We start from the raw sequence: 144,179 nt of genomic DNA on the forward strand, positions 1-144,179 counted from the left end.
CCTTCAAAAGACTGAAAGACGAGGGGAGGGAACTGGATGTAGGAAAAGGCCAGAACAAATCAGAGCCGACAGCAAATGACCACGGAAGGGTGGAGCCCATAATGGCCCATTTTGGCTAGGGAAGAGGCGATAACAAAAGGGATACGAACAGTGGAACTGTGAGGACGATTAGGGTGGGGGAGGTTGGAGAGATGGAATACAAGGGTTACTTTAAATAAGATAAATCAATGTGGATATTCAGGGGGTGGGGGGGGGGGTGTAAAACAAGATTATGGACATGTCTTGGAACTTTAAGCATCTCGGAGAGAGCAAATCTTCATCTGTGCCCTTTATTGAGCAAACTGGAGACTGTACCTTAGAGGTTGGAATTAAATATTGCTGTCATTGGCAAGATAGAACTCCATCAAAGGCCCTCTGTAGGAGAAAAATAAGCTTCAAGGTTGATTTAAATGCAAAAAAATGCCTCGAGATTACTTTAGAGTAACCTGCAAAACAGATGATGTGACTAAAGTGTGCTGCAACCAATTGTAGAGATCGATTTATCTTCTTTTTTCAAATGTCCATACATTATAGAGCTTTGTCAACTCCTCCATGGAGGACATACCTTACACAAATATTCCTGACACAAAATGCTGGAGTCACTCAGCGGGGCAGCCAGCATCTCTGGAGAGAAGGAATGGATGATTTTTCAGGTTGAGACCCTTCTTCTGACCACACCACCCATGCAATAGTCCTCACGCCCCCCCCCCCCCCTTCCTCTCTGAACATCCACCATCCCCCCACAGGACCTCAACGCAACCTCCATCCACTCCCCAGCTCTCCTCTAACCCCAACCCCCAACCCTTGTCATGTCTTCACCACCCCCCCACTGAATAAATAAATTAAAAACATTCCTTCTCTCCAGTTGTCCCGCTGAGCTACACCAGCATTGTGTGTCTATCTTTGGTTTAAACCAGTTTAAAGTTCCTTCCAACACTTCTCAAGACCAAGGCTCTTCATCCATCTGCCTGCTTTATCACCTAATATCACACCCTGACAAGATACTTGTAAATAAGGAGAATTAAACATATCTCAAGAACTACTGTAACTTCAGCATAAGGATAGATGTTGAAAACAAAATCCACTTTCTCTCAACCTTCATCCAACTGCAGGAAAGGGTGTTTAAAGACAATGACTTCAGACCCAACACCAAACAGTAGTCATAAGACATCACATTGAGCTAGTTCCTCCATTCATCAATGTCCTGACTTATCTTTCACCCCAGCACATTATCCTGCATTATTACAATACCCCTTGCCTGCAGGACTTAACATCATGGAGCTTGCGGTCCCTGGTTAGGGACCGACTTCGGGAGCTCCAACCGCAGGAGCTTCGACTGCCCCGATGGCCGGAGCTTCGATTACTGGCTACAGAAGGTTCAATCGCCCCAACTGCAGATGGTTTCACTGTACCTTAATTGGTACACGTGACAATAAACAGACCTTTGAAACCTCTGAAAATGGTGATCTGTTGCACGAAACTATGGGAAAAGAAAAATGCTGGGGCCATGACAGAGATCTTTATCTCCTCTTAAAAAATAGGATCCCAAGACTGCTAATGCTGGTGGAGGAACTCAGGGAAGAACTTTGCCAGGTAATTAACAGGGTTAAAAGTGTCTATGAAATGTCCTTGGCGGCTAGTATTAAGGAAGACCCCAAGGCATTGTATGCAAATGTTAGAAGCAAGGGATTAGCTCAAGGGTAGGTCCACTCAAGTAGGAGATTTATGCATGAAACCGGAGGACATGGCTGCAGTCTAAATAATACTTTGTTTCAGTGGCAACAAATGAGAAGGACAAGGATGATGGTGAGATTATGGTGGGTTACACTGATTTTATTAGGTGTGTCAGAATTAATAAGGAGGTGCTTTTGTCTTGAAAAACAGTAAGGTGTTTAAGTCCTCGGGACCAGGTGGGATCTATCCCAGGATACTGAGGGAAGTAAGGGAAAAAACCAATGCTGGGCCCATGGCAAAGATCTTTGTGATATGAAAATTGTTGGCTTATGAATATCGAGGAAGGTTAATAAGGCTATAGCAAGATATGGATCAGATAGAAAATTGGTCCAAGCATTGGCAAATGGAATTTAATCCTGATAAGTGTAAGGTGAGACATTTCCGGAAGTCAAATAGGACTAGGATGTACACAGTAACTAGTAGATCACTGAGGAATGTTGATGAACTGAGAGACTTCGGAGGTTAAGTCAATAGTTGCTTGATAGAGGCAACGCAGGTTAGTAGGGTGGTGATGGTGTCATAAGGCATGGTAGTCTTATAGGCATAGGCTACTATATAAACATTAGGATGTTACGTTGCAAACTTGGAGTATTATGAGCAAATTTGGTTGCCGAAATATTGGAAGGATTTGATTGCACTGGATGGAGCGCATAGAAGATTCACCAGGATTTTGCCTGGATTTGAGAATTTTACTTCTGGGGAGAGATTGAATAGGATGAGATTTTTTTCTCTGGAACAAAGGAGGCTAATAGAATTGCACATGATTATGAGAAGCGTCATCAGGGGACATTGTAAAAATCTTTTTTTCCCAGATCCTTTCTACACCCTGGCAACCGGAATTGTGCAGGAATTTAAAAAAAAAACAAGAGGTCACATGTTTGTAGTGAGAGGAAGGGATTTTGAAAGGGTTCAAGGAAATAAGATTTATTTTACAATTACAATGGATATTTGGAAAACACTGCCAGGGGGAGGTGTGGATTCAGATACAATTACTATGATTAGGAGATATTTACACAGACACTCAAATAGGCAAGGCATTAAAAAAATGTAGGCAAACTTTATGATGTAGTAGGGCAAAAGAAGTTCAGAATGGAACGGTGGGTCAAAGGGCTTTCATCATTGCTGTATGACTATGACTTTATTTTCTGACAGTAATTTTTCTTTTGTCTATGTTTTGGCCAACTTTCAAAGTTAGAACATTGTTTTTGCAACAGCTCTGTGCTTGATTTCACCGCATACATACCAGGACATGTTTGTTAGTTTATGCCAGAATGATGGGTGAGTCTTGTTATGTGTGGCAAATGTCAGTATATGGTTAAAGTATGTCGCCGTGAGTACACAGACCCACTGGGCAGCTATAATGTGATTACCTTTGAAATGTTCACAAAGTCAGCATGGACTGGAAACATTTGAAATATAAATGGATTTGCCCATGATCACTGTTTATAATTTACTGGTTCAATCAATCATGAAAATACTGCATTGTGTAAGTCAGCTATAAATTAATAATTGTACTTAATATTTAACATCATTTGTCAGTCACTGCAACAAGGAATTGTAATGAATAAATTACATAAGTCCTTAACATTGGATTCTTATTTTTCCACTGTTTTCCTGGCAACTGTTATTAAATTCAGCAACAACTTTGTATTTAAATAATTTAATGTTTGTATATGATGAATAAATACTTTTCTGAATACCTACAAGAGGTTATTTGGCAGTTATGAATTTTGCTTGTGATTACAAACTAACCGTGTGGGTGATACTTAATCTTGAGGAAAAAAAATTCTTAAATTCATAAATGATAGGATCGTAAATTTGCCCATTCGGCCCATCAAGTCTCCGCCCTTCAATCATGGCTGATCTATCTCTCCATCCTAACCCCATTCCCCTGCCTTCTCCCCATTAAACCCCATTCCCCTGCCTTCACCCCATAACCCCTGACATCAGTACTATTAAATATGATACATTTTTTAAACGGCAAGTGCCGGACATCAGAAACAAAATCAAACCATGTTGGAAACACTCAGTAAGTCAGGCAGCATCGGTGGAGAGAGCAGGTAATGTTTTAGTTGGAAACAAATCCTTCTTGGACATACTTCTTAAATAGTTTTTGTAAGTAGCACAGATATTTTTTATTTAAAAAATAAACTTTATTCAGAATTTAAAAAAAAACCCATATGAAACAAAAGTTGTGCAAAAACTCCTCATATATGCTTGGTGCCTATATATTTAATAGTGTTAGACTCAGTAATGCTTGCACCTGTTGCGCGGATATCACGGACCCGCTGAGTCGACTTTTCACTGTGAATTTGGGATGACAGTGCACTTGGGATAGCCATGGTTGAAATGTAATGCATGCGGATATAATAATCTTGAAAGATTACAACACGCGATTCTTTGGAAGGAAGAATAAACCAATCACACGAAGAAGCCGATTCCTCACGGGAATCCCTTTGCGCAAGGTTTGGTTTAAAGATAAGGCGCCGCCTTGCACTTTCTTCATCAGAGGGATCGGGGAACAGGACATCACCACCAGCACTGCGCTCCTGAGACGAGCCGAGACACGTCCGTGTGCATTTGCAACAAGTAGGGCGCTCTCCACCAGTGCTTTTGTGCCAGTGTTAATTTTGATCTGAACGCCTTCTTCAACTGAAGTATCCGAGCGGCGATCGCTCTTCCCGGAGCTGAAACTTCAAGGCGACTGACTGGGCCGCTCGGAACTAACACCTCTCGCCCGCCAGACTGGAGATTGGAGGTGGCTAGAGTCACGCTTCTTGCCACGTTGCCCCAGGGCGGACAGAGACGAGGAGGGTCAGAGAGAGAGAGTTGCGGGACTGCCAGGGATGGCATCTTGCGAGGACACCACCACCGTGCACCCGGGCGGCAACGTGGTGAGCAGCATTGTACTCTTCACCGCTGGGTTGATCGGTAACATTATCGCGCTGGCCATCCTGTACAAACACAAGAAGGAAACGCGCCATGTGAGCGTCTTCTACATTCTGGTCACCGGGCTAGTGGTGACCGACCTCCTGGGCAAGTGTCTGATCAGCCCGGTGGTCTTCGTGTCGTACGCCACCAACATCACCTTGATAGCCCTTCCCCAGCACAACGGGCTCTGCGACTACTTCTCCTTCAGCATGTCCTTCTTCGGCCTGGCCTCGATGTTCTTCTTGTTTACCATGGCCCTGGAGTGCTGGCTGTCCATCAGCCACCCTTTCTTTTACGAGGAGCACTTCACCAGGCGCCGGGTGGTCATCGTCTTCCCCGCCGTGTACCTGTGTAGCCTGGTGATCTGCTCCCTGCCCTTCATGGGTCTGGGCACCACCAAGCAATACTGCCCAGGCACTTGGTGCTTTTTCAACATGACCAGGGGCGAGACGAACTCGGTGTCCTTCTCGGTGCTGTATGCCACGCTGATGGCTATCCTCGTCGGCGCAGTGCTGGTGTGCAACACCTCGGCGGCGGTCAACTTGACCAAGATGTTCAAGCACCAGAGGCAACGGAGCAACTCCAGCCTGAGCGGCAGCCGCGTCAGGCACTTCGCACACTACCAGGAGCTCGACAACCTCATCCTTCTAGTCCTCATGAACGTCATCTTCCTCATCTGCTCCCTGCCTCTCACGGTAAGATGCCCCACACGCATTTATTGAGGTGTGCATGTCTGAGGAAGGGCCCCAACCCGAAACGTCGCCTATCTATGTCCTCCAGTGATACCAAGCCCCTGTCCCACTTAGGAAACCTGAACGGAAACCTCTGGAGACTTTGCGCCCCACCCTAAGGTTTCCTTGCGGTTCCCGGAGGTTGCAGGTGGTTGCCGGAGGTTGCAGGTAGTGGAAGCAGGAAGGGAGGCTGACGAAAACCTCGGAGGAGCGCTGTCTGCGCGATGAAGAGGAAGGTAAACGGCTGCCACAGAACATGGGAAGTCCTTTAGAGAGCGCGGGAGGGAGGGAGAGAAGGGGAAAGAAAGGGGGGAGAGAAGGGGAGAGAGAAGGGGAGAGAGAAGGGGAGAGAGAAGGGGAGAGAGAAGGGGAGAGAGAAGGGGAGAGAGAAGGGGAGAGAGAGGGCAGAGAGTGAGAGAGAAAGGGGAGAGAGAGGGGAGAGGGAGGGGGAGAGGGGAAGAGAGAGAGGGGGAGAGAGAGGGAGAGAGAGGGGGAGAGAAGGGTGGAGAGGGGAGAAGGAGTGGAGACAGTTTTAAGAAGTTTAATAAAGTTAGCGGGCATTTTACCTTCTAGCGATCTTCTAGGTCCTGAAAACCAAAGATCTTATAGGATCTTTGCTGAAAACTCCAATGAGCCAATCAAAATGACCGGTCAGCGAAGGAGATTGCCTTCGACTGCCTGTAAGTAAATAGCGACCCCACTCCACTGGCTTCGACCAAACGGCAACCTATTTTTAGTCGAGTAGCCGAGGCCGGGTTTGAATTTGTTGAAATAATCGCAGGAACATAGAAGAAGCCTTGACTACGTGGAAACCACTTTCGACCATTAGGGAGAGTGACCAAAACCTCCGGGAACCTCACGGAAACCTTGGGTGGGGCGCAAGGTCACCAGAGGTTTCCGTTCAGGTTTCCTAAGTGGGACAGGGGCTGGATGAGAGAAAATCAGAGCAGACAGACTCAGCATGACCTCAAAAGCCTAAAACATTTAACACCATGATTTGCTAAGATCTGAATCGTTGTGATTCATAAGCTAAGTTCCATGATTTTCAAACAGATGGATTAAGATTTGAAGGGAGATATTTGCAGTATTTGCAAATTGCCAATTTAGGCAACACTGTTATGAATATTGAATGTAAACTTTTACACTTCCTCCTGCGTATCTTTTCAATCTATCATGTGTGTGCAAGCTAAGATGATTCTACAACTGTGTGCTTGTTAGTGCTGTAGCATTTCTGTCATTTGCGTAACAGGTGGTGGGTACCTTATCTAGCAGGTACATTGTGTCAATAGCAGGTCTTTTAGTATGCAGCATATCAATAATTGGAACAGTGTACATACAAAACTTGCCAATCTCGCTGTACTCAGCAAATGCATTAAGGATTAAGAGTTGATTGTTTATTTTACGAATTGGAACAGTAAAATTCTTACTTGTTGCAGTTTTACAGACACATTCGATGCAATAACAATGCTAAATATAGAACAAATTATTAGTTATTCCAAGTAAACCAGATAATTATCGTGCAAAAACCAAAGTAATTTTTAGAGGTACAGCATGGAAACAGACCCTTTGGCCCATTGAGACCATGCCAACCAATGATCATCCATATACTAGTTCTATCCAATACACTAGGGACAATTTACAACAGCCAATTGGCCTACAAACCTGCATGTCTTTGGAATGTGGGAGGACACTGGAGCACCCAGGAAAAACCCATGCAGTCACAGGGAGAATGTGCAAACTCCATACAGACAGCACCTATGGTCAGGATTGAACCCGGGCCTCTGGCGCTACAAGGCAGCAACTCTACTTCTGCGCCACTGAGCTGCCCGACTAAAACAACAGTAGTAATGTGTGGTTTGGAGCTGAGGTAGGATTGTGAATAAGGTTGTGCAGATGGTTCCCAGAGCCTGATGGTTGCTGGGAAGAAGCTGTTCCTGACCTTGGAGTGTCACAGTCTGCCCTCTCCTCATTCTCATCCGCTTCACCTCCCAGTACTTTTCCACTGGTCCCTCCTTCTCCTCACCTGCCTGCCTGCCTGCCACTCCCCTCTCATCAACCTTACTCTCCTCACTTGTTGCACTCAGTTGCCTCTGATCACCTATTAACCCGGTATATAGACTCTCCTCACCGTTCACACAGTGCCAGATTGTTCTCAGCATTCATGCAAGACTCTCCAGCGATTTCCTGACTGCCAACACGGATTCGAACCTGCCTGCCCCTGACCATTCCATCCTGTCGTCTTCCCAAATAGCACCTCAGCCTTCTGTCCCCGACCTCCTGGTTTCTGTCTGCCTCTCTCCTCGGCTGTTTGGTGTATCCCTGCAACGGCTCCTCGACTTCCTGCCTGACTTCGACTCTCCTTTTGTCTGTCCCTCGCTGGTTTGGTTGCATCGTGTGTTGGATCTCCTGGTTACCGGACCTTCCGCTACCCCGACTGCGTCTCCTGCCTGCCCCTCTTCGGAACCCTCGCTCAATCCTGAGCCTCTGTGTCAGTACGGTGTACCCATTCCTGTGTTACTACTCTGTGTTACAGTATCATAATAAGGTTCATTACCAATTATACCTGCCTGATTCTGTGCTGCTATTGGGTCCAAGCTATACCTGTTACATGGAGGTCACGGTTTTCAGGTTCCTGTACTTTCTTCCTGATGGTAATCACAAAATTACAGTATGGCAAAGGGTGGAGTGGGTCTTTGATGATATTGGCAGCCTTCTTGACACAGTGTTTCCTGTAGATCCTTTTGATGGTGAGGAGGTCAGTAGTACCTGTGCTGGCTCAAAGGGCCGAATGGCCTAATCCTGCACATATTGTTTATTGTCTGTGATGGACCGGGCAGTATCTGGCACTGTGGGTTCCTTCATTCTTGGTCATTAGAATTTCCAAACCAGGTTGTGATGTAATCTATCAGTACGGTCTCCATTACACACTTGATGAAGTTCAATAGAGTATTCGGAATCATACTGAATCTCTCCAAACTCTTGAGGAGGTGGAGTTGCTATTGAGATTTCTTTATGATTGCATCAATGTGCTGAAGACAGAAAAAATCATCAGAGATGTGTACGCCCAGCAATTGAAGCTGTTGACTCTCTCCACTGCCATCCTGTCGACAAAGACATTTTCGTGGATCCCTCACTTTCCGTTCCGAAAGTCAACAATCAACTCCTTGGCCTTGCTAAGTGCAAGATTTTCGTTTCTGGCACCGCTCAATTAGCTTATCAATCTCCCTTCTGTACTCTGTCGCCCCTCATATTACCCCTAAACTTCTGTCATCGGTAATTTTGAAGATTGCATTGGAACTCTTGTCTGAATCTTCCCAGTCTGAAAGGGAAAAGAGTCTATCCCTCTCATCATTTTAAAGACATCAGGTCAACTTCTGCGCTCCAGAGAATAAAGACCTAACTTATTCAACCTGGTCCTCTGTAACTAGTGTGAAACCCAGGCAGGAGGTAGTAAGACATGGCAAAGACATTTTCTGATCCCTCACTTTCCGATCCGAAGTCACAATCAACTCCTTGGCCTTGCTAAGTGCAAGATTTTCGTTTCTGGCACCGCTCAATTAGCTTATCAATCTCCCTTCTGACTCTGTCAGTTCCCTGGCATTCATCATCGATAATTTAAAGATGGAAGGGATGATGTCTTGCACAGTCGAAAACTGAACAAGCAGGTAACCCTGTGTGAACAGCAGGAGAGGTATGTGGCTAATTCCTGCTGTCCGAGATTCCGATGGAAGATTCAGGATTCAAGTTAATTGGGAGGCGCATTGTCAGACCCAGTTCCCTGAGCATTGATAACGTTTGGAAGGCATGATGGTTTCGAAAACCAAGCAGTAACCGATGAACAGCAGCCTGATGTATGTGTTCCTGTTGTCCGAGTGGTCCAGCACGGAGTGGGGAGTCGGTGAGGTGGCTTCGACTGTTAATCTGTTGTGGCGGTAAGGTAGGTGAATTGAAGTCAGTCCAGGTCATTACTGAAGCAGGAATTGATTAGTGTTATAACCAACCTCTCAAAGCCCTTCATCACAATAGCTATGAGTGCCATCAGTTAGTATTGATTGAGGCATGTCGCCTTGTTCTTCTTGGGTATCAGTATTATAGATGCCCTTTAAGCAGGTGGGGATCTCGCACCATAGGTAGTGAGAGTTTGAAGGTGTCTGCGAAGATGCCAGCCAGTTGATCGGCGCATGTTTGAGAACACTGACAGGAATGTTTTAAGAGGGTTTCCTCAAGAAGGACCTTCTGACGTTGCCCTCATAGACTGCACTGTCACAGTTGTCAATCATTTGTCTGAGCATCCAGTTTAGTTTAGAAGAGTTCTCAATGGCCTTCTGGAAGTCACACCGGGACCTCTTGCACGAGCGTGGGTCATTTAACTTGAATGCCCCAGATCCAGTCTTCAGTAGATTGTCATCTCCTGCCCATCCAAGACTTTCAGTGAGGGAACATTCGGATGATCATTGTAATCGCTCTACACTTTGGCAGATACTCCTCCAAGTATTTGTGGTCAAGTTTTCAGTTGACACCAACATAGGTGGAAGGGCTGTTGGTGAGAAGGAAGCAGGGAGTCTGCAGAATGACTTGGACAGGTTGGGAGAGTGGGCAAAGAAGTGGCAAATTGAATACAAATAGCAAATTGTATGGTCATACACTTCAGTGGTAGGAATAAATGTGTGGGCTATTTTCTAAATGGGGAGTGGGTTCAGAAATCAGAATTCAGCAAAGAGACTTGGCAGTACTGGTGCACGGTTCCCAAAAGGTTAATTTGTAAGTTCAGTAAGGAAGGCAAATTTATTGTTGGCATTCATTTTGAAAGAACTAGAATATAAAAGCAAGGATGTAATGCTAAGGCTTTATAAGGCTCTGGTCGGGCCACATTTGGAATATTACGGGCAGTTTTTGTTACCATATCTGAGGAAGCATGTTCTGGCATTGAAGCGAGTCCGGAGGAGGTTTACGTGACTGATCCCTGGGATGATTGGGTTAACGTATGAAGAGCATTTGATGGCTTTGGACCTGTACTCGCTGGAGGTTCGAAGGATGAAAAGGGATCTAATTGAAACCTACTGAATAACTGAAGGCCTCGATAGAGTGGATGTGGAGAGAATGTTTCCAGTAATGGGACAGTCTAGGACCAGAGAGCAAACCCTCAAAACAAAAGTACATGCCTTTAGAATGGAGATGAGGAGGAAATTATTGTACCAGAGGGTGGTGAATCTGTGGAATTCATTGCCATAGACAGCAGTGGAGGCCACGACATTGGGTATTTTTAAAGCAGAGACTGAGAGGTTTTTGATTAGTAAGGGTGTCGAAGGTTATGGGGAGAAGGCTGGGGAATGGGGTTGAGAGGGAAAAATAGATCAGCTATGATCGAATAGCAGTACAGACTTGATGACACAAATGGCCTAATTTTGCTCCTATCTCTTATGGTCATGTGATCTTCCTTGGATGAACATGGCAAGCACTCTCCACCTGGTAGACACTCTTCTAAATATTGCCGTGAAGTCAATAATGACCATTAAAATAAAACTGGTCAGAAATCAGCAGAAGTACATCAGGCAACTAACTATGAAAGGTTTCAAGGCAGAGCAAGTTTACTAACAATGAAAAATTATAATTATCCTCTGACACCAGGGCTATGCAAATTATTTTCATGAAAACATTGCTAAGTGAAGAATTAATAAAGACATTCATAGGATCTTGGAAGGATTATTATTGGGAAGCTGGTTTCTGTAATTAAAAGGTGCCCCTTTGCAGTGACACCATTTGCACACCGAGGGTAGTCTGTACTGGAATGAGCTGCCGAGGAAACAATAGACGTGGATACAAGGGAATACAATTGCGAAGCTTAAAAGACAATTCGACAGATATATGGATAGGAAGGGTTTAGAGAGAAAAATAGGCCAAATATAGGCAAATGAGACCAGCCCAGTATGCCAACTTGGCATACCAGTAGGACAATGTGGGCCGAATGTCCCATTTCAGCTAGTGACTATAAATAAAAATAATCAGAGCAGACCGACTTAGGATGACCACATATGCCCAAAAGATTTTAAAGCCACAATTTGCTAAGATTTAAATCACTGTGACGGAAAGAGTATTTTGTAACTTTTTAACAGGAGACGAATGAAGATTTGAAGGGGGGAATATGTGCAGTTAAACGTGCAGCATTTGTTAATATTATTAAGATCAAATATTATAAACTTCACACTTTTTGCAAATGTTTTTCAATCGGCATTATGTGTGCAAGCTAATAGAATGATCAAATTTAAGAAGAAAACTAAAGCCTTCACCAATTTGGACAGATCTGACAAGAGAGATTCTGGCTGGATCAAGTTCAATTTTCTGGATTTCATTATTCACAAGAAAAAAGTTAAATTTAGTTTAGTTATCTTTTTGCCAATTTTATGCAATGAATATTGAAAATATCTGGATTTTTTACGATCTAAAAATAAAGGGGTGGGTGTTCTCATTTTCCACCTGTACAAATATTGTTAAACTCTTTAACAGAAAGAACATAGAAGAGAACTTAGAACAGTACAGCACAATATCTGTGCCAAAGATGATGCCTAAACCAACTCTTATCTGCCTGTACATTATTTATATCCCTCTATTCCCTGCAAATCCAACCACCTATCCAAAGGTCTCCTAAATGCCACTATCTTATTCGCCTCCACCACCACCCCTGGCAGTGTGCTTCCGGCACCCCCCACTCTGTGTGAAAAACTTTCCCGGTAAATCTCCTTTAAGCTTTGCCTCTCGCCTTAAAGATCTCGCCTCTAATCTTTGACCATTTTCATTCTGGGGAATGTCAAAGACTAGAGGGCACACCTTTAAGGTGAATTTGGTCTCTGGTTTGGAACCAGATAGACGCAGGCGCATTTTGTCATGTACATGGAAGGGAAAGGCTTAGAGGGATATGGGCCAAAGCTGGGTAAATAGGATGCTTAGATAGGGCGTCTTGGATGGCATGGATAAGTTGGGCTGAAGGGCACATTTCCACACCTTATGGCTATGTCTCGATTTTTTTCCCCCAAAAAAATCTAAAAAAAATAGTGCTTCCGCATACACAATAAAACTTTCCAATAAATGCTTAGGAGTTTCACTGAAGTCATTGCAATAAATAAATGTTGGAGGCAAAGTACAATGAGTTGACATACATCTGCAGCCTGTTCTGCACTTCTCACTGGGAAACAATTTATTAGCAGTATATGCCTATCTTTGTGGATTTTAGTTCAGCCTTTAATACAATCATTCCAGACATTCTCATTGGTAAACTGGTCACTCTCGGCCTCCCCACTCTCACATGTGCCTGGATAAAGGATTTCCTCACCAACCGGCCCCAGACTGTGAGACTCGGCCCCCACCTCTCCTCCACTCGCAGGTTGAGTACCGGTTCCCCACAGGGCTGTGTGCTAAGCCCCCTCTTATACTGTCTCTACACCTACGACTATAGTCCGGCCCACAACAACAACCGCATCGTCAAATTTGCTGACGACATTACTGTAGTCGGACTTATTTCAAAGGGAGATGAGGCAGCCTACAGAGAGGAAGTCCTGAAGTTGACAACCTGGTGCTCAGAAAACAATCTGGCTCTGAACACCAGGAAAACAAAAGAGCTCATTGTCGACTTCAGGAGGCACAGCACCGACTTAGTCCCCCTACACATCAACGGCGAGTGTGTGGAGAGGGTCAACACCTTCCGGTTTCTCGGCGTCCATATCGCTGCTGATATCTCCTGGATGGACAACACGACAGCGGTCATCAAGAAGGCTCAGCAGCGGCTGCATTTCCTGAGGGTCCTCAGGAAGCACAACCTGGACTCTAACCTGCTGCTGACCTTCTACCGCTCGTCCATCGAGAGCCTGCTGACATACTGCATTACAGCATGGTATGGCAGCTGCACCATGGCAGACAGGGAGAGGCTTCAGAGGGTAACTAGGACAGCGCAGAGGATCATTGGCTGCCCTCTCCCCCTCCCTGATGGACATCTACACCTCCCGCTGCCTTAGCAGGGCAAAGAAGATCATCAAAGACAGCTCCCATCCTGCATTTGGACTGTTCGACCTGCTGCCCTCTGGAAGGCGCTATAGGTGCATCAAATCCAGGACAAATAGACTCAGGAATAGTTGCTTTCCGAGAATTATAACTACTATTAATTCTAATTCACACATGCACTGACTTCACTGCCCAACACGGACTTCCATATGTATATATGTATGTAGCGCCGCAGAAATTGTGCACCTATTCCCGCCCCCATCCTCCCCCCTTTCTCCCTTCTGTTTTTTGTTTTTTCTGTTTCTTGTTTTTTGTGCTAAATTGTATGTATGCACTGAGTACGAGCAGCTTTCAGTTTCACTGTACATGTATAGTGACAATAAATAAATGGCATATCTACTCTATTGCATACTTTTCCATTTGGGGGGGGGGGGATTTTACTAATCATTCCATAAATACACACTGTTTTGATAAACAAAAGTGTAATTGGTAAATCGACAGATAATCAAATTATCTGCTGAATACCATTACAAACAGGAGGCAATTTACTGTTAATGCTGGAAATCAGAAACAAAAATTGAAGCTAGATCCAAACCACAATGAAGCCATTAACAATGGACTCTCAGTACATCCAAAGATAGACACAAACTGCTGGAGTTATTCCGCAGGTCAGGCAACATGTTGTTGCATTGAACCTACACACATCATTTAAACTAAGTATTACAATCGCCACCCTAATAGCTGTCATGGTCAAATACATGAATTGCTTTCAGGCATTTGTCCATGTAGCCTTTCTACCCATTTCACTCTTTCTGTTCAGATAGATCTTTTTAAAATAAAGTTTTTGACTGTAGCTGGCGTCAATAATAAACCAATACTAGACCTATCAACGTATGTAAAGGGCCTGTCCCACTTGCATGCGATTGCATGTGTTTGGCATGACCAAACATGGTCGCTTGAGGCGTACGGGCACCATATGGCCGCGCGGAGCCAGTCCCACTTAGAAGCGCGGAGTTGTGCGGGGCTGGTCCTGACATCGCGCAGGGCTCCGAAAAACTGTCAAGGGTGTCCCACCAGCACGCGATTGCATGCGTCTAGCGTGACCAGGGTCGCTTGAGGCGTACGGCCTCGCGGGGCTGGTTCCACTTCGAACCGCGGAGGCGCATGGAGTTGTGCGGGGCTGGTCCCGACATCATATTCACCAATCAGCTGGGCAGGAGGCGGGACGACTGAATTTGGACATCGCACGGCGTCGGTCGGTGACGTCATCATGCAACGGCACGCTGGGCGGTGATGTCATCGCGCAATGCCACGTGCTAGCCATACGCTGTCAAGATGCAGCGTACGCCCTCAATGCGCCTGCGGGGCGACAAGACATTGGCACGCGGAATTTTCGAACAGTGCAGGATTTTCAGAGCCCCGCGCGATGTCGGGACCAGCCCTGCACAACTCCATACGCCTCCGTGCTTGGAAGTGGGACTAGCCCCGCCCGGCCGTACGCCTCAAGTGACCACATTGGGTCGCGCTAGACGCAGGCAATCGCATGCTGGTGGAACAGGCCCTTTAGTGTCCGAAATCTTCGCGCGCTAATGGCCTGTCGGCATGCTGGCGCATTGCGGTCGTATGCAGCGTTCTGACGGCGTTCACAGTGTCATGACAGCGTACGCCTAGCGAGTGGCGTTGCGTGATGACGACACCGCCTGACGCCGTGCAATGTCCAAATTCAGTCAGCCCACCTCCTGCCCAGCTGATTGGTAAGTATGACGCAAATGATGTCACGCGCGTACTTAGCGCGAACTTCGCGAGAACTCTGCTTCCGTTTGGTCGTGCCAAACGCAGGCAATTGCATGCAAGTGGGACAGGCCCTTTACTTATTCATAATTAAAATCGTTTAAGTCAAAGGTCCTTTTAACAGAGCATCTTTGAAGCTTTCCTATGTTTCAATATTCTCCCATTGTTTCAGAGGGACAACATCAGATGCATCTTACCAAATTATTGCACAATACTAGAGATATTTTCCGATTATTCTTATTGATCCAGCTATGCATCCTAATGTGAGTGCACATGTAAAGAAACTTGGGTTTTGTAACTTAACTATCCTTCTCCTGCTCAGCGATCCTTAAAAAGGGTGGGGAAAATAGATCTGAAAATTATTATACAAGTTGCGAGTATCCTTTACTCTGTCATTATGTTATCAGGAAGAAAGTGACAAAGCAATTCAACAAATATGAACTCATCAGGGAGAGCTTGAAAGAGGAAGCGCGTATGGGTGTATAAAGGGAACGTTGAGATTTTTTAAGTTTTAATGCGTGAATCTGTCCTCCTGCACTCAATCGGAGTCCACCCTACCAGTGGAAGACCCAGCGCTGCTTTGATGATTTATGAAGTTTGCCTTTATCTCATGAGCTACATTAATCATTTCATGACATGCTGTTTTAAAATTAGAATGCTGAACTGAAACCAATTTTCCAGTAATTAATTATGCATTTGGGTATGGAATCACGCCAAAAACTTTATCCCACAAAACCCATTCTCCAGCTGCCAGTGTGATTTGATCCAAAACATCAAGGAAAATCATAACGATTTTTGCTTCATTTTCTATGTCCAAATGTCCCAGGCGCACAAAATAAAGTCTTCTTTAAACTGTCGAAGGCACGTGGACAAATCTCCAAGAGAAAGCTATGAATGAACTAATCCAGGATCTGCTTTCACGTGAGAGGGGTACAAATCCACCTCCACCCCACCCAAGGGTGCAACTGAGACTAAAAGGCAAAGTACTGGAGGAACTTAGAGGGTCAGGCAACATCTGTGGAGGGAATGGACAGACAATGTTTCTTTCACAGCATCAGGACCCTTCTTCAGACTCTGCTGAGATAAGGCACCAAGGTTTACACATCAAGTCTAATCTTGATCCCTCTTTTAAAATATATTAATATCCACCCATCCACAAGGCCATGACTTCCACACATCTTTCTTTCTTTCTTTTAAAATATTTTTATTGGTTTAAAAAAAAAAATAAAATAAAATAAAACATAAAAAACAGAGCAAAAAGAATAATGATAAACATAACAATGATATTGATACATAGGGATCAGGATTACGTTAATAACAGGTATAACCTAATATGAGACCAGTGTCAAAATACACAATGAATATAGACCTCCCGGTCTCTATGTAAATATAGTTAAATCTTTAAAAGGAAACTTATGAATGTAAAAAAAAAAAAACAAAGATAAAAAGACAAAAAGAAAAAAAAAAAAAGGAAAAAACAAAACCCCCCCTAAACGAAAGGAAAAAAAACCCCATCTTTCCACGATCTCCCAAAGGAACCCCTTCTCAATGCAGATCTCCTCCACCAACCTCTGCTCATCCTCACGGATATGGATACAGTGGAAGATTGTGGGCCATTGCAAGGGGAAGTAGTCACCCAGGCACAGCTGGGAGAACCCACTCCCTGCAGGTTGGAAGAGTCACACAGGGACCTCATCCACCATTGGACAAGAGGTCAGTAGGGCAGCGGTTCAACGATCGACCAGTGACACATAAACGACCCACCCGTCTTCTGGCCAAAGCAAAGTCTTGGCATTTCTCTCTGTTCACCCATTGAGTCAACTGTTGTTTGCAGATCAGTTTTTAATTCCATCAATGCTGTATAATTTGCTATGCCTTACTAGTATTCAAATACTTAAGAGGCACTGTCGCCTTTTAATATTACTTGTTGTTTGCTGAAATGCTCATGCATTAACTTCCCTTCTCTTACCGTTGGAGAAACAGTCCACTAAAGTTATGTAATTTACAGTGCATTTCATACGACCAAGCTAAGCCAATATTGTTGTGTAATGAAGTACAAACAGCAGAGAGCTGACGTAGGAAACTTAGCCTCTTTTGGCATTTTAAAGACATTATCAGAATCAAATGTAACATTAATATACTGTCAGTGCATGGAATGATTACTGTGTATGGCTTGGTTGTACGGATGTAAAATTATCTGCTTTGAATAGATAGCAAGCAAACAAAAGCTCAAGTCAAGTCAAGTTTATTTGTCACATACACATACGAGATGTGCAGTGAAATGAAAGTGGCAATGCTCACGGACTTTTGTGCAAAAGACAACAACAAAACAACCAAACAAATTATAAACACAATCATAACACACATATTCTTTTACATAATAAATAATGGAAGGAAAAATGTTCTGTAGAGTTAGTCCCTGGTGAGATAGGCGTTTACAGTCCGAATTGCCTCTGGGAAGAAACTCCTTCTCAACCTCTCCGTTCTCACCGCATGGCAACGGAGGCGTTTGCCTGACCGCAGCTGGAACAGTCCGTTGCAGGGGTGGAAGGGGTCTCCCATGATTTTATTTGCTCTGGAGTTGCACCTCCTGTTGTATAGTTCCTGCAGGGGGGTGAGTGAAATTCCCACAGTGCGTTCGGCCGACCTCTTCAAATATTTTTTACATTTCAAACTCATTTAAACGTTTCTCTGGAAACCAGGCCAAGTAGAAGATGTGATTTTCATCATTGTTCAATTATAGGAAATATCAAAAGGTGCTGGACAAGGGGTGGTGTTTACCTCAAGTGGAGTAATAATTACTAACCTTAATATTACTAACCCCCCTTCTCCTGGAGCTCAGTGATATCCACATATATTATATATATATATATATATAATTGTTTTATTTATTTAATGTGAAATGTGTTCAGCAACAATGTTGTCACGTTGTAAATGTACTATCTCCGACGAACACACACTTCACGGTTAATATTCACTTCGCCATTCAGTACTCGATTTTCTTTGATGCTATTACAAAAATGTTGTGACAAAAGAGAAAGCACTACAGTCTTAAAGGGCTTTCTCACGGTGCGACCTGAAGCAAGACTTAACAAGAGTTTAACATCGTGGGAACCTTCTGCGATAGCAGTACGGCATTCGTGGACCACCGAGGACCTCCCTGGCGCTAACGGCAGGTAGTCGTGTAACTTTGTAAAGTCGGGAGAAAATTCAAACATTTTTGAATTTCTCCAAGAGTGACTTGAGCAGCGTTGCAACATTATATGAACGCAGATGCCAGTGCGATATCCGTGCGATATCCGTAATGACTCTTGCGGGTACCGTGGGAACTCCTGCGAACGGTAAACCCAGAAGCTTGACCGAAGGGACATAAGGTGAGTAAAAAAAGGTGGTCTCAATATCGCCAATGGACCATGTGTCCATCGAGGACGTCCCACCTAATTGTCATTGTTTGAGAATCTTTTTCACAGTAAAAAGACTTGCAGAGATGCCTCTCAGAAAAGCGCAAAAAAAGGGGTCAAAGAAAGTCAGAAAGTTTGTAGCCATGCAGGTAAATGAGGAGGAAACTCAGCAAGAGAGACAGGTGGAGAGGCAAGATGAGATGCCAGAGATACCACTGCCTGTGGGCTCCTTGGAGCAGGGAGAGGGTGATCAAGGTGGATTTGAGATTGCCTCCCCAGTAGCTGTTGCCTCCCCAATATCCTCAGCAGACGATAACATAAAGGTAAGATGGCAGAAGGTAAGGCCATATAACTTCAACAGGGAACAAGAGGGGGAACTGGTGGAGTGGTACCAATGCAATGAGATTCTCTATGACAAATCCAGAGAGGATTATAGAAATAGGGAGAGAAAGCGCAACCTGCTGGAGACGAAGGCTGCGGAGTATCCCGGGTGCTCATGTAAGTATCTATAATAATATATTAGTTTATGTACAGGAAAACAATTTAATGTTATCCATGATTTAAAAACATACAATGCTACAGATGTAAAAGTGCTGTTTTTGCAGTTACCTTTAATTTATCTTATAAGTCTGGCTGTTCCCTGCAGCTGCAATGTAAAAGTAGTGGCAGACAGACAATGAAAATAACAACCAGCCTGTACTCGAACCAACTTTGTATAGGCATGTCTGTAAATGAGCCAATTCTACAAACGGAGGATATTTATATAGTGTGTGAAAAAAAGTGACATCATTTGTGCCACGTGATTAACTACACTACAGTCCACGATGGTCATTCACGATTAATGGGAAAGATCGGGAGGACGGACAAGTCACTCGCACAAATGACAGAATTGCCGAGTACCGTGGGAACTCTTTATCTACCCCCCCCCCCCCCCCCCCCCCTTGTATTGTGCGGAACTCGTGCTGGACCACGACCACTTCACTCTGGTGACATCTTGTGTCAGGTCGCACCGTGAGAACTGGCCATTACTGAACAGCTGCAGTATTCACAAGAAAGCTGTTATCAGGCAGCTAAATTGTCCTCTCACCAGCTACAGTATATTGCAGTTATGCCCTATCTACCTCATTGGACATCTTTATACTATCTTTAATCACACTTTATTGGACTATCTTACACTAAATGTGTACCCTTTATCATTTATCTGTGGGTGGCTCAATTGTAATCATGCATAGTCTTTCCTTTGACTGGATAGCACGCAACAAAAGCTTTTCTTTTTTTTTCACTTTAGTCTTTATTGCTTTTATGCATACACAAATAAAACACAAATATAACAACGAAACATACTATTGCAGTGAAACGTGCAATAGTGCAGTTCAGTTTACAATTAATGATGCAGTATACAGAACTATTTTCTTATTAAAACATTTTCCAATAACTTACATTATTGTCAATAAAATGATACAGTGTTGATGTCTTTATTTCTATACCTAATCCATTTTTCCATTTTCTGTTAAACTCGTCTTCTTTCACTCTTACAGAATATGTCATTTTCTTCATGACAAATATTTACTGTACTATGTTTAACCATTGTGTAAGTCTGGGTGTGTCAGCCAGCTTCTTGTAATGGCCCTTTTGCCAGCTGTGAGTGGGATTTTAACCAAGTAATGATCTTCCTTCAGCACTACTGTAGTTATATTACCCAGGTATAAAATTAAACACCTCTTGGAGACTATATATCCTAATACCTCCTTTAATTCACTCTGTCCCAAAATGTTTCTATTTTTGGGCAACTCCAGAAGATATATACAAGATTTGCGTCTGTTTGGCCACATTGCCTCCAGCATGTTTGCTGCCTTAGAATTTGCTTGCTTTTTATGTTAGGCTTAATAAAGAAACAAATCAAAAATTTCCAATTAAATTCTCTCCATTTTTGTGAATTAGAGGATGTCAACACAAACTTTTCACTTTACCTCGGTACATAGGACAATAATAATCTAAACAAAACAAAACTAAACTAAACACAACTAAACTAAACACAACTAGACTAAACTAAACTAAACTAAACAAAACCAACATCACTTATTCTGAAGAAGGGTCTCGATCCAAAATGTCACCCATTCCTTCCCTCCAGAGATGCTGCCGGTCCCACGGAGTTACTCTAGCATTTTGTGCCTACCATCACTTAATTAAAGTTGGTTTTGAGGGAGGAGTCAGACAGATTGTTAATTAGCCCTGGTGATAGTTTTGGTGGAATAGAAGTGGCAGTTTGGTTTCAACTTTATAGTCCACAAGTGTGTATCAATATGTTCATGCGTGAGAGGTCTTAAATTTGTTGGGACAAATCAAACTGAATCATGCTGCTACCTTCACACATATATAACTTGCATGCGGAGGATCAAGAATTAAGAGTCAAGTCAAAAGTGTTTCATTGTTATGTACCAACGATAGAGCAATGGAATTCTTACGTGCTGCAGCTTAACAGTTCCACAAACTCAACAGCGGACAGATAAAGATGTAATAATCAATAATACGATAAGTTAATAACTGTAATACTGGGTAACCATTTTAGTGAAGAAACAAAGTCCATAGTGCAACCAAAGACACAGAACATAGTTGATCACAGTTGCTTAAATTAGTGTTGTGCAGTGTTCAAGAGACTGATGGTTGTTGGGACAAAGTTGTTCTTGAACTTGTGGTCATGCTTTACTCCGATGGCAGAAGTGAGATGATAGTGTGGCCAGGAGGGTGTGGGTCTGTGATGATATTAGCTGCTTTTTTGAAACAGCGCCTCCTATAGTTTCAATGGTGGGGAGATCAGTACTTGTGATAGACTGGTGAGTATTTACCTTTCTCTATAGTCTTCTTTATTCCTTGTTCAAAATAAATCAAGCGTACAAGCTAGTAACAGAAGTCACCTCAATGTAAACCCTAGAAAATGGGTCAGGTAGCGTTAATGGTGAGATAGAGTTAACGTTTTAGGTCAATTACATCATCAGAACAAGAAAATGGATGAAAACAAGCATGCTTTAAAAGTTGCAGAGATGAGGGAGGGGTGGGAAGAGCAATGAGAATCCATGTGATTGAGTGAGACCGGGGGGTACTGAATCACACAATCAGATCAGCTGCAAGAATCAACCTTTCACCATCTTATCTCAGACAGCAACATTTCCACTTCTGTCATTGGTGTCACTGCCAATTGTTATGTCATTGGTGTCACTGCCTTTGTTATCAAAGATCCTAGAGGACCAAGATAGACCACTCCTTCGAAATCCAATGGGCTGGCGTGTAATACGTGACGGAACGTCACGGCCGCCATTTTTCAATGCGACACGCGACTTCCGGTATGCCACCCGCTGTGATCTAAAGCAAAGATTATAGAGCTCCGCTATAATCTTTGATCCAAAGCAAAGATCCTCGAGTATCTTGTAGCGGGAACAGCCCCCTCCTTTGCGTAGTTTCCCTTGCATTGTATTGCTTTAACACACACTGCACAAAATTAAATTTATATTAAGTATACATATTTTATATATTTATATGAACGTGTGTCTGTGTGTGAGAGGCAAGTTAGAGATAATTAAGTTTATTCTCATGGATCAGAAGCAACTTTGATTTAAATAATCACTATTAATTTATTTGTCTTGTAAGATGATATACATAAACCATAAAGGCAATTATATATATAATTATGTAGTAATAATATATATATTTATATACACATACATATATATACACACATACATATACACATACATACATATGTATACACATACAAATACACGCATACACATGGATACATTTATATGCATACATACACACATATAAACATATATATACATACATATATACACACATATACATATACATGCATATATACACATACATGCATATATACACATACATATATATTTATACATATGATTAACATGTAGAGGAACCAACGAGAGAGCAGGCTATTTTAGACTGGGTATTGAGTAATGAGGAAGGGTTAGTTAGCAATCTTGTTGTACGTGCCCCCTTGGGCAAGAGTGACCATAATATGGTTGAGTTCTTCATTAGGCAGGCAGTGACTAGTGGGGTACCGCAAGGCTCAGTGCTGGGACCCCAGTTATTTACAATATATATTAATGATCTGGATGAGGGAATTGAAGGCAATATCTCCAAGTTTGCGGATGACACTAAGCTGGGGGGCAGTGTTAGCTGTGAGGAGGATGCTATGAGACTGCAAGGTGACTTGGATAGGCTGGGTGAGTGGGCAAATGTTTGGCAGATGCAGTATAATGTGGATAAATGTGAGGTTATCCATTTTGGTGGCTAAAACAGGAAAGCAGACTATTATCTAAATGGCGGCCGACTAGGAAAAGGGGAGATGCAGCAAGACCTGGGTGTCATGGTACACCAGTCATTGAAAGTAGGCATGCAGGTGCAGCAGGCAGTGAAGAAAGCGAATGGTATGTTAGCTTTCATAGCGAAAGGATTTGAGTATAGGAGCAGAGAGGTTCTACTGCAGTTGTACAGGGTCTTGGTGAGACCACACCTGCAGTATTGCGTACAGTTTTGGTCTCCAAATCTGAGGAAGGACATTATTGCCATAGAGGGAGTGCAGAGAAGGTTCACCAGACTGATTCCTGGGATGTCAGGACTGTCTTATGAAGAAAGACTGGATAGACTTGGTTTATACTGTCTAGAATTTAGGAGATTGAGAGGGGATCTTATAGAAACTTACAAAATTCTTAAGGGGTTGGACAGGCTAGATGCAGGAAGATTGCTCCCGATGTTGGGGAAGTCCAGGACAAGGGGTCACAGCTTAAGGATAAGGGGGAAATCCTTTAAAACCGAGATGAGAAGAACCTTTTTCACACAGAGAGTGGTGAATCTCTGGAACTCTCTGCTGCAGAGGGTAGTCGAGGCCAGTTCATTGGCTATATTTAAGAGGGAGTTAGATGTGGCCCTTGTGGCTAAGGGGATCAGAGGGTATGGAGAGAAGGCAGGTACGGGATACTGAGTTGGATGATCAGCCATGATCATATTGAATGGCGGTGCAGGCTCGAAGGGCCGAATGGCCTACTCCTGCACCTAATTTCTATGTTTCTATTATTTTCCAACGATCAATAGATTTACGATCAGTTCCTGTGGATTGGAGGATAGCTAATGCTATCCCACTTTTCAAGAAAGGAGCGAGAGAGAAAACGGGGAATTACAGACCAGTTAGCCTGACTTTGGTGGTGTGAAAGATGCTGGAGTCAATTATTAAAGATGTAATCATGGGGCATTTGGATAGCAGTAAAAGGATTAGTCCAAGTCAACATGGATTTATGATTTTACAATGCATTTAAGCCTCTCCCATTTTTATGAGATGCATTCCTGGAATATGTAGGAAGTTTATTGTAACCTAGTGCTACTTGCCTGAACAATGGATGATATATTACTTAAATGCAATTGTTTTCAGTTGTGTGGAGAGACCTGTATATTGAAAATGTGTTTTGCCTCTAATATGTCAATTTACCTTAAATGTAGAAGAGCTTATTAAAATCTTCTTACAAAGACCATTAAGTATTTTCTTTCTATCCTCTTTTGGACCCAAGGCATAGCAGAGCTGCCAACTCTCACGAAGAGGTAAGGGAGGGAGAGATGGAAGGGAGGGAGAGAGGGAAGGGGGGGAGATCGCGAAGAGAGGGGGAGAGAGAGAGAGAGAGAGATCGAGAGAAGAGAGGGAAGCGAAAGATCGAGAGGAGGGGAGAGAGAGATCGAGAGAAGAGAGGGAGAGGGAGAAGGAGGGAGAGGGGAGGGGGAACAGGGAGAAGGGGGAGGGAGAAGGGGGACAGGGAGAAGGGGGAGAGGGAGAGTGGAACGATAGCACATTATAACGCGCAGCCGTCCCATTACGACCAAAGATTATAGAGCAGAGCTCCACTAGTATCTTTGATTGCGACCGCCGCCACCAAACCCCCCGACCCACCATTGCACCCAAAGATGATAGAGCAGAGTTATATACTATTTGATTGCACCCTTCTTCACGGCGGGCTTGTGATCTTTGCTTGTGATGTCTTGACAATTCGAGGAATATAATGGGTAACAGCCGCCCATTCTCGGACTTGAATCTGAGCTCGAAAAATCTCCTGGTCACTGGACCTGATGTGTCCCGCGGGCCATATTGTGGAGACCAATCCCTTACAAGAACAAAACCAAAAACGTACAGAAGTGTTAAAATTGTCTTTATTATTATGGTAAGTAAAGATCTATTAAAAATAAGTCTAATAACTTTCTAATGTACCGACAAACCTAGTTTCCCAATGGCCGTTGATGGGAGAACAGAAAATAACATTTTCACGACAGAATATCGACTGAAAATAATAAAAATATTTTCTCACCTTTCTTTTTTATTGGGGAACCTAAAGAATGACGGGTCGGGTCGTTTAGATTTACGATTAGAATACTTGATAGCAGAGCAGTGAGATGAAATTTAGATAAGGACGCCATGACAGTGTGGGGGAAGCCCAATAAATGCCTCGAAAAATGGCGTCGACGATCACACACGTCATACTACGCGTTTTTCGAGGAGTGGTCTATCTTGCTCCTCTAGGATCTTTGTTTGTTATGTCCACCACAATCCATTCGAGCTTCTCTGCAACTTAAAATATCTTGTCATTTTCTTGTCATTGATCTGAAAAGGCCAACTTTGTTCCTTCCCACACAGATATTGCCTCCTGAATATTTCCCACATTTTATATTTTTATTTAAGATTTCTACCATCACCATATATTTGCTAAGTGAACCCTGATATGTATCTCTTATGACAGTTGTATTTTGTGCAATATCTCTTGTTAAATAAAGAAATCAATGATCCTCTGTCACCCGCAGAGACGAAAGTTTATTTTGAATAATGATGTTGCAAGTTATCTTTAATGAAAACTTGCACTAGCTGACAGCATTTCAGGTTAATGATGGGTCAGATGTTGGCAAGACCTTCTGTCCTTTTACTGTGTAGGCCAGCAATGGTCATCAATGGTCAGCAAAGATCAGTCTGAAGAAAGGTCTTGATCCGAAACGTCCCCTGTCCATTCCCTCCACATATGCTGCCGCACCCGCTGAGTTTAGAAGGATGAGAGGGAATCTTATTGAAACATATAAGATTATTACGGGTTTGGAACGCTAGAGGCAGGAAACATGTTCCTGATGTTGGGGGAGTCCAGAATCAGGGGTTAAGGGGGTAAGCCATTTAGAACAAAGATGGGGAAACACTTTTTCTCACAGAGAGTTGTGAGTCTGAGGAATTCTCTGCCTCAGAGGGCAGTGGAGGCCAGTTCTCTGGATGCTTTCAAGAGAGAGCTAGATGAGGCTCTTAAAGATAGTGGAGTCAGGGGATATGGGGAGAGGGAAGGAACGGGATACTTATTGGGGATGATCAGCCATGATCACATTGAATGGTGGTGCTGGCTCGAAGGGCCGAATGGCCTCCTCCTGCACCTATTGTCTATTACTTCAGCACTTTGTTTTTTGCTCTAAATTCTAGCATCTGCAGTTCCTTGTTGATTTTTTCTTCTAAATTGACTTTCCCTAGATGTCACTGAATATCATAACGGGATTAACTATTCATACATTGACCTATTATTCAGAGTTGCAGTATGAGAAGAATAGATTTGACACTGTGATAAGAAACTCAAATGTAAAATAACTTCAGCTACAGGGACATTAAATTAATAATGTTCATAAAATGTTAGATTATCACCCTTGAATAATGCAAAATTGAATTCAGTTTCAGCAACCAAGGAATAAAAAGTTGATATGTTTAAACTAAATTGATCATGAATGAATTGTCATAAAAACCTAAATAACTCACCAGCAGTTATATTTTGAGAACGATACCTGGCATCCTTGCCCTAACATAGTGTCACATGTGATATTGGTTTATAGGCAATAATTGTTCCTTAAATGATGTCTTTAGTAGAATCATAGAGCTGTATAGCTCAGAAACAGGCCAATCGGCCCACCTTGTTGTTACCAACCAAAAGCCCTGTCCCACGGTACGAGTTCATTACAAGAGTTCTCCCGAGTTTGCCCTGATTCGAACTCGGAGATTTACGGTAATGGCCACTTGTCGGTACTCGGGGCTTTCCTGGACATTTTTCATCATGTTGAAAAATCTTCACAAGTATTCCCATGCTTACCTGCCTTTAGCGAGTCCCCGAGTACCTGCTGTTAGCGCTAAGAGACGTCCCCGAGCTCCGACGTACCCGCTATGTTTATTCTCCGTGCTTACCACGAGTTTGATTTTTTTTTTAACTCGGGAGAGCTCTTGGAATGAACTCGTACCGTGGGACAGGGCTTCAAGTTGCAAAATGTAGACAAAAAATGCTGGAGAAACTCAGCAGGTGAGGCAGCATCTATGGAGAGAAGCAATAGGCGACGTTTTGGGTCGAGACCCTTCTTCAGACTGATGTCGGGGGGGCGGAAAAAAAAACTGAAGAGGCGGAGACAGTAGCATTTGTGGGAGAGATGGGAAGGAGGGAGAAAGCAAGAGCTATCTAAAATTAGAGATGTCAATGTTCATACCTCTGGGGTGTAAACTACCTAAGCGAAATATGAGGTGCTGTTCCTTCACTTTGTGCTGGGCCTCACTCTGGCAATGGAGGAGGCCCAGGACAGAGAGGTCAGATTGAGAATGGGAGGGGGAGTTGAAGTGCTGAGCAACCGGGAGATCAGGTTGGTTAGTATGAACTGAGCGGAGGTATTGGGCGAGCCTGTGCTTGGTCTCGCCGATGTAGAGAAGTTGATACCTGATACCAGCGGTTGCAGTAGATGAGGTTGGAAGAGGTTGGAAAGACTGATTGGGTCCTTGAATGGAGTCGAGGGGGGAGGTAAAGCGACAAGTGTAGCATTTCCTGCGGCTTCAAGGGAAAGTATCCCGGGAGGATGGTTTGGGTAGGAAGGGACGAATTGACCAGGGTGTTACAGAGGGAATGGTCTCTGTGGAAAGCAGAAAGGGGAGGAGATGGGAAGGCCAGTGGTAGGATCCAACGGGCAGCATTTCTGGAGAACATGGATAGGTGATATTTTCAGCGTCACCTTAATTAACTATCTTAATTATTTTCACATTATATTACCATTTTGCCTTGAGGGATGGCACAGTGGCGCAGAGTAGAGTTACTGTCTTACAGCGCCAGAGATCTGGGTTTGATTCTGACTGTGGGTGCTGTCTGTATGGAATTTGTACATTCTCCCCGTGTCTGTATGGGTTTTCTCCGGGTGCTCTGGTTTCCTCCCACACTCCAAAGAGGGTTGGTCGGCTAATTGGCTTCGGTAAAAATTGTAAATTGTCCCTAATGAGTAGGGTAGTGCTAGCGTACATGGGGTGATCGCTGGTCAGTGCGGACTCAGCCGGTTCGAAGGGCCCATTTCCCCACTGTATCTCTAAATGCTAACGTCTAAAGTAACTGAACAAGGGAGATACCAAGGCCTTTCTATGTTCTGATCCACTTGAGAATCGTGTTCAACAACAATATGGACAACTCTCGACCCATCCAGGGTAACTGGGGTTGGCAACACACATCAGGATTACCAAAGTATTGCAAAGAATAAACAAAAGATGATTTTTTTTTTTTTTCCACTTACCTCAACTCTTTAATAACATTGAATGATTGGAAAAAGCAGGGCTCTCACTTAACTTTTTTTTCCCTGTTGCCAGCCCGGCAATTTTGGCAGCATTTTAGGTTGCCAAATGACAGTTTAGGTGGTAATTTAAGACAGTTTGCATGATGCGTGCGATAATGTGCTTGGACGAAGTGTGTAGTTATCAGTCGAAATTATGCTCAATGAAGCATTCACATATTATTTCTGCTTCAAATAAAGTCACAAACTAAACATATTCAACAATCAAGACATGATATATACCACAATGACATGCAGCAAAATTATAAGACCGTGTCTCAACTCTTTTTAAACATTGCAATTAATGCAATTTCTATTAGTTCTTTCACTTTCAAACTAAAATGTGGTTGGATTATTCAGCATATGATCAACCTGTGTCAATAAATCCTGGACCAGGGTAACATACAGTATATGCTTAACCATGCACACTACTGATTGATGCAAGCATGTTTTCTGTGAAGGACCGAAAATTACCATGATATGGCCATAGCATGGGTCGTTATTGCTATTGGTACAGAAACACTCTCGCTTCCCACATAATTTATCCGAACAAAATATACAGGTTGCAAGGAAATTTCTATAGGCATTTTATGATAATAGCGGTAAAAACGACTATACCCATCTGACAGGTTAAATATTACACAACTGACAAGAGATGGTCAAAGGACATAACTGCAACAAATGTTCTTTTGGTAATATGTTTAAAGGTGTCAAAACGCCACATTACCGGACATTCAGATTAGATGTACGTGTTGTGATCAGCAATGAAGACCAGATACATACCAGATTTAAAAAAAATTATTGATAAACGCTGTTTCCATCATTCCCACTTCAGAATTAACGTTAAAATTTCAACTGAAATATCTCCTGACCAAATTTGTGATGTATATGACTGACTGTAGAAGTAAAACCTGGATAAATCCAACGTATAGTTGTGAATGTTGCTCATTAAATGACTACAGCACTGATACTCCATATTAAGAGCATTGATTCTGTAATAACGTGTCAGTGACAATTGAACACTGCGGCTTTAATGTTTCACGTGTTCACAATTTAATTAATCTATCTTTATGGACTAAAACAAATAATAACATTGGGAATTAAAGCACATTTGATTGCATTCCGTTTTGGACATAGTCAATGTTCGCTCTGAAGACCTAATAACACAATAGGTCAGAGAGGGAGGCAGTGTGAATTAGTGCGGGTTGGTTGATGGCAGGCTGGAGGGGGGGGGGGGGGTTAGAAGGCAATGGTGTGGGAAATGGATGGATTGAGGCAGGTGAATTAGTGCGTGTTGGATGCAGTCGGTAAAATTGTGAGGGGAGGGCACGGGGGATGTCAGTGATGTTGAATGGGGGGGTTCAGTACAGGATGGATGGGTTTGACAAAAAAGTGCTGGAGAAACTCAGTGGGTGAGGCAGCATCTATGGAGCGAAGGAAATAGGCAACGTTTCGGGTCGAGGCCCTTCTTCAGACAGTTCCACCCATTCTTCTTGAATGTGAGGATCAGTACAGGATGGATGGGGGGGGGGTCAGTGCAGGATGAATGGGGGGGTGGTGGTTCAGTACAGTGTGGATCAGAGGATTTGTGCAGGATGAATGGTGAATCACTACAGGATGAATGAGGGGATGGTGTAGGGTAAATGGAGGGTGGGTCAGTACGGGGTGAATGCGTGGATTAGTACAGGATGGATGGGGTATGTAGAGGATGGATGGAGAAGTGCAGGATGGATGGGAAGGGGGGTAAGTACAGGATGAATTGGGGGACCAGTGTAGGATGGGTGGGTATGGCAGGAAAATCAATGTGACGTGGATAGGGTGATCAGCGCAGGATGAATAGATGGCGGGGGGGGGGGGGGGGGGGGGGGGTAGGTAGATGGAGAGGGGAGCACAGGGGATGTCAGTGAGGACTGAATAGAGGCTTGCAAATCCGCTAACGGCACTTTCAAAACAAACCTTCCCGCAAGCCGAGGCCTCCCCCTTCCCCCCTCCCTTCTCCCTCCCGGTCTTGGCGTGCGGGAGGGTTTGTTTTGAAAGTGCCGTTCGCGGATATGCAAGCAGCGGCCGCTATCAGGGCGGGCAGGGTGCAGGAGGACGAGGAGATGGAGCCGCTGTCACCGCCGCTGCTGCCGTTGATTTAAATCTTTTTATTTGAATTTCACAGCAATTTGCATACATACAATGATAACAGACAGTGACAGTCAAGGCATAATTGTGCAACAGTATGTAAGCGACCCTCAAAGCCCTTACCCTTACCCACCTTCAACCCACCCGAATCAGGTCGGAACCAAACGGGGACAAACAACACTCGCATACGTACACATCCACACAAACATGGTAAGATAAACGAAACAAAAAGTACTAAAAATAAAAAGAAGCAAAAAAAGGGGGTCACTAATAACAGTAAATAAGTAAGTAATTAAATAAATAAGTGTGGGGGGGGGGGTTAAGGGAGAGCAGCTGCAGTAGAGCAGAACAATGGTGGAGAACACTCAGTCCTCTTCCGGGTCCGGGGACAAGTTGAGAGTTAACAAGTTCCAAGAAAGGGTTCCATGTATCTAGGAATGTCTTGGTAGAGCCTTTGAGAGAGAACCTAAATTTTTCAAGCTTTAAATTGTAAAGCACCTCCTTAATCCAGCGGGTGTGTGTCGGGGGACAGGTGAGCCTCCAGTTAAGCAAGGTCAGTCTCCGGGCTAACAAGGTTGTAAAAGCTAGAACCCGTTTTACCGCAACAGAGAGGTTGGTGTTGGGAGGGGTACCGAAAATGGCTGACAGTGGGTTTGGAGGAATAGTCTGGCCGTAGGCTCTGCTTATCAAGTCGAAAGCACTCCTCCAAAAGGCTGCTAGCTTAGGGCAAGACCAAAACATATGGCTATGGTTGGCAGGAGATTGATTACATCTGTTGCAGGTTTCCCTAACAGCGGGGTAAATTCTAGATAATCTTGCATTTGTGTAGTGGACTTTGTGAAGGACTTTGCATTGGATTAGGCCATGACGGGCACATATGGAGGAAGAATGGATCAAATCCAAGGCAGAGTCCCATTGCTGGTCTGTTAGTTTCGTATTCAGCTCACCCTCCCACGCAGCTTTTAATGAGGTAAGAGGTTTCAATATAACCGACCCTAACAAGTTATACAAAACAGAGATGCATTTCTTCCGGTTGGGATCTAGAGCTAAGATGGTATCGGTCAGGGTTTCAGGGGGGCGATTTGGGAAATGGGGGAATGTCTTCTTCACAAAATCCCTAATCTGGAAAAAACGAAAAAGGTGGGAGTTTGGGAGGCTATAGTTGGACGAGAGCTCCGCAAAAGACGAAAAGATGCCATCCTTGTATAGGTTTTTGATACTACTGATACCGTTGCTATGCCAGGTTTTGAATGCGTGGTCTGTACTTTAAAGGTTTAAAGATGTGGTTTTTAAGCAGTGGGGTCAAGATGGAAGGGCCTTGTAAACAAAGTTTTTCCTGAGTTGATCCATATCTTGAGCGAGAGGGACGCAATTGGGCCTGCACCCACAGATGTTATAGGAAGGGGGAGTTGGGAGCATAGGACAGACCGCAACGGGAGATGTGAACTCGCCTTTTCCATGTGTACCCAGGTCGGTAGGTGGTCGCAATCATCATTCACCCAATACAGGAGTTTTTGCAAGTTAGCTGCCCAATAGTATCGCCTAAAGTCAGGAAGTGCCAAACCGCCGTCACTCTTAGGAGACTGCAGTATCGCCTTTCGGATTCGGGTAGCCGGTTTGCTACCCCATAAAAATTTAGGTATTGTCCTTTCTAATTTATCAAAAAAAGATTTAGTGATAAGTATAGGGACGTTCTGGAAAAGATACAGGAATTTGGGTAGGACGACCATCTTTACCAGGGATAGCGGTAAAACTGACCAGCGGTCAAAATCTCTTTAAGCTTTCTCAACCAGAGGCAGAAAGTTTGTGCGGAACATATCAGATAAGGGTGTTGTGATAAAGACGCCGAGGTAGCGAAACCCGTCCTCTGCCCATTTGAATGAGGTTAAAGAGCGAGGGAGCTGCTTAGCCAATGAGTTAATCGGTAATAGCTCACTCTTTTGGTAGTTAAGTTTATTTATTTATTTTTATTTATTTTATTTATTCCGAACAAGTAAAGACATTAATAGTAACAAAATCGAAATTATCAAACAATTGGACATTACAATCAATATTTACAAGCAATGAAAAGAACAAAAAGCAAATTTCCAATGTCCAACTCTGTGTCTGTACAAGCTCGAAAAGGAGTGAGAAGAATAACTTATTAAATCTCACCCCTTTTCCCCAACACTTCTACCATATTTAAAAATCAATTAATTAATAATAATAATACTACCCCAGGCAAATTTCGAGCCCCGAGTCAAGATTGGCATTGTACTGCAACAAATGTTAGTAATTTTGTTTTGTGAGGATGAACATCAGTGTAGCTTTTAAGAGATTATGAAATCTCTCGCCCAGTTCTGCATTCAATTATTTCTGTTGGCCTTGGTTCAGCTGGAACACACAACTCAAAAGTATTGTATTGTATTGTATTGTATATCTTTATTGTCATTTCCTGAGTATTCGCATACCCAGAGGAAACAAAAAAACGTTGCTCAACCAGTGTCCATTCAGTGTGCATGAAAAAATAAATAGAAATAAAAAATACATGTCATGAACAAATTTAACACTCTACTAAACATTCAACAGCCGTTCCGACCGGCAGCGGCACAACAGTGGCTCTGCTGCAGTGTGGGGGTTTGTGCGCGATATTTGGCAGGGGGCAAAGTCCATTTAACAGTCTTATAGCCTGTGGGAAGAAGCTGAGGAGCATCCTGCTGGTTTTGCAGCTAATGCTCCTGCACCTCTGCACAGGCAATAATAGATTGTGATATTACTGTGCAGCTATTAAAAACAGAAGTGGCCAGCTATTGCAATAGTGGATATTCCTCCTCTGTTCTTGTGAAGAACATAATAGCACGACCAGTCATAACTTCCCTTCCACACCACTTTCCACTTTCTATAGAAACTTCTCCCTCTGTAACCCTATGGTTTATGTATCCCTTCCCACCTACCCCCCCCCCCCTCCCCCTCCCCCTCTCCCCCCCCCCCCCCCCCCCCCCCCCCCCCCCCCCCCCCCCCCCCCCCCCCCCCCCCCCCCCCCCCCCCTCCCCCCCCCCCCACTTTCCCCTGCAACCACAGGAGAAGTATCATCGGTCCCTACACCCTCCTTCCTCACATCCATCCTGGGATCCCAGCAGCCCTTCCAAGTGAGGCAGAGGTTCACATGCACCTCTCCTAACCATGGCTGTTGCATTTTCTGCCCCCAATGTAACCCCTTTTACATCAACGAGACCAAGCGTAGACCAAGTGATACCCAGTCGACCATGTTAGATTAGATTAGATTAGATTCGTTTATTGTCATTCAGACCTTTCGGTCTGAACGAAATTCTGTTTCCCTGCAGTCATACATATAATTTAAAAAAATGACAAAACACATAGTCAACACAAATTTAACATCCACCACAGTGAGTTCACCAAACACCTCCTCACTGTGGTGGAAGGCAAAATCTTAAAGTCTCTGGCTCTTGTTGCCAATGCTTGGTCTGTCAAGGCCTGCTGGAACCCTTAGTTGCTAACGATTTGTAATTTCCATTCCCATACTAACCTTTCTGTCATGGGCCTCTTCCATTGCCATTGCAAACTAGAGGAACAGCACCTCATATTTCGCTTGGGGAGTTTAAACCCACCGATATGAACATTGAATTGTCCAATTTTAAGTAATATACCCTCTCTCTACTACCTCCCTTTCCCCTAGCCCACCCCTCCCCAGTGCACACACATTTGCCACACCATCTCCCATCACCCCAGTCACCTTGTTCCTTCCCCCTCCTCTGTACACTCATCTCTCATCCCGGGTACCATATTTATTCCTCTTCTCTTCCCTCCTTCCTATCCCCTTCCACCCATATCCCTCCACTTTACATTTTACTCCTCCTCATGTCTCATTCTCTGCCACCCTTTTGTCCCCTTTTCATCTCTAACCTTTGTCGCGATCTCCACCAATCTACCAATAACCTCCACCCCCCACTTGTATCCACTAGGTTTTGTCCTGCCCGCAATACTCTTTTCCTGCTTTCTTCCCCCTTCTCCGTCAGTCTAATAAAGGGTCCTGGCCTAAAACTTTGCCTGTTAATTCCTGCCACAGATGCTGCCTGATCTGCTGATTCCCTCCAGCACTTTGTGTTGAGCTCAAGATATACACCATTCATGTAGGAAATGGAGCAGCATTGGAGAAAGCAACAGTAGGCAGCATTCCCATCTTAATCCACTGCTGATGTGACTATACGTTCCCACATCATTTGAATGACAATCTCCACTTTCAAACCTATAAAGATCAAATATGGTGTCGTTATTGTGCTATCTAAAGAATAGAAAGAGCATCTTTACAAAGTAATCAAAAGGCAGGGAGATATGTAAATTCTTTGTTTTACTAAAGAACGCTTTCAGGCAGATAGTATCAGTACTATAATGGACCTTTACATTCAAATGCAAATCATTGATAATCGCATCACATTGCTGCGATTCAGCAGTAAAGACCTTTAAAATTGCCCTCCAGCTAATTGGAGAAATGTCCACAATAATAAACATGGTGGTATTACAGACCATTTAACACGAGAACACAAATATAAAAGGCAACATATATATCTTTATATTTATAAAACTCTGACCTTGGATGTGTGTGTATTTGTGTGTGTGTGTGTGATGTTCGTGTGTGTTTCACATCTCGAAAACACGACACGCTAGCGGTGACTTTTTTAACATATTTCGATAGAGATTTACGACATGTCAAAAATCGTTTTATCTGAAAATTTAATGCATTATTTCTCGAGTTATTTATGAAAATGTTCAACAATTTCAAAAAGCTTGGAAAATAAACGAGATGGTCTCGCTGATGGCTCTGCTCCTCGCGACCTGCTGCGCTATGTTCCACGCGCAGCAAGTGGTCACCCCCCCTCCCCCTCCCTCCCCCCCTCGCACCTTCCCCCCGGTTCTTCAAAAGACGCAGCAAGAACGAGCAAGTGGGCTCTGTACTGCAGCTCCCGAGCACTTCCTTGGGCTTCCGAGGGCTTCCGAGGTCACGAGCCTCTCATTAGCTACAGGTTCAATCCTGACCTGGGGTGGTGTCCATGTGTGAAGTTTGCACGTTCTCCCAGTGACTTAAACATAGGTTCCTTCATGGTGCTCCGAGGTCGTAGGAGGTTGTAGGTAGGTCGTAGCAGGCCGTGATGCTAGTCGTAGGTACTCGTGGCATCAAGTAGGTCGGGCCGTTTTTCTAGCCTGATGAAAAATGTCCAGGAGTAAAAAAGGTCGTGAAATAGGTCGTGAAAGTGGGACAGGCCCTTATGACATGTAAAAGATAATTGGACAGGTCCATGGATAGGAAAGGTCTGGAGAATAATAGACCTTTAGGAGGTAATATAGGAGGCAAGTGAAACTAGAACATTTGGCCTTGGCAACATGGTTGGCATGGATGAATTGAGTTAACGTGCTTTGTTGATTAATAATTAATCCAGTCCTTTAAAATTCTGACAAAATAGCAAATCAAGTGGATCACTCAGAATAAATTTTACTTCGGAGTCACGTGAGTGACTACATGAAGAACCCCGCCAGCCCGCATGTGCGTCATTACGTCAACGCATGGCGCCGTTACTGGCTGGTGGGCGCGTCGCTCCTTCAGCGGTAAGTTTAAAAACCTCCAGGTAAGTTTCAACTTGACCGGCGGTTGTTTTTTTCGGTTCCGTGTTACATTTGGGAAGCGATTTTCATAATGGACAAGACCAGGGTGAAGACCAGGTGGGCCGCGGGGAGAACCGCTACCGAAGACCGCGGGACTGCGGTTAGTGGGCGGCCGTCAGTCTCACCGTCTCGGTCGCTGGTAGCACAGCCAGCAACTTCCGACACAGCACCTATAGAAGGCACCTTGGTTATCCCAAGAGTCGGGAAGGCCAAGCACAAAACCAACAGGCCGGTTTACTCGGATGAGTCCGGCCGGGAGAATTCGCCTCCCCCTACAGGGAACGTCTTCGGACAAATTTCCCGTATGGAGCATCTTATGGATAAGATGCTCCAGCATGACATACTCCAGGAACAGGAGTTATATCAACACAGGCTTGAGGGATCCGTGGCAGTGCCTGGTACAGGGATGCGTTATATCTCCCTGTCTGGAGAAGGGAGTGTAGGTCAACAGCCCAGGGCGGGCTCACCCTTCAGTGCCATGACAGAATGCTCCGCGGCACAAGACCTACAAGAAACAAGAGTACCCTCCATGGTGTCCAAGTTTGCGATGCCGTCTCAAGTCAGTGAGCCGTTGAACGCAGAATTAGCGGCCAGCATAAATGACCTGACCTCTCATCAGCTACAGGAGCAGGTAATGCTGGAAACAGCAATGAAGTATCAGACACCCAGCAACTGCACCTCACTAAGAGGTCTTTCCCGGAGACGTGCCCGGGGCTTCAGCGGCGGGCGCAGCGTGGACTTGGTGTGGAGCGGGTGAGCCCTCGCTGGGGCTCGCCGGAGGGGAGTGCTCTGTTTCACTGGCCCGGGGCAGCCGGCAGCCTGAAGTCGCAGCCTGAAGCCGCGGTCTGCAGAGTTCCAGCTGCTGCGGCATCTACAGCCCGGGATCCCTCGTGGGGAACCCGGGGGAGGAAGAAGCCATCACTGCCGGCCCGCAGCCAACTTCTACCGCGGGGCCGGCAAGGACTTACCATCACCCCTGGAGGGGAGCTTCGACCGCCGGCCCTGCAGTCTACGGTGCTTCTGGCTGCGGCGGGGACTTTAAATCTCAACCGCCGGCCTGCGGGGACACAATCTTGAAGCCGCGGTATCATCTTATGGAGAGGAAAGACCGATCCTGGGACTGGACTATGGACTCTGGTCTTGTCCACGGGGGGGGGGGAATGGAGGAGGACGGCCAAAATTTTTTGTGCCTTCCACCACAGTGATGAATGCTGTGGTGGATGTTTATGTTACATGTTGTGTCCTGTTTATGCATTTTATTATTTTGTTAACCCATCTTTATGCTTTGTATGGAACTGATTTTTAAATTATGTAAAGCACTTTGGGGTCAATGAAAATTGACTATAAATGTGCTATATAAATAAACTTATTATTATTATTATTATTATTATTATTATTATTATTATTATAAGAGTCCCAAAAGTCAACAACTCTATTTGGAGTTACTTGGGAGGAGGCATTAAGACTCAGGAGGTCAAACTCCAAAGAATCCTAAACCTGCTAACTGCTGGAGTCACTGCCTTCGCCAGGTCTGTAAATGCAAGCTCCCTGTCAGAGGTTCAACAAGACGCATTGGCTCTGAGTTGAACGATGAGTCAAAGGCGGTGAGGCTACCCAGAGCTCCACATGCAGACAGACCATCAGCATTCCGACAGCAGCACCCATATGCCTCTGCTAGCAGCAGACCGTCTCCAGGAGCCAGTATTAGCTCAAGGACTGACAGAGCCAGGTAGGTGGTCTGGTTTTCTCTAAATATGCGGAGTGTGGCACAATCACATGTTGGTGGGAAATTACGTTCAGTTTGGAGTTTGGATATACATCACGTTTGTTTATACTATTTGGTGCCTGTTTATAGGATCACTGGAATAACTAAATTCAACTGAATGGCAGCCATGGCAGTTTAAAGCAATGGCTAATGAGTAGCAGTTTCAACCACCAAACGCTTGTTCGAGCAATTTGGGATTTTCTCATCCATCCAGCTCAATCTAAGTTGAAACATCTCTGTAACTCTGCCTTGTCACAAATAATAATAGTAATAATAATAATTGGAGTTATCTCTAGGTATGCAACACCGGATATAAGTTTGTTGTGTTCAGACTTAAGTCGATCCTGGCCTCTCTCCACTGGCTCCCTGTGCAGTTCCGTATACATTTCAAGACCCTCCTCTATGTCTACAAAGCCCTCAATGGGCTTGCCCCCTCCTACATTAAAAGTCTTCTCACCCACCACTACACCTCCAGGTCCCTCAAATCGGCCAACTTGGGGTTACTGAATATCCCGCGGTCTAGGCATAAGCTTAGGGGCGACCGCGCCTTTGCGGTTGCAGCTCCTAGACTGTGGAACAGCATCCCCCTTCCCATCAGAACTGCCCCTTCCATCGACTCCTTGAAGTCAAGACAAAAAACGTATCCATACTCCCAAGCCTTTCCTGACGTCCACTGAGCGAGGGCTATTTTGTATATATGTATGTAGTTTGTATGTTTATACTATTCTTATAGCAAATGTAAAGCACTGTGGCCAACGAGTTTTTTAAATGTGCTATATAAATAAATGTGACGACTTCACTTGACTAAAGATTACCAAGGTATATTGGTTGCAAACCAGACTCGAGGGCAGTAGCGATTGATGCATTCTCGCTGCATTGGGATGAATAAGGTTTCTCTGTTCTACCCATCCTGCCTTGTCTGTCAATGCCTGCTTAAAGTCAAACAAGGCTCTGGCTCGGGCATTCTGATAGCCCTGATAGGGCCACTAAGCCATGGTATCCATTCATTCTGGGTGTGATCATGGAACCCTTATGGAGGTTCCTAAATGCTGAATCTGCTATCCACCCAATCACTGGGGACGAACATCCCCTACACGATCAGCTAAAACTTATTGGTTTGCAGATTCTAAGAAGACCCTTTCTTGGGATTGGATTAGCTGACTGTACAGTGGATGTACTAACTATGGCCTGGAGAGACAGCACTAAAAAAACAATATATCTCCTACATAAAGAAATGGGAAGAGCTCTGTTTGCAAACTAACATCACGTATGAGACAGCGCACATAACCAACATTCTGGAATTTCTCTCAAAACTTCACTTTGACGAGAGGTTGAGCTACAGTGAATTGTGCCAGAAGTGCGTTGTCATCATATTTGTTGCCAAGCTCAGGTCGCTCTGTTGGGTCCCATCCATTAATATCCAGATTCATGAGGGGTATTTTTTAACGTAAACCCTCCCAGGCCCAGGTATATCAAAATATGGGATGTAGGTGTGGTTTTAACACTACTTTGCCAATGGGCTCCAGCTACACCCGTCCCTTCTCCGGCTCACTTACAAAGTAGTGATGCTCGTGGCTTTAGTATCAGCTCAACGGGTCCAGTCATTACAGAAACTGCGTCTGGATAGGATGGTGATTTCTGCCAGTGGTATAACGTTTTTTGTATATGATCTAATTAAACAGAGCAGACCTGGTGTTTCCGGTCTTAAACTACAATTTATGGCATACCCCTTGGACCCCCGATTAGGTGTGGTCACACACCTCCACCAATATATTAAAACAACCAAGGTTCTTAGGGGGTCAGAACTAACATTATTTATCAGTCACAAGAAACCACATAAAAAGGTTTCAGCACAGACCATCTCCAGGTGGTTAAAGCATGTACCGGCTGATACTGGTATAGACACTGATGTATTCAAATCTCATTCCACCAGGGCTGCAACTACGTCCGCAGCAAGGATCCTGGATGTCCCATTGGACCAAATCCTAGCGGCCGCAGGATGGTCCTCAGAACGCACGTTCCAGACGTTTTACAATAAACCTGTAGCCATGTCGAGTGTTTTTGCAAACTCTATTTTAAGTTCTGTTTTGTAAACCCCTCTCGAGTGTAAGAGGGGGTTTTCTATTATAATTTTGTCCATTAAATATTTTTCAGCATGTTCAAAATTTGTCATGACTGAATACTTGATTTTCCACTCCTCCTTGGTCAATCATGCAGTGTGTGACGCATGGACTCGTTCCACGGCATGAAGTCACAGAGCTTCAAAATCTTCACGTAGTCACTCACGTGACTCCGAAGTAAAATAGTAAGATTAGACGAGAATTTACCAATTTGAAGTTTGATCTTTATTTTATGAGGAGTTACGATGAGGGATTACTCGAATCTTACTATCATCAGTTCAAAAACTGCTATCTGTGACTTCACACCGCTGCTTCGAAGATTGACGCGCATGCGGGCTGGCGGGATTCTTCACGTAATCCCTCATCGTAACCCCTCATAAAATAAAGATCAAATTTCAAACTGGTAAGTTCTCGTTTAATCTTACTATTAAATTACTTTCTTGGAAGAGGGTGTGGTATGAAATGGAGCTTGCTATCGCTGGTGCGGACATGAAGAATGAACCCTGGCATTTGTTTTCTTAAACAAATGAATCATCTGACTTTCGGTCAGGACATGTACTGTTTTGCTGTAGGGTGAAAACACTTTTCTCTTAGAGCAAAAAATAAATAGCAAGAAGAACTCAGCAGCTCAAGCAGCATTTGTGGAGGCAGAGGAAATCTCTTGATTCTTGATGGTTGATGTTTCTGGTTGAAACCCTACCTAAGGTCCTGGTATAATTTTTCCTCCACTTTCGAGCATCTGAAGTCTCTTGTGTCCCTATTCTTGTGCATCTCTGCTGGGGGGTTTTTGTGTTCATTTTTCCCTCTGTTAGTGGGAAGATTTGGAGTGGAAACCATGGGAATTGGATGAAGAGACTTTTGAATGAATCCTCACATAAATATTCCCAACAGAGGTGCAGTGGTAGAGTTACTGCCTTGCAGCATCAGAGACCTGACTACGGGTGCTACAGGTCTGTACGGAGTTTGTACGTTCTCCCCCTGTCCTGCGTGGGTTTTCTTCGGGAGCTCTGGTTTCCTCACACGCTCCAAAGATGTACAGGTTTGGTATGATATAATTGTAAATTGCCCCTAGTGTGTGTATGATTGTGTTAATTGTGTGGGGATCGCTGGTTGGCGTGGACTTGGTGTGCTGTATCTCTGAATGAAACTAAACTATTAACAGTCAAAGACTAGAAAATGAAATTACAACACAGATTAGCCATGGATTTGTTGAATGATGAAGCTCTTTGTTACAGAGTCATACAGCAGTGAAACGGCTCCTCCGCGCTGACCAAGATGCCACAGCTAAACCAGTCCCATTTTCCTGCATCTGGCCCTTAACCCTCTAAACCTTTCCTATCCATACACCTGCCCAACTATCTTTTATATTTGGTTATTGTACCTGCCTCAATTACTTCGTCAGACGGCTCGTTCAATATACCACAACCCTCTTTGTGAAAAACCTGCCCCCAGTTTCCTAATATTACCCTCTCACCTTAAACCTATGTCCTCTAGTTCTCGATTCCTCTACCCTGGGTAAATGACTGTGCATTCACCCTATCTGTTCCCTTCTTGATTTTACACACCTGCGAAAGACTACCCCTCAGCTTCCTCAGCTCAAAGGAATGAAGTTCGGAGGTAGAGCACAGCGACGCAGTGGTAGATTTGTTGCCTTATAGTGCCAGAGACCCACGTTCGCTCCTGACTGCCGGTGCTGTCTGTACGGAATTTGTATATTCTCCCTGCGACCTGCGTGGGCTTTCTTCGGGTGCTCCGGTTTCCTCCCACGCTCCGAAGACATGCAGGTTAACTGGCTTTGGTAAAATAAATTGTAAATTTATAAATAAATTTACAATTTATGGGGAGAAGGCAGGAACAGGGTACTGATTGTGGATGATCAGACGTGATCACATTGAAAGGCGGTGCTGGCTCGAAGGGCCGAATAGCCTACTCGTGCACCTATTGGCTGCTGTCTATTGTCTATAAATTGTCCCTCATGTAGGAAAGTGTTAGTCTGTGGGGATCGTTGGTCGGCGTAGACTCAGTGGGCCGGAGGACCTGTTTCCGTGCTGTACCTCTAAACTAAACTAAACCAAAAAAGTCCTAGTCTGCCCAACCTCTCCCTATAGCTCAGGCTTTCTCAGCTGATGCGTTTGCTCAAATGAGACAGAGGAAGAGCCACAATGACATTGTGGTGGAAGAAAGACAATTAGTGCTGAGAGAAGGTCGGGAATCATATTGGAAAGCCAGTGAGTCAAATACCTTTGTAACACTTGTGAAATGAAGAACAATTTCAGTTTAATTAATTGTAAATGAAAATGTTTAATCCTCCTATTACCTTAAATGACTGCAAAAATAGTTTGAACCTATTGTGTTTGCAACAATAAGTAAAATGTTGCTGACTTATTTCTATTACCTTGTTCCAGAAACATGTGTTGTCTATTCTACCAGATCTGACTGACAGCAGTGCCTTTAAGACATTTCTTCACAGGAAGTAAACATAGAAACATAGACAATATGTGCAGGAGTAGGCCATTCAGCCCTTCGAGCCAACACCGTCATTCAATATGATCATGGCTGATCATCTAAAATCAATATCCCATTCCAGCTTTTTCCCCATATACCTTGATTCCCTTAACCCTAAGAGCTAAGTCTAATTCTCTCTTGAAAACATCCAATGAATTGGCCTCCACTGCCTTCCGCGGCAGAGAATTCCACAGATTCACAACTCTCTGGATGAAAAGGTTTTCCTCATCTCAGTCATAAATGGCCTACTCCTTATTCTGAAACTGTGACCCCTGGTTCTGGACTCCCCCAATATCAGGAATATTTTTCCTGCATCTACCCTGTCTAATCAACTAAGAATTTTATATATTTCTATAGGATACCGTCTCATCATTCTAAATTCCAGCGAATACAAGTCCTGTTGACCCATTCTTTCATCATATGTCAGTCCAGCCATCCCGGGAATTAACCCGGTGAACCTACGCTACACTCCCTCAATAACAATAATGTCCTTCCTCAAATTAGAGGACCAGAATTGCACACAATAGTCCAGGTGCGGTCTCACCAGGGCCCTGTAAAACTGCAGTAGGACCTCCTTGCTCTTAAACTCAACTTCTCTCGCAATGCAGGCCAACATGCCATTAGCTTTCTTCACTGCCTGCTGGGCCTGCATGCTTACTTTCAATGACTGATGTACAAGCACACCCAGGTCTCATTGACCTCACTTTCTCCTAATCTGACACAATTCAGATAATAATCTGCCTTGCTGGTCTTGCCACCAAAGTGGATAACCTCACATTTATCCACATTATACTGCATCTGCCATGCTTCTGCCCACTCACCCAACCTATCCAAGTCACCCTGCAGCCTCATAGCATCCTACTCACAGCTCACACTGTCACCCAGCTTTGTATCATCCGCAAACTTTAGAGATGTTAATTTAATTCCCTCGTGTAAATTGTTAATATATATTGTAAATAACCGGGGTCCCAGCACCGAGCCTTGCGGCACCACACTAGTCACGGCCTGCTATTCTGAAAAGGACCCATTAATTCCTACTCTTTGCTTCCTGCCAGCCAACCAGGTCTCTATCCATTTCAATACCCTACCCCCAATACCATGTTCTCTAATTTTGCACACTAGTATCTTGTGTGGGACCTTGTCAAAGGCTTTTTGAAAGCCCAGACACACCACATCTACTGGCTCTCCCTTATCCATCCTACTTGTTACATCCTCCAAAAATTCCAAAAGATTAGTCAAGCATGATTTCTCCTTCATACTCCATGGCCTTTGACCCATCCCACCACTGCTTTACATTTATTTAAGTTTTATGCACAATAATGCGAATGTCTTAAACCGATCAATCTCTTTAAATATTTTAGATTCGCGCATATATTGGTGCATTTGCTCCTGACAACAGTGATGAAGACGACTTGACTGCCCTAAAGTTGGCTTCGGTGAATTCAATCGTTGATCCATGGGTTTTCATCATTTTCAGGACATCCTTTTTCCGGAAACTTGTTTTTGCATGTTGCAAAGATTCTGCCCAATCATGAACTTAGGGTCAGTGATTGTTATTGAAAATGAATACTTAACAAATGAAATATTTAACTGCCTTGCTATTTGATTTCATAAATTAGAAAAAAATGGAATGCTTCATTTGCAACAAGGAAGAGTCAACAAAATTCAATAATAATGGCATTGCATTTAGCATGGTGAAGAAATGCACAATAATTTGAAAAGCTTTTAAAGTTCTATTCTTTCTCAAAATGGAGCAAAGGAAGCCAAGATTAAGATTCATACAGTTTATATTTGCTTGTAACATTCTATTCAGAGGTTTCAAACTATGATCCCATGTTTGGATAAGTGCCTGTGGTTTGTATGCTTGCTACTGATTTCCGATGCCTCCAGCATGCAGCTGTACAACGTCAAGAATAATACATTCAATGGACAACGTTCATCTATGTTCTTAATTGGATGGATGGCATTGATTTAGATCTGCATGAATCGCGACGTCAACTTATTTACTCCAGCCATGGATTTAATTATCCGCATGAGAAAGATAATTGAAGCTTTACTGGTTCGAATTGGAGATTTGTGTGGAATTGTGCAGAGATTTAGTGGGGCGCTAAAGGCGGTGGAAATCCAGCAAAGCATGTTCTGCAGGATTTTCCCGATAATGTGGTCAAAACTGGACATCAATGCGGCGCGGTGGAACTTTAACATCGCCGTTATCTTTCACTTTGTGGACTGGAATATCCCTCACCATACCATTGCTAACAAGGCGGGGAAATCAATGAATGCACAAGGCATGCCGCGAACGGTATCGGGCATACCTGACCCCATTGAGGCATTTCATTGAGACCGCTTGCCTCCAACCTCTGTTCAAATATAGATCACCACATTTAATTCCAGAGATGAGATGAGTGAATGTCCTTGAACAACAAGACAGCATTTGACCAAGTGTAGCTTTACAAAGCCCAGATCAAACTGAAACCCAAGAGTATCAAGGGCACGACTGAAGTCAATGAGTGTCGAGGGAAAAACAGTCGAACTGTTACAGTTATACTTCTCTAAGAATATGGTTGTGGAGTTTGAAGGTCTATCATGCTGGCCCCAAAATATCAATGCAGGAGGAATTCTGGGCAATGTCCAAGGCCCAACAATTTTCAGCTTTTTCATCAATTGCTTTCTTTTCCATTAGTCAGAAGTGGGGATATCCATTGTCGATGGCACAGACCTCAATTACATCCTCAACTCTTCAGAAAATCTACACAAGATAGAAAAACATAGACCAATGTGTGACAAGTAATATTCCTGCCACAAACATGCAGGCAATGACTACCTCCAACAAAAGAGGGTTCTATCATCAATCCTTGACATTCAATTGAATTATCATTGCAGGTTCACTCAGGAGCAATATCTTGGAGGTCATCACTGATCACAAACTTGACTGGACCAGTCACACAAATACAGTATTATATCTACAAAAGTAGGCCAGGCATTGGGTATTAGTAAAGTGACTCTTCATCTGACACTTTTCAAGCATCTATAAGATACAAGTCAGGATCACAGTGGAGTACTCTCTTGAACCCAAGAATCTCAACACTAGTTGCTGATCTGTGCCTCATCAACAGCCTTAAACATCTCTCCACTGCCAGGGCACTGTTACAGCTGTGTGCACAAATAGCGCAACAGTTTCTTGCCTAAATTATACTGACGGCATCTTCCTAATATTCACGCCATGCCTTCAAGAAGGACAAGGGCAGGAGCCGGATTGTAAAGCCACCAGTGGATCCCTCTCCAAGTTTCACAGCACCCTGACTTGGAAAGATATCACCGTTTTCCCTTTGTGGCAGTGTTTAATTCCTGGAACTCACTACTCAACAGTATTGTAGAGGTACCTTCACCTGAAGGGACTGTAACGGTTCAAGAAGAATACACCTCCCAATCCTCCCCACCCCCATTTTGTCGAGGATAATTCAGGAAGGCCCATACATTATGGCCATGCTGACCATCCTAATAAATGATTTGTTTTTTATTATGCCCTATATCAGGGAGTAGAGGCATTGAGTACTGTCACCATTCGTTTGGTTGGACTCCAGAACTCCAACTTTTCATGGGGAAAGTTGGACACTAGCTGTTTCAAAACTTTGTAATGTTCAAAATGTTTACATCTGTGGACATATTAATGAAAGAACCGACTGTGGAATTATGTTCAATTTTGTTACGATATTCTGTGAGTTGATGACAATGAATTCCTTTGCATGTGGTTTTAAAAAATCTGAATATTTCACAAAATATGTTATATTATGCATGTACTTACTGTGATTATGTGTTCTGCCTCAAAATTCCCCATCCTTCTGAAATGTTACGTTGTGCTGTGCAAACTCTTACACTAGCTCGCTAGCAAGGCCATTCTTTATGTGATAGCTCAAATGCTTGAGCATTTATGGTAAGGGGACCAGAGCACAAACAAAACCTGTCATTAACCAACTGACATTACTCAGGTGGGTACTGTGAAGTGGTTACAAAACCTAATTTTCTCATCTGAGCCTATGTGTTGGGAGATTTACTGTAACATCTCCACTCTTACTCTCACTGAAGTAGCCTAAGAAGTCATGAAGACCAGCTACTGAGTCTCAATGAATTAGAAAGCAGTGAAGGTAAAACACTGAGTCATTTGACAGCTTGCAAAGCGGACAGTTCTAAACTGAAGGCACATGAGACTGAAGATACTGGAATCTGAAGTTTAAAAAAAAAAAGAACAGTGCCACTGAAAGAGCTCTGTGGGTCAGGCAGCATCTGTGGAAGGACATAGAATAAAATAATGTACCTTTAGAAAGGAGATGAGGAAGAATTTATTTAGTCAGAGGGTGGTGAATCTGTGGAATTCATTGCCACAGACAGCTGTGGAGGCCTAGTCATTGGGTATTTTTAAAGTGGAGATTGACAGATTTGTGATTAGTACGGATGTCAGGGGTTCTGGGGAGAAGGCAGGAGAATGGGGTTGAGAGGGAAAGATAGATTAGCTATGAATGAATGGCGGAGTAGACTTGATGGGCCGAATGGCCTAATTCTGCTCCTAACACTTGAACACCTTATGAATGTCAATGTTTTGGAACGCAATCCATTTCCTTCCACAGATGCTGCCTGACCTGCAGATCTCTTCCAGCTGCTCTTCTTTTTTAACCAGTTCTAAACCAAAACCTGCGCAGCATGTTGCGAAGGGCATAACTGAGTTTATAATGCATGAATTGCTATGTAATGTGCACAATGCGAAACTTGGTCTCACTTCAAAATGCGCTTAGTTCATATCATGCTTCAATGCTAAAGTGATGGCAACTGTAAATGTACAAGATGTCAATGTTGTGAGTCTTTGTCAGAGATATGTATGATTTATGTGATAAAAGTGAATTATGAACTCATCTGCAGCGTGACTATTGACTGTAAATATAATATATATTGCACATATAAATCATCATGTGATTGGTGTAATAAAATAATTATCATTTAGAATTTAATTTCATGCTAAATTTAGCAAACCTGGATTGACGAGCAAACAAAGGTACACTCAAAAACATGAATAGACTTACAGGTGTGTGAAGATGACCTTAAGTAACACTGAAGTACAACACAATGTTCCTGGTGGGAGCAGGGGGCATGGTAATGAAGAGGGTGTTCAGTTTGAGTTGCTTGTTGATACTGCAGAGCACCCAGTTGTTTCTCACTTCAAAGCTTTCAGTGCAGTGCTCAAACATCAGATAACTTCTGCATATGCAACAGAAAGAGGACCATTGGCCACCATACATGACCTGGTGGTTGGATCTAACCAACACTATTATGAGGATGGTTGAGAGGTGTTGACCAAAGTCAGAGACAATGAGGATGCTAGGTTATGTTCCTTGAAACTTCATACGGACTTTCAGGCAAGCATGGATACGGCCCAAGCATATTATTGTATGTGACCATCGATCCTCTGCTTCAAATTGCCCCATTGTGGGCTGCACCTGAATCCTCTGGAGAGTAACTCATGTAAGACCATGGTGAAGCCTGTCCACCTTTATCCTGTCCCAGTTATGAAAAGCGACATGTCCAGTGAAGCTGCGGTTCAGCATCTTGAGGAACCCCAAATTAATCTTCTGCACTTGCCTCAAACCCATCATCTATTGTGTGGCTTCACCACCTTTCAACGAAACTGTTTTCAATGCTCTCTCTCAAGGCTCCATGGACTTCAGTTTATCCATAATGGGCAGCACAGCAGCTCAACCTGTAGAGCCACTGTCTCACAGAGCCAGACCCAGGTTCAATACTGACCTCGGGTGCTATCTCTGTGAAGTTTGTACATTCTCCCTGTGACCGCATGGGTTTCCTCTGGGTACTCCAGTTCTCTCCAATGTTCCAATGACATGTGAGTTTGTAGATTAATTGGCCTCTGTGAATTGCCCCTAGCGTGTAGCGAATGGGTGAAAAGGTGGGAGAACATAGAACTAGTGCGAACAGGTGATCGATGGTCAGTGTGGACTTTGTAGACTGAAGGACCTGTTTCTATGCTGTATATTTCAATCAATTCAATCAAAACTGCTAATGATATAATAACTCTATCAAGCATTTTTTCAGCCATCACTCCAATGCCTGCTGACTCCGGGTGCGAACAAGCCTAAAATTTAATTGACTCCGTAGGTAGTTCAGAGGCTTATAATTTAACCTCGGGTGCTGGATGAGTGTCATGAATGTCAGGCTGCACTTGGTGTATTTTAATTTGGAACATTATTTAAATTGGCCAGTTCCCTTTTAGAACGGTTCAGTCACTGTCACTGGATTGGTCTTCAAGGCCTTCCCACTGGCACTGTTGTCAGGCCCTTCAATAAAATTATAAACCAACATGCATATGCCTCAGGAACTTCTCCATTTTGATTCGTCATGGACCAGAGATACTGAGGAATGCATTTTATTCCTCGAGGTTTGGAAAATATCCTTGAATCATTTTTCTCCTTCCATCTGATGGATAGGACAAGTTTAGAAGGATGTGGGCCAAAAACAAGCAGGTGGGACTAGTGCAGATGGGTAATGTTGGACGGTCTTGGCAAGTTGGGCTGAAAGGCCTGTTTCCACGCCGTATGTATGACTATCTGGTAATATATTCCCGTGAGACAGAGCTGAGGACAGCTTAAACAAGTTGGCTGGATGCTGAAAAGACATTTGAACGGGTACGTGGATAGGAAAGGTTTTGAGGGACCAAACATAGGTTTGAGGCCAAACATAGGCAGGTGGGACTATCGAAGATGGCACATCTTGGTCGGTATTGACATGTTGGACCGAAAGGCCTGTTTCCATGCTGTCTGACTATATGCCTCTTTATCAACTATCTTCTGGTGTGATATAAGGCCAGCATGAGGAATTGAATTGGAGGCATGGGAGGGGAAGGGGGATGAAGATGATTTCTTTGGTCTTCCTAATTTATATCCGGATGTAATTGTAACTCAACTGGATGCAGACAAGTAATGTATCAATAGATAGCGGAGGCGTCAAATGAAAAGTGGTTGATACAGTTATTAGTGAGGAGAGACCAAAATAACATTTGATTTGAAATTGATACATACATTCAGACCACTGGGCCACATTTCTCAATCTAATTAGATTCTACTAATTGACTATAATGACTTAAAAGACTTTTAAGTGTAACCTTTTAAAGAAATGCTCCACAAATGCATTTCCCCATCAATGTCATCACTAATATTTCTCTGACCATTAATCCGAGCGTTTTGAAGTTCTCAAATGTAGGATTCATCATAAACTTTAAACCGTTACAACAAAGAAGTATATTTGATTAAAATAAATTTAGAATTTGATTGAAAATCGATACATTTCTCCAAAATGGTGTCCCTTTTCTCTGTCCCAACAACTAGCTCCTTATACTAACCTTGGCCTCTAGAGGGTGTGGAAGAATTACGTTGCATTAACATTCTTTCATGTTATACTGACCTGAACCAAATGTGTGGCTGTAGATTTTCAACTTCCAGAATTACCACATTTAAACATGATCAGAATAAAGTAATCAGTATACGTTGACTGATAACGTAATTGGTGGATTTCAATTATCAAGAGAGTCAAGATTAAAAAGTGTTTAATTGTCATATGTATCGACAACAGAACAATAAAAGTCACACTTGCAGCAGCATAATAGAACGATAAACACAATACTCACAGATAGCATATAATAAACAAACAAAAATAAACAAACTAATAATCCCAATACTAGTACAAAAAAACCTGACATCCTTAAAGCGCTTTCTCACGGGGCGACTTGACGCAAGATGTAACCAGAGTGAAGTGGTCGTGGTCTAGCATGATATCACACGATATAACGGGGGGTAGATAAAGAGTTCCCGCGGTACTCGGCATTTCTAGTATTTGTGCGAGTGACTTGTCCGTCTCCCGAGCTTTCCCGTTAAATCTTGAATGAACATTGTAACTGTCAAGTGTAATTAAATCATCACGTGGCACAAATGATGTCACTTTTTTTTTCACACACTATAAATATCCTCCCTTGGTTGAATTGGCTCATTTGGAGACATGCCTGTACTAATGCCGTGACTTTACTGCAGGAAGATGCTACATTACTTAGACGATGTTAGTTGCGCCCAAGTTTAAATTTCCAACATGTGTTTCAGAAGTACCACAGATCCCCACCTTTATAAATTTCTATCTGGCAGTGTTTTCTGTCTCAGGAATTTCAGCCCTTTGTCTATATTTGATGACAGTAACTACAGACAAAGGGCTGAAATTCCTGAGACAGAAAACACTGCCAGATAGAAATTTATAAAGGTGGGGATCTGTGGTACTTGTAAAGAGTCAGCGCAGAATCCTTGATAATCAAAAACTGTCTGAATCGGCAAGTTAGACACAAAATGCTGGAGTAACTCAGCGGGCCAAGCAGCATCTCTGGAGAAAAGGAATAGATTCCATTTTTGGTCGGGACCCTTCTTCGGGATGATTGTAGGGGGGAACTGGAAGCAAGAAAAGACCGGGACAAATCAGAGCCAACAACAGATGACCTCAGCAGGGTATTTTGAAGAGGGGTCCCGACCCGAAATGCCGCCTAACCCTTTCCTCCAGAGATGTTGCCTGACCCACTGAGTCACTCCAGCACTTTATGTCTATATTCGGTTCCCTGATAGGCCAATTGTTGGCTAGGGGTAGTGTGATCCCAAGAGGGGAACCATCGTTGCAAACCTTGGCCTGGTTAACCGATATTTACTGCATGGGGGGGGGGGGGGGGGGGGAGGGGGTGGGAGAGAGAGAGAGAGTGTAAGTTACCTAAAATTAAATAATTCAATGTTCATAGTGAACACAGACACAAAATGTTGGAGTAACTCAATGGGTCAGGCAACATCTCTGGAGAAAATGAACAGGTGGCGTTTGTGTCTATCTTCGGTAAAAACCAGCATCCACAGTTCCTTCCTGCACAATGGATCTCAGTGTCAAGTCTCTGACTCCCGTTGGCAGGCCATTCGGCCCACAGCCCGCCCAGCAATGACTAACCCATGTCACAGGGGGATGGTGTGAAGGTGGAGTTAGACAGAGCTTGATTAATGTTACGGTTGGGGAATGGGCCATAATATGGCCAGGGAAACGCTGTTATTCGTGACGCCCCCTCCGCCCTTTCCCAGCTGTTCTCAATCGCACCCCTGGCCACACAAAAATTTATACTTTAAGAAGGAATACACGGAACATTTAAACTCAGAACGCTTCTAACAGAGTGAGCCATGTGAGCACTTTGATCATTCTCCCTGTATTTGCATTTGACAAAATAGTCGGAAAAAAATGTTTAAAAGTGTTCATACCTTTTGCTATGCCTAATTGGCCCTTACCTCTGCGAAAATAGTCTGATATTCGTAGGTGAAATGTCACCAACAATAATTGATTCTATTATTAATTGACTAATAATTGACTCTATTAGCAGAAAGTTGCAATTCTGATCTAATACTATCAATGCCTCTGTCTTTGGAAGCAACACCAGCAATTTATTAAATCTGACTACATGCGGCACAGTGGTAGAGTTGCTGCCTCACAGCCCCAGAGACCGGGGTTCGATCCTGACCATGGGGGAGAGAGAGAGAGTGTAAGTTACCTAAGTTACCTTAGTCAGATCTAGGAAGAAAAACATAAAAAGCTGGAGTAAGTCAGCGTGTCAGGCAGCATCTCTGGAGAAAAAGAATAGGTGGCGATTCGAATCGGAACCCTTCTTCAGACATCCTAATCGGAATTGAGTCTGAAGATGTGTCTCGTCCCGAAACATCACCTATTTTTCTCCAGAGATGCTGCTTGACTCGCTGAGTTACTCCAGCTTTTTGTGTCTGTCTTCGGTTTAAACCAGCATGTGCAGTTCACTTCTTACACGGGTCTCTGGAGAACATTGATTGGTAGCGTTCCGGACCCTGCTTTGGAAAGGCATCGATCGCTAGTCGGCGAGGACTCCGAGCTGTATCTCTCAAAGAAGTACATGTGAAAAATTTCTCACGGACCATAAAAATGCGGGACCTTTCAGTAAAGTCCCTTTTAAAGATTATAGTTATTTTCTTAACATAACTCATGAATAACTTGATGTCCATATGCGGATGCAAATCTTTATTTTTTAAATTCAATCCCACAGAAGACAATTTTTACTCACCTTCTGTCCCCTCTGTCCAGCTCCCGGGTTTACCGTTCGCAGGAGTTCCCACGGTAATCGCAAGAGTTATTACGGATATCGCACGGATATCGCACTGGCCACTACGTTCATATAATGTTGCAATGCTCAACCACAAGTGTACAAGTCACTCTTGGAGAAATTCAAGCTTGCTTGAATTTTCTCCCGAGTCACCAAGTTACACGATTACCTGCCGTTAGCGCCACGGTGGTCCACGAATGCCGTACTGTTATCGCACGAGGTTCCCACGATGTTAAACTCTGGTTAACTCTTGCGTCAAGTCGCCCCGTGAGAAAGGCCTATTAGTGTGCTAAAGGCTGTCATATGCTGAGAGAATGGAACAGCTGGGCTTGTACACTCTGGAGTTTAGAAGGATGAGAGGGTTAGATAGACCACTAGGGGCTAGTGGAGTCAAGGGATATGGGGAGAAAGCAGGCACGGGTTATTGATGGGGGACGATCAGCCATGATCACATTGAATGGCGGTACTGGCTCGAAGGGCCAAATGGCCTACTCCTGCACCTATTGTCTATTGGCAGTCCATAGGTCACAGTTTAGTTGGTGTTTTATAGTGTTCAAGAGCTGGATAGTTGTTGTGAAATTGCTCTACAGACCATCCCTGGGTTATAAATGGGTTCCAGATGTCCAAAAGACAATACACACAAATCTCTCAATATGATAACCATACACAGTGTTGTAATGAATAGCATCAAATTCTAAAAAGTAGTGACAAGGAGGAAACTAGCTCTGGACTAAACAGTCTTTCGAATATAAATAATATTATGGGAGTTTGTTCATACAGTATATACAGATGTCTGTATGTCAGGCACTGAAAAGTTGGGGATGGTGTTTGTGTGTGTGTGTGTGACAGAATTGTGAGACAATAGACAATAGGTGCAGGAGTAGGCCATTCGGCTCTTCAAGACAGCACTGCCATCCACTGTGATCATGGCTGATCATCCCCAATCAGTACCCCGTTCCTGCCTTCTCCCCATATCCCCTGACTCCGCTATCTTCAAGAGCCCTATCTAGCTCTCTCTTGAAAATATCCAGAGAACCGGCCTCCGCCGTCCTCTGAGGCCTAGAATTCCACACTCACAACTCACTGTGTGAGTAGGAATAGATTATTGGATTTTCAATTTGGGTGTACGACACCACACACCCTATTCCTTCCCCATCCCCTATCTTCTCTTTACACCCCCAGTCATGATGCAAGGTCTCGATCTAAAATGTTCACAAATCCCTTGCCTCCTCAAATACGCAGGACCTGCTAAGTTCTTCCACCAGTTTGTTTTTGCTCTTGAAAAATGTAATACTTTTCAAATGTTAAGATTTTCAAAGGTGTTCATGTTCAGAGAGACTTGGGTGTTGTACAAGATGTTGGTGACACTGCACTTGGAGTATTGTATTCAATTTTGGAGTATCCTTCCATAGGAAAGATGCCATTAAGTGGGAAATTGTTATGAGGATGTTGCCAGGACTCAGGTCTGAGCTGCAGGGAGTGGTTGGGCAGGCTAGGACATTGTTCCTTGGAGCACAGGAAGCTGAGAGGTGATTTTATACAGATGTATAAAATCATGAGGGGCATAGGTAGGGTGAATGCACAAAGTCTTTTTCTTAGCAAAGGGGAATCAAGAACAGATGGCATATGTTTAAAGTGAGAGAGAAATGATGTAATGGGAAACTGACAGGTAACATTTTTCACACAAAGGCTTGAGTATATGGGACGAGCTGCTAAAGGAAGTAGCTGAGGCAGATACAATAACAACTTTTATAAGACATTTGAGCAGGTACATGGATAGGAAAGGCTTAGAGGGATAGACCAAAATGCTGCAGTAACTCAGCAGGTCAGGCAGCATCTCTAGGAGAAAATTTCCTACAGAAGGTTTAGAGGGCCAGATGCGGACAAATGGGAGCAGCTTAGATTGTCCATCGTGGTTGGCATGGTCAAGTTGGATTGATGGACCGTTTTTCATGTCGTATGACTCTATGACTTGGGTGTCATTGTAGATGAATCAATGAACGTGCGATTGCATCTGGAATGGGATGTCGGGATTCCCAACCTAGGTAAGGAAAAATTAGTAATTGACGAAGTGCAGCAAATGTACACAGGTTCATAGCAGGGATGGTGCATAGAAACAAATTGGGCCGAGGTTCTCTTGAGTAGAAGAGTAAGATGAGAGCTCTTTGAAATATGCTAAGTTCCTCCTGGACTTGACAGAGTAGATGCAGGGATAATGCTTCCCTTTGCTGGGGTATCCAGAATCAGGATGACAGTCTTAAAACATAAAACCCCGCCATTCAGGACTGCGATGTGAAGAAATGGTTTAAACTGGAGGGTGGATTTTTGAAAGTCTCTATTTTCAAGGACTGCAGAGGCTCCATTTGAGTATATTCAGAATAGTGACTGCTACAGTAAATATTTTGAAAGTAAGGGAATCAAGGGATATGGGCTTAGTGCAGGAAAGTGGCAGCGAGGTCAAAGTTCAGACATGATCTTAGCAGGCATGAGCATCTATCATCAAGAGTCCCCACCATCTGAGCCCTATCCAAATGTCCCTTAAATGTTGTTATTGTACCTGCCTCAACCATTTCCTCTGGCAGCTCGTTCCATATACCCACCTCCTGCTGTGTGTTCCTTAGTTTCCTACTACCCTCACCTTAAACCTAGGCCCTCTAGATCTGGATTCCCCTACCCTGGTTAAGACTCTGTGCATTCTCCCTTTCTATTCCCCTAATGTTTTTATACACCTCTCTAAGATCACCCAATCAGTGTCCTGCACTCCAAGGAATAAAGTCCTAGCCTTCGTACCAATCTCTCCCTACAGTTCAGGCCCTTGAGTCCTGGCAAATATCTGTACTTGGAGCATCCTTGTAAATCACTGCACTCTTTCCAGTTTAAAATCTTCCCTGCACACTTTGCCGTTTAAATATTGTTGAATAATTTACAGTCTACATTAGAGATATTTAAAAACTGTTCAAAGGACAAGATACCCCAAATATTTAGCAGCACTGACGAGATATTGTTGCTGAAATGTTATCATTTTCCACTCTCTCCAAAGTTACCATCTAAACTCTAGCCTGTTTGCACCATTTCCTGTTCGCGTCTGATTTTCAGTATTGTAGGAGTATTCTAATGCTTACTTTGTCATTTTGTGAAGTTGTTAATATTCAGAATGACGGCGTATAGCCCGTAAACAAATGGCAGGAATATTACATTAGCTGTGAAGTTTATTTAGGAATACTTTGTGTTTTTATTACTCTATGTTCATTGCAAGTCCAAAACAGTTGAGGTTTATATAAATGTAGAGTCCAAAGGAATGCCAACGTAATGACTCACTGATCCAGAAACTTGTTAAAACAATCAGAAGTAGGCAGTATACAGAACAAAGTGCTTCCAGACTGCAATAATAAATAGAAATTGGTCAAGAAGGAATCAGGCTCCAGGCATATATATTAATGTAAAAGATGGTCTTAGTCCAAATGTTTGCAATTTACATCAAAATCAAAACATTTATTTTCTGTATACTTCTATGCTGAAATACTGCCCAACAATTCTCAGAAGACTGGAGAGTAGCCAATGTTGTTCCTTTGTTGCAGAAGGGAAATGGGGATAATCCGGGAGATTATAGGCCAGTGAGGCTCACATCGGCCGATACTATTTGAAAGGATTCTTAGGGATGGGATTTACTCCTATTTGTAGGAGAATGTGATAGTTAGGGACAGTGCCCATGTTGTCGACTCGAAACATCACCCATTCCTTCTCTGCCAAGATGCTGCCTGTCCCGCTGAGTTACTCCAACATTTTATGTCTATCTATGGCTTTGTATGAGGCAGGTCATGGTTTACAAACTTGATTAGATTTTTGAAGAGGTGGCAAAGGTGATCGTAGGACTGTGAATATTGTCCAAATGAACTTTAGTAAGGCACTAGAAAAAGCCACTCATGATATGCTGTTTGTTCCAGAAGATTAAAATGTGTGGGATCTACCATGATTTTGTATTTTGGATTCAGGACTGGCTTACGCATAGAAGACAGAGGATAGTGGTGGGCGGGTCCAATATTGGTGAGAGGTCTGTAACCGATCCTATTCTGGAGGGAATAGTGCTGGGACCTCTGTTGTTTGTGATATAAAACTTGGACAAAAATATAAATGGGTTGCTCAGTAAGTTTGAAGACATCACATAAAGTGGTAGAGTTGCAGACAGTGAAGAAGATTGTCAGAAAATGGATCAGTTACAGATATGGGTGAGAAATGGTACCAAGTGTTGTACTTTGGGAGATCAAATATCAGGGAAAAGTATACAATTAATGCAGGACCCTTAACCACACTGATCTAAAGAGAGATCTTGGAGTTCAAGAACATAGCTCCCTGAAAGTTGCGACACAATTAAATTGAGTGGTAAAGAAAAGGCGTGTGGTGGGCTTGTCTTCATCAGTCGTGACATTAAGTATAAGAGCCAGGAAGTCACGTTGCAGCTTTATAAAACTTAGATTTGATGCAATGTGTACTGTTCTGCAGAGAGGATGTGAATGCTTTGGAGAAGGCGCAGAAGATATTTATCAGGATACTGACGGGATTAGAGGGTGTAAACCATGAGGGGAGTTTGAATGAACTTAGTTTGTTTTCTCTGGAGGTTGAGGGAGTCCAATCTTTTTTCCCAGGGTGGAAATATCAAATATAAGAGGTCATAGCTTTAAGGTGATATGGGGAAAGTTTAAAAGAGATGTGCAGGAGATGTTTCTCACAAAGAGAATGATGGGTGCATGGAATGCACTGCCAAGAATGGAGGTGGAAATAAATACATTAGCAAGGGAGATCAAAGGGGGACCTGGCGCCCTTAACGTGGTGACTTTGGGTATGCAAACAAAGAATGTCACTGTGACTTGTCACATGTGACAATAAAGTATTAAATTCAATTCAAGATGGTATCATGAAGTTGCACTGTGGCTAATTGTCCTTGTTACATCTATGTTAGCTGTCAAACAAAACAAATAGGGAATGGGCAGCTCCCTCAATTGTAAGTTCTCTCATGCTTGTGCAACAAGTTTCCTTTGTGTTCAGTGTTGTGCCTTCAGAAATATCCCCAACCTCGGAAAGACTCTAATCTTAGTTATCTTTTTCAATTCAGCCACTTCCATAGGACATAGAAAAGTACAAGATTTATTTTACTAAATTGTTCTAATTTAAAATTTTAATCCTTAAAACGTAAAATACAAATATTAGAATTATAGTGCCATGGAAATCCAGGTGTCCAGTCGACCAATTGAAAGTGCACCCATTTGACCCATTCAAATTTGAACTAATTCTATTTTAAAACCATTTTTTAATTTCCCCCTATTTTCCCCAGATTCTACCACTCACCTAGCCACTGGGGGCAATTTACAGCAGCCATTTAGCCTACCTACCCCCAAGTCTTTCAGCACTGGGAGAAACCCCACACTGTCACAGTGAGAATGGCAAACTCCTCATTGGTACCATCTGAGGTCAAGTTCGAACCCATGTCTCTGACACTATGAGGCAGACGCTCTACTACCTGTGTCACTGTGTTGCCCTGATACATTATTTGTTACAATAAATAGCCATGAAATACTGTGCCCCTGGGTGGGATAAAAGTGGGAAAAGCTCAATGATCAGTTGTCAAAAACAGCCAATATCGTCAAAGACCTACACCACCCTGACTGCCACATTCTCATCTCACTACTACCATTGGGAAGAAGGTACAGGAGCTGCTTTCTTAATCAGTGTAGTCACATTTGTAACAAGATTAAATTATACTGTGCATGAGTACTATCAAACCCTATACATGTACGGCAGGTAGTGCAAAGAGAAAAATTGCAGCGTGCAGAATATACAGTAGTGTTGGAGTTACAGAAAAAATGTCCAAAGTCCACATAAGGTAGGTTGGAAGATCAAGATTACGCCCCCAGCTTATGGGAGGATGATTTAATAGTTATTGAGTCATACAGCATGGAAAAGGCCCTTCGTTCAACTTGCCCAGGCTGACCAAAATTTGCTCCATCCACACTAGTCCCACCTGCCCACATTTGGCCCATAGCCCTCCAAACCTTTCCTATCCATGTTCCTGTCTAAATGTCTCTTAAATAGTCCATTAACAGCAGAGAGATGACAGACAATGTGGAGAATCTGCTTGAAGATGTGACACGATCGTGACAGGAAATAAATGTTCCGCTTCCAGATTTATCTTGAAACGCACTAATTAAATATGAATTATTCTATACCATTCATATTGTTTTATATATGTTTTACAAAACAAAGCACGTTGTCATATCAGTGTGGGTTGGAAAGAATGGATATAATCAGAGCAAACATTCCTAAACAGTTAAGGGTCTGTCCCACTTAGGCAACTTTTTTGGCGAGTGCAGGAGACTCTGTGCTCGCCACAAGATCGCTACATGGTCGCTACGTGTTCGCCGGTGGTCTCTGGTGAGTCTCCTTCATGGTCGCGATCAGTTCCCGCTTTCTCGGAACTTGTCGCGGCCTCAGTATGGTCGCCGGAAAATTTTTCAACAATTTCCAAAAATTGGTCGCCATGGAGAAAACCGATAATCTTGTAGTCGGAGGTCTAGTCGTAGTGGGGCCGCCATGTTATTGTAGGTAGTCGTGATAGTCGTAGGTAGTCTTAGTTAATCGCCTTTGCTGACCGGTCATTTTCATTGGCTCATCACGAAAAATAAGGTACGTAAACAGCAGGAGAAAGGAGAAATATTTCTGTTAGGTATGTGATAATTAGCATATGTAATTAGTGTCTTGTGATGTCTTGTGCAAGTACACATGTGCACGGGGAGATTCAAGGTGGCGTCCTGCAATAAAGAAGCTTGTTAGATTACTCCTGTGTTCGAGCCTTATTTAAGTCTGTTCCAAGCATACAAATTCACAACAATTTCCATGCAATTGTAATGCTGTATTGGTTGTAATACTGTCACGACCATGTCCTTTGCATGAGTAAGCTTGTTCTCATATTTTATACTTGCTCCAGCAACTTCATTCGTCAAGTTTCCAGTATTGTCAGATGCCCAAGTATGGTGAAGTACAAGTACAATGAAAATCTTGCAGTGCCGTCACACAATGTAAATTATACATGACATTTCCAAAAATAAACAGTGCAAAAAACAAGATATTAGTGCCAAGATAATTGGAAAAGTAACAAGTCCACTGTAGTCCATGGTTTTTATTGCCATGGTTCAGTTAGGGTTGTACAGATTGGTTCATGAGCCTAATCATTGGAGCAAAGTAGCTGTCCTGAGTCTGATGGTGTGGGACGTCAGTCCTCTGTACCTCCTGTCAGATGGTAGGAGTAAGAACAGGGCATGATCTGGACTCCAAAGCAAAGGAACAGCTATGGGGAACCATGTAGGCCATAGCCGCATTTCTGTCTTCATATGATGCATCAAATGATTCGTCTTTCAGATATAATCCCTTACAGCACATTTATTCAAACACATCATCCTCTCTCTCCTCCACTATCAGTATTCATTGAATCAGCTTTGCAATACCGTTTTTAATTTTTTAGTTTTAGTTTTTAGAGATACCTGCTCACGCCTCTCTCTCACCTCTGCATTCAGTATATTGACAACAACGTTGGTACTGCCTTGAAACCAACACCCACGCAGACCTGGATATCTGGTCTACAACCTGGTTCCTAGGATATCTCCATTGCATTCACCGAGATTCTCTGGCTCTCTCGTATCTGATGATAACACCATCCGCACTGTAGCTTCAAAGTGTTTTCTTTTCCCCTGGATGCAACTTTTCCACTATTTCACGGCACTTCTGCCCCCATCTCCTCTCCTCCCAACCAGAACAAGAACGGCGTTCCCCCTTATCCTCCTTTCTCATCTCATCAACTTCAACATTCATAGAAACATAGAAACATAGAAAATAGGTGCAGGAGTAGGCCATTCGGCCCTTCGAGCCTACACCGCCATTCAATATGATCATGGCTGATCATCCATCTCAGTATCCTGTACCTGCCTTCATATCCCCTGATCCCCTTAGCCACAAGGGCCACATCTGACTCCCTCTTAAATATAGCCAATGAACTGGCCTCAACTACCTTCTGTGGCAGAGAATTCCACAGATTCACCACTCTCTGTGTAAAAAATGTTTTTCTCATCTCGGTCCTAAAAGACACCCTCTTATCCTTAAACTGTGACCCCTAGTTCTGGACTCCCCAAACATCGGGAATAATCTTCCTGCATCTGGCCTGTCCAACCCCTTAAGAATTTTGTAAGTTTCTATAAGATCCCCCCTCAATCATCTAAATTCTAGCGAGTACAAGCCGAGTCTATCCAGTCTTTCATCATATGAAAGTCCTGCCATCCCAGGAATCAGTCTGGTGAACCTTCTCTGCACTCCCTCTATGGCAAGAATGTCTTTCCTCAGTTATATACCACCATTACATTTCCTTCGCTTGTGCTGCTCCATCGTTTGGACTCAAATATTACTTTAACTTCACTTTCCACGTTTGGCATTTTATTTTAAGCTTGGATGATTCCACTAAGTTGTGGTATAATTCTTGTATCATTCCCATGGAGTGGGGTTACAGACTGATCCTTTCTAAAAAAAATTAATCTAAGACAGCTGTAGCTTTTCAATGTGCCCTGTTAAAAGTCAGTCCGTCTTGAAGCAATGAAAATGTAGAGTAAATATTTTGCATTAAGGTAATGTGCAATTTTGGTCTTTTTAGAATTGCAGGTCAGCACAGGCGGGCAGCATGTTGGTGCAGTGGTAGAGTTGGTGCCATAGCGCCAGAGACCCAGGTTTGATCCTGACTACAGGTTGTCGGTTCGGAGTTTCTATGTTCTTCCCGGGAGCTCCGGTTTCCTCCCACATTCCAAAGACGTACAGTTTGTAGGTTATTTGGCTTGGTATAATTGTAGAACATTGTCCCTAGTGTGTGTAGGATAGTGTGAATGTGCGGGGATCACTGGTTGGCACAGACTCGGTGGGCCGAAGGGCCTGTTTCCGCGCTGTATCTCTCAACTAAAACTAAAGAGTCATAGAGGCATCGAGCTTTACAGCACAGAAAATGGCTCTTCAGCCCACCTTGTCAGGGCCAACCAAATTGGCATTATGGGCTCATCCAATTTGCCTACATTTTGGCCTATGACCCTCTAAACTCTTCCGATTCATATATCTGTCCAAATCTTTCAAAAGTCACAATCGTATCTGCTTCTATCACTTCTGCTGGCAGCTCATCCTGGTACAAAGGACCGTCCGAGTGAAAACGTTGCCCCTGAGATTCCTCTTGACTCTCTCCTGTCTCACCTTGAGCCTATACCCTCTAGTTTTATAATCCTCTACCCTGCGAAAAAGACAGTGAGCGTTGACGTTATCCAGGCCTCTCATGATCTTGTACACCTCAATGAGGTCACCTCTCCGCCTCGTGCGCTTCACAAAAACAGTCCCTGCCTTTTCAACCTCTCCCTGTAACTCAGGTCCGGTAGCCCAGGTAAGATCCTGGTGAATAGCTTCAGCACAATGAAAATTTAAATGTTGCCTTCTGCTCTCACCTCTATCACGCAAGTTGTATTGCTAAATTTAGCTACTGAACCTCAGGGCATAGAATGAAATATTATTTAGTTCCCATCCAGGCTTAGGAATTGATAAACATCTATGGCATTGCATCCAAACGCCAGTGTTTCAGCTTTTTCGATTATTTTCTGTACATGGCGGTAACATTTTGGTCCCCCCCCCCCCCCCCCCCCAGGATGATTGTTCCCGATGTTGGGGTAGTCCAGGACAAGGGGTCACAGTTTAAGGATAAAGGGGAAATCCTTTAGGACCGAGATGAGAAAAACATTTTTCACGCAGAGTGGTGAGTCTCTGGAACTCTCTGCCACAGAAGGTAGTTGAGGCCAGTTGATAGGCTAAATTTAAGAGGGAGTTAGATGCGGCCCTTGTGGCTAAAGGGATCAGGGGGGTATGGAGAGAAGGCAGGTACGGGATACTGAGTTGGATGATCGGCCATGATCATATTGAATGGCGGTGCAGGCTCGAAGGGCCGAATGGCCTACTCCTGCACCTATTGTCTATGTTTCTATATTTAGAAGAGTCAAGAGAGAGTCAAGAGTCAATTTAATTGTCATTTGGACCCCTGGGGGTCCAAACGAAATGCCGTTTCTGCAGCCATACATTACACACAAATAGACCCCAGACACAACATAATTACATTTAACATAAACATCCATCACATAACTGTGATGGAAGGCCAAAAAAAACTTATCTCTCCACTGCACTCCCCCCCCCCCCCCCGATGTCACAGTCAAAGTCAAAGCCCCCGGCTGGCGATGGCGATTGTCCCGCAGCCATTGAAGCCACGCCGGGTGGTGCGAGGTCGCACACCGGGTCTTGGTGTTAGAGCCCCCGGTGTGCGCTCGCAAATTCCCGCAGCCGTTCCAGCCGCGCGGGGCAATGGTGTTAGGCCCCGCTCCAGGAGCTCTTCGACCCCGCAACACGGGCGGGAGAATTCGCCGTTGCAGCAGCCCGAAAAGCGGTCTCCCTCCAGGGAGCCGCGCGGGGTCGTCCGAGCCGTCCGCAGACCCGCAGTAGCAGCCTCCGACTCAGCAGCAGCAGCGGCAGCAGCAGCAGCAGCAGCAGCAGCAGCAGCGGCAGCGCTCCTCCACCGCTCCACCCGCTCCGGTCTCGGCCAGCTCCGCGACGGCAACGGTGAGTCGGCACCAGAGTCCCCGGCTTCTTCCCGTTGGAGGCCGCTCCTCGTTGCGGCCTCAACGACACCTGAGACCCGACGAGAAAAGGTCGGGTCTCCAGTGCAGGGAGAGATTCAAAAGTTTCCCCCCCCCTCCCACCCCCCCACACCCCCCCACACACACACCCCAACATAAAATAACAAAAACTACACAGAAACACAGACAAAAAATAACAAAAACGCGGACAGGCTGCAGAGGCCACTGCTGGCCAGAGCCGCGCCGCCTACCGGAGCTAATAATTAGAACTAATAATCACTGATTTGGAGGAAAGAACTGCATATGCTGGTTTAAATCGAAGATAGACACAAAATGCTGGAGTAGCTCAGCGGGACAAGCAGCATCTCTGGAGAGAACAAATGGGTGATGGTAACACATTACTTTGCCCACCAATGGAAATATTTCTAAATTCTAGCATTCTCTGTGTGTAGAAGTGTCTTCTAACTTCACTCCCAAGAAGCTTTGTGTTTGCAGGCAATGCCTCCTTTTGATTCATTAAATTGCAGTCAGTTTCTTACCATCGATACTCTCACTAATACATACTAAGATTCTCTAAATTCCAGAGAATATAATCCTAACTTTTATGATATCTCCTTGTCACATAATCCTTGAGGTCCACTCCAGGGATATTTCTGGTTTCTGTTCTCCCAGAAGTATAATGCACAGTACTATTACTACTGAGGGGATAGAGCCTTCTCTGTTGCTGCTCCGGCGCTATGTAACACTCTGCCGTTGCACATCAGACAGGTCCCCTCACTGTCCATCTTCAAAACCAGTATTAAAACACATTTATATTCCTTGGCTTTTGACCCTGTTTGAGACTTTGCTCCTGTTTTAGTGCTTTTAATGTTTTTAATTTTATTGTTTTTACTCTCTCTTTTAATGTTTTTATTAGGTATTAATAATTTTTTGTCCATGATTAGTCATGTACAGCACTTTGTTGCAACAGTGGTTGCTTTAAAGTGCTCTATAAATAAAGTTATTATATTATTATTATTATTATTATTATTATTATTATTAAGGCAGTGGCGGACTGGCTCGGGTGTCAGCTTGCCCGATGGCAAGTGGGCCCCTGATGAAGTGATAGCAAGTGATGGCAAGTGGGCCCCTGATGAAGTGATAGCAAGTGATGGCAAGTGGGCCCCTGTCAAATGATAGCATTGTAGTTGTGGGTGGGCCCCCTTTGTCTCCTGGTAACCAATATTTTTAGACCCAGTCCGCCACTGTATCAAGGTACTCCAGATACGGTCTAACCAGGCTTATGAATTGATAAATTTCCATGGTAATGCATTCAAATCCTCTAGATTTAAAGGCCAGTATTTCAAATGCATTTTTTAAATTATTTGTCTGTACATATCAATGACATTTTAAATGATCTACACATGTTGGAGCTTTGTTATTTTTCTGAAGAAACATTGTTTGTTTGTAAAAGCACATAAATCAGATCAACTAGCTCCCGAGGATATAAAGTGTTGGATGGCCCAGAACTTCCTCCAACTAAACGAGAGTAAGTCTGAGGTCATCCTACTCAGCCCCTCGGACTCAATCAAAACGATAGCAGGAAGCCTTGGAAGCCTTACCCCATTACTCAAACCTCACGTCAAAAACCTTGGAGTGATATTTGATTCCGCGTTGAAATTTGACAAACTCAATGCCGTGGTAAAAGCTAGCTTCTTCCAGCTTCGGACGATAGCTAAAATAAAACAATTCCTCCAATTTGACGACCTCGAAAAGATCATCCACACATTAATCTCCTCCTGCCTCGATTACTGCAACTCCCTTTACACTGGCATCAGCCAATCAACCCTGTCCCGCCTCCAATTGGTCCAAAACGCCGCAGAGAGACTCCTGATGGGCACCCGAAAAAGGGACCACATCACCCTGATTCTGGCCTCTCTCCACTGGCTTCCTGTGCCATTTCTAAATCAATTTCAAGCTCCTTCTTTATGTATACAAAGCCCTTAACGGGTTTGCCCCCACCTACAGTGGCTTGCAAAAGTTTTCATATCCCTTGAACTTTTCCACATTTTGTCATGTTACAACCACAAACGTAAATGTATTTTATTGGGATTTTATATGATAGACCAACACAAAGTGGTGCATAATTGTGAAGTGGAAGGAAAATGATACACGGTTTTCAAATTTTTTAACAAATAAAAAACTGAAAAGTGTGGCGTGCAAAGGTATTCAGCCCCCTTGAGTCAATACTTTGTAGAACCACCTTTCGCTGCAATTACAGCTGCAAGTCTTTTGGGTTATGTCTCATCTAGAGTCTGAAATGTTTGCCCATTCTTCTTTGCAAACTAGCTCACGCTCAGTCAGATTGGATGGAGAGTGTCTGTGAACAGCAATTTTCAAGTCTTGCCAGAGATTCTCAATTGGATTTAGGTCTGGACTTTGACTGGGCCATTCTAACAAATGAATATGCTTTGATCTAAACCATTCCATTGTAGCTCTGGCTGTATGTTTAGGGTCGTTGTCCTGCTGGAAGGTGAACCTCCGCCCCAGTCTCAAGTCTTTTGCAGACTAACAGATTTTCTTCCAAGATTGCCCTGTATTTGGCTCCATCCATCTTCCCATCAACTCTGACCAGCTTTCCTGTCCCTGCTGAAGAAAAGCATCCCCACAGCATGATGCTGCCACCACCATGTTTCACAGTGGGGATGGTGTGTTCAAGGTGATGTGCAGTGTTAGTTTTCCGCCACACATAGCGTTTTGCATTTAGGCCAAAAACTTCAATTTTGGTCTCATCTGACCAGAGCACCTTCCTCCACATGTTTGCTGTGTCCCCCACATGGCTTGTGGAAAACTGCAAACGGGACTTCTTATGGCTTTTTTTCAACAATGGCTTTCTTCTTGCCACTCTTCCATAAAGGCCCGATTTGAGGAGTATACGACTAATAGTTGTCCTGTGGACAGATTCTCCCACCTGAGCTGTGGATGTCTGCAGCTCCTCCAGAGTTACCCTGGGCCTCTTGGCTGCTTCTCTGATCAATGCTCTCCTTGCCCTGCCTGTCAGTTTAGGTGGATGGCCATGTCTTGGTAGGTTTGCAGTTGTGCCATACTCTTTCCATTTTCGGATGATGGATTGAACAGTGCTCCGTGAGATGTTCAAAGCTTGGGATTTTTTTTATAACCTAACCCTGCTTTAAACTTCTCCACAACTTTATCCCTGGTGTGTTCCTTGGGCTTCATGATGCTGTTTGTCCACTAATGTTCTCTAACAAACCTCTGAGGCCTTCACAGAACAGTTGTATTTATACTGAGATTAGATTACATGCAAGCGGACTCTATTTACTAATTAGGTGACTTCTGAAGGCAATTGGTTGCACTGGATTTTATTTAGGGGTATCAGAGTAAAGGGGGCTGAATACTTTTGCACGCCACACTTTTCAGTTTTTTATTTGTAAAAAAATTTGAAAACCATGTATCATTTTCCTTCCACTTCACAATTATGTGCCACTTTGTGTTAGTCTAACACATAAAATCCCAATAAAATACATTTACGTTTGTGGTTGTAACATGACAAAATGTGGAAAAGTTCAAGGGATATGAATACTTTTGCAAACCACTGTACATCAAAAATCTGCTTACCCACCATACCACCTCCAGGTCCCTCATATCGGCCGACAGGGTTACTGACCATCCCGCGATCTAGGCATAAGCTCAGGTGTGACCGCGCTTTTACGGTTGCAGATTCTAAAATATGGAACAGCATCCCTCGTCCCATCAGAAATACCCCCTCCACCAACTCATTTAAGCCTAGACTTAAAACTTATTTCTACTCTCAAGCCTTTCTTGAGGTTCTCTGAGGGAGCGCTGTATGTATGTGTTTATGTATGTATTGTTGATCTATGTACCACTGTTTTGTAGCACGTTAGTACCTGCACCAATGTAAAGCACTTTGGTCAACAAGAGTTGTTTTTAAATGTGCTATAGAAATAAAATTGGCTTGACTTTACTGTTTTCACTAATTGCAATTATTTCTGGGTGAAAGTCATACAAAACTGGACTAAACATTTCTGTGTATAATTCATCCTAATGTTATCCATTGTCAGACGTTGATGTAATCAGAATCAGATGAGAATGCTTTATTGTCATTGCATGTGTCACACACAACGAGATTACTGTGTCTCTCCATTTAAAAGAACTTCAAACATTCACATACTCATACTTTTTACACTCCCTCCCTCCCCAAACCCACCCATGGATTCACATTTACATAGATTAACACTGTCTCCCTACCCCCCTCCTTCCCCATAACCCACTCCCGAGACAGAGTTCAGTTCCAAGATTGCTGATGGGTAAAAGCTGTTCTTGAGTCTGGCAGTGCGTGACTTTAGTGACCTGTACCTTTTTCCTAGAAGCGCTTTGAAAGGCTGGTCCTAGGTTACCTTAAATTATCCCCCCCCCCCCCCCCCCCCCACTCGACCCCACACCAGTATGCATATAGGACTAATAGATCTACAGAGGAGACCCTGGTGCGAGCTGCAGCGTACTCTTCTAGGTCCCGGTTATAAAATAGATTCCAGTCTGTGCTCTGAAAGCAGTTCAGCAGTTGTATGGTTGCATCCTCTGGCCAAGTTTTAATGATCCTGGTAGTGGGTTTCTGCTTTCTACTGATGGGGATGTAGGCTGGGATTAACAACAATGACTGGTGGTCTGACTGTCCAAGGGGGGTGAGGGGTAAGGCTATGTAACCTTTAGGAATGTTAGAATAAACACAGTCTAGTGTGTTTTCCCCTCGAGTTGGGCTTTTAACATGTTGCACAAACCGTGACAGTACTTTCTTTAAGTTGGCCACTTCCTCTGGCAGCTTGTTCCATGTACCAACCAGCTTGTGTGTGAAAAAGGGTGCCAAATTGGATGATGACCTAATTAGTTTTACATTATGTTCCATCTTCCATGTTCTCCAACATGCACTCAGCTAGTGTATATCTTCTTGAACCCACTTTAACTTCCTCTTGCGTATTTGGTAGTTTAGCACTGTCAGCAAATTTAAATGTGACATTTGGTTTCTTTAGCCAAATTGTTGATACAGATTGTGAAAGGATTTGACATACAGTGGCAGCAATGTGCCCAGGTTCAACTGGATTTAATGGACATCAAGAAGAAAACACTCCAATGGCTGGAGTTATATCTTACACAAAGGAAAATATTTACGGGAGTATCACCATGATGACCCTGGCATGAACAGTGAGTCTGCAGATGGCACTAAAATAGATGGTATCATAAAGAGTGTAGGTGGTAATCCAGAATTACAGCAGGGCCTTGACCAGTTGAGCAACTGGGTTGAGGTATGGCAAACGGAGTTTAATTCAGATAAGGGTGACAAGGTGACGCAGCGGTAGAGTTGTTGCCTTACGGTACCAGAGACCCAGGTTCAATCCTGACTACGGGTGCAGCAAGTACAGAGTTTGTACGTTCTCCCCGTGACCTGCATGGGTTTTCTCTGGGAGCTCTGGTTTCCTCCCACACTCCAAAAACATACAGGTTGATTGACTTATGTAAATTGTAAATTTTCCCTAATGTGTAGGATAGTGCTAGTATATGGGAGATCACTGATTGGCACGGACTCGGTGGGCTGAAGGGCCTGTTTTCATGCTGAATCCCTAAACTAAACTGAGCTAAACTCAACTATGAGTTGTTGCATTTTGGGAAGATAGACCAGGGCCCTAGTTGTAGAGCAGAAGGAGTAGGAGACCAGGTACATGGTTCCCTGAAAGTGGCATCACATGTAGCTGGGGTGGAGAAGAAGGCATTTAGCACCTTGGCTTTGATCTGTCAGGGAATGAGTATAGAAGTTGGGACATTATGTTGCATTTATACAAAATGTTGGTAAGACTGCACAGAGTATTATGCTCACATTTTGTCACCTGCTATAGGAAAGATGCCATGAAGTTGGAAAGAGTGCAGAGAAGATTTACAAGGATTTTGCCAGGAGTCAAGGACCATAGCTACAGGGAGATGTTGTGCAGGCAAGAACTTTATTCTTTGGTTTGCAGGAGGCTAAGGGGTGATCTCTTAAAGGTGTATAAAATCATGAGGGGAATAGAAAGCGTATAGGAATCAAGAACATGAGGGCACAGGTTTAAGGTGAAAAGGGAAAGATTTAATAGGAACCAGAGGGGCAATTTTTTTCAAACAGAAGGTGGTGGGTTTATGGAACAAGCTGCCAGAGGAGTAGTTTAGGCAGATACGACACACAAATATTTAAAAGACATTTGGACAGGTACATGGATACGAAAGGGTTAGAGGGATAGGGGCCAAGCACGGGAAGATGGGACTAACTTAAATGGGGCATCTTGGTCCAAAGGGCCTGTTTCCATGCTATATGATTCTTTGACCTCACCTTATCAGAAATACACAATTTGCCTATCCAACCTTCCCCTGCCATTTCAATGACGTAAAGCCAGCTTGTTTCTTACTTTTCTAGTTCAGATGAAGTGGCTTCAATCTGAAACACGAACAGTGTTTCGCCTTCCACAGATGCTGCCATGCCAGCTGAATTTCCTGCACATTCTGAATTCATTGCAATGTATCCAAGACCACTATGATATTCAGACGCTGGACAGAATGTCCCATTGCCTCTGACCATCAGGTAACCCAGCTGATCTCTCGTCAAAAAATAAGTTGTCACACCTCAGTGGAAACCACTTCATTTATAGGGTAGACAAAAGTGCTGGAGAAACTCAGCGGGTGCAGCAGCATCTATGGAGCGAAGGAAATAGGCAACGTTTCGGGCCGAAACCCTTCTTCAGACTGATGGAGGGTGGGAAGGGGGGCGGGCAGGGGCGGGGAGAAGAAAGGAAAAAGGAAGAGGAGGAGCCCGAGGGCTGAGGGAGAGCTAGGAAGGGGAGGAGACAGCAAGGGCTAACGGAATTGGGAGAATTCAATGTTTATACCACCAGGGTGCAGACTGCCCAAGCGGAAGATGAGGTGCTGTTCCTCCAATTCCCGGTGGTGCTCACTCTGCCCATGGCGGAGGCCCAGGACAAAGAGGTTGGATACAGAATGGGAGGGGTAGTTGAAGTGCTGAGCCACCGGGAGGTCAGGATGGTTAAAGCGGACCGAGCGGAGGTGTTCGGCGAAACGATCGACAAACCTACGCTTGGTCTCACCGATATAGATCCGCTGACATCTAGAGCAGCAGATGCAATAGATGAGGTTCAGATTCAGATTCAGATTCAATTTTAATTGTCATTGTCAGTGTACAGTACAGAGACAACGAAATGCATTAAATTCATTTTCATTTTCAATTCATTCAAAGGTTGGAGGAGATGCAGGTGAACCTCTGTCGCACCTGGAACGACTGCTTGGGTCCCTGAATGGAGTCGAGGGGGGAGGTAAAGCGACAAGTATAGCATCTCTTGCGGTTGCAAGGGAAAGTGCCCAGGGAGGGGGTGGTGCGGGAGGGAAGGGAAGAATTTACAAGGGAGTTACGGAGGGAGCGGTCTTTGCGGAAAGCAGACAGGGGGGGGAGATGGGAAGATGTGGCGAGTGGTGGGGTCACGTTGGAGGTGGCAAAACTGACGGAAGACTATTTGTTGTATGCGACGGCTAGTGGGGTGAAAGGTGAGGACTAGGGAGACTCTGCCCTTGTTGCGAGTGGGGGGATGGGGAGAGAGAACAGAGTTACGGGGTATGGAAGAGACCTTGGTGCGAGCCTCATCTATAGTAAGGGAGGGGAACCCCCATTCCCTTAAGAATGAGGACATTTCCGATGCCCTGGTGTGGAACACCTCATCCTGGGAGCAGATGCGGCGTAGACAGAGGAATTGGGAGTAGGGGATGGAGTCCTTACAGGAAGCAGGGTGGGAAGAAGGGTAGTCTAGATAGCCATGGGAGTCAGTGGGTTTATAGTGGATGTCAGCCAGAAGTCTATCACCTGCGATGGAGATAGTGAGGTCAAGAAATAGTAGGAAAGTGTCGGAAATAGTCCAGGTGTATTTGAGTGCCGGATGGAAGTTAGTGGTGAAGTGGATGAAGTCAGTCAGTTGTGTGTGGCTGCAGGAGGTAGACGGAGGAATTTATAGGGTAGTCTGTATCAGAAATTAGTTGCCAGATGAAGCTATAAAAGTGGATACAATTCGCGACATTTAAAAGACATTGGGGCAGATACATGGATAGTAAGGTTTTAGAGGCATATGGACCAAACAAGGGCAAATGGGACTAGTCCAGTATGTCAACTTAGTCAACATGGGCATGGTGCACCAAAGGGCCTGTTTCTGTGCTCTTCAGCTCCATGTCAAAATACCAATTGCATCAGGTTCATTCCTCTTTTCAGGAGGGGATTTCTAAGTTTTCATTTGGGCTAGTCATTTTATGTGATAGAGTTATAGCCATACAACATGGAAACAGGCTCTTTGGCCCAAATAGTGCATGCCAACCACGATACCCCATCTAAGCTAATCCCATTTGCCCACGTTTGGCCCCTATCCCTCTACACCACTCATATCCCACCCAAATATATTTTAAATGGCATTATAATATTTGCCACATCCACCTCCTCTGGCAGCTGGTTCCATATGCTCACCAACCTCTGAGTGGCAAATATGCCCCTCAGGTTCATATTAAACCTTGTCCCTCTCTGAAACGTTTTTGATTCCCCAATGCAGGGTTTTAAAATAATGGATTCACCCATCTATTGCAAGAGACGAGATTTACACTAAAAGCTGCCCCTCGGGTTAATATTAAATCGCGTCCCTCTCATCTTGAACGCATGACCTCTTGTTATTGATTCCCCTATCCTGTTTCTTTTTTAACTGCAATCATCCCATCCATTCCAAGAGATGAGATATATTGCCCACTAGCCCTCTTGAACTTACTATTCAGCCGGACCCTTATGTGCGATGACTAAATTAAAACATAAAACATGATACATACTCGCTGTGTGTGTTGAACACAAGATATTACTTGTCACGCTGCAATTTGTTGATTTGGTCCCAAATACCATCACAGCCCCCGTTTCCTCGGGGAGGCAGCTGTTACTCATATCCTCTCCGTTTACTGCAGCAGACTCGCGGGTAAAGTCCTCCCTGGAAACTCTTGAGAACTTCGCGTGGAGCCCAGACCGACCGACCGGCCAGCTGTGAGAGCAGCCGCGGGGAAAGGGGAAGTTGAAGCTGGATGTGGCCGAAACGGGTGGTGAACGCGGTGCTGACTACACGGAGGGGACGACGAGTGAGTGGGTGAGTGAGTGCGTGAGTGAATGGGTGGGTGGGCGAGTGAGTGAGTGACTGGATGAGTGAGTGGGTGGGTGAGTGAGTGAGTGAGTGGGTGAGTGAGTGCGTGAGTGAATGGGTGGGTGGGCGAGTGAGTGAATGGGTGGGTGGGCGAGTGACTGGGTGAGTGGGTGAGTGAGTGAGTGCGTGAGTGAGTGAGTGAATGGGTGAGTGAGTGTGAGTGAGTGAGTGAGTGAGTGAGTGAGTGAGTGAGTGAGTGAGTGAGTGAGTGTGAGTGAGTGAGTGAGTGAGTGGGTGACTGGGTGAGTGAGTGAGTGAGTGAGTGAGTGAGTGAGTGAGTGAGTGAGTGAGTGAGTGAGTGAGTGAGTGAGTGAGTGAGTGAGTGAGTGAGTGAGCGAGAGTGAGTGAGTGAGTGGGTGAGTGGGTGAGTGGGTGAGTGGGTGGGTGGGTGGGTGGGGGTGGATGCGGTGCTGGTTGCGGCCGGGAATTGTGTGGGTGTCTCGGTGGGTCGCTGGGGACGGGGTGATTGTCAGAACACGGGGGGTAATGGGATGCTGAGAGCGGGGTAAATGCGGAAGCAGGGGGGGTCGCTGGAAGTGGGTGAATGTCCCGGGCCTGGGAAGGGGGTCGCCGGGATCGAGGTGAATGATCCGGGGTAGGGGGTCGAGATGAATAACCCGGGTAGCCGCTGGAATTGGGGGGGGGGAGATTGGGATGGGGTGGCTCAAGGTTCAGGATGGCCTGAGCTTGGGAGGTGGCGACTGTTTACTTGAGACGTCCGACGCTGAGATCGGGGGTGGAGGATGTGCGGGAAGGGTCGGTTGAGGTCGGGGGCGGTCCGGACTCACACGTGGAGACGCTTCTCTTCCCGGATTAGGTGGGTAGGAGGCAGCGGCGGGACGGTCCGGGAGTGGCAGACACCCAACCCTTTCCCTCCTTCCCCCAGCGCAGGAAGCAGCATGGATCCCCCGGCCACGTCCAATGGCTCATGCGAGAACACCACAAAGATCGATGGAAATGCCGGGCCAGCCATGAGCGCCGTCATGTTCGGCGCCGGGGTGCTGGGCAACTTACTGGCCCTGGCCGCTCTCGCCGTCCACAAGCGTAATTCCAGGAATAAGATGTCTCTCTTCTACATCTTGGTGAGCAGTCTGATCACCGTCGACCTAGTGGGGACACTGATCATCAGCCCCATGGTGTTGACCGCCTACTCCCGGGGCCAGACACTGGTGGCTCTCCAGCTCTGCAACTACTGCGCCTTCGCCTTGGCTTTCTTCGGTCTGTCCTCGATGTTCTTCCTCTTCACCATGGCCCTGGAGCGCTGCCTGTCCATCGGCTGCCCCTACTTCTACCAGCGGCACATTAGCAACCGCTGCGGGCTGGTGGCCGTGCCCGCCATCTGCATCTTCTGCCTGCTCTTCTGCGCGCTGCCGCTGCTCGGCTTCGGACTCACCGCGCAGTATTGCCCCGGCACTTGGTGCTTCATCAAGATGGGGGTTTGGGGAGCGGAGACCAAACACCGCGTCTACTCGCTGTCCTACGCCATGCTGTTGAAGGTCCTCATCGTCTCCACCCTCCTCTGCAACGCCTCGGTCATCTTCAACCTCTGCCGCATGTACCGGAGGCACAAGTCCCGCAGGCACTCCACTGTGGCCGGGGCAAAGCGGCGTGACTTCTCCCAGTCTGAGGAGGTCCAGCACCTGGCTCTGCTCGCCATCATGACCACCACCTTTGTCATCTGCTCGGTGCCTATCACGGTGAGTGTTAGCCAGAATCTAGAGCGTTTAAGTGCCGTGGAAGAGCAGCGAAAGTCTCGATTTATCGTATTGCCATTGTATATTACTTGTGTATTATGGTGTTAACAGGATTAGAAACATAGAAAGTAGGTGCAGGAGGAGGCCATTCGGCCCTCCGAGCCAGTACCGCCATTCATTGTGATCATGGCTGATCGTCCCCTATCAATAACCCGTGCCTGCCTTCTCCCCATATCCCTTGATTCCACTAGCCCCTAGAGCTCTATCTAACTTTCTCTTAAATCCATCCAGTGATTTGGCCTCCACTGCCCTCTGTGGCAGGGAATTCCATAAATTCACAACTGATTGTAAAGCTACAGGTTCAAATTCAATAAGTTATTAATTTATTGTATGATATATTTATCTGTGTGAAGTGATGGGGGGTTTATTGTTTCATTCTTGCCGCAGCTTAAAACAATCATTACAAAGAGAAGCATAAATGTCAACTTTATAGGTAGACACAAAATGTTGGGGTATCTCAGCGGACAGGTAGCATGTCCGGAGAGAAGGAATGGGTGACGTTTGGGGTCCAGACACTTCTTCAGACTGAATGTCAAAATTGTGTTACCTAGGTTTGGTGTATTTGTCTTTTTTGGGCTTGCAAGATAAATAGTGCGTGAAGTCAGGAAAATATGTCAGTCTTTAAAAGATTGGGCAGGCTTCGATTTGGCACAAAGGATAAAAACAACATTTTTGGAATTATGTCAAACCCACAGGAAAGAAGTACAAGCTGTCAGTATAGTTCCTATATTTTTTAATCATCAGTGGGGAATCTGCAGCTATCCAACGTCTGCCTCTTGATGAGATTTACAACCAGTTTGGAACGCCATAATTTATGCAGGAAAATTCAGTCAGTTGAGAATGTAGGATGGAAAGTAACTAATTCACAAGGAAATGCCTTCGGTAAAGGTTAACATCCTAAAGAGAGTTAAGCAGATGAAAGTCTAACAGAAAACTATGCAATGTAATCATAGTACAAATAGACGAATGTAACCATATAAATTGTGACTTTTACATTTTACCTGCTATATTAATTTTAAGATTCATCACTAATATTTTAAATAGTTATTTTTGATTGTAGCTTCTCCATAATATCATCTACTAAGAACTCAATAATTTTTCAGATGTAACAAATTAGACACATGCAAATTATGGTTCATCGTTGCATTTTCTAACATTGCTTGAATGAAGTTTTTTGCAAATGAGCAACCTGGCAAGTTTTGAATAATTGAACTGGAGTGCAAAAACTCACCAGCGCCTTTCCAGGGTTAATAAAGGATGTGTATTCATTAAGGCCTTGCCAGTAATGGCCAGTCCTGACACAGGGAGTTGACCCAAAACATTAATGAAAGAAAAAGGCAAAATGATGGAGTAACTCAATGGGTCATACAGTATCTATGGGGAACATGGATAGGAGCCGCTTTGGGTCGGGACCCTTCTTCAGACTGTTTACAGTCATATGGGAAAGAAAGCTGGAAAAGAGCAGGGACACGACAGAGCATGGCTGGTAATGGGTGGACACAGGCAAACTCTGTTGTTGTTTTGATAAACAGATTGTTGGATAAAGTCTCGGGAGTTCTCAGGGATAGAAAAGTTGCACATTGTGTAGCATAGGAAGCGATGCTGGTGGAGGGGAGATACTAGTGCAATGTTGGCGAGGTTTCAAAGGAGGGGAGTAGTGGGGGAAGAAGTGGGGCAGGGAGGAAGAAAGGGGAGTGGGAAGGGGGCTATTTGTGTGTTAGTTACCTAAAATTGGAGAAGTAAATGTTAATACTATTGGGTGGTAAGCTACCCAATGAGGTGCTGTTCCTCCAGTTTGTGTGTGCTTCACTCTTCCAGTGGAGGAGGAGGCTCAGGCCAGAAAGGTCAGTGTGGGAATGGGAAGGGGAGTTAAAATGGTTAGCAACTGGAAGATCTTGGCGTGCTCGGCAAAGCGGTCACCGAGTCAACACTTGGTCTCATCAGTGTACAGCAGTTCACATTGGGAACATTAGATGCAATAGATGAGGTTATATAGGAGGTGCATGTGAATCTCTAGCTCATCTGGAAGGTGAATGGAGGTGAAACATCAGCCTCCACTGATACTGCCCGACCCACTAAGCATCTGCAGTCTCTTGTCCCCATGGCCAAATCTAATGTGACATGTATATTGTTTTTTTTATGATCTTTCCATTAACTACACAATTGAAAGTAAATGGGGCCAGTTGCACTGGGTAGAGTGCTGGTTAAATTTACACAGTCATAGGGTTACAAAGCGTAGCTGCAGGCCCTTTGGCTCAACTCATCCATGTAAACCAAGTTGCCTTACCAAACTAGCCTCACTAGCCTGACCCTGGGCCACAACCCTCCAGATCTTTGCTGTCCATGTACCTGTCCAAATGTCTTTTAAATATCACAGTTGTACCTACCTTCCTCGGGCAGCTTGTTCCATATACAACCACCCACTGTGAGAAAAAAGTAGCCCCTTGGTTCCATTATAAATCTGTCTCCTCTCACCTTACATGAATGCTCTCTAGTGACCTTCAGGATCAAGAACAGCTTTTTCCTCACTACCATTGAATACAACAAACACCAACTTAAAAACTGGCTTGGTTGCACAAGGGACTTTGTGCCTTTGTTTTGCACTATATTGTTTGTTTTTTTAATTTATTAAAATAAACTGTTTATTATGTTATCTAATGAGTGCAGCATTTTCAGACCTATTGTGCTGCTACAAGTAAGAATTTCATTGTTCTGTTTTTGGTACATATGCCAATTAAACACTCTTGATTCTTGACTTTAGTTGTAGACCTCCTTCCCCAAGGAAAAGACAGTGTCTATTCACCTTAACTATGCCCCATATGATTTAATTCATCTTTATAAAGTTACTCTTCAGCCTCCCATGCTCCTTTCCTTCTCAAAGTGCATTCCATAAGTTTATCAATTGAAATTAAATCATTATTATTTTACGAAAATGGATCTTAGTGCCATTGAATCTGATTATTAAGTCAATATTCAAATGTGAATAGAATTGTAATGTTTACAAGTTTCTTTCAAATGTTTGCCAGTGTGTGATCTTCTTATTTTTGTCCTCAGATTCGTGCTTACATCGGAGCATTTTACGTTGTTGAAGACCGCGAAAGTGATCTCCTGGCTCTCCGGTGTTTATCTTTTAATTCGATAATTGACCCGTGGGTTTTTATTATTTTCAACACATCTACATCTAAAAGGATATTGTCCAGGATATTGTGCTGTAAATCCACTTCCAATAGACAATATTCACATACCACCACTTTCATAAAGACTGAAACAATCGCACCAGAACCACTTTTTGTCAGGCATTCCTGATACTTGAATTATGCTGAAGGTGTTTTCAAAATTTTAATAATAACTCTTCTCTGTCCCTTTGAATGAAAGATGCACTTAGTATCATGTTACGGGATTTGACAGAACAATTTGCTTTTCACTATTCAAAGGTTCAAAGGTTCTTTATTAGTCACATACACCAATTGGTGTAGTGAAATGTGCATTGCCAATGCAGCACATATAAAAAGAATACAAACATAACAATAATAAAGAAATTCAAACATAAAAAATATCCCCCCACAATGGTTCCTACTGTGAGGGAAGGCACAAAGTCCAGCCCCCATCCCCATGTCCACTCATAGTCGGGCCTATTGAGGCCTCCGCAGTTGCCTTTACAGAGGCCCGATGTTCCAGGCCCTCTCGCCGGATGATGGTGCTCCGGCATTGGGAGAATCCTCACAGCGGCATGGAATACGTGAAATAAGAAGAAGATTTAAAATTATGGGGAGAAGGCAAGAGAATGGGGCTAAGAGGGAGAAATAGATCAGCCATGATTGAATGATGAGCATTGATGGGCCAAATGGCCTAATTCTGCTCCCTTCCCTTATGATCTTATGATCTCACACAAACCATGATCTCATTCTCCGTCTCAGGAGGATATAAATGTTTACACAGGGCCTGGACAGTACTTCCCGTGGTCTGTCCAATGTTTGTATTTAAACCAATAACATAAAAATGGATAATCGTATTATTTCATTCCTTTTTTTACAATGCACTATTTGGCAACCTCAATTCCAGTGTTACTGCAATTATTACGCTTCAAAAGACATTGATAACAAAACTTTGGTTGTTCAGGGATATATGAAAAACAGTATTTAGATGCAAGCTTGCTTTTATTTGATTGCACTCTGTGGATTTTAAATTGTGCCAAACCTTGAAACAGCTGTACAATTGTATGGAATTTTACAAAGTTACACTCTAAAGTAGTATAGTTTAGAGATCCAGCATGGAATCAGTCCCTTTGGCCCATGCTAACCATCGACCATACATTCGAACAGGTTCAACAGCACAGGAATAGGACCTTCAGCCCAAATCGTCCACACTGACCAAGATGCCCATCTAAGCTAGACCCATTTGGCCCATATACCTCTGAATGGCTTGTCCCACTTGGCGATTTTTTCGGCGACTACCGGCGTCATATCAGTCACCAAAAGACTTTGAAAATTTCAAAATCCAGCAGCGACAAAAAAAGCTGCGACAATTGAAAAAACACCTTGCATCAATACAAGATTCAATAGAGTTTATTGTCATGTTTCCCAGATAGGACAATGGAATTCTTGCTTTGCTTCAACACAACAGAATATAGTAGGCATAAATAAATACAGAACATCAGTGTGACCATATACCATTGAATATATATATATACACACAAAAATAAGTTGATAAAGTACAATAGGCTATTAATGTTCAGAGTTTTGTTTGAGTTAAGTTTAATAGCCTGATGGCTGTGGGGAAGCAGCCATTCCTGAACCTGGATGTTGCAGATTTCAGGCTCCTATACCTTCTACCTGAAGGCAGCGGGGAGATGAGTGTGTGACCAGGATGGCGTTGATCCTTGATGATGCTGTCAGTCATTTTTGAGGCAGCGACTGCGATAGATCCCCTCGATGGTTGGGAGATCAGAGCCGATGATGGACTGGGCGGTGCTTACTACGTTTTGTAGTCTTTTCCGCTCCTGGGCGCTCAGGTTGCCGAACCAAGCCACGATGCAACCTACTGCTCGATGCAACCAGAATGCTCTCTACTGTGCACCTGTAGAAGTTCGAGAGAGTCCTCCTTGATATACCAACTCTTCGTAATCTTCTCAGGAAGTAGAGGCGCTCATGTGCTTTCTTTATAATTGCATCAGTGCTCTCAGACCAGGAGAGATCTTCAGAGGTATGCACTCCCAGGAATTTGAAGCTCTTGACCCTCTCCACCATCGACACGTTGATATAAACGGGACTGTGGGCCCCCATCCTACCCCTTCCAAAGTCCACAATCAGTTCCTTGGTTTTGCTGGTGTTGGGAGCCAGGTTATTGTGCTGGCACCATTTGGTCAAACAGTCGATCTCCCTTCTATACTCATCTCCATCAGTGATACGTCCCACAACAGTGGTGTCGTCAGCAAACTTGATGAAGGAGTTTGCACCATGACCGGCTAAGCAGTCATGAGTATAGAGTGAGTACAGCAGGGGGCTGAGCACGCAGCCTTGAGGTGCTCCCGTGCTGATTGTTATCGGCTGACACATTTCCACCAATACGGACAGACTGTGGTCTGTGAATGAAGAAATCACGCCGCGTCACGCCACAAATGTTTCGGTGACCTGATACGTCAGTCAATGATGCCGGCAGTCGCCGAAAAAATCGCCAAGTGGGACAGGCCCTTAAACCTTTCCTCTCCACGTACCTTTCCAAATGTCATTTAAATGCCGTCATTGTACTTTCTTCAACTACTTCCTCTGGCAGGTCGTTCCATATACTCACCACAGTCTGTGTGAAATAATTGCCCCTCAGACTGTTGTTAAATCTTTCCTCTCTCACCTTAAACCTATGTGCTCACTGTCTAGAATGTTCTTTTAAATAGTGCCATGGGATTGACAACACCCACGCAAACAGTCAGGATCTTTGAGTGGTTCGGTAAATTCTTTGATCTTCTTCTATTGGTGGGTCTTTGGCTCAGTTCTAATCTCAGGTTTTCTGGTATTTGTGAGGAGAAGGAGGCAAATCTTATTATTGACTAACAGATGCTTTTTCCAAACAGATATAAATGTGACTTTCACCACGCATGACAAAATTGCATTTGTCTCAAAAGAAAAATGTCAGATTTATTTTGTATGTATTGTATAAATCTTTAAATGTTAATTTAATGTCCATGCAATGTTGAATTGAAACTGATTGATCCTTACATTCAGATCACTGTCATACCCTGATGTTAATAATTTTTAATTTAATTGATGATCTTTGTTAAGCAGTTTACAATATTTAAATTAAAATATTCTTTTGAAGCTGGGCACATAATAATTAGTTATAAGGAACAGTAGATGCTGGATTCTTGAGCAAAAAAACACAAAATGCTAGAGTAACTCAGCGGGTCTGGCTCCATGTCTGAACAGCTGAATTACTCCAACACTTTGTGTTTTTACATAACAATTCAGGTTTTAAAAGAAATTTTGACCTTGGTATTGGGACATTTCATTGCATCCTGTTATGCATCTAGTTTTGATTTACTGGCCAGTCAGGTATGCAGTGGTTCATTCTGTTTGGAATGTTATGTGCTCGAGAAAATCCTACCCTACAACTTTGCCAAATGACAATTGGTTACAATAAAAATGCATTTTAAACTCATCTCCACATTTAAACTGACTTCTGCCAGAATTGCCAAATGATGTGTTTGAGTTTGGTGGTGACAGTGATAATAATCTTGATTCATTGATGAAAGCTTTTCTGCACTTACTGGATGTATCTATGCACAAAATACTCTGAAATGGAGACCAACTACACAGCTGATAATCATCACTACAGTGTTAAAAATTCTATATGCTATAAAAATAACTTCTAAAAGTGCATTTGTATTCGACATAAATTCATTCTCTTACCGTTAAAATGTCTCACTATGCTTGATGATAAATCGACATGAACATTTTTAAATGAAAAATTGTTACTCTTAAATTGTACAAAGGTTTGAAAGTAATTTTTCAAATATGCCTTGGAACTTCATTTACAGTGTGGCAAGATTCAGAGAGAAAACAAGGGCTTCTTAAAATAATTACATTAGTGAAGATATCACTTAGTTTTGTACAGTAATTGTAAAATTAAAATATTATTTTAGGATCAGATTTTTTCTCTTGGACCAAGTTGATGAAATTATCCTATACATATGCATCTCATAACACATTTTAAATGTGAAGCTGTGCAGTAATTAACTTTACTGGAATCTATGTACTCGTAGCACACCAGCTTAGAGGTCTGTCTGTCATACAGACAAACTATGAATATTATTGTTCTACCAAAGTAACCCTACAGTTCCATCAATGTATATGATTAAAGCCATGCAAAGAATATGTATGTATTTCCAACTGTGTTTTTGTAATATTTCACTAAACAACATTTTTCTAATAAACATACAGGACATCGGATTTCGTCTCTTTTTTTCTATGCTCTCCCAGGAAATAGAGAAATTGATTTCCGGGAATGGATATCTTAGAAACATAGAAACATAGAAATTAGGTGCAGGAGTAGGCCATTCGGCCCTTCGAGCCTGCACTGCAATTCAATATGATCATGGCTGATCATCCAACTCAGTATCCCGTATCTTCCAATGTGGCGATTAAGCATTCTTGACCTAAACTCTCTCAAGCTTCGGAGAATGAGAGGTGATCCCATTAAAGCAACCACGGTTTGTGCAGGTGGACACTAAATGCTGGAGTAACTCAGTGGGACAGGCAACATCTCTGGAGAGAAGGAATGGATGACGTTTTGGGTCAAGTCCCTTCTGTCCCGCTGAGTTGCTCCAGCGTTTTGTGTCTATGATTGGTTTAAACCAACATGTGCAATTCCTTCCTACACAGGTTGTGTTGGGCTTGACTTGGGTAGATGCAAGGATGATGTTTTCGCTGACTCGATGTCTAGAATAGGAATCACAGCCACCAAATAAGGAATCAGCTAATAAGGACAGAGATGAGAAAACATTTTTTCACCCAGAAGAATCTTTTCAATTCTTTACTCTTCGGGCCTGTGATTCTCAGGCATTGTGATTGTTGGAACTTTAGATATTGTGGGAATCAATGATTATATATTTCTCCAACAGCTTTCATCACAAAGACCACATTGCCAGATGATTGGAACTCACAGACATGCTCATATTAAAATGTGGAGCAGTCTTGAGTGGTTGAATAGTCTATTTCTGTTTATATTTTTATTATGGAAATGCAGGATAGAATTGGAGAGGGTTCAACAGAGGGTTGTTTGTATTAATTCAACAAATATTTGGATGAAAATAAAATAATCCAGAAGCAAGACAAGATGTCACATTCAGATTTAGTTCCATTTAGTTTAGAGATACAGCATTGAAAAAGGTGCTTTGGCCCACAAGTCCATGCTAACCATGGATCATTCATTCACACTACTTCTATGCTGTCCCAATTTTTTTATCCACTCCCTATACATTACCACCACCTTTTTTTCTTTGACCAAGCCAATTCTATATCCACTTTACCAACGCACCATGTATCCCACATGAGTTTTTTGCTGCATTCCAGCGAGATGTTATTAAAAGCAAATCAGGAATAATATTAGCAATTTTATTTTTTGATTGAAATTGAGCCCAATTAAGCTACAAAAACCTGCATGTCTTTGGGATGTGGGAGGAAACCCATGCAGCCACATGGAGAATGTGCAAATTCCACACAGGCTGCCTTTTCGATCAGGATTGAATCCCGGTCATCGGCACGTGAGGTAGCATCTCTACCAGCTATGCCACTGTGCCACCCTCAGGCCATTGAAGTTGCCATTTCTCTACCCAGATGTCCAATAATATCCTGTTACATCCTTTGTCAACCTTCCTCACAATCCACAATTTCACCAACTTTCATGCTGACTGCAAACTTACGAATCAGACCACCCACATTTTCATCCATATCCTGCGGAATTACAGTCTACAGAAGGGTCCCCACCCAAAACGATGCCTATCCATGAGTTCCCACGGTGTTGCTTGGTCCACGGAGTTACACTAGTCCTTCCCTTTTTTTTCCTGCAGAATTCCACTAGTCACAGACCTCCAGTCAGCAAAACATTGTTCCATCACCACCCTCTGGTCTTCTTTGACCGAGCCAATTCTATATCCACTTTACCAAAGCACCATGTATCCAATGTGAGTTTTTGTTGCGTTCCGTCGAGATGTTAATAAAAGCAAATCAGGAATAATATTAATTGGACCGGTTCTTAGTAGACATTCTGACCCAGAAAATAAACAGAAAATATGAAGATTCAATTAAGTTTACCAAATCATTTACATCTTTACACTCTGGATACCATTCATTGTCATAGTTAACTAGTAAAGGACTTCTGAAATGGAGACACAAGAAACTACAGATTTGTGGTGGGATATTGAGCAAAGATTAGTGCTGGAAGAAATCAGTGGTTCAGGCAGCATCTGTGGAGGGAATGCACAGACGACACTTCAGGTTGGAACCCTCCTTCAGACAGAAATGTCATCTGTCCATTCTCATCACATAATCTGTCTATGACTGACATGCTGTGTTCCTCCAGCATTTTGTTTTTCTGCTCAAGGATTCTTGAAACTTGTATGTAGCTCATTTATTTGTTTAAAGAAACAGTTATGATCATTATTTTGTCAAAATAATTTTCTGACATTAGTTCTAAATTCATAATTTACTTGTTTGTGTGTGTAAAGGTATCTAACTCTTGCTCAGTAACTAAGGCAGAGTCCCAGGTTTACCTAGACAAAAAAAGAAGCCTCGACTCAATTTGAAGAAGGCTCCTGATCCAAAACATGGCCTATGCATGTTCTCCAGAGATGCTGCCTGATCCACTGAGTTACTCCAGCGCTTTGCGTCCTTTTTTCCAGGTTTACATGCCAATTTCCTTTTGCAGATTTAGTTGCTCCTTGAGACCACTTAAACCATATAACCATATAATAATTACAGCACGGAAACAGGCCATCTCGGCCCTTCTAGTCCGTGCCGAACACTTACTCTCACCTAGTTCCATCTACCTGCACTCAGACCATAACCCTCCATTCCTTTCCTATCCATATACCTATCCAATTTATTTTTAAATGATAAAATCGATCCTGCCTCCACCACTTCCACTGGAAGCTTATTCCACACAGCTACCACTCTCTGAGTAAAGAAATTCCCCCTCATGTTACCCCTAAACTTCTGTCCCTTAATTCTGAAGTCATGTCCTCTTGTTTGAATCTTTCCTACTCTCAATGGAAAAAGCTTATCCATGTCAACTCTGTCTATCCCTCTCATCATTTTAAAGACCTCTATCAAGTCCCCCTCTTAACCTTCTGCGCTCCAAAGAATAAAGACCAATCTTGTTCAACCTTTCTCTGTAACTTAGGTGCTGAAACCCAGGCAACATTCTAGTAAAAACTATTGTTCTTCAGGCTTTCTTGGTAGCTCTAAATGTTTTCATTAAAAATCAATCTATTGCTCTTTTGTGCATCGCTTCAAACTATTCCATGGCTCAGAAACCAAAACAATAGATCTTAGATTGCCTACAACAATAATAATGTACCAGATTCATTTATCCTGGAGACCTGCTGTGGGACCAAAGGTGCTAAGCTTTATAAATGCAGGTATATAAATCATGAGGAGAATAAATAGAGTGAATGCTCAAGAGTCTTTGACCCAGGATTCGGGAATCAAGAACTCGAGGGCAATGGTTTAAGGGGGGAGGGGTAAAATGTAATAGGAACGTGATGGACAATTTTTTCACTCAGAGGGTGGTGGGTATATGGAATGAGCTGCCAGAGGAAGTAGTTAAGGTAGGTGCAAGAACAACATTTAAAAGACATTTGACAATTGAAGAAGTTTGGAGGATATAGGCCAAATGCAGGCAAATAGAAACATACAAAAATAGGTGCAGGAGTAGGCCATTCGGTCCTTCGAGCCTGCACCGCCATTCAATATGATCATGGCTGATCATCCAACTCAGTCTCCTGTACCTGCCTTCTCTCCATACCCCCTGATCTCTTTAGCCACAAGGGCCAAATGGGCGTAGGCCTAGACAAGTCATCTTGGTCAACATGGATGAGTTAGGCCAAAGTGCCTGTTTCCACGCTGCATAATTCTATGATTTTAATTCTTGTGGCTATCAAATTCCTAACTCTCAGCTTATAAAATCAACAAAGGCTTCTCTGTTGGAATGGGAAATTAAAGAATGTATTAAGAATAAAATAATTTCAAAATGGAAATCCAAAATAAATGCAGAACATGCTGGAGATACTCAGCAGCCATGTGTTTGGAGGCAGAAACAGATGTAAGATTTTCATCAGGACTGGAAAAGTGAGGATCCATGCATGTTTTAAGTTGCAGGCAACAGATTGGGGTGGAGATTATTCATCAAATGGTAGTGGTGTTTGGGGAGAATAGGAAAACCTGAAGAATATAAATACCATCGGAGTCATACAAAAGAAGGCTAAGTCAAGACTCATCTATCTGCAGGTGAGGTAAGTAGAGATATATTGCAGAGGACAGCTGAGAAAACAAAACATTGCTACAACAACAAGATGCAGAACACGCCTGTTGCTAGAAATCTGCAGTAAAAGAAATGCATGAAAATAACAATTGTGGAGAAAGAGAAACGGAGTTAATATGGGTCTATGACCTTACATTGGATCTTATCAGTTCTAATACATTCAGAAAATGCTGGTTATCTGAATTGTTTGAATTTAGTATTAAGTCATAAAGTCATAGAGCTGTACAGCCAGAAATAGGCTCTTCAACCCATCTTGTCCATGCCGACCAAGTTAGCACACTGGGCTGGTCCCGTTTGCCTGCCTTTGGCCCATAACCCTCTGAACCGTCCCAATCCATACATCTGGCCAAATATCTTTTAAAACCCATAATTGTATCAGCTTCTTCACTTCCTCTGGTAGCTCATTTCAGATACAGACTAACCTCGGAGTGAAAAAGTTACTCCTGAGGTCCTTCTTAAATGTCTCCACTCTCACCTGAAGCCTCTGCCCTGTAGTTTTAGCATCCTGTACCTTTGAAAAAAGACAGTGAACCATCAGTTTATCCATGCCCCTCATAATCTTGTACACCTTAATAAGGTCACCCCTCCAAAGAAGCTCCAAAAAAAAGCCCCACTCGACCTAACCTCTCCCTGTAACTCAAGCCTGCAAACCCAGGTTACACCCGGTAAATCTTTTCTGCACCCTTTCCAACACAAGGACATTCCTCCTATAGCTGTGTCACCAGAAGTGATGAATGGCATTCTATTTTTAAACTTTTTTGGCAAAGATGCTTTTTGGGAAATGTTGGGAAATATGTAGGCAATTATCAAGATTGAAAGCAGAGAAATTGATTAAAAAGTGTGTTTTAAATTTCTAAAAGTTCTAATCGGAAAGGAAAAGTGAGTGGGATATCATATGTAACAGAACTAACTATAAGTTGATACTAAAATACTGGACTCAGTCTAAGGAAGAGAGTGCAATCCATTTTAGTATTCCAACACATAATGCATTGTGATCACAGTCCATCAGAATTTTAAATAAAATGTGAAGTCAATCTGTTCACTTCCAGCACAAGTATAACAACTTGATTTATTGAAGCTGACTGCCAATGGAATGTTTCAGCTTACATTTAAACATTGGCTGCAGTATTACTACAACCAACTTAGTGAAGATACCACTGTCTCTTTTAGATTACTGTTATGAAATATGCAGAGCAAATGAACGTGTGATTAATTGAATTGATTGAAAGATAACTACAGAAACAGGCCTATCGGCCCACTGGGTCCACACCAACCATTGATCAATTACTCACACTGAGTCACACAAAATGTTACCCCACTTTCTCATTCCTCCCTAAACACAAGGGACGGTTTTTAAGGAGGCCAATTAACCTAAAAACCCTCAAGTCTTTGAGAAGTGAGGGTTTGCTTTTTTTCTCATACACATCCAAGAATGTAAAACTGAACCAGATCATGCTATTATTGTATTTCTGTCTGAGTACTATTTTTAGTGCTGCTTTAGTGCCAGAGTTCTGAAATATGCTGTTGCTTCTGTGGCTTGAAGGCAGGAGTTGACAAGGTGAAATGTCTGACTGCAACTATTGCCCTTATAGCACATGAAAACATAGAGTCCTCAAGCAGCAACGATTATACCCAATTTTCTTTCCCCTTATAAAGAGAAAGGGAGTAACATCCAAACAGAACAAAGCAAATTTTACATCACAATCTACTGTTCATAAGTTCATAAGTGATAGGATCACAATTAGGACATTCGGCCCATCAAGTCTACTCCGCCATTCAATCATGGCTGATCTATCTCTCCCTCCTAACCCCGTTCTCCTACCTTCTCCCATTACCCCATGACACCCGTACTAATCAGGAATCTATCTATCTCTGCCATAAAAAGATCCAAAATATCCACTGGTGATCGATTATCTTAAAAGTCACATGCTTCATCCATAAATGCTAATGAAAGCAATTGTATTGGTGCAGCTGGTGGAGCTGCTGCTGCACTGCGCCTGTGACCCCATCCTAACCCTGGATGCTGTTTGTGTGGAGTTTGCACGTTCTCCCCGAGTCTGCATAGGGTTCCTCCAGGTGTTCTGGTTTCTTCCCCCATCACAAAGGTGTGCAAGTTTGTAGCTTAATTTGTCTCTGTAAATTGCCCCTAGTGTGTCGAGTGTCGGGATGAGAAAGTGGTATAACTTAGAACTCATTATTAACTTATTGCATTGTTGATTATTATATTTTTACCCGTGTGTGTTTGTGTTAATTGGCTCGTTAAGCTGCAGCAAGCAAATAAGAATGTCATTTTTCCGTTGCTGGTACATATGATAAATAAACACTCTTGACTCACTGGACTCTGGAATGGCTGCACTAGAATGGGAGGGCAACAAACAGTGCTCCCTGGAGGGGAGGGGCGGGGTTGGGGAGGGGGGGTTGTTGAGAGACCAGGACAGACTGTGCCCACAGGAGGCTTGCATCTATAAGGGCCCTCAAAAAATACAGGGTTAAATATAAACAGAAATTATGGAACCACTCAGTGGGGATTGCAATTTTGGTCTCTGTTACAGAAGGATGTAGAGGCTTTGGACAGGGTACAGAATGCTGCCTAGATTAAAGGGTATTAGCTACAACGAGAGACTGGACAAACATGGATTGTTTTGTCTGGAATGCCAGAGGCTGAAGGGATTCTTGGCAGAAATATATAAAATTATAAGTGGGCACACAGTTAGTACATCTTTTTCCAGGGTGGAAATGTCATAGACAAGAGGGCATAACTTTAAGGTCAGGGAACCAAAGTTTAAATAAGGTTTTTTACACAGAGGTGGATGCCTAGAACACACTGCCAGGGGTGTTAGCGCATACAGTAGTGGTATTTAAGAGGCTTTTGAATGGAGAGGGAATGGAGGAATATGGATCACGTGCAGACAGATGAGATTAGTTTATCATGGCCTCATGATCAGCACTGACATTGTGGGCTGAAGGGCCTGTTCCTGTGCTGTACTCTTTCTATGTTTACTCAAGTCTAAGGAACAAGGATAAACAAAAGGTCCTGCTAAGAAGTCCAGCAACAAGTTTCTCACACCGAGACATGTATTCAGATTGCTAAACCAGTCTTCACCTGCACAGAATATTATTTGGAATTGCGTGAATGACTGCTTTGGCTAATTTCGTTTTCCTGTACGGTATTTCTGGTAATATTGGTGGCCTGAAATTAATTATTGTTGAAATTGTATGTTTTAAACTATTAAAAAAAATGTGAGAAAACTTCCCAAAATATTATAATACCCAAATGATTCAATTTTATTTTTTCTGACATATATGCCAGAAAACAGATGGAAGCTCATGACACTGAGGGACACAAGGCTTTACTCAAACCTCTTGTATGGAAGCTGCAATTAGTTAGTACAAATGCTGTCAGGCATTGCACAAAATCAAAGTATAAGGGCCCTAATATAAACAGAAATGCAAGAAGCACTCGGTGCTAATTGCAGTTCTGGTCTCCGCATTACAGGAAGAATGCAGAGACACTTTTGTAGCTGCCTTACGTAGAATGTCATAAATCGTTGTCAAAACACACAGTGCGGTTTGCATTTGGGGAAACGTGCTCATCATCATTCGTTATAATTCTCATGATGAAGCCACAGAATAACCGGAAAACTGAGGCTTGGAAAGGAATAGAAACATAGAAATATAGAAATTAGGTGCAGGAGTAGGCCATTCGGACATAGCAAAAGGAATTGAGTTCATAGCAAAATGATTTGAGTATAGCAGCAGGGAGGTTCTACTGCAGTTGTACAGGGTCTTGGTGAGACCACACCTTGAGTATTGCATACAGTTTTGGTCTCCTAATCTGAGGAAAGACATTCTTGCCATAGAGGGAGTACAGAGAAGGTTCACCAGATTGATTCCTGGGATGTCAGGACTTTCATATGAAGAAAGACTGAATAGACTTGGCTTGTACTCGCTAGAATTTAGAAGATTGAGGGGGGATCGTATAGAAACTTACAAAATTCTTTAGGGGTTGGATAGGCTAGATGCAGGAAGATTGTTCCAGATGTTGGAGAAGTCCAGAAAAAGGGGTCACAGTTTAAGGATAAGAAGGAAATCTTTTAGGACCGAGATGAGAAAATTTTTTTTTTTACACAGAGAGTGGTGAATCTGTGGAATTCTCTGCCACAGAAGGCAGTTGAGCCCAGTTCATTGGCTATATTTAAGATAGAGTTAGATGTGGCCCATGTGGCTAAAGGGATCAGGGGGTATGGAGAGAAGGCAGGTACAGGATACTGAGTCAGATGATCAGCCATGATCATATTAGAAACATAGAAACATAGAAATTAGGTGCAGGAGTAGGCCATTCGGCCCTTCGAGCCTGCACCGCCATTCAAATGATCATGGCTGATCATCCAACTCAGTATCCCGTACCTGCCTTCTCTCCATACCCCCTGATCCCCTTAGCCACAAGGGCCACATCCAACTCCCTCTTAAATATAGCCAATGAACTGGCCTCGACTACCCTCTGCGGCACAGAGAGTTCCAGAGATTCACCACTCTGTGTGAAAAAAGTTCTCCTCATCTCGGTTTTAAAGGATTTCCCCCTTATCCTTAAGCTGTGACCCCTTGTCCTGGACTTCCCCAACATCAGGAACAATCTTCCTGCATCTAGCCTGTCCAACCCCTTAAGAATTTTGTAAGTTTCTATAAGATCCCCTCTCAATCTCCTAAATTCTAGAGAGTATAAACCATGTCTATCCAGTCCTTTCTTCATAAGACAGTCCTGACATCCCAGGAATCAGTCTGGTGAACCTTCTCTGCACTCCCTCTATGGCAATAATGTCCTTCCTCAGATTTGGAGACCAAAACTGTACGCAATACTCCAGGTGTGGTCTCACCAAGACCCTGTACAACTGCAGTAGAACCTCCCTGCTCCTATACTCAAATCCTTTTGCAATGAAAGCTAACATACCAATTTGAGGGGTTACTTCAGATGCTGGAATCATGAGTAAAACACAATGTGCTGGATGAGCTCAGCGGGTGAGGCAGCATCTGTGGAGGGAATGGACAGACGAGGTTTTGGGTTGGCACCTTTCTTCAGACTGATCTGTATTAATGATGCATTGTATTAGAAATCCTCACCTCTGATGAGTGTTCTTTTACTACTCTTCTCTCTATGCTGATCTGATTTTAATTTATGTTTGATACACAGCCAGCAGCAATAAATAATATTTGGGAGTGAATCGTGAGACTAATAGCTCCAGAAAGTAATCTTTAAAATCAGAATTTCTCAATAAGGAAGGAGGCCAGATCTTTAAAAGATCCATCTTATGAATCCCATTCCCTCACTCTTCCCCATCTGCTAGTAGTTTTTAATATTTCTTTGAATATTTGTGGGAGTCTCTTTCAGTAGTTCCCATAGAGTGTGTATCCATCAGGCTCCCTGGCTCATATTGTGTTGTTTCTGGCTATTTTACAGACCTTAATTCATTGCCTTCTGGAAAGTAACCCATCATTGACAGCGAACCACTATATTCTATCTGGACACTTCTTGATTCTAAACCCTTCATACTTATCTATTTTGGTAGCAAAATATTTTTAAATTGAAGCAGGTTATCTGAAGGGTCAGATGTGTCCAAGCTGCGCATATAAATCTGGATGATCTAGTGTGTATGATTAGAAAAAGGCCAGTATGCTGTAACACCAGTTATCAGGACTGTACAGAGTACATAGAACAGTTCAGCACAGGACCAGGCCCTTCAGCCCACAATGTCTGTGTTGAACGTGATGCTGAGTTAAACTGATCGCGTCTGCCTGGACACGATCCATATCCCTCTATTCCTCACATATCCATGTGTCTATCTAAAAGCCTCTTAAATGCCATTATTGTATCTGTCTCTACCACCACCCCGGCAATGCATTCCACGTCCCCACTACTCTGTGTAAACAAAACCTGCCCCGCACATCTCCATTAAACTTACCCCTCCACCTTAATTACATGATTGTTAAATACTTGAAAATTTGATTTGGGGCAGTAAGATGGCGCAGCGGTAGAGCTACTGGCTTACAGCGCCAGAGACCTGGGTTCGATCCTGACTGGGGGTGCTTGGCTGTACCAAGTTTGTATGTTCTCTCTGTGACCTGCGTGGGTTTTCTCCGAGATCTTCGGTTTCCTCCCACGTTCCAAAGAAGTACAGGTTTGTAGGTTAATTGGCTTGGTATACATTTAAAATTGCCCCCCAGTTTATATAGGGTAGTGTTAATGTGCGGGGATCACTGGTCGGCGCGGACTCGGTGGGCCTAAGGGCCTGTTTCCTCACTGTGTCTCTAAACTAAACTAAATTAAACTAAACTAAAATTAGAAATGTTAGTATGTTTTGCTTAAGTGATATAAAAAAACAGACGAGACCATATCTGAGGTGCAGTGAAGAAGTTCAATGCCTTGGAAGCAGTTCAGAGAGATTTATTGGATCAATAACTGGGATGTATACTTGTCTTGTGAAGAATGATAAGACATTCCTGCTAGACTTGCATCCACTGGAGTTTGGAAGAATGAGGTGAGATTTCAATTACAGTTTATACATTTAGTTTAGTTTAGTTTATTGTCACGTGAACCAAGGTACAGGAAACCCTTTTTGGTGCTTGCTAAACAGTCAGCAGAAAGACTATACATGATTACAATCAAGCCATCCACAGTGTACATGTCAGGTCTCGGGTTTGATCTAGTTTCTGTTTCTTATTGTTTTTTAGTATTAGAGTGTGCATTCTTGTTTTATTTTGGTGCCTCGCATCTCCTCTTGTTTCAGGTCCCATTTCCTGTCAGGTCGTTTACCCTCATGTGATTATTGGCCCCGCCCTGATGTGTTTCACCTGTGTCTCGTTATCCCCTGCTAGTCTGTATTTAAGCCCTTTGTGTTTTAGTTCTCATTGCCAGTTCGTTGTGTATGCTACTTGGTATCACCTCGTTCCAGCTCTAGAAATCTTGTGACCTCGACCATTGCCTGTTTTTCGACCTCTGTTTTTTGCCTGCTCCTAGATTGTACTGTTGCCTCTGTTTTGCTTACCTGTGTACCGACTTGGACCGATTAAACTCTGAAGACTGATCTGCCCTGTGTCTGAGCCTGCATTTGTGTCCTCCTCCTTGTTCAAAAAGCAGACTATTATCTAAATGGTGGCCGATTGGGAAAGGGGGAGATGCAGCGAGACCTGGGTGTCATGGTACACCAGTCATTGAAGGTAGGCATGCAGGTGCAGCAGGCAGTAAAGAAAGCGAATGGTATGTTAGCTTTCATTGCAAAAGGATTTGAGTATAGGAGCAGAGAGGTTCTACTGCAGTTGTACAGGGTCTTGGTGAGACCACACATGGAGTATTGCGTACAGTTTTGGTCTCCAAATCTGAGGAAGGACATTATTGCCATAGAGGGAGTGCAGAGACGGTTCACCAGACTGATTCCTGGGATGTCAGGACTGTCTTATGAAGAAAGACTGGATAGACTTGGTTTATACTCTCTAGAATTTAGAAGATTGAGAGAGATCTTATAGAAACTTACAAAGTTCTTAAGGGGTTGGACTGGCTAGATGCAGGAAGATTGTTCCCGATGTTAGGGAAGTCCAGGACAAGGGGTCACAGCTTAAGGATAAAGGGGAAATCCTTTAAAACCGAGATGAGAAGAACTTTTTTCACGCAGAGAGTGGTGAATCTCTGGAACTCTCTGCCACAGAGGGTAGTTGAGGCCAGTTCATTGGCTATATTTAAGAGGGAGTTAGATGTGGCCCTTGTGGTTAAGGGGATCAGGGGGTATGGAGAGAAGGCAGGTACGGGATACTGAGTTGGATGATCAGCCATGATCATATTGAATGGCGGTGCAGGCTCGAAGGGCCGAATGGCCTACTCCTGCACCTAATTTCTATGTTTCTATGTTTCAGTTCTGATAGTACAGATACATTATAAAGTGAATAATGTTTAGCGCATGATTAAGTCCAGTAAAGTCCGATCAAAGATAGTCCAAGGGTCTCCAATGAGATAAATAGTAGCTGAGGGCCACTCTCTAGTTGCTGATAGGATGGTTCAGTTGCTTGGTAACAGCTGAGAAGAAACTGTCCCTGAATCTGGAGGTGTGCACTTTTAATGTTGACAGGAGAGGATGTTTCCTCTTGTGGATAAGTCTAGAACTAGAAGGTCATCGTTTAAAAGTAAGAGGTCATTCACTGAAGTCAGAATTAACGGGTTTTTTTTCTCTTTTTGATGGTCTTGAGACTTTGGGCCTCCCTTCCTTAAAGGGCAGTGAAAGGAAGGTCACTTTCATTTTTAAGGCAGAGTTGGAGAGACGTAAGAGGGTGTCTGTGGGTAGAAAGGAATGCAGATTCACATTTAGATCAACAATTACGTTATTAAATATGAAAGGACTCGATGAGCCATAGTTCTAAGACTGCTCCTGGCCATAATTCATGTGTTTGTATGTGAAATATCTGGCCAGTTCTCCTAGCTCCTGCAGTTCTAAGGTGAACAATCTCCAGGGTCCAGAGTTATTGTAATTTGCAGACCCATTCTTATAAATCCTATTCAAATTCTTCAAATAGCAAAACAAAACTGCATACATAGCTTCAGCAGAATTGTGTGTCATTGAGATGAACATTAAAACAGCTGTATGAAATGTTTTTATGGATAAATTGGTTTCTATAGTTAGGGCTCTCTAATATCTTTTAGTTATACATATGGCTTTGTTTAATGAAATCTTGTAGGTGAAGCATATGGTCGTCATGTGAATCAGTACTTTGTTCAAAGCTATGAAACATTATTGACAAAGTTCTGATGGGAAATGTCGATGTTATGCATTAAAACTTACCCAACCCTAGTGACTTGGGAAAGCAGTGACAGCGGATATCCTGTTCTACATGTTAGAATCTGCAAGAACTTTGCTACTGGCAGCCACAAAATGCAAGGAGTTTTCGAATACGGAAATTATTCGTCATGATTGTACATATTTCTACGAAGGAAGTGAGGAGCAAGTTAAAGGAGCAGGAGAAAGAATACGCAAGAGCAAGGAAATGACTGAAACTTCGATCTAACATCTGGCAACTGTCTGAACTGTGGAAGATACAGTAAACATACCAAAAATAGCACATCGGTTTTTTTTTTAGAAGTCATTAATAGTTGTAAAGAAAAGCCACAATAAAATTTCAAAGCTATAAGTCAAATTATACCCTAAACTCTATGATGGTTCTTTAAAAACATTGATTGCAAAGACTGAGGATCCATTGGTAGTAATATTCCAAATTTCCTGGAATTTTGCAATGGCCCAAGAAGGGAGGGAGGGAGGGAAAATAGTGCACAGGTCTCCCCAGTTAAATATAATCCGGCATACAAAAATCTGACCATGTAAATTTTCCCATACATTTCAAGCTAGTAATATTAAGATTTCAAGGCAGTCATCAGAGTTGGGAAATTGAGAAAAGTCCGTTTTAAGTTACAGAAAGGGTGGAGAATGGTTTTTTTTGTTCCCTCAACTTCCAACTATTAGTTGCATCATTGGGACTTCACAGCCGCTGCTAGTAAGGATTTCATTGTTCCATTCCCAGTACATATGACGATGAAACATTCTTGACTCTCTGTCGGGGCTGCTTCCTGTGCTAAACATAAAACTTTAACTTTTCATTGTGTTTGCTGCAAAGTTAGTCTGCTCTCACTTCACCTGTTCCATTCTCTGATTCCTCCCTCTCTGGATCTCGCTGCCACCATCTCAGGGGTAGGTTTTTACCACAAACAATCATTACGAGCCCACGGACTCCCACAGCCATTTGACTGTACCTTTCTTCCTGTCAGGATTTCATTCAATTCCGCCTTCCCTGGTACCTCTGGCCAATCATGCGAGCTCCACCCAGCCACCTCTGGTTCATCTTCCTATTCCCTTTCGTCTGTTCATGTTCATTAGGCCATTCGGCTCAACGTGTCTATGCCATTCAATCATGGCTGTTCTATCTTTCCCTCTTAACCCCAATCTCCTGACCTTCTCCTCATAACCACTGCCTCCCTTGCTAATCAAGAATCTGTCAATCTCTGCCTTAAAAATATAAATTCTTGGCCTCCGCAGCCATCTTTTACCACGGCTTCCTCACTACCATGAAAGATTTTGAATTCCCACACTCCTTCCACACCTTTCCTGCCAGACAGACCAAAGACAGAGTTCACATGCTCCAAACCTTCCTCCTTGCAGCCTTTATGCTTAGCAGGAAGCGATGGACACTGCCTGGTCCATCACACGTATGGACATCCACAACATTAAAGGAATCCATGAAAGGCATTGCCTCAAAAAGGCAGCCTGTATCATCAAAGGTCCACACCACCTTGACCATGCTCTCAACTCATTCCTACCATCGTGTTGAAGGTACAGGAACCTGAAAACCGTGACCTCTAGGTTGAAAAACAATTTCTTTCCAGCAACCATCAGAGCCTTGAACACTGCACAGCATTAACCACAGTAACAATGATCTTCTATGACTGTGTCTTTTAGTTGCACTACAGACTGGTTATCTGGTATTGCAGTTATTAATTTATTGTATTTTTGATATATATTATCTGTGAGCTATTGCATTTTTTGCCCTGTTAAGCTGCAGCCAGTAAGAATTTCATTGCTCCATTGTTGGTACATACGAGAATTAAACACTATTGACTCTTGTTCCTCTTGAGATCATCCTTTGCAACTTCTACCACCTTCGATAAGATTGACCACCAGAGACATTGACCCTTATCCTTCCTTTGTCAACGTTTGGAAAGATCTTACCTTAACGGATACTAAGTCTACTTTTTCCATCCCCACCAACCCCTTCGCCTCTCAGGGCACTATCCCTTTCCCTTTCCCTTTCCTCTGCAAGTGTTGCATTGTCTATCCTTTTACCTCTTCAGTTCCCCCATGTGAAACAATGTCCCAATTGTGTTTATTCCAATCTAGACTGTCTGCATTTGGTGCTCTCAGTCTGGTCCTTCCCACTTTGAACCAATGAAGCACAGATCTGGTATCTTTATTCATCTGTAAGTGTGATCTCTCAGCTTCCACCTGCCCAGCGTTTTCATTCCCATCCACTCCCACTCTGACCTACCTGCCTTTGGCATCCTGCATATTTCCAATGACACTCGCAACGAGCTTGGGGAGTAACACCTTATCTTCAATTTATTTTGTCCTGGAATCATACAGCATGGAAACAGACCCTTCAGCCCAACTTGTTCATGCTGACCAAGATGCCCCATCTAACCTAGTCCCATTTGCATGGTCCTGCAACATTTGGGACAAATTCAGGTCACCCCCTCTCTAGAGGCTGTATCAGAGCATGTGAAGTTCATCTATCCTTAATATGAACTCTGTTTTGCTCTCCGCACAGTCACTGTCTGATCTTCTGAGTATTCCATTGAGCTCTGAGTTGCATTTCCACAGCTTTCCCATGTCCCTTCTAACTGCTCCCATTAATCTATCAACCAGATGGCTTCATTAACATCTTATCTCCATGGCAATCCCAGCCTCACCCTAAACTCTTTGCTTTCCCTCCCAAGAAAAGACACAAAGTGCTGATGTAACGCCATGGGTCAGGCAGCAGCTCTGGACAAATATGGATAGACGATGTTTTGTGTCGTGACTTTTCTTCAGTCTCTCTTCCAGTTTTGTCAAAGTCAAGTCAGGTTTATTCGTTGCATACACATACGAGATGTGCAGTGAATAGAAAAGTGGCAATGCTCGCGGACTTTGTGCAAAAAGACAAACAAACAAACAACCAAACAAACTACAAACAGAATGGAACAGAATCACATATTATTTTACACAATAAATATTGTGGGCGGAAGGAAAAAGGGAAAAAACAGCACATTAAAAAAAGCAGTAGAGTGGTACAGTAAAGTTAGTCCCTGGTGAGATAGGAGTTTACAGTCCTAATGGCCTCTGGGAAGAAAGTCCTTCTCAACTTCTCCGTTCTCACAGCATGGCAACGGAGGCGTTTGCCTGACCGTAGCAGCTGGAACAGTCCGTTGCAGGGGTGGAAGGGGTCTCCCATGATTTTATTAGCTCTGGAGTTGCACCTCCTGATGTATAGTTCCTGCAGGGGGGCAAGTGAAGTTCCCATAGTGCGTTCGGCCGAACGCACTGCTCTCTGCAGAGCCTTCTTGTCCTGGGCAGAGCAGTTCCCAAACGAGATGGTAATATTTCCGGACAAGATGCTTTCCACAGCCGCTGAGTAGAAGCACTGGAGGATCCTCGGAGACACTCTGAATTTCCTCAATTGCCTGAGGTGGTAAAGGCGCTGCCTTGCCTTACTCACGAGTGCTGTGGCATGTGATGTCCATGTCATATCCTCAGAGATGCGGACTCCCAGATATTTAAAACAGCTCATCCTATCCACAGGATCCCTATTTATCCTCAATGGTGTGTACGTCCTCGGATGATGTGCCCTCCTAAAATCCATGATCAGCTCCTTAGTTTTTTTGATGTTCAAGAGGAGACTGTTGTCCTGACACCAGAGTGCCAGATCAGCCACCTCCTCCCGGTAGGCCTTCTCATTGTTGTCTGAGATCAGGCCCACCGCCACAGGGCAGGTTCTTCAAAGAAAGGAAAGGTCTTTGATTTGAAACATTAAACTCTATACCTTTTTCTACAGATGCTGCCCGGCCAGTTGTTTTTATTCCTGGCACACAGTGTGCAGTTTTAGTACATAGAAATTGGAGACTTAGCAACATTGATTGCCTTGACTGATTCCTAGGATATCGTGGTTGCCTTATGTAAAGAAATTGAAACATGTGATTCTGAAAGAGATTAACCGGACAGATATTAAAAGATCTCAATGGGCCTCTGGCTGAAGGTTCAAAAATAAAAAGGTTTGTCTCAGATTAAGAGAGCCAATTGGAAATGGGCAAAATGTCTTGATTTAAAGGTTTGTGAACTTTTAGTCATAGAATCATTCTGTACAGCATAGAAACAGACCCTTTGGCCCACCATGTCCATGCCAAGTAAATTGGCACAATGAGCTTGTCCCATTTGCTTGCATTTGGCCCATAACCCCTAAATCCTTCATATCCGCATATCTGTTCAAATGTTTAAAAAAAATGTAATTGTATCCACTTCTATAGCTATCTATGACAGCTCATTCCAGAAACAGGAGGTTGCAGGTGGTTGCGGAGGTTGCAGGTAGGGAGACTAACAAAAACCTCCAAGAACCGCACAAAAACATTGGGTGGGGCTCAAAGTCTCCAGAGGTGTCCGTTCAGGTTTCCTAAGTGGGACAGGGGCATAACTTTACTTTGTGTAGCAATTTAGCTACCAAATTTGATATTTGGCGATATTGTGAGCTTTCGTTGGGGAGTCATAGAAAGTTATATTAGTTGGATACCAATATATTAAATCACATACTCCATGTTTTTTTAGCTAGTTTTTCAAGAAAAAAACTGCAGTAATCAAAGCCCGAAAGGGTGGGATGGGGCTGAAGCCCAGAGTTTAGACGTTGGAATGTTTTTTTTTATCATTCTAATAGAATGATTTTCCAATTCCAGTGGTAATTGAACTTTTTTATTTCACTCCCAGTTTTCTTTACATATCATTAGGATGTTCAAAAAGTTGAATAAAATAAACAAAGAAATTAGTTCATTTGTTTTTTGCTCATTTGACAAAATAAATTATATATAAAATTTTACACAAGGAAGAATTAGATGAAAATTACCAAATAACGTAAGAAAATCTAGTCGAGGGTGAATGCAATTTTGTGATAAAGACTCAAAGGTGAATGACACTGAAATAGTTTAAGCACTGCTATAGATGCTTAATCACGGAGTCCTTTCAAGCCTGAGACCAATCAGTAGATTGAATGGTAGCACAGGCTCTTGTCATTTTAGATTTTAGATTTTAGTCATTTTAGATTCACTCCTATTTCTTAAGTTCTTAAATTCTTTTGAGTGTAGTTCAATGTGGTTATATCTTGACATGCATTATAATACGGATTTTGAGACTTGTTTACATAAAGCATAATGCAGCATGAGATTAAACCTGAAAATAAAACTGAAATTGCAGGCAGAATCTGTAGAAAGAAATGCAGAGTGAAGGTTTCAGTTCCCTGACCTCATAACATGAAAGAATATCCTGTTTAGGAGCCAAACTTGAGCTGATGAGCTGAAATTATGACTCTCCTCTCTCCAAAGCTATTACATGACCAGGTAAATATTTCCGACCCCTCCGATTTCGACCCGTAATGTTGCCTGTCCATTCATTCCACAAATGCTGCCTGACCCGCCAGGTTCTTCCAGCACTGTGTGTTTTACTTTAAATTTACCTGCCTGGTTCCTGCGACCCTGGAACCGTTTCTGCTCAGCTTTGGCCTGATGGAGACGCACTAATTCCCTGCTTGGGCCCCCTTACCGATATTGGAATTAGACCCCCAGAATTAGAATTCCTGGCCAACAACGGAAAGAGGCAAGTTATCGCCTTCATTTTTACTGCCACGTAAAGGAAGTTGAAATGAGACACATATTATTCCGTTCGTAGATCTGTATCATTGGAATCAAATGAATCAAATTTTCTCTCTTTAAAAGATGATGCTGTAGTCTTGTAAGGGTTGGTATTTCACCATTCGGCTGGGAATGACTCATGCCGATCGTGTGGCGTGGCTGCAGTCAACATGAATAATGTGTCCTCATTCTTCACCTTTACACATTTCCTCTGCTCTGATGATCTTGGCAGCACTCAGGCCTCATTTATTCCAAATATGACAGTGTACGTTGCATGAGAAGGAGGCCTACAACCTGTTAGTTTGTTCCACCACATCATGACTGTTCCTTCACTTGAATTGAATTGAATTGAATTGAATTTCCTTTATTGTCATTCAGACCTTTCAGTCTGAACTTGAATCACTTTTCTATTTTTAGACTTCATTTGTCTGGTCCAAAACCAAGGTAGTGTGGGAAGCATTTTTGTTGCATGCACCGAAAATTGCAGAGATGAGTGTTGACGCTCCGGTAGGCGGCGTCCGGTAGGCGGCGCGACTCTCGTCAGCAGCGGCCTCTGCAGCCCGTCCGCGTTTTTATTATATTTTGTCTATGTTTCTATGTAGTTTTTGTTATTTTTTGTTGGGGTGTGTGTGTGGGGGGATGGGGGTGGGGTGGGAGGGAGGGAGTAACTTTTAAATCTCTCTCTGCACGGGAGACCCGACCTTTCCTTGTCGGGTCTCCGTTGTCGTTGGGGCTGCAACGAGGAACGGCCTCTAACAGGAGAAGACCGGGGACTCTGGTGCCGACGACTCACCTCACCGTCGCGGAGCAGGCCGAGTCTGGAGCGGGTGGAGCGGTGGTGGAGCGCTGCTGCTGCTGCGGCCCGACCTCCGGAGATTCGGAGGCTCCAACTGCGGGTCTGGCGGACGGCGGCACCCGGAGCCCGCGGGTCCCTGGAGGGAGACCGCTTTTCAGGGCTCTCGCAACGCGACTTCTCCCGCCCGAGTTGCGGGGTTGAAGAGCTCCTGGAGCAGGGCCTGACATCACCGCCCCGCGCGGCTTGGAATGGCCGTGGGACTCTGCGAGCGCCCGCCGGGGGCTCCAACATCAAGAACCCGGTGTGCGACCTTGCACCACCCGCCGTGGCTTTAATGGCCGCGGGACAATCACCATCGCCAGCCGGGGGGCTTTGACTTTGACTCTGACATCGGGGGGGGGGGGGGGGGGGGGGGGGGGGGGGGGGGGGGAGAGATAAGTGTTTTTGGCCTTCCATCACAGCAATGTGATGGATGTTTATGTAAGTTATGTTGTGTCTTGGGTCTATTTGTTTGTAATGTATGGCTGCAGAAACGGCATTTCGTTTGGACCTCAAGGGGTCCAAATGACAATTAAATTGAATCTTGAATCTTGAATCTTGACGCCAAGTTCCACGAGTTTGGAGATGGGCTTGGTTGGGATGATGGTATTGAAAGCAGAGCTGTAGTCCATGAATAGGAGTCTGAGGTAGGTGTCCTTCTTATGCAGGTGTTCCAGGGATGGGTGTAGGCCCAGGGGGTTGGCATTCGCCGTGGAACTGTTACGTTGGTTGGCAAACTGCAGTGGATCAAGGTTGCTTGTTTGGCTGGATTTAATGAGTGCCATAACCAGCCTCTCAAAACACTTCATGACGGTGGATGTCAAGGGCACTGGATGGTGGTCATTAAGGCATGAGATCTCACTTTCCTTTTCTGTAGCTTCATCGGGGATAATAGTGGTCTTCTTGTAGCAGGTGGGTATCTCAGAATAGAATAGGGAGAGATTAAAGATGTCCATGAACTCTCTTGCAGTCTGTGTAGTTATTAAGGACACGGCTAGGGACTCCACATGGGCCTATTTCATTCCATAGGTTCACCCTCAGGAAGGCTGATCTAACCTCCTTCAAGGCGCCTCTGCACCTTCTCCACAATTCTTTCTATTGCATGGTGACCAGAACCGTAGTCAATACTCCAAGTTTTGTTTAACCAATGTTTTGTAAAGTTGCAACATAACATCCCAGCCTTTATATTCAATGTCCTTCTTCACCACCCTATCTACCTGTGCTGCCCCTTTCAGGGAAATATGGCTTTTTTCCCCTAGGTTACACTGTCCATCAACATTCTCTGCCACATAAGGTAGTTGGGGCCAGTTCATTGGCTATATTTAAGAGCGAGTTAGATGTTTCGAGGGCTTTGGTGTCTGACCAATCTGATGTTACCCATTTCAAAGCGAAAACTTGCATGTTATTTAAGGATATAAGAAAATCTATCTCATCCTTGCTCATTTGCAAACCTGCACATCAGAATATCATTGATCAACCGTAGTGATATAGATGATGTAATTCTGCACAGTCTTTCCTCCAGTGTAGAGGGTTCTAAAACTAGAGGGCATAGGCTTAAAGTGAGCGGGGAGAGAGTTAAGAGGAATCTTAGGGACAACATTTTCACTCTGGGGGTCGTCCGGATCTGAAATGAGCTGTTAGGGGAAGCTATACAGGTGGATACCTACAGTATATGTGGATAGGAAGGGTTTTGAGGGACATGGGTGAAATGTAGGCAAATGGGACTAGCACAGAGTGTCAACTTGGTCAGCATGGACAAGGTGGGCTGAAGGGCCTGTTTCTGTACTGTACATTTCTGTGAATCTAATCTCCTTGGATCTTCCCTTCATTTAATTTAATTCCCAGCTTTCTGGAGTATTTTGAAGTTACAAATTATAATTGTAGGCGTTAATATTTCTACATTGTCCTTTGAGGCCTTTTGCCTGAAAATGATCAGAGTGTGTAACTGGAATTGATTCTTTTTTCCCACTAACAATGTTTTTGTTTTTTTTGTTTTCATCTATGCAAACATGAATTGTGGTTAAGCATTGCAATCCTAGTGAATCAGCTACTTGGGAAAACTCCAAGTTAATTTCTATGTGGAATTGTGAAACAACCGGGACTGGCGCCAGAATAATGAGCGTTTTTCTGGTTCCATTAAAATGTTTTTGGACTTTTGACAAAGTGCAAGCAGTAGAATAACTGTGGAAGAGAGAGGTTCTGGCAGGCTGAGGAGTGATCTTGTAGAGGTGTATAAAATCATGAGAGGAATAGATAGGGTGAGTGCACAGACTCTCTTTTCCCAGTGTAGGACTTGAGTTCATGGGTTTAACATAAGAGGGGAACGGTTTGATGGGAACTTGAGGAGTGATGTTTTCACACAGACGGTGGTGGGTACGTGGAAAGGGCAGCCAGAGAAAGTAGTTGAGCCAGGTACAAAAATAACATTTGAAAGACATTTGACAGGTACATACCTGGATTAGGAAATGTTTCGAGGGCTTTGGCCAAATTAGGGCATATGGGACTAGATTCGATGAGGGCACCTTGGTCATCATGGATGAGTTGGGCCATAGGGGCTGTTTCTGTGCTGTATGACACTACGGCTCCATGACTATCTCTCACCAGGGGAGCATCAGTGAAATCTTTGTATTTTCATCATCTTTTCTTTAAAATTTCCCACTGACTCACATGGGATAAAACTTCCATCTTCACGTCATCATATGCTGGAAGAGTCCCAGAACTGGGGAGAACCTACACCAGGAGCTCTCATTCTTCCTCCATCACTGGAAGGTGGCATTTGTGTAGTGGCCATTTAGTTCACCAAGTGGTTGAAGGCATAACTTTACACTTCTCTGGAGGGCCAAGTAAAGGAGACTGGGTGAAATAGGAAGCCACTGCTCAACAAATGTTTGGAAGATCTGTCCAGGGGAGCCGTGCGATGGCAGCTCCGCCGGCAGTCTGTCCGTTTTTTCATCTTTTTTTTATTTTTAGTGATTGTTAAAAGTTTGTTTTAATGTTCTCCAGTTCGTCTTATGTGGGGGGAGGGGAGTGGATTGGGGGAAACGTTTTTTCAGGTTCTTACTGTATTGAGTCGAGTCAGTACACACGTCGAGATACAACACATGTTTATTAAAGTTCACTTACAGCGTTGGTCTGCAGGACGTTACAGTGACTAGCAACTACTCAGACTGAGTTACGTAAGCAAGCTCTTGGTAATATAAATTGCATATTAGGCAGAGCAACTACTGACAAGCACTACAATTGGTTAGTAGGAAATAACCAATCTACATCTTTCCTTGTAGAAACAGAATAAAGCATAGATACATGGTGGCTAAACAATATAGTAGCTGGAACGTTAATAATGTATATGGGGAAGTATAGAAAGTTACACAAAATCACCGTATCTAATGGGTGGCTTGCTGATCCATCCGGCACGTGTACGGTACGAATCCTCATCTCCTCCTTTCACTGGTTAAGTGACCGGGGAGGGAACCGGGGATGTGACTGGGGACCTACCGGGTGGAGATGGTGAAATAGGCGAGCAGGGCACTGAACGCCATGGGGAGGCCACGGGGACACAGTCTCTGATAGTGGAGCAGCCGGCCCGGTAGTGGGAGGGTGTACAAAACGCGAAAACTCTGGATGCGGAGTCGCAGGACTCAGTTCCTTCACTGGATGGAGATGTTGACGGTTGCATCTGTAAATGTCCGTGCTAACCAGGTAGGAGCGCGGTTCTTTGGCAGGGCTGTGGATGTGACCCAGACAGCCATAGCCCTTTTTGGTCTGCAGGCGAATAACCTGTCCACTGGAGAGAGGTTTCAGTGGCTTACTGGACTTGTCGAAAAAACGTTTTTGTGCATCGCGCTTGAATTGTAGTTGTTTCTGGACCACAGGTGGAGAACAAGCCTTTGGCTGCAAAAGCTGCTGGGACACAGGCAGGGGAGCACAGGTTTGGCGAGACATCAGTCGTTGGGCTGGGGAACCCAGTATGGGATCCCTAGCAATGTTCCTTAAATTGAGCAGGTCCAGGTAGACGTCAGATTTAGCAAGGTAAGAACATTCCATTTGTTGTTTTGTGCTTTGGACTGCACAATGGTTTTGCAATTTCTGGATAACTGCTTCAGATGTGATGGATTGGAGTAGATCAATGTCAAACCAGCCCAAATAAGAGTCGACAAGAACCAAATAGTGTTTCCCATGCCATTCGAATATGTCGATGGCTACCGTGGACCACGGGAGAGGAAGAACTGGGTGCGGCAATAGGGGCCGCTTCTGCTGATGTGGCGTCAGGCTTTTGCTGATGGCGCAGACTTCAGTTTTGTCACGAATGTACTTGGTCATTCCAGGCCAGTAAAACATGCTTTGTGCCCATTGTAAAGTGGTCTCCACACCGGGGTGGCCCCTGTCGACAGCGTTGAAGTGCTTGTCCCGGACGACAGCTGGGACAATTGCCTTGTGGCCCTTGACTATAATCCCGACCTGTAACACCAATTCGTCGTAATCCAGGAAGTATGGGCGGATCGCGAGTGGGGTGTTGTGTTGTTTATCTGGCCAGCCACGCCGGATGACTACGGAGAGCAATTGTAAAGACTCGTCAGCAGCCGTGTGCTCTGCCAGGCTGCTTAGGCAATTAGTAGGAACATACAATACCTTCATTACTGAGAAACGGTCCTGTTCAGAGAGTTGTTGTTCGCTGGATTTGCATTGGGACCTTGATAGCGTGTCAGCTGAATGCATGTCCTTGCCTTTTTTATAGACAATGTTGAAATCAAACCGCTGAAGCTGCATCATAATCCATTGCAGGGGCGGAAATCCAGGGGGGACCAGGAGGGACACGTCCCCCCTCTATATTGAGAGGTGGGGGACGTCCCCCCCCCCAATTTTTGTAATCCCGGATTTTAAAACCCAGTGAAATCTCCGCTTCCCGCGAGACAGTGGGGGTGGAACTGCTGATCGAGGGTGCCGATTGGACAAGAGAGACGTCAGTCAGCAGGCAATGGCGGCCGGACATGATGATTCAACGCGGTGATTGGAGGAGGGAGACGTGGCACAGACCTGCACCTCATCCGCGGCCAGGATTGATCCCAGCCGGCTCTCCGGCAACGCCCCGTCCCCACCCGAGTGCCCCCCCCCCCCCTCCCCCATGCTATAGGGTGGCCAGAGACATCGGTAGTCGGTAGTGTACCTCCAGGCCCACAGCCAGTGGGAGCTGTACCTCCAGGCCCCGCAGCGTACAGCCCCCCCTGGACTAGTGCCCAGAGAAGCGCAGCGCTAAACCCAGCTCAACTTAACCCGGCGAGCCCCAGAATTGAGCTGCATTTAGGGGGATTGAGCCTCCGAGATATGTGCGCATCGCCTAGGTTGGGAATATAAATTTCCCTGATTCGTTGCAGGTAGTTGAGCATGAATCCATTCAGGAACCTTTGTAGACTATAATCACAGACTAACGTCTTTAAACTTTGGCAGGCGAAAACCGGCATCTCATTGATAGCAGCAGTTTTTGATGGGTCTGGTCTGAGACCATCACTTGTGAACACATATCTGATGAAGGTAACTTCCAGGACTCGAAACATGAACTTCAGGGGATTGAGTTGAGCTGAATGTCTCGCCTAGGTTGGGAATAAATTTCACCATTCCAAGAAACCTTTGTAGACTCCAACCGGCATCTCACAGCAGTTTTTGATGGGTCAGATTAGCATCATGCTCAGCATATCAAGGTCGCGCCCATGAACTAGACGAGAATGTCATCAACACTTTCTTCAGATAATGGCGCGCATGGATACCAATAATGGTACATGGATACCCCACAAACAATTATTCCATCGTGCGCTGGAAAACCTCGCTGGCAGAGATGATGCCAAAGGGCATTATCAGGAATTTTAACGGCCGAAGGGTGTGCCGAATGTAGTGAGGTTGGAAAAGTCTGGGTCCAGCGGAATCTGCCAAAACGAGCTTTTGGCATCCAGAACGGAGCACACTGATGCGTTGCTTATTTGAGCAGCAACTTCCTCTACCGTTCACATAGGGTAGTCCGGGCGTTTGATAGTGGTGTTGTGATCCCTGGGGTTTATGCAAATACGGATTTCCTCCTTGTTTTTTTTTTTGTTGCAACCACCATGGTGGAAGCACAGTCAGATGGGTCAGTAACTTCAGAAATGACACCCAGGGAGACCATCCGCTTGAGTTCATTGTATACTCTGTCACACATGGCATGCGTGCTCGAAACACAGGAGTGACGTTGGGATCAACGGCAATGTGGTACTTGAGGGGCAGCTTACCAAGCTCATCGTTAATTAGTTCTCTGTATTGAGAGAGTATTTGCTGAGTAGGGCCTTCAACGAGAAAGAGTTGATGGACGGAGCGGCCAAAGTATACCAGGCCTAGATCGTGGCATGCATTGATACCAAGCAGAGTTTCAGAATCCACCTTGACGATATCAAACTTTAGGGTATGAGACTGCGAGTGCAGTTTAAATCAGTATGCCCATGTGGGTGTAGAACCTCTCCCCCGTAGGCCTGACGCATGGCCGAGGCCTTTTCAACCTGTTCAGCATCACGTATTTTTTTTAAACTCAGATAACAAGATGACATTGCATTTCGCGCCTGTATCAATCTTTGCGGTCACAGGCTTGTTATTCAAAAACATGGTTACCTCAGGGTCAAGTTGCTCGTTAGAGGAAGGGAGGAGCGAGTGGATGGCTGAGCTGTTATCTTCAATTTCAAAGAGCTGAGAGGAGGATGGCACCTCAGGCTCTCAGCTGTCGTTATCAGCAAGCTCATGTTGTAGCAGGTGCAAACTCGGCCTTGAGACGGATTAGTTGCACGGGAATGGCAACATTTTGCAAAGTGGTTGAGTTTCTTGCAGAAATTGCAAATTTTACCATAAGCAATACAGAACTCCCGACCCCGAGCATGAGAATAGTTACAATTAGGACATCGAGCAGCAGACCTTCTCTGCTGCCAGGCCGGGGAAGGCTGCAGACACCTGTTATGACAGGAGGTGCCCATAAGGTTGACACTATACTGAAAACGCTGGCCAGAGATCACAGACTTAGTGTGAGATGCCATTATCTCAGCAATCTGACAGGCGTGTTCAGCTTGATTAAGAATCAGTTCAGTGTTACGAAGCAATTCATCTCTTAACTTGTCATTAAGCATACCTCCACCGAGCTTGTTGCGGATCAGTTCATCGCATAAATCTCGAAATTGACAGCGTGCAGCCATGTGTTTCAAGCCGCCAATAAAACATTCTATCGGCTCGCCAACGTGTTGCATACGAGCATAAAACTTGGTGTGTTCGATAATATAGTTCGAGGGGAGGTCACACAACTGTCTAAACTTTGCAAGTAGGCAGCAGGGTCATCAATTGTTTCTGCAGGCACTTGAATCTGCCCGTTTGCCTCAAAAACAGCAGGCTCAAATGTAAAACTGTCCGCACGTTTCATTGCCTCAGGATTAGCAAGGTTTAGCAACAGAGAAGCACGTACATCTGGAGGATCGTTGCGATGAACGATGCGAATGTGGTGAATGTAGTCGCGCTTGAAAAGGCGCCAATGTTCAGCAATGTTAGAGTCAAAGATCAGAGGACTAGGACAGCGAGATGAGTTTACCATGATAGAGATAACAGGCACATAAAACAAATATAAAAAAACAAAACCCGATAAACGTGAACGGAGTAGGTAAGACTCACTTCTTGACACCATGTAATGAGTCGAGTCATACACATGTCGAGATACAACACGTTTATTAAAGTTCACTTACAGCGTTGGTCTGCAGGACATTACAGTACTAGGCTAAGCTCAGTTACGTAGTAATATAAATCGCATATTAGGCGGAGCAACTACTAACAAGCACTACAATTGGTTAGTAGGAAATAACCAATCTACACTTACCTTGCCGGAGATGTGATTAATTTTCAGATCGCATTCTCCGGATCTCTGCGGCCTTCCATCGCTGGAGCTGGAAGCCTCCTCAGACTGTCTTGAGCCCCACTGCAGGGCGCGGACTTAACGTCGGAGCTGATCCCTTGCCTGGGATCGCTCCAACCACGGCCTGCAGACTTACCATCAAGAGCTCGTAGTTTCGGGAGAGGCCAAGTCAGGAAGCTCCAATGACGCAGAAGGTTCGACCGGCCCCGACGTGAGGTTCCACCGTCCAGCGCGGGGGAGCTGACATCCCCCAGATGCAGGAGCTGAACGCCTCAACGCGTAGGGCCACAGCACCGCCGGCTACGGGAGTCAAGATCGTCCCGTCAACGGAGGGCTCCAGGCCCCAGACCACGGGAGAACAAAGGGAAGGGACACGAACTTTATTTGGCCTTCAATCACAGTGAGGAATGTGTAGGAGTCACTGTGGTGGATGTTCATATTAAAATGTGTTCTGTTGCTTTTTATTTGTATGACTGACTTGGCAAATTAAATTTATCGTATGTTGCAAAACATACAGTACTTGGCAAATAAAGTACTATTCTGATTCTGACTACTCTGATTCTGATTCCCTGTCCAAGGAGGCCTAAAATAAAGAAGCCACATAGGGTGCCACTAGAATGCGGGTGATAATATATCAATGCTTACAGCTGATGGACCAAAGTTGGATGGGAAGTTGTGTGAAGGCTACAAAGAGTCTACTGAGACATATAGATAAGTTGCAGGAGAGGGAAACACAAGAAACCAGAGATGCTGGAATCTGGAACAAAACAAAGTGCTGGAGTAACAATAGACTAGGCAGCATCTGTGCAGGGAATGGACAAGTGACATTTCAGGTTGGGACCCTTCCTCAGACCGATTGAAGTATGTGGGAGAAAATTGGAAAGGAGAAGTAGACGGGGGGGCAAGTTATGGATGGGGTTGTGGGGGGGTGGGGGCTGTGGCAGATAGGTGGAGTTAGTGACAAAGGCCGCGGGGGGCTTTGATCACCCCGACTGCAGATGGTTTGACTGCCCCAACCACAGGAGAACAAGAGGAAGAAGATTGAACTTTATTGCCTTCAATCACAGTGAGGAATGTGGAATCCACTGTGATGGGTGTTTGTTGACTTTTATGTGGTTGGGTGTCTTGTTGCTTTACAGTATGGCTGTATGGTAACTCAAATTTCACTGTACCTTATTTGGATCATGTGACAATTAACTCACCTTGAAAGCTTGAAATCTTGAAACCTTGAATAAATATGTGGACAAGAAGGGAATGAAGAGTTGGAAAAAGTAGGCCGGAAATTGGAATTGATGCCAAGATCAGATCAGCCATAATTCTATGGAATGGCTTAGCAATGTTTATCTTAGTTTATTTATTCTCACACAATAAGCTGGCTTTGCATGTTATCCTGTCAAAATATATTATATAAGAGCGAAAAATATCCTCTTCTGGAACAGCACGCAGAGAGGCGCCAAGTTCTGGTGAATTCTTGCAACTTCCAAGATGTCTGTTCTGGGCCATAGGAGAGATGCAATTGTCTCACTCTGGTGTCAATGATCAAAGGAGAATGGGTTGGCCTGGCCCAGCACGATGCTGTCAGCTCCTTCCACCACCGCTCCGTACAGCTGCTGCAGGCTGTGCTCGATCCGCTCACTCACCCGGCTGCTATAAGGTCTCCCACGGTCGCCTCCACCAACATCACCACCCGCGACCACTGTAAACTGTAAACAGCATCCATCACCTGCAGCAGCCGCCCCTCCACTTCCGAGTGCCACGGTCGCCGTGTCCTGCTTCCCAAGATGATCGCGGATCTTTCGAGTGCTTTTCAAGAGCACGTGAAGTGAGTTCGGGGGGCGTCACAGCCAAAGGCTTTCCACCGCCCGCCCTCTCAGAGATCACAAAGGGACATTTGGTCAGCTCTTGCCCTCATTTCTAATGTTGTCGTCTCTCATTCTCTTACAGAAAGCATGATCAGACACAGAACCAATGCCCTCTCTATGTGTGGCTTGTAGCATCTCTGATCCTGGGTTTTTCTTAATGCACAACCCAACTCAAAACGTCGATGAAACGCAATTAAAGTTAATAATCACCAGTCAAGAATGATGAGATTCCACAGACGTTGACAGCTTGCAGCTGCCAGTGTTATATTCTGCCTTAGAAAATCTGGGAGCAATCAACAAGCCTGTTAATGGATTATGGGATGATGGATTTATGACAAACTGCCTGAGAAATCGGAATTACCATGAGGTTCGGGAAATCATTTTGCATCATACTTCTTTCATCTAATCATCCAACTGTAGAAGTTGGCACCTGCTGTTTTGAAGTGGTGTGGTCTTGAACATTTGCCTGTAACCATGCTCAAAAATATTACTTTCTCACAGCAGTTTTAATGGTTTGTTTGAGGAAATGACTCACAGTTGGAAAGAGTTGATTGCTGAGAAATCCTAATAGCATGTAGTTGGTTAAACTGGTTAGAATTAGTTCAGATACTAGCCTCTTTAACCTGTTATGGTAACTCTGTCTCTCTATCTATGGATGCTGCCTGACTGGCTCAATGTTGCCAACATTTTCTGCCTTTATTCTAGATAAACTCGTACAGATTTTTTTAATGCGGAAAAGAGAAATATATATAGTCTCATCATTGGAAGGTATAATGATGGACATGGGTTAATATGGGTTTAGAAGGAACGGTTCCTGACTCACTAATATTTTAAATATTCTGGTCTCAATGATGGATTTGAAAGATAAGTTTTTGATCCATTTTTTTCCGTGTGGTCCTCTTGCATGGAATATACTGTACTGCTCTTAGCTTTCCAAAACCACTTGAGTACAGAGAGTGGGAGACATTACCCAATCCAACACGATTATTGACCTCATCACCATCAAAGGGATCTACAGGATGTGCTGCTTCATATAGTCCGACACACCTTGTCCATGTTCTCATCTCAGTATTACCCTCGGGAAGAAGATACAGGAGCCTGAAAACTGTGACCACCAAGTTCAAGAACAGTTTCTTCTGAGTAGGCATTAGGCTCTTGAACACTGCACAACACTAACCTCAGCAACTATGATGGATTATCGATTTTGTTTTGGTAGCACCAGAGAAGATAGTCCGATCATAGATAGTCCGAGGGGCTCCAATGAGGTAGATAGTAGCTCTGCTCTCTAGTTGTTGGTAGGATGGTTCAATTGCCCTTCTCTTGTGTCATGACCAGTCCCTTGCTACTGCAAAGCACAGACTGATAGAGAACCCAATGTACTTACTGTTGATGCTGTCATCTTGAGCATTCGTCATAAGAGACAAGTGCTGGAGTAACTGAGCAGGTCAGGAAGCCCCTCTGTTGAACATGGATAGGTGACGTTTCGACTCGAGACCTTTCTTCAGAGTAGTTCGGAAACACACCTATCCATGTTCTCCAGGTATGCTGCCTGACCCGCTGAGTTACTACTCCAGCACTCTGAGTCCCTTTGTGTATGAACTAGCATCTTCAGTTGTTTGTTTCTCCATCACAATGAGATTGTGCCATAGCTGTATCCGATGTAACGAGTCATCCCTACTCAATGAGGCAACAGTAATTTGTAGGGCTACAACATCTGTTTCTTGACTTTGTGTGTCCATGTTTTACATGGAACTAAATTCACAGATCATAATTTGCAGAGTCTTGCACTGATTTCTGCCGGGTAGGATGGCCGCGGGTGCTCATGATATTATTTTGTGTGTGTGTGTGCGACTGAACTGTGCAATCCACACTCTCACTGGGATGATTCATGCTTACAAGTGCTGCTCTAATTTCCAGATTGGTGAAACTTCAGCCAGAAATGACTGCGATCGAGTTAAAACATGTAAAAAATGTTTAGACTATAATGAACAGGAACATGAACAGACCCCCCCCCCCATCCCCCAACATCTCTTTTCCAGCTTTCTATTCCCTACTCCATCAGTCTCAAGAGGGGTACGACCCAAAACATCATCTCTCAATTCCTTCCACAGATGCTGCCTGACGCTGCTTGAGTCAAACATGAAGGGCTGAGTTATTGCAGCCCTTTGTGTTTTGCTCAAGATTACACCATCCACAGTGCTTGCGTCTCATTGTTTCCAGTTTTAATTCAAATTTCAAGCTTGTATCATTTTCGGGAAACCACTGGCCAGTCAGTAGATAGCTGCCAGCTATCAGCAAGTAGCAGAGTAAACAGCAGCTTGAGCACATTTACAGTGTAGTGTGGAAGTTGGGAACCAGATGCACATCTGACTCTGGGCTTGTCCTCAGGATGAGGACATTCCTGGGTGACTGAGCCAAGGGCTGTGTACATGTCTTACATCACTGCTGGTACATCCAACAGACATATAAAGTTAGCTGCATTACCCAGCTCCTTTCCTTTCCCTTCAAGTATTCTTCCAGTTTCCATTTTAAAAGAATCTGTCGCAACCATTGCTCTTTCAATCATCTTAAAAGTTGTAGGTGACACTTCGGGTCAAGATCCTTCTTCAGACAGAAGAAGGGTCTCAACGCAAAATGTCACCTATTTCGTTTCTCCATAGTTGCTGCCTGACCCACTGTTACTTCAGACAACATTTTGTGTCTATCTTCAGTGTAAACCAACATCTGCAGTTGCTGCAGTTGCTTCCTACACATCTTAAAAGTTGTGGTTGTCATTACCCACTTTCACCCACGTAACGTTTTTCTTTATTTTTCCCTATCCAGATTTGAATGACTTGCTTCTGCTCCCCAATGTTTGTTTGTTTGTTTGTTTCATAATTGTTTCATTTTCAGAAATTTACAGGCTCGTACTAAATGCTGTGGTTAGAATTTATTTTGCAGCAGAAACTAAAAATAGTTTGCAACCACATTACTGAGAGAAATTAAAGTGCAAAATACAACATATATGTGTCTGAATGTAATCAGAGAGTTGTGAAGATCAGATTTTTAGCTTTTCCCAGAACTTCATTTGCACAACCAAATACATAGCCCTTCAAGCCAACTCATACATATCGATCCAGATGTCCCATCTAAGTTGGTCCCATTTGCCTATGCTTGGCCCACATCCGCCTAATTCTTCCTATCCATGTACCGGTCCAAATTTCTTTAAAATATTGTTATTGTACCTGCCTCAACCACTTTCTCGGGCAGCTTGTTCAATATATCCAGCACCCCTCTGTGTAAATAAGTTGCACACTCCCTTGGTTCCCATTAAATCTTTTGTCTCTCACCTTAAATGTATGCCTTCCATTTCTTGATTCTCCTACCTTGGGAAAAAGACACTGAGTATTCAACCTATTTGTGCCCCTCATGGTTTTACATTCCTTTATAAAATCATCCCTCAGCCTTCCATGTTCCTAGGGATAAAGTCCTTGCCTGCCTAATTTCTCCCTGCAGTTCAGGCCCTCAAGTCTTGGCAACATCCTCATAAATCTTCCCTGCACTGTTTCCATCTTAATGGCATCTTCCCTAAAGCAGGATGATCTAAACGATACATAATACTCCAAGTGCGGCCTCAGCAACGCCTTGTACAACTGTAATGTAATGTACAACTCCCATACTCCTTTCCTTGACTAATGAAGTTAAGTATACCAAAAACCTTCTTCACCACCCTATCTACCAGCTACGCCATTTTCGGGAAGAAAGCGTTCGGAAATGACATTACTTTGTTGCTGCCTGATCACACAGTAGGTCTTAATCCAGAGCTAATACCATGGCTAAATAAATGTATAAACAAACTGTAATAAATCAAACCATAACTGTATGGCAATATCTGTATGGCATAACTGCATGGCAACCACCTGTATGACTGTATGACAAATCAAATTCCTTGTATGTTTTTACATACTTGGCTAATAAATTAATTACAATTATAATTACATAAATTCATCTTAAAACTTTGTTCAGGTCCGTCACAGTCATTTATTTCCTTTTACAGTGGCAACAATGCTGCAACTCTCTCTGATTTAATATGCAACTAATTAACAAGGGTCTTACTCGAAAAAAACTACTCGAAGAAGGTGAATAACAAAACAACCAAGGCAAGACACAAAGATGGCACGTGCTGGCGACGCACTTTTTCCAACTTCAAGGTGGTACGCAGATCCCAATGGTGGCTGTCAGCGTGCCGTTCTGCTGAGGATGCCCGGCTTCTACCGGGATTTGTTGAGATTCTGGAAACTGGTTGCCTCCCCCACTCCACCGGCGGAGGACGACAGCCCAGGCTTGAGAGCAGCTGGCCTTTGTCTGGGTATCGGGGGGGGGGGGGGGGGGGGGGGGGGGGGGGGGGGGGGGGGGGGGGGGGGGGGGGGGGGAGGGGCTCAAACGTGTGTAATACTTGCAGTTGAGAAAAACTTCCGCTCAGCCAGAAATACTCGTCGGACCCAGGCGCAGTAATCCTTCTCGGGAGCCGGTCCCACACAACTTGAGCCACCTTTCCTCAACGTCCTTCATCTCCCCCCGAGACACAAGGAAGCGTCTCCTGTACAGGCTCCTCCTCCACACCCTGCATTTCCTTGCCCCGGTTCATCGTCTGCACACCATGTGGTGGTCGGTGTTGCCTTGCAGTTGCGAGGGATCCCCAGGAATTCTCCCCCTCTACATCGGGGACCTGGGATGGCGGGTACTGCGCCGAGGAGTCTCCTGCAACCTGTTTCTCTCGCGGTTTACAGACTCGCCTGTCACTATTGCGGGCTGGAAGAGTCTGTGTACCATGTGTTCATGGAGTGATTGCGGCTGCAGTCACTATTCCATTATCTAAAGGGGCTGCTCCTTGCCTTCTGGCTGCATTTCTCACCAACCATCCTCATCTTTGAACCCCCTGTGTGTAGGGGAGAGGGTGGGGCCGAGGATTGAATTGAATTTCCTTTATTGTCATTCAGACCTTTCGGTCTGAACGAAATTTCGTGCCTGCAGTCATACATACAATAATATAATAATAAACAATAGTAAACACAAATTAACATCCACCACAGTGAGTCCTCCAAGCACCTCCTCACTGTGATGGAGGCAAAAATCATAGGGCTGCAGTCTCTTCCCTCCTCCTCTCCCTCTGCGCTGAGGCGATACCCCATCGGGCGATGGCAAAATCAGTCCCGTGGCTCACCGAGCTCCGCGAACAGGCCGGCTCAAACACCGCGGCCCGGGGTGGTCGGAGCTGCCGCCCTCCAGTCCAGCGGACGCAGCCGCTGACGACGTCGTCCACTGGCCCGTGGCTGAACCCCGGACTCAGGTCCCCACCGCCAGAACGCCGTCTCAGCCACCGGAGCACCGTTCCAGCCCCGAGCCGATCGCCCTCACGTGAGTACCATTCCACCCTCGAGCTGGGCCGCCCCGACGGGGGCGCCGTTTCCCTCGGGCTGGGCCGCCCTCACGGGAGTGTCATAGCCCCTCACGGGAGCGCCGTTCCATCCCCGAGCTGGGCCGCCCTCACGGGAGCGAGCCCAGGGTGAGTCCTGACAGGCTGCCTCCAGAGCATCGAGGTCGCCAGCTCCGCCATTAGGCCTCAGCGCAGACGGAGGCAGAGAAGGGGGATACGTCAAAGAAGTCGCATTCCCCCGAAGGGAGAGACAGCAAGCCCCGTTTCAACCCCCCACCCCCCACATAAACACTAAAAAAACAAAAACTTAACTAGCCAAAACGAAAAAAACAACACAAAAAAGTAAAAACAAACGGACTGCAGACGAGCCGCAGCCGTTCTCCAGCGCCGCCACTTCCGGTTACTAGAACCACAAAGCAAAAAACATGATTACACAAACAGACTACCACTGCCACAAGAAGCCTATCAAAGTACACAAAACGTCTAGGGTTTACTCAAAAGAACCCCCCAAATTATGTTACAAAAAAAATTAAATACCTCAAAGATAACACAAACAAAACCAGGTTCAAATGGGAAAACTGCACACAAAAGAACTAAACCTGGATCACAAACAAAAGGGGTCGGATTTAGCAAACAAAAGAAAAGGGTTTGAACCACTCAATGGTCCCGGACCAGAGACTCTAAACCTGCCTCAGTGTGAAAATAAACCTGAAACAAAACCACGAAAACAATAATGCCAGTCCCATAATGCCAGTCCCAGCTGCACTCCGGCCTTCACGAAGGTGATCATCTGGGTGGTGGGCTGTGCTCGTCTGCAGCTGCTGATCCCCATGATGATGGCTCCTGCAATGGGTTTAAGAACCTGGTCGTGATGCCAGGTGTACCAACCCTCCCCAAAGCCTCAGGATGTGTTCCAACATCCCCTTGCCTAAGCATTGCAGGCCATCCAGAGATTCCGCTTTGCCCCAGATGAAGAGGTTCGATGGGCTGGGCAAGACATCATACACTGCCTGGACCAGGAACTTGATACGTTGTGGTTCAGCCTTCCAGAGCTCAGTCCATGTGGCTTTTCGGTCCATGGCCTGCTCCTACCTTGTCCAGGCCCCCTGCTGCCTCAAGCCAACTGCTCTGGTACACCTCTCCTCCTCCACCACTGCCCTCACTTCCTCCTGGACCAGCCTGTGCCTCTCCTTCCCCTTGGCCTTGTCAAACTGGGGAGTTGGGAAAGTTCCCAGGCCTGCTCTTCCCCGAGTCACTGCTCCCACCAGGACTCTGTGGCATATCCGAGACTCCGCTTGCAGCATGGCTTCGCCGGCTCTCCACTTCCTCCCAGTTTTCACCTCCACCCCTGCTTGAGCCACCTTGAGATCGCTGGAGTCCCTGTACAGCATCACCTCTCTGGCCCGAGTCACCTTGAACTCCTCCTCCAGGGACTTCAGGGGCAGCTGGAGCTTGTTGTTATTTCCGTAAAGGGCGATGCTGCTAAGGCTCCTGGGCAGTCCCCGCCACCTCCTGAGGAAGCTGCTGATTTTTTCCTCCAATCTCTCTACGATGGAGATTGGGACTTCGTAGACAAGCAGTGGCCAGAGTATCCTTGGCAGGATACCATGCTGTAAACCCATGCCTTGAACTTGCCGGGAAGCCCCGACCGGTCCACTGCTCTCAACCAACTCTCCAGCTCCTGACAGGTTGCCTGGACAGATGCTGTATCCTTCAGGCTGCTGTTAAACACCTTGATAAGACTCTTCACTGGCCTTTCGGAGACAGTTGGAATTCATGTCCCTTCAATGCTGAAGCGGAACCTGTCCATGACTTTGCCCTTCTTCAGCACCAGTCACCTTGATTTTCCTGGGTTAAACCTAATGGTTGCCCATCCAATCAGTTTCTCCAGCTCCTGCAGGATCCACCTGCCTCCTAGCACTGACAGTCAGGTCATCCATGAAGGCTCTGATTGGTGGTTGGCGCACTCCCGACTTGGTCCGAGGGCCCCGGCACTCTGGATCATGTTCATCCCCAAGGCAGAGTAGCTTCAGGCTCTTTATCCCTGAGAATCAGCGTAGCGCCATTGAGTCATAGAATTATACAGTGTGAAAACAGGCCCTTCAGCCCAACTTGCACATGATGACCAACATGCTCCTTCTACACTAGTCGCACCTGCCTGCATTTGGCCTATATCCCTCTAAACCTATCCTATCCTATCCTATCATATCCAAGTACCTGGTCTAAATGTTTCTTAAACATTGTGATAATGCCTCCTCCGGCAGCTCGTTCCATGCACCTACCTTTGTGTAAAAAAGTTGCCCCTCAGGTTCCTATTAAATATTTCTTCCCTCTTAAATGGATGGTGGCTTGGAAAATGAATCACACTTTTCACAGGACTAAATACACATATGATATGCTCTTCCCTTTGCTCCGTGAACATTGTACTATGAGTCCAATTTCTTCTGTAACCATGTTATTTTCCTCATTTGTTACCATTACATGTCCGTCAAGGTGAGAAACCAAAGGGATTTGGAATGGTCACTCTCATTTTTGCCTCATCAGGATGATTTCTTCCTGAAGGTACCTATTCGGGCCATTAACAGTGCAAGTGCTCAGGCAAGGTACCTGGTGTGTGGTTATGGCAAAGGCTATGTTGACATTTATTATTGAGGAGTGGAATACAAAAGCAAAGAAGTCTGCCTCACAGGTTCAATCCTGACTTCAGGCCCAGTTTTGTGCAGAGTGTGCACTTTCTCCCTGCATCCTGCAACTGGCGCTCCAGTTTCCTCCCACATCCCAAAGACATGTAGGTTTGATTGGCCTCGATAAAGTGCCCTAGAGTGTAGGGGGTGGATGAGAAATTGGGATAACATAGAAAGAGCATAAACGGGTGATTGATGGTCGCCGTGGGCTTGGTGGGCCGACAGGTCTGTTTCCATGCTGTAACTCTCTCAAACAAACTAAATGTTTTGCACAGCTTCAAGACCATACGTGGTCAGTTTTACTCACTGCACCCAATGAAGGACACCCTTGTTTCATAGCTAGCCCTTCGTTCTTTACTTGCAGTTCTTGGCTTTTGAAAAGAGATAGAGTTGAGGTGAGAAAGGTTGGGACTGTTGGGTTGGGAGCATGGGTGGTGGGTGAAGAATACGGGAGGTGCAAGCATGCACCTTCTGGTGCTTGTAATTATGAGCTGAGGGGAGATATGAGGAAGGAGGTTTAGGTATTGGGACCCCGTTATCTTTTCTGATGAGGAAAGAAATCCATTTATAGAGAGAACCTTGACAGTAGTTACCCCTTACCCCTGTAGTTTTTCTCCTGTTCTATTTGCAATTTTGTACCATTTTCCCCATCTAAACAAATAGTGAATGTTGCACTCTGTTTGCACGGCATGCATCACAGTGCAAACAAGTTATGGGAAAGCTGCAAATCATATGAACCATATAGAGAAATTATTGGCGGTTGAATGATGTGCATTGAGCAATGATTGAGGCTATTAGTGGAGTGTATGCAGCAAAGTATATGGAAATCCATTCAATGCCTTGCAGACGAAGCACCTTCCAATATCAGAGTACTTAAATAGAGAAATGAACATTAGCAATGTCAAAATACCCAGGAAATGTTGGAAATACTCAACAAATGCTTCAAAACGGAAAGAAACAGTTAAAGTATTGAGAAACTGGAATAAACAGAAGATATACGTCTTTATGTTGGGAGTGCAGAGATCAAAAGGGGCGGCTGTCACAGAGGAATCCACAGAAATGCATATCATTGTGATAGAGCTAATAGTCAAATCTAAAATGTAGTCCTTCTTCTACAAAAGCATGGACTAGTAGTACAAAAAAATAACTCGGTGCCAAGTCTGAATGACTTTGTAAATTATACGGAACACAATATGGAGGACAGGTTGTCTTTTCAATAAATAAATTAAGATGGCAGCCTGCAGTAATAGCTGCTTCTTTCAAGGCCATAAAGAAGCCAAGATTGAAAAAATAGCTGACCCTCCAGAGATCAGTAATAACTTGTTACTGGATGAGCTTTATTTGGACCCAACTTTTCCTATATTCTGAAAGGCTGCAGAATCTTTCAGTCATGCCATATTCAAACTTGGTAGGAGTGTTTTACTGATAAGAAAAATTGATAATTGTGCTAACTTTCCTTTGTTCTGTGAGTGGAGCCTGCGAAGCACTGAGCAATGTTTGTGCTCATTATAATATTGCCACTCCCGTCTGACGAATCAATTAAAGATTGCCATGGTTTACCTTTAACAGTTTTTGTTGCTATCTGTTTTTTTTAAGAAACAAACTTTGACATTTGTGTTGGAAGGAACTGCAGATGCTGGTTTAAACCGATAGACACAAAATGCCAGAGTAACTCAGTGCGAAAGGCAGCATCTCTACAGAGAAGGGTGATGTTTCGTGTCGAGACCCTTCTTCAGACAGTCAGGGGAGAGGGAGATACATGGATAAGGAAATGTAAGGTGTGAAACTAGGACAAAGGGAATGCAGATCAAGGAAAATGTAGAATCGGGCAGACATAATGGCGCAGCGGTAGAGATGCTGCCTTACAGCGAATGCAGCAACGGAGGTGCTGTCTGTACAGAGTTTGTACGTTCTCCCTGTGACCTGCGTGGGCTTTCTCCGAGATCTTCGGTTTTCTCCCACACTCCAAAGACGTACAGATTTGTAGGTTAATTGGCTTGGTAAATAAAGGATACTTGATACTTGATACTTGAAATGTAAAAATTGTCCCTAGTGGGTGTAAGTTAGTGCTAATGTGCGGGGACCGCTGGTCGGCGCGGACCTGGCGGGCCGAAGGGCCTGTTTCCGCGCTGTATCTCTAAACTAAATTAAACTAAAACTAACGATTATTGTCAGTGTTGCCTGAGATAGGGGGACAAAGGCTTGGGTGCCCTTTTACCTCGTCCTCCCAACACTTAGGAACCCAAACAATTCTTCTGCGTGAAGCAGCACATCTTCCAATATGTATTCCACTTGATGCATAAGCATTGGATGCAGAATATCTTCCTTCAGCCTGCAACAGTGACCCCTGTAACTTTAGGTTTAGGTTTAGGTTTCTTATTGCCATATGTACAGAGATACAGTGGAAAGCTTTTTCTTTTCATGCTATCCAGTCGAGTTATTTGATACCACACAGGAATACAATGAAAAACACATTTAAGTACAGATGGATTTAAGAGTTAATACTGATTATAGTTTCTCAAGTAACTCTAGTTAGAAACTCCATTTCTCTAGTGTAACGGTTCTAGAGAAAGAGCCCAATGCTTGCAATAAGATAGGGTGGAATTAAAGAGAATGTTATTAGTACAGCTAGAAATATTGATATGTAGACACAAGGAACTGGAGAGGCTGGAATCCTGTGTGGAACACAGCGTGCAGAAGAGTCCCGACCTGAAACATCACGTATCCATGTTCTCCAGAGATGCTGCCTGGCCCGCTGAATTATTCCAGCACTTTGTGTTCTACACTAGAAATGCTAATAGATTTACAAGTGGAAAATACATCTCATTCCCACTCTGACATCTCTAATCTTAGCCCATGGAAGCAAAAGGATACCAAATTATAACAATCCTTTCCAACACACGGGCATCTGAATATCCAGGCTGGATCTATAATTTGGTGTAGATTTCAATTGCTTTGCTTTTGGTTTGCCTTTTGTGAGCCAAATGAAGATGAATTACTCTTTCTGAAAAGCCAATGAATCATTACTCTTGGTTGGTTTTGGGTCCAGAAACGAGGTTTAGAAATCTGTGCTACATTTATGTCACACATCTCCCTAATTGCTTTAATCTGCAAAAATGGACCTTTTTAATTCTTGGCTGTGATCCTTCAACTGTCAACACATATGATATACAACTATATCCCTAGCCAGCTGCCCTCGGCACCCACAGTCACAAGAAGGAAATTTGATTGATGACCATGGACAAACCTTTCTTAAGAATCAAAATTAGTAAAATGAAAACAATTTCTAATGAGTGGAAGATGTGGCTTATAAATATTTTACTCAGTGTGATCAGAGCTATTAGCTGCAGCTGGGAAAGATTTAACCACTTGGACATGAACTACATTAGTTTATAGCTCTTTCTAGACTACATATCTTGCCATTCCAATCTCTGTTGCATCTTACAAGCGGCATTGAACTTAATTGTTCTGTATTTCCTTTCATTCATTGCATAAGTTATCATACAGGTCTTTCACACATGTAACTCATAAATTGTTTCTCATAGATTTGTTCAATTTCTTCGTATCTCAGAGTTTGGTTAAATAATAAGTTCAGTAACTTGTGGTCCAAGTAGTGCTTCTTCCCAGCAACTCTCAGGCTCTTGAACACTGCACAACGCCATTCTCAGCAACTATGATCTTCTAAGGACTATGTCTTTGATTTAGATTTATGTTTGGGTTTAAGTTTAGATTTATTATTGTCAAGCGTAGCGAGGTACAGTGAAAAGCGTTGTTTTACATGTTACCCTAACAGATCCATACCATACGTGAATACAATTCAATTAAACCTAAGTACAATATAGCAAAGGGAAGATATAGTGTGCAAAATATAGTTCTCAGCATTCAGTGTTGCACTAAGGACTTTGGTTTTGCACTATTATAGTTACAGTGTACTATTATTGTTTTATTAATTATATTTATCTCAAAGGGTTCAAAGGGTTTTTTATTGTCACGTGTACCAATTAAGGTACAGTGAAACCTGATTTACTATATGGTATTGAATGAACTAACCTATTAAGCAGCAGCAAGTAAGAATTTTATTGTTCCGTTGCTGGTTCATATGACAATTGAAAACATGTTTTAATGGATGCAAATTATTACATGGTAAAGTGGATGCAGATGACAAACAAAATATTTTATAATTGTACTGGGTGAAAGTAAAATGCTGTATTTTAACCATTTACAAGTGAAATCATTTAATCATCAAACAGTCAACCTTCTGAAGGAGCAATATCTGAAATGATCCAGGTGCAGCAGTAAGTGTTGGGTGAGATTAGCATGATAACATGGGACTGGGCATTTTACCGGAGTTTGTACCATTTCCGTTGGATTGGATTACATTTGGTACGTGGCAAACTCACTGTGCTCTGTTTTGCCCCAATATGTGGAAAAAAACAAATCACAGTGTTTTCACTAGCGGTCGGGTCATCCAGTTTGCTCAGGGCTCTCTTGGTAATTGTAGAGTCCAGTGAAGATGGTGGGGGTATTGGTGATGATTGGAATGCAGACTGGTGGAGCTGATGGGTTTAACATGTTGGATCCTGTCTCTCTTCAAAAGCTAGGTTGGGAAATGTGGCTCCAAGTACAAAGACCAGACTGAAGATGGGTCTCGACCCAAAACGTCACCTATTCCTTTCCACCAGAGATGTTGCCTGACCCGCTGAGTTCCTTCAGCTTTTTGTGTCTATCTTCAGTGTATACCAGCATCTGCAGTTCCTTCTTACACAAAGACCATTATAACGCATTCAGGCACAGATTTTAAAATGAGCAACCATTTCCCATGAGAAAAGTTGTGGCTGCACTTTGTTCCACCGCCATTATAACAGAAAATGATTGCGTTTGAAGCAGGTATGTTTCTGTTCCAGACTTCTCGCATTGTAATCTTCAATACCACTCCAATCAGTCACTTTTTTGGAGTGATGTGTAACTCTCTCTGTATGTGAAATTAAAACCAATCTCAGGATTAGATGAAAAGTTATATTTAATAATTTTCGAACCTATCTCCAATGTTGTATTATTAATAAATTATTCCATTCTTCTTTATCATGCTTTTTTTTCCTCTCTTTATTATTTTCTATCTATAAGCAAAATAGAAGCAGAATCATTAAATAACTGATAATATTAGCAATGTATGACTGATATACAGAAAAGGTCCTCATTATGTACTTCTAATAAAAATATTAAAAACAAAAATAAATTAAAACCTACCCGATGGACACACGATTCTCCCATCGCCACCGTTACCTTGCTCCTTTCCTTTCCATCATACACTCATCACCCATTTATTCCTGTTTTTCCCCTCTCCCCTGTCCGCTTCCATCTATATCATTTCACTCTTTCTCGTCTTTCTTTAACTGACACACTTTTGTCTCCTTTTCACCTCTAGCCTTTGTCACGTTGTCAATCCCAGAACACATACATTTCTCCCACATCTCCACGCTATCTGCTCCTCTCCACTATTCTTCTTTTCCCTTCGCTCATCTGCAATACTTCCAGTTTATCCCCCCCCCCTTTCATCTCCCCCTTTCCACCCTTATCCCTCCCTCCAGCTTTACACCACTCCTCTTCTCTCCTTATCTGATATTCTTCTATCGCCTTTTCACCTCTAACCTTTGTCACTTACCCCACCCTGCACCCCACTTCTATCCACCTATCAGTTTCCGGGCATTGTTCTGCTCCCAGCTCTCTTTTCCAGCCATGATTGAGCTGCCAGCAGATCAGGCTTGAGGGACTGAGCTGCCAACCCAAGAATCCATACCAGTGCTCCAGAAAGCCCCCTACCCCCACTGGTCACCAATATAGGAATTGGTGGAGAGGTGGAATATTGCGTCGGGGACCAGCCCTCCCGTGTGAACATGGGACCCAACGAGTCCCACTTAGTCTAGTATTTAATAAATGTCTCAAATTATAAAACGAATGTCGATTAGGTTTAAACCCAGTTTGATCTGGATGTATTAATTAACTAATAAACAAGCTTAATCTGCGTGCCAAAGTATTGGCTAATATCTTCTGGTCTGTATTTAAAAGAGCTATTGCCTCATATGATCCAGGCTCTTCAAGGTTTTTAATCTTTTTTGGGATCAGTGTAATAGTTGTTTCGGCAAGAGTTGTGGTAAAGTCTCGAAAGCCTGGGGAAATTTAATTTCTTTTTGTAAAATTCATTACTAAACCCGTCCAGACCTGGCGTTTTTCCACTTTTCAGTGATTTAATAGTCTCTACAATGTCTTTTGTTATTATCTCAGCACCTAATTCATCCCGTTCCTCCTCATCAAGGGATGGGAGGTTGCAATTTTCAAGAAAACTTTTCATCTTTGCAGGGTCGGCTGTTGTTTTTCCACAGTTAAAATTCATCCCAATGTCAATAGATACTGAAGATTAGATCAGCGAATGATATTTACTTTACACCCTGAACTATTTATGTGTCATATGCTTGGTTCGATGCCTCAGTTGTTTGTACATGGAGAGATTTCACTTTAGTGAACTTTCATGGGAGACTTCTCTCTGATAATTTCTAAATATAGCATGCCAGAAACGCCTACTGTTGCTAAGCTGCCTATGCTCACTACTGATCTAAAGAAAAGCTACAGACTTAGTTTTGGAGATACCTGCGTAATGATTCACAGGTGGTGTAAAATGATGTAATGGGCAGGCCAGAACAAACTCTGCCCACAGGCAGGTTGATAAGATGTTGCCGCTGGCTAAGTCAGCTTTGAATTCCTAGCATTTAAAACTATTGAAAAGCAATTTAGAAAAATAAGCCCTTAAAAATACTTCTAATTGAACACATACATTAAAGCAAACAATTCAAAAAGATAAATTATCTTAATATTTCCCAAAAAACATCTAGTATGTAGCTTGGAGACGCCTGTTTATGTGTGTATCAGTTTATGTCATCAACTCTCTATATGTCAAGATGCATGACCAATACAATTAGTGTTGGAGGAACTCAACGGGTCAGGCAGTGCCATGATGCTGTGGAGTCGCTGAGTTCCTCCAGGATTCGTTTTGTGCCCAAGATTCCAGCATCTACAATTTCTTGTGTCCCTAGTGAAAAGGCTTAGTCGTTCCCAGAACATGCTGAGTTGCCGTCTCCGCAGTGTAACTGCTGGGGAATTCATAAATCTGCTGAATTGCACTTAAGTCTCATGTTAGAGTACAGAAAGGCCTGAATCCTCAGGCAAGCCCAAGCAATCACTTCCCTGTGATTCCAGCACTGCACTGTGCTGACTATACAATGGTGACAGGTGACAGGACATTATCACCTTGTTCAAGTATATTACATGGAAACAGGTCTCTGTGTGGAAAAAGAGAACAGCATTTTTCCATTGAATCTGCTCATATTGTGTTACCCAATGTCTCTCCTTGTCCATCTCAAGTTCAAGTTCAAGTGAGTTTATTGTCATGTGTCCCTGTATCGGACAATGAAATTCTTGCTTTGCTTCAGCACACAGAACATAGTAGGCATTTACTACAAAACAGATCAGTGTGTTCATATACCACAATATAAATATATACACATCCCTCTTCTCCACCTGGGGTTCCCAGCCAAGTTAATTTCCAGCATTATGTTCCTTACATTCCCTTACTCCCTGCATTTGCATTTGTGGTCCATTAAAAGAAGCACTAATCAATTTAGTTTTGGTTTAAACGCAGAGCAAAATACAAAGTGCAGGAGTAACTCAGGACATCAGGCAGCATCAGTGGAGGGAATGAATAGGTGATGTTTCGGGCCAGGACCCTTCTTCAGACTGATTGTGTCTCCTTTCTACCACCCCCACTCCTTCACCTTAAGGGGGATGAAGCGTGGGGAGGGTGGGGAGGGGGCGGAGGAGAGCTGGAAAACAGGTGGGAGCAGGACAAAGCCTCACAAGTGATAGATGGATACAGGTGAGGGGGGAGACACAAGGAACAGCAGACGCTGAAATTTTGAGCAACACAGTAGGTCAGGCAGTGACTATAGAGAGAGTGGATAGGCAAGTACCCAACCTGAGGAGGAGGTAAATAATTTGAAAATAGCAGCTAGACAAATGGGTTCAGTGTAAGAGTGGTGAAGGATAGCAATTAGTCAAGATACAATATGAGTAATGGATAAAGGGAAAATTCAGTGAGACATCTAGCTCCAACTATCTGTGTGCAAATGTCAATAATTATGTAAAAGTACCAATAGGAATGTCCTCCCACTAAACAAAGATGAAATAAAATGAACACATTACAAACATTACAATCAGAAAATAGGGTTTACTATAAATAAATTAAGAGCAAAGAAAATAAGACGAAGGCAATACTTTTCCCACAAAATATATTTGGAGACATTCTTACTTCAAACTTGTTTTTGTAAAGCAATATATAGAATCAGAAATTGTGGAGTCAATACGAACTGGAAGCTATTGGCTATGAAGAGAAGTAAAATATATCAGGATTATTTCCACTAGGTTCGGGAAAGACCATGTCTTCTGGTCAAAAATCAGGAGTCATCACTTTACAGCTGTATCAAGGTGAAAAGTGAAGTGTGATTTATGATGTAATGAGCAAAGGTCGGCACAGAAACGACGGAGACTAATGCCGCATGTTTCAGGAGAAAATTATCACAGAGGAACAAAATGTGGAGGGAAAGCTTGGGAAAGAATTTAGGATTATATTTAGAAATTATTGACAGCACAAAAGCAGCAGAAGCTTCAGCCATTCCATTGGCTGAAAATACATAAATTGTGTAGTTTAGAGATTCAGCATGGAAACAGGCCCTTCATCCTAACGTATCCACGGCAAATATTGATCACCCTTTCAGATTCAGATTCAGATTCAGATTCAACATTAATTGTCATTGTCAGTGTACAGTACAGAGACAACAAAATGCAGTTAGCATCTCCCTGGAAGAGTGACATAGAATATGATTTCAATAAATAAATCTATTTACATGCATACAGTCATAGACTATTTTTCCTGTGGGAGGAGTGTCCAGGGGGGGGGGTGATTGGCAGTCACCGAGGGACATTGTTGAGTAGTGCACCAGCCGCAGGGAATAAGCTGTTCCTGGACCCGCTGGGCCGGCAACGGAGAGACCTGTAGCGCCTCCCGGATGGTAGGAGGGTAAACAGTCCATGGTTGGGGTGAGAGCAGTCCTTGGCGATGCTGAGCGCCCTCCGCAGGCAACGCTTGCTTTGGACAGACTCAATGGAGGGGAGCAAGGAACCGGTGATGCGTTGGGCCATTTTCACCACCCTCTGCAGTGCTTTCCGGTCGGAGACAGAGCAGTTGCCATACCACACTGTGATACAGTTGGTAAGGATGCTCTCGATGGTGCAGCGGTAGAAGTTCACCAGGATCTGAGGAGATAGATGGACCTTCTTCAATCTCCTCAGGAAGAAGAGACGCTGGTGAGCCTTCTTGACTATAGTTGAGGTATTGTGGGTCCAAGAGAGGTCATCGGAGATGTTGACCCCCAGGAACCTGAAGCTGGAAACACGTTCCACCTCCGTCCCGTTGATGTGGATGGGGGTGTGCGTGCCGCCCCTAGACTTCCTGAAGTTTTCAATGAGCTCCTTGGTGTTCTTGGAGTTAAGGGCCAGGTTGTTGTCAGCGCACCATGCTGCTAGGAGCTGGACCTCCTCCCTATAGGCCGACTCATTGTTGTTGCTGATGAGGCCAAATATTGATCACCCTTTCACACTAGTTCTTAGTTATCCCACATTCACATCCCTGTACACTAGGGGCAAATTACGCAGGAGATTAACCCACAAACCCGCATGTCTTTCGGATGCGGGAGGAAACTGGAGGAAACCCATGCGGTCACAGGGAGAACATGTGAACTCTACAAGACATCACCCGATCGAACCTGGGTCACTCACACTGTGAGACAGCAGCTCTAACAGCTGCACCATTGATTGGTATCTTTATAATCATCTGAGTGTTGCTTTGTACACAGTTTGCAAGCTGTTACGGTCTGACAGTGGGTTCATTGTAAAACTACAGTATAAGCTACCAGAAACTTAACTTCAAAACAAATAAGGCTTTAACCTTTCAACACATTTGCCTTTAGACCACATAGCAAAGATAAAAGATTTGTTGGCACGCCGGAAACTCCAGTGGAAACACAAATAATCACCAATCAGCCAACGAGTGCATGTCAACGCATTCAAGTTTATATTGAAGTTAATTAAACCTGTCAAGTATATTAAGGTTTCAAGAAGCAATCAAGCTTGAAGGATTATGCAATGACAGTGATATATGCTTTGCACATGGATTTTCCATTGTAATGTTCCAAGGAGCATGAGGTCCAAGGCACAATGTGCAATAGAATGGTCCTGCATAACTATATGCACACAGAAGCCTTTCCTCCACTTAAGATAGACACAAAATGCTGGAGTAACTCAGGGTGACCGGCAACATCTCTGGAGAAAAGGAATGGGTGACGTTTCAGGTCGAGATCCTTCTGCTGTGTCACTGCAAGCCTTAGTAGTGCAAAGGAGAGAGGAAGGAGAACAGAGTCAAGGCATCAGTGATAAGCGACCCAAAATAAACTGTCAGAGAGCAGAGCGGTTGGTGACAGGAGGGATAATTAAATATTAAATGGAACAAGTATATGAGTCAAACTCCATGGTGAATGATTGATTAAGCCAGCCCTCTATGCTAACTAAGTAATGAAATGTGGAGAGGATGTTTGGACTAGTGGGAGAGTCTAGGACTAAAGGGCACATCCTATCGAAAAGACAGACAGGTGGGCAGAGGGGGTGGGGTAGCTCTGTTGATGAGGAATGAAATTCAGTCCCTTGCAAGGAGTGACATTGGAACAGGAGATGTGTAGTCAGTATGGATAGAACAAAGGAATTGTAAGGGTAAAAATACCCTAATGGGACTTATCTACAGACCCCCAAACAGTAGCCTGGACATAGGGTGCAAGTTGAATCAGGAGTTAAACTTGGCATGTAGCAAAGTTAATGCTGTGGTTGTTATGGGAGATTTCAACATGCAGATAGACTGGGAAAATCAGGTTGGTACTGAACCCCAAGAAAGGGACTTTGTAGAGTCCCTTTGTGATAGATTCTTAGAGCAGCTTGTATTGGAGCCTACCAGGGAGAAAGCTATTCTGGATTTAGTGTTATGTAATGAACCGGATTTGATAAAGGAACTTGAGGTTAATGAGCCATTGGGAGGCAGTGACCTCTTTAATCTACAATTGGAGAGGGAGAAGGGTAGATCAGAGGTGTCAGTGTTACAGTTGAATAAAGGGGACTATGGGGCCATGAGGGAGGAGCTGGCCAAAGTTGACTGGAAAGATACCCTAGCAGGGATGACAGTGGAACAACAATGGCAGGTATTTCTAGGAATAATACTGAAGATCCGAATACTACAGGATCAGTTCATTCCTACGTGGAAGAAAGATTCCAAGGGGAGTAAGGGGCGACCGTGGCTGATAAGTATAAAAATTAAAGAGAAGAAGTACAACGTAGCAAAGATGAGCGGGAAGCAAGAGGATTGGGTAATGTTTAAAGACCAACAGAAGACAGCTAAAAAGACAATACAGGGAGAAAAGATGAGGTACGAAGGTAAGCTAGCCAAGAATATAAAGCAGGATAGTAAAAGCTTCTTTAGGTATGTGAAGAAAAAAATAGTTAAGACCAAAGTTGGACCCTTGAAGACTGAAAAATGAGAATTTATTATGGGGAACAAGGAAATGGCAGATGAGTTGAACAGATACTTTGGATCCGTCTTAACTAAGGAGGACACAAACAATCTTCCTGATATAGTAGTGGCCAGAAGATATGGGATGACAGAGATACTGAAGGAAATCCACATTAGGCAGGAAATGGTGTTGGGTAGACTGATAGGATTAAAGGCTGATAAATCCCCAGGGCCTGATGGTCTGCATCCCAGAGTACTTAAGGAAGTGGCTCTAGAAATTGTGGATGCATTGGTGATAATTTTCCAATGTTCTATGGAATCAGGATCAGTTCCTGTGGATTGGAGGGTAGCTAATGTTATCCCACTTTTTAAGAAAGGCGGGAGAGAGAAAATGGGGAATTATAGATCAGTTAGCCTGACATCGGTGGTGAGGAAGATGCTGGAGTCAATTATAAAAGATGAGATAGCCGTACATTTGGACAGCAGTAACAGTATCGGCCCGAGTCAGCATGGATTTACGAAGGGGAAATCATTCTTGACTAATCTTCTGGAATTTTTTGAAGATGTGACTAAGGAAATGGACAAGGGAGAGCCAGTGGATGTAGTGTACCTGGACTTTCAGAAAGCATTTGATAAGGTCCCACATAGGAGATTATTGGGCAAAATCAGGGCACATGGTATTGGGGGTAGAGTGCTGACATGGATAGAAAATTGGTTTGCAGACAGGAAACAAAGAGTAGGGATTAACGGGTCCCTTTCAGAATGGCAGGCAGTGACTAGTGGGGTATCATAAGGCCCGGGGCTGGGACCGCAGCTATTTACAATATACATCAATGATTTGGATGAATGATTCAAAGTAACATTAGCAAATTTGCAGATGACACAAAGCTGGGTGGTAGTGTGAACTGTGAGGAGGATGCTACGAGAATGCAGGGTGAATTGGACAGGTTGGGGCAGTGGGCAGATGTATGGCAGATGAAATTTAATGTGGATAAATGTGAGGTTATCCACTTTGGTATCAAAAACAGGAAGGCAGATTACTATCTAAATGGCGTCAAGTTGGGAAAAGGGTAAGCACAACGGGATCTGGGGGTCCAGTCTATGAAAGTAAGCAAGGTACACAAAATTGCTGGAGAAACTGCAGCATCTATGGAGCGAAGGAAATAGGCGACGTTTCGGGCCGAAACCCTTCTTCAGACTGATGGGGGGTGGGGGGGAGAAGGAAGGAAAAAGGGAGGAGGAGGAGCCCGAGGGCGGGGGGATGGGAGGAGACAGCTCGAGGGTTAAGGAAGGGGAGGAGACAGCAAGGGCTAGCAAAATTGGGTGAATTCAACGTTCATGCCATCAGGACGCAAGCTGCCCAGGCGGAATATGAGGTGCTGTTCTTCCAATTTACGGTGTTGCTCACTCTGGCAATGGAGGAGACCCAGGACAGAGAGGTCGGATTGAGAATGGGAGGGGGAGTTGAAGTGCTGAGCCACCGGGAGTTCAGGTAGGTTATTGCGGACTGAGCGGAGGTGTTCGGCGAAACGATCGCCCAACCTTCGCTTAGTCTCCCCGATGTAAATCAGCTGACATCTAGAGCAGCGGATGCAGTAGATGAGGTTGGAGGAGATACAGGTGAACCTTTGTCGCACCTGGAACGACTGCTTGGAACCTTGAATGGAGTCGAGGGGGGAGGTGAAGGGACAGGTGTTGCATTTCTTGCGGTTGCAACGGAAAGTGCCCGGGGAGGGGGTGGTACGGGAGGGAAGTGAAGAATTGACAAGGGAGTTATGGAGGGAGCGGTCTTTGCGGAAGGCAGACATGGGGGGAGATGGGAAGATGTGGCGAGTGGTGGGGTGATGGGAAGAAGTAAGCATGCAGGTACAGCAGGTAGTGAAGAAAGCGAATGGCATGTTGGCCTTTATAACAAGAGGAGTCGAGTATATGAGCAAAGAAGTCCTTCTGCAGTTGTACAGGGCCCTAGTGAGACCACACCTGGAGTATTGTGTGCAGTTTTGGTCCCCTAATTTGAGGGAGTGTAGCATAGGTTTACAAGGTTAATTCCTGGGTTGGCGGGACTGTCATATGCTGAGAGAATAGAGCGGCTGGGCTTATACACTCTGGAATTTAGAAGGATGAGAGGGGGTCTTATTGAAACATATAAGATTGTTAAGGGTTTGGACATGCTGGAGGCAGGAAACATGTTCCCAATGTTGGGGGAGTCCAAAACCAGGGTCCACAGTTTAAGAATAACGGGTAAGCCATTTAGAAAGGAGACGAGGAAACACTTTTTCTCACAGAGAGTTGTGAGTCTGTGGAATTCACTACCTCAGAGGGCGGTGGAGGGGGGAAGGTTTAATGGAGGCACGTCTTTTATTCAGAGTTGTGGTGGCCTGGAATGCATTGCTTGTGGTAATAGAGGCAGATATGATGGTGGTGTTCAAGAGGCTTTTAGATAGAAGTGCAGGAAATAGAATGATATGAACATTGAAGTGCAGGAAATAGAATGATATGGATCATGTACAGGCAGATGAGGCCAGTTTAGCTAAGCATCATGTTCGGCAAAATCATTGGGCCCGTGTTGCACTGTTATATGTTCTATGATATATGTATCTACTTTTACAGCTTCCTCTGGTATCCATTGTATATGCGCATGACCCTCTGTGTGAAAACATTGCCCCTGAGGTCCCTCTTAAATCTCTCCCCTCTCATCTAAAGCCCATGGCCTTGAGTTTTACAATCCACTACTCTGGGAACCCTCTGCTCCACTCTACTCTGGGGAAAAGACTGCAAGCATTTATCTTTTCCATGCCCCTGAAGATCTTGTGCACCTCTATAAGGTCACCTTTCAGCCTCCTTCGCTCCAAAGAAAAAAAGTCCCAGCACATCCAATCGCTCTCTATAAGTCATCCACAAGCCCAGGTTACATTCTTCTGTGCCTTTTCCAACTTGTTGATTGTATCTTCCTCATCAAGGAGCAATTCTACACGTGCCTTTTACCAAGTCACTGGTAGTCATGTGCAAATCATGACAATGAGGTTAGAGTTTTCCTGAAAAAGGTGCAGCCTCAGTGCACACAGGTCTGGGGAAGATGGCCAACCCATGGATAAGGTCATGTTGTAAGGTCATAAGTGATAGGAGTAGCATTAGGCCATTCTGCCCATCGGAGACCCAGGTTTAATCTGACCTAAGGTGTGGTCTGTATGTAGTTTGAACATTATCCCGGTGACCGTGTGGTTTTCCAAACAGGAGGCCATCACTGCTGCCCAGACCCAAGTTGGGTGGCAGACACTCTGTCGCAGTGAGAAAGTCCAGAAAGTGACACAGTATAGTTGCATTAATTCCAGACCCAATGTTCTTTCTGAATGTTAGTCAGTGGAAAAACGAGCGGGAATAGTTTCCTAATGCTTCCCACCCTCCAAGGAATATCTGGGTGGAGCTGCCTGCAATCTTACTGGTAAGGCCAACAACATTCCCTGCACTTTCAAATGTGTCTTGTGCTCCTTGGCTTGTCTAATCGGACATTGGTTTGATTCATTCTGGCAGTCGCTCCGGTCCATGCGGAGGAGTTGGGGAATGATCATGTCTAGACGGAGGAGTCACACAGCCATTGGCCATGGATTTTTTATTTCCACTGCACCCAATGCAAAATTGCAGAATTCTAGTGACTACAAGGGGCAGCACAGTGGCACAATAGTAGAGTTGCTGCCCTACAGCGCCAGAGACCTGGTTCAATCCAGACTACCGGTCCTCGTCTGTACGGAGCTTGTACTTTCTTCCCGTGACCACGTGGGTTTTCCCCGGGTGCTCCAGTTTCCTCTCACACTTCGAAGATGTACAGGTTTGTAGGTTAATTGGCATGGGTAAAGATTGTAAATTGTCCCTAGTGTGTAGATAGTGTTAGTATACCAGAATCGATAGTCGATGCGGACTTGGTGTGCCAACAGTCCTATTTCTGCGCTGTATCTCTAAACTAAACTAAGGTAAATTTCCCCACACCTGTGAAATTACATTATTAAGGGGCTGTCCCACTTGGGCGACCCAAATCTGCGAGTTAAGAAAAGTGTCTTCGACCTACAAGCTCGAGGGCACTCGCCTGGAAAGCCTCGAGCTGGATTGACCGTCTACATTGAAACCGCGAGCTGGATTGATCGAACCGCGTGCTGGATCAACCGACTGCACACACACACAAGCACATCGCGAAGGCGGGTGCCAGGGAAAGCGGGGGAGCGTTGTCTGAAATTCACACCCGCGGTGAAGAGGAAGGTAAAATGGCTGCACTGTAACGGTAAGTCCTTTAGATAGCGCAAAGGGGGGGAGGGAGAGAAGGGAAGAGAAGGGGAGAGAAGGGGAGAGAAGGGGAGAGGGGAGAAGGGGGGAAAGGGGGGGGGAGAGAAGGAGTGGAGACACTTTTAAGATGTTTAATAAAGTTTAGCGGGCATTTTACCTACCGGTTTGTTTTCCTTGGTCCTGAATACTCCAATGAGCCAATCAAAATGCCCGGTAAGCAAAGGAGATTGCCTACAGCTGCCCTCGACTGCCTGTAACTAAATAGCGACCCCACTCCACTGCACTACGAGTTAAAAAGAGCCATGCCGGAAAACTTGCGGAAAAATTTTCAACATGCTGAACATTTTTCCGCGACCTAGCTGAGGCCACGAGTATTCGGGAACTTCACTCGAGCATGAAGGAGAGTTCCAGCGACCTCATAGGACCTCCTAGGACCACGTGTCGACCATGCTGCGAGTTTGAAGGTCGAAGACACTCTTCTAAACTCGCAGATTAGGTCGCCCAAGTGGGTCAGCCCCTTTACACTTGGAAACAATCTCTCTCATTTAAGACTACTTATAGGATGACAGACTAAAACAATTTTTAACAGAGACACTTCTGTGAGGAAGCAAGTAGCAAAAAAGTCTCAAAGAGATTGGACTAAAATATAAATTCAACCCAGGCTTGATGTTGGATCCTGGACAAATCTTGTTATATCCCCCTATGACCAACATGTATTATTTGTGGGAAAAAGTCCTGATGTTTTCTTGTGCTTTTATCATTTCACTGCCGATGCAGTCTCTCTTCCTCTCAACAGCCCCTCTTTTTCTCTCTCTTTTTCCCCTCTCACGGGGCCTCTTCTGCCAGAATATAGATGCTATTTTACACGTTTCCATCACCAATCAATAGCTGCAGCCTTTGATGAGAGATATTCTCGATTGAGTGCTCAAGAGCATATTCAGCTTTTTACTTCCCCGAATAGCTTAATTATTCAGCTTAGTGGATACTTGGGAAAAGTTAACAGCGGTGGAGTAAACATGAGAAATTACATTTCAATCAAGCAGCTAGCAGGAAATAGAAACACAATTAGAATTGTGGTTCATTACACACACAACAGCTGGTAAATTATTGATATCTATTACAGTAATAAAACAGAGGAAGCATGTTTTAATTTGATATGATGTTCTGATGTCTTAGTAAATACTACATTATGTGGCCAAAACTAAATGGAAAGGATCGTGGCTTAATACACACTTGAAACATTATATTCTATTAATATACATATTGAGTTTTAGTGATTAAATTTTTCTCTTTGGTAATTTTAAATGAATCAACACAATCAGAAAAAAAAAATACAGAACACACTTGGCCCATCATGTCTGTTCTAGCTCTCAGAAAGGTTCATTCATTTGGTCAGAGTGCTACAGCACAGAAACATGCCCTTTGACCCAACATGTCCATGCCAAACAAGATACCCCATCAAAAGCTAGTCCCATTTGGCCATGTTTGCCGCATTTCCCTCAAAACCTTTCCTTGTCCATGTACCTCCCCATAATTATTTTAAATGGTGTTTAGTACCTGCCTCAGCTACTTTCACTGGCAGCGTGCTCCATATGCCCATCACCCTCTGTGAAAATGTTGTCCCTCAGGTTTGCTATTAAATCTTTCCCCTCTCACCTAAAGCCTATGTCCTATGGTTCTAGATTCCCCTACTCTGGGTAAAATATTCTATGCATTCACCCTGTCTAGTCCCCTCACGATTTAGTACATCTCTTTAACTACGCCCCTCAGCCCCCTGTACTCCGAGGAATAAAGTCCATTAATCTTTTTTCATACATTAAATATTCATTCATCTCCCTTTCAGGAAATTGCTAATTAACTAAATGAAAAGTAACCTTCACATTCCAATCCCAATATGGAGTCATGTGGTTATGCAGTTGCATTTCCTTTCCTGAAGATTCCCTGAAGTTAAAAACTTAAGACACTCAGTAAAGCACAGCTGATTCCAAGAACAGGTCTCTGAAACAACAGAATGATACTACAGGTGCACAACCTTTTATCCGAAGATCCAAATAACAAAAAGCTCCGAATAGCGGACACTTTTTCGGTCCTTGAAGAAAGGTCCTTGAAGACGTTCACCGAGGGTGGCCCGCAGAGGTGACAGTGGAACCTCCGGTCGGTCCTCAAAGAAAGGGAAACTAAATCCCCATTCATAAAAGAGAAGGTGAGGGTATATTGCGCGGGAGGGATGATAATTGACAATCTGCTGCTGCCTGCCCACAGTGTATCATGAGTCTTGCGTGGGAACTTTTTAACTCAGCGGGCAGGCAGCAGCAGATTGTCGCTCCCTTCAGTTTCACCCCACCTACACCCCTCTGCTTCCCGGCCATGTGTGTGACCCCTTCCCTCCCCTCTCCAGATCCCCGCCCATTGCACCGGCGCGGGGGCTTTGCACTGTCTTCACGTCGGCGGTGCCAGCAGGTCAGTGCAGTCACCGGAGACGTCAGGACCAACGGGACACCGACCCCCAGGCCCACTGCAAGCACGGAGATCCCAGAGACCCACAGCCAGCAGCAGCCCAGCCCCGTTCCAACTCCAGAGGAAAACTGCAAACTGGCCGGAGACGTCAGGACCACCAGAAGCTGCTCCCCGATGGGCCACTACGGCGACAAGTGGCAGTTCGCCCACAGCCCGAGCTGCGTCCCCTCATCGGGGCACCGACCCCCAGGCCCACTGCAAGCACGGAGATCCCAGATCAGCAACTCCAGCCCAGCCCCGCTCCAACTCCAGAGGAACATGTAGGGGCAGAAGCGGATGGTGTGCAAGGTACGTCTTATTCTTGGGGTGGCACAGCTCGGGCTGTGGGCGAACTGCCACTTGGCGCCGTAGCGGCCCATCGGGGAGCGGATTCCTCTGGAGTTGGAGGGGGAGGGGGGTATTGTGCTCTTTGATCGCCCTCCTGCTATCCCAAGGACAGGGAGACACAGCGGCTTTTGAGACTGGTGGGCAATCACTTCCAAAGTTCTGCCCACACAGTCAGTACACCTCTCCTACACTGCATTTCATACAAACATTTATTCTGCAAGAAAAAACTACATTGAAGACTCAAACTCGCGACCGAGTAACTGCCGGGATCGAGGCGCAAACTCGCGATCTTGCGGATATGAGCCGAGCACTCTACCACTGAGCCAGCCATTAAAATCTACGCTAAAAATCTTCCATTCCAAAGGCCGAAAAATTCCGAATTACGAAAAGTGTCTGGTCCCAAGGCTTTCGGATAAAAGGTTGTGCACCTGTACACATAATGGGATTCAATTTTCAAACCTTCAGTCACAACTTCTAATTGAACTAATTGAATACATTTTATTAGCCATGTGTGTATATATACAAGTGATATGCCTTGGTGCTTTGCTCGCAAGTAACAACACGAAATACAGTAGACAATTAACAATAAAACATTATAATTTAAACAAGTGAAGAAATAAAATACCAGAGCACAAGGAGGCTACAGACTTTTGGTTATTGAGTAAAGCTACTGCTCATGGAAAAAAAGCTGTTTTTATGTCTGGCTGTGGCGGCTTTGACTGTCCGGAGTTGCCTTCCAGAGGGAATTGATTGAAAGAGTTTGTGGTCAGGGTGAGAGGGGTCAGAGATTATCTTACCTGCTCGCCTCCTGGCCCTTGCAGTGTACAATTCGTCGATGGGGGGAAGGTTGCAGCCAATAACCTTCTCAGCTGATTGAATGATGCGCTGCAGCCTCCGGATGTCATGCTTGGTGGCTGAGCCAAACCAGACCATAATGGAGAAGGTAAGGACAGACTATGATGGCAGTATAAAACTGCACCATCATAGCCTGTGGCAGATTGTGCTTCCTCAGCTGCCACAGGGAGTACATCCTCTGTTGGGCCTTTTTGACTGGAGTCAATGGTGGCCCCAATTTAAAGTCCCTGGAGATGATGGTTCCAAGGAACTTAAATGACTCCATGGATGTAACTGTGGTGCTGTTGATGGTGAGTGGGGGGAGGGGAGCCCATGAATCTGCCCATGACCGTACTACTTCTATTTCGTCGAGTGATCTATCTTGCTTGCTATAGGATCTTTGGCCTTAAGAACATTGAGCTCCAGGTTGTTGCAATGGCACCAGGATGCCAGCTGTGTCACTTCCTGTCTGTAAGCAGATTCCTCCCCATCCTGGATCAGTCCAATCAGGGTTGGGTCATCCACAAACTTGAGAAGCTTAACAGAGGAGTCTGTGGAGGTGCAGTCATTGGTGTAGAGAGAGTAAAGGAGAGGGGAGAGTATGCAGCCTTGCGGTGCTCCTATGCTGAGGGTCTGCGGTTCCGAGATGTGCTTTCCCAGCCAAACATGCTGCTTCTTGTCTATCAGGAAGTTGATGATCCACTGACAGAGAGGTTCAGGCACAGTCAACTGGGAGAGTTTGGAGTGTAGTAGCTCTGGCACAATGGTGTTGAATGCAGAGCTAAAATCCACAAACAAAATCCTTGCATAGGTCCGTTGGCGGTCTAGGTGCTGGAGGATGAAGTGCAGACCTGGGGAAACTGCGTCATCCACTGATCTATTTGCCTGGTATGCAAACTGCAGGAGGTCCAGCAGGGGGTTTGTGATGTAAGGCTGTAAGTGGGTGTGAAGTGGTGATTGGGGACAAGTGGGTGGGGGAGGGACGGGGGGAGGGTTGTGTTTCTGTCTATCAAAACCAAAGATCTTATAGCGGAGCAAGATAGGCTACTCCTGCAAAATATAATGGGCTGACGTGTAGTACGCTATGGATGGGATCCTGGGCATTTTTCCCCGCCCATTTTAGTAACCTGAGCCTACCTGACTCGACCCGACTCGCAGTGTAATCAATGTTGCGGGGCAACAGTTTGTGTGAGTTAGATTCATAAATCTGTCAGTTCATACTTCTTGTCAAGAATAAAATTTGACTCTGGTAATTGTCTTTTTTAATGTTTATTAAATCATTTCTATTTAAATGGTTCACAAGCAGTGTTTGAGTTGATTTTGTAGTAACCGGAACCGACCCGACTCGCAGGGTAATTGACATTGCGGGGGAACGTTTTGTGTGTGATATAGGGTTAGATTCATAATTCTGTTAGTTCATAATTCTGTTAATTCTTGTTAAAGAATAAAATGTTTATAAACACACATACATGAAAATTATATAAATGTATATAATCATATAACACACACAATTATATTTCTTCTGATCCAATAATGAACTTTATTTCAGACTAGACAAGGGACATTAAATAAGAAACATCGTAAATAAGAAACATTGTAAACCTCCCCGCAACTTCACACACACTAGGCCTTATTCCCCCCCCCCCCCCCCCCCCCCCCCCCCCCCCAACCGGCCCCCCCCCCCCCCCCTCACCTGCCCCCTCACTACAATGTCTCCCCCCTCCTATGCCCCTCTCCCGCTGCCCCGGACCCCACCCTCCCTCTCCCGCTGCCCCGGACCCCACACTCCCTCTCCCGCTGCCCCGGGCCGCGCACTCCCTCTCCCGCTGCCCCGGACCCCACACTCCCTCTCCCGCTGGGCCCCACACTCCCTCTCCCCGCTGCGGATCCAATCTTTGGCCGGAAGCAAGATGGCGGAGCAAGATGGCGGAACAAGATGGTGGAACAAGATGGCGGAGGCTGGTTGCTAAAATGAGTCATATAATCACCCATGAATCCGCCCATGAGCGTACAACACGTTTGCGTGAGAGTAACCCATCTTGCTTCGCTATAAGATCTTTGATCAAAACTGCAGTAGAACTCCTTCAGATCATTGATCTCCTGACAATTGTCCAAGGAGCAGGGAGGTTTCCTCTTGTAGCTGGTGATTTCTTGCAAGCCCTTCCACACTAAAGAAGAATCATGAGCTGAGAACTTGCTCCTCAACTTCTCAGAGTACCTTTCCTTGGCAGCTCTGATTCCTCTTCTCGGCTTGTACTTGGGCTGCCTATAGAGGTCTGCATCCCCGCTCCTGTAGGCCTCATCTTTAGACTGTCAGAGCTGTCGTAACAGACCTGTAAACAGTATATACACAGATGATATATAATAAACAAAAATGTTGGTGTTATTAACCACAATAATCATGCAACAAAAAAATCGTAGTCCTTAGGGTGACCAAAAACAATCTATAGAAGTTCATAGTTGATCCTTCAGAAATTTACCCTATTCCACTTTGAATAGTACAGTTGCCCCAGTCCAACTATCTGTGAGAGTACTCCAGGACCAATCTACTTGCTATATAAAAATGATTCCCCTATCGTTAATTCTGTTTCTTTCTTGAATCATCTTTGTTCTATCCCGAAGATAGGCACAAAATGCTGGAGCAGCTCAGCGGGTCAGGTAGCATCTCTGGAGAAAAGGAATCCGTTCTATCCCTCCAATTCCTGAACCTTCCACCAATGGTAACAGTTTCATTCTATCTACCTTGTACAGACACTTCATGATGTTAAATATTTCTTCCAGGTGCCCTGTTCCAACCCCAGCTTCCCCTCATGTTCAGGCACCTCATATTCTGCGTGGGTACATTGAATATTGAATTCTCTGATTTCAAATAAAACATCCTACCCTCTGCCTCTTTTCCTCGTCACCTCCCCCCACCTGCGCTTTTTTAAAACCACTTTCCCAACCACTTTCAATAAAACAAGCACAGAAACCTCTAGATCTCTAAACATTGACTGTGCTGCAGCCTCACAGCAACAGAGACACAGTTTCAATCCTGATCTCAGGTGCAGTCTGTATGGAGTTTATACATTCCTCCGGGTGCTCCGGTTTCATTCCACAACCCAAAGACATGCGGGATTGTAGGTTAATTGGCCTCTGCAAACTGCCCTGAGTGTGCAGGGAGTGGATGAGAAAGTGGGATAACATTAGAAGTTGTGTGTACAGGTGATCGATGGTCAGTGTGGACTTGGTGAGTGGAACGGCCTGTTTCCATGTGTGTTGTTAATCAATCCATCAATGTTACAAGACTGTAAATGTTTAAAGAATTGTTCAGAGGTTATTTTCTAAATCCCATAGAGCAACCAAAGAGAGTCCATAGAAGTTCATAGTTGACCCTTCAGAAATTTACCCTACATTCCCCTTTGAATACCCCATTTGCCCCAGCCCAACAACTTGTGAGAGTACTCCAGAGACAACCAACTTGCTATGTAAAAATTATTCTCCCCCAGTCACTTCTGGTTCTGAACCAGAGAGGGGGGAAAAGAGTTGAAATCAGGCAAGAATACAACGTCAGTGTTTTTGTTGCCTTACCTCCAGAGCCAAATGACCTCCAGTAAAATATGTATGGATTGCACTGGCTCTCTTCCATGTCATGGTTGCCAAGATGAAAAGATAAACAAATGATCAACATAACTCATACTAACTGTGCTCCCTAATGATCCCTAGTCAGATTTACATTGCCTCAGCACCCGTACTCCATTGGGACCGCCCCCACCCCCGATTAAAAACCGTATTTAATCTAAAAGTGCAGGCTGTGCAGATTCAGATAATTAGTTCAACTTATACCCGGACTATGTTGAACAAATGAAAGTTAAAATGTCAGCATGTCACATTCCCAACAAGGTGATTGAGCTGGAATCTGCAGTGGAGATATATAAAGTTTGGATTAACTGAAAAGAGTTGGTGATGTTGCTTTGTAGAGTCTCCTTGCAGGATCTAACTTATCCGATACCGTTTATTATTTAGAGACACGAGGAACTGCGGATGCTGTTATACAAAAAAAGCCACAAAGTGCTGGAGTAACTCAGTGGATCACAAGCAGCATCTCTGGAGAACACTGATAAGTGATGTATCAGGTTGGGACCGTTCTTCAGTCTGATTGTGGTTGGGGGGTGGGAAGGATAAAGCACGGCAAGTGATAGGTGGATACAGGTGAGGGCAGATGATTGGACAAAGGCAAGAGATAAAAGGACAAAGAGTGCGAGATAATGAGATAAGGACAGAACAGTGTGAATTGTGAATCCAGAAGAAAGATCCTCGGTGGAAGGTGACGGGGGAAGGGGAAAGGGAGAAATCGGTACCAATCTAGACATATAAATTCCAGCAGAAATAATCATCTGTATCATTATGAGTTACATATCACGTTATTTTTTTTTAAATTATGCAGTATGTGGAATGACCTAACAATGACTTGTACAAAGGCAGAGAAAATTCATTTTCCAGCTGGATCTAAGAGCAATGGTTCAGTCATTCATCATGCACTGATTAATGGGTCAGGATGTAGGGCAGATATTACTGTTTAACAGGCCATTTTCTCACGTTTCATTATCCAGCAATGATAACATTGCATCAAATATTTAAACTCCAAGAATTGTTGCAGCTCAAAGCATTTACATCTGTTTTTTTTGATAAGTAAATATTTTAATATTCAGAAAATTCTGTTGCAATGTACGGTTGAAATTTTCATTATATTCGCTGGCTAAATTCAACATCTTGACGGACTTAACTACATTGCTGGTATTTTATTTAATGGTATATTCTACACAGGTCTAAATAAAGATCAAACCTGAAAACCATCTCATCAGTCATATGATCATGTGATAGGAGCAGAATTAGGCCATTCTTCCCTTCAAGTCAACTCTGCCATTCAATCATGGCTGATCTATCTCTCCCTCCTAACCTCATTCTCTTGCCTTCTCCCCATAATCACTCACACCTATACTAATCAAGAATCTATTTATCTCTGCTGATTTGGCCTCCAGAGCCTTCTGTGGCAAAGAATTCCATAGATTCACCACCCTCTGACTGAAGAAATTACTCGGCATCTCCTTCCTAAAGGAACGTCCTATAATTCTGAGGCTGACCTCCAGAGAGTCCTAGACTCTCCCACTAATGGAAACATTCTCTCCACATCTCTGTTTTCATTCATTCCTGTTGACATCTCCTCCAGAATAATAATAATAATAATAATATCTTTTATTGTCATTGCACATAAGCGCAACGAGATTTGGTATGCAGCTTCCATCCGACATCATAACTTAAGTAACTACTAAAATTTAGGTTTAGATACCCCGAGAACATGGATTGTAAAAAGAACAGTAAAACAGTCAAAACAGTTCAACAGACTAAAGTGCAGATGTGTCTGTGCGATGTGACCATCCGAGGGAGACAGTCCAGGGGGGGTGGGGGGCACTCAGCAGGGCCGGTTCAGAGCCGCTATAGCTCTGGGAATGAAGCTGTTCCTGAGTCTGGAGGTTTGGGCGTAGAAGGCCTTGGAACGTC

The 144,179-nt window shown here is 44.0% G+C and overlaps 2 protein-coding genes across 3 annotated transcripts; both read left to right on the forward strand.

Annotated features, from left to right (window-relative positions):
* The first annotated feature begins 4,519 nt into the window (after positions 1 to 4,519).
* On the forward strand, positions 4,520 to 48,465 carry LOC129700162 (prostaglandin D2 receptor-like). Its single transcript, XM_055640412.1, has 2 exons — positions 4,520 to 5,399; positions 43,801 to 48,465. Exons 1-2 carry the CDS (start codon positions 4,620 to 4,622, stop codon positions 43,972 to 43,974), a joined length of 954 nt encoding a protein of 317 aa, XP_055496387.1. The 5' UTR covers positions 4,520 to 4,619; the 3' UTR covers positions 43,975 to 48,465.
* Positions 48,466 to 72,386: 23,921 nt separating this feature from the next.
* Positions 72,387 to 81,824, forward strand: LOC129700163 (prostaglandin E2 receptor EP2 subtype-like). 2 transcript variants are annotated; one of them, XM_055640414.1, is made up of 3 exons: positions 72,387 to 72,531; positions 73,477 to 74,282; positions 77,394 to 81,824. In XM_055640414.1, exons 2-3 carry the CDS (start codon positions 73,485 to 73,487, stop codon positions 77,643 to 77,645), a joined length of 1,050 nt encoding a protein of 349 aa, XP_055496389.1. In that variant the 5' UTR covers positions 72,387 to 72,531; positions 73,477 to 73,484; the 3' UTR covers positions 77,646 to 81,824. The 2 variants fall into 2 exon arrangements, with proteins under 2 accessions (XP_055496389.1, XP_055496388.1); XM_055640413.1 differs by lacking the exon at positions 72,387 to 72,531 and having other exon boundaries at positions 73,228 to 74,282; positions 77,394 to 81,823.
* The last annotated feature ends 62,355 nt before the right edge of the window (positions 81,825 to 144,179 follow it).

Source organism: Leucoraja erinacea, chromosome 9 (genome assembly GCF_028641065.1).
Source record: "Leucoraja erinacea ecotype New England chromosome 9, Leri_hhj_1, whole genome shotgun sequence".
Lineage (NCBI taxonomy): Eukaryota > Metazoa > Chordata > Chondrichthyes > Rajiformes > Rajidae > Leucoraja > Leucoraja erinaceus.

Excerpts from the sequence above, each read along its gene's own strand:
- LOC129700163 (XM_055640413.1), top strand. The coding sequence starts at position 73,329 with ATGTGCGGGAAGGGTCGGTTGAGGTCGGGGGCGGTCCGGACTCACACG. Across the intron at positions 74,283-77,393 it reads TCTGCTCGGTGCCTATCACG|ATTCGTGCTTACATCGGAGC; the intron begins GTGAGTGTTAGC and ends TTTTGTCCTCAG.
- LOC129700162 (XM_055640412.1), top strand. The coding sequence starts at position 4,620 with ATGGCATCTTGCGAGGACACCACCACCGTGCACCCGGGCGGCAACGTG. Across the intron at positions 5,400-43,800 it reads TCTGCTCCCTGCCTCTCACG|ATTCGCGCATATATTGGTGC; the intron begins GTAAGATGCCCC and ends TAAATATTTTAG.